We start from the raw sequence: 117494 nt of genomic DNA, 5'->3' as shown, positions 1-117494 counted from the left end.
ACACCTAAGGATATCACAATAACTTCTACGTGGTGCGACTACAAATACTGAATGCTCACACTTTGGTTTTTTTTTCTTCACCCCTAAAATTGTTACTGCGCTAAGCTAACAGGCAGAGCATGCTGAAGGCAAACTGGCTTGACAGTGTGAAATCTACTTGACAGTGAAAGTACTTGTGCTTATCCAGCACTTTTTTCCAGAAATCTCCTTCCAGTGTGGCGGAGCTGCTGCATAAAAACAGCCCCAGTTCCTTCCCATTATGGGAAACGAGCTACGCTGCAGTTGCAACCTCCGCAGCTTCACAACAAGGGCAAATCAATGACAAACCACGCTGTGCTTCTCTGTTGCCTGTGTAAATGTCTTGTCTAGCACATCTCCCCAAAACCACTGCACCACGCGTATCGCTGCTGTCATGAAAAAGCCTCATATCTCCAGTTTTTGTGCTTCACATTTTCTTATTTTTAGAGTTCTGCATGCTGGGTAAATGCCATTGGACCTATGAAATGCACTGAACACACATCTGGTAATTTCAAAAACACATACAAGGCAAATAGAAAATAAGAATTCCTCTCTTAATTACTGACTCTTTGGAGATGGAGGGTTTTATTTAGTCTAACTAGCACTGATACGTTTCCGCCTCTGGATTCCTCTCGCTGGTTAAATGTGGATGCTTGCTGCTGCAAAGGGGGGGGGGGGGGGGATATTCTCCAGGCGATTACTGCCCACACATGTGCACACACACAACACACACACACACTCTCTCCCTCACACACACACACACTATGTGATTCCGCCACAGTGCGTCAGGTTAAAGTGGCTGGCAGTATGACAGCAGAGAGCATGCAAGCTCTATTCGGACGATAGTTACGATAGGAGGAGGAGAAGGAGGCGGGGGCAGGGGGGGTGAGGGAGAGGACACTAGGACCCATGGGTGGCAGAGCGGTGTGAGCAAGGGAGGCTCTCCAGCATGAGTCAGGCGTGTTGTGTAACAAGGAGAGAGGGAGAGACTGGGGGAAGGGAGAGGGTGGGGGGGGGGGGGGGGGGGTCGTGTCTCCCTACTGGCTCCCCTTGACATGACAAACCCAGTCACAAAGAGGGAGAGAGAGAGAGAGGGAGAGGGGGAGAGAGAGAGAGAGAGAGAGAGAGGGAGAGAGAGAGAGGGAGAGAGCGAGGCAAAGAGAGAGAGAGAGAGGGAGAGAGATAGAGAGGGAGAGAGAGAGAGAGCGAGGCAAAGAGAGAGAGAGGGAGAGAGAGAGAGGCACAGAGGATGTATGTCAGCCTGCGACAAAGTCTATATGTACATATGGACACACACACTGATAGGTGCTGACATATGCAAGCACACACACACACACACACACGCTAATCCTTCTGGACGTATGTTAGAGCACATATGGGAGAACAGACATATTCCCTCACACACAAGCTGGTCATTGGTCATGTGGGCATTGCAGTCCATACCTCGTCCTGTGTATGTGTGTGATACATACATCTGTACCGACCATAGGGAAATACACACAACCCAGTAACCAATTAAAGGCATGGATGCCTGCCAAATGTAGCTGTGTGTGTGTGCGTGTGTCCCTATGTTCCTGTATGTATGTGTATTTTAATTTAACCTTTATTTTACCAGGAAGTCCCATTGAGAACCAATTTCTGTTTTTACAAGGGAGACCTGGCCAAGAGGCAGCACTGATCATAAAAAAAAACAAAAAATGTAAACACAAACAGCACACACGTGAAAAACAAAAAACAAAGAAATTAAAAAAATGAAATAAAAAATAAATAACTACTACACATACATACTGTACAGTGTAGTATGGTATTTTTTACATCCTGTGTATGTAGTCCTGTTTTCTTGTATATGTGTATGAAAATGTTGAATGCATATTGCAGAGTATCTATACATGGAGATGGCGTATACCCTAAATATTAGAGAAGTGGGCTTGTGGCTTGTTAGGAACAAGGAGGTTAGAAAAAAGAACGAAATAACTCCTCTGCCTATGAATAAATCGAAGCACTGGGAGTAAGAACTGTGATCTATTGAAAAAAGAATCAATCTTAATTGAATTGGCATTTGGTCAACACCCATAAGGGGAGAGGATCACAGCAGTTAGGGTCACATTGAGGCGTTAAGTGTTATTCAACAACACTCTCCCAGCCATAACTAGTATTGACTCCATTGTCTATCCTGCTACATCACATAAAACAAAGTTAATTTTTAAACAGTGTAGCTCCTCAACACACAGGCAGCCCTCTCTGTGTTCATTAGATTTAGATTAGATTGCGCTTTATTGATCCCCTAGGGGAAATTGCATGTGTTAACAGTATGTACAGTAGCACAATCAAAATCCTTTGGGTCAATTTGAGCCCAAGTAACTCAACAGTGCATCTGAGCTCATCTGATTCATCAGTATATTTGAAATCATATAACTCACTCAACATTACATTTGGGTCCATCTAACACATCAGTTCTTGTGAGTTTATCTAACTTAACTTTGTATTTTAGTTCATTCAGTACAACAGTACATTTAATTCCATCTAATTCATCTGTATTTTTAAGTGAGTTCTCTTTATTCAGAAGTATTTTTGAGTTCAACTATCTTGACTGCATAGCTGATCCATCTAAACTTAGCAGTATTTTGAATTTAACTGTATATCAAACCTGGGTCAAATAGTATTTGCAAATCATTCTTAGCATTTAACCTGCTTTCAGTACTAAATTGGATGGGTTTAGCACATCAGGACTGTATTTCAGATAGTGTCAGGTAAGATGTAAATTGAAAGAAAGATTCACAATCCAATCCTCAGATACTGTTACACTTTTGATATCATCAATCTGTTTTGTTCAATGCATTCCAGGAGTTATTTTGTGTTTAAGTGTTGCAATTTACCTTATGGTGTATCTATTTTCCCTACTTCAGTAGTGTTAAAGTGTTTTAGGGTGGATTTTTCCTTTAATTTTCAAATGTTTTCCTGTGAAGTATTTGAAGGAATGTGTTCTCCTCCCCTTCATAGTACTGCTTCCATTGTCCTATCTGGAAAATCCTACCGCTCTGGTCTCCTAGCAGGTTAAAACAAACACTGACAATTTTATACAGATACATATTGAAGTTTTTTTGGTTGAACTCATTGTGTCGGGAGGACTCCGGCCCTTGTTCGCGGTGTCCTTGCTGGGCAGCCAATGACAGATGGTGAGCTAGGCATGGACTGTAATTGGACATTGGCCCTCAGGAATGGAAATGCTCACATGAGATGCTTTGCCTACTGTACAGCACACAAACACCAAGGCACAGTGACAGACGTGCATATACTGTAGAGAGACAGACACAAAAGAGACAGACACAAAAATACATGCGCATATACACACACACACACACACACACTATCCAGCCACAAAACAGCTGAACCGAAGCAGAGAAAGCGGTGTTTGCCTTGTTTTAGGGTTTGACTTAGAATTCTATTGCTGTTCAGTTGCTGCATGGGCAGTTGAATCTTAAATACCACTAGTTCCACTGCCGAAGAGACTATATAAAAGCAATTACTGGGGGGCTAAGCTGTAAAGGTAACTGCCAAGATAAGAGGTAGATAAAATGTAAAGCTGTGGCATGCAATCGCATTGAGGCAGAGATGCAGAAATAAACAGGAAGAGGGCGTAGAGGACAGCGAAAGTGGAATAAGAAGAGGAGATGAGAGAAAACATGGGCGAGACATACAGTGGAGCTGCTCAGTGGCCAAAAATACAGGTGTGTGGTGGTACTGGGGAGCTCCCAGGTGTGAGTGTGCCACCGTGTGTAATCCTTCCTCCCCCCTGCAGCTACTCCCCCAGGGCTTTGCTATAAATAAGAATGTGTGTTCCTATTCATTTTTCCCGCTTAAATAAGGATTAGAAAGGATGAGGGCTGAAAGAAAGAACAAAAGGGAGGAATAAGGAAATTAGGAGGCAAGAGAGCGAAATCTGCAAACCGTCTTCTTACCCAGCATGCCCTTGTTGGGCTCGGACAGACACATGTCCTTCTCGGCGCTGGGCAGCACGAAGCCCACCACGAAGATCTCCACGCCGTCCGCCATCAGCGCCAGCCCCAGCACAAAGTAGAGCGTCCACTGGAACTTGCCGTGGCCGCACTCCTGCAGGATGGCCTCGTACTGCTGGGCCAGCTCCTCCTGGTCCTTCCGCCTCTCGCCCTCGTAGGCCGACAGATCCCTGAACTGCTGCGCCTGGGCGGCCGTGACCCCGTCCATGCCGCCGGCCTTGCCCGAATCGGCCCTCGGGATGCCCTGGTACTCGCCTTCGTAGATCTCGTCGTCCTCGTCGTGTCCCTCGGTGGAGTCGCTGTGGCCCTCGTCGTCGTTGGCCCGGCTGTCGTTGCGGTAGTAGCCGCCGTCGTTGCCGGGCCCGCCGGCGTAGTCTTCGTCGTCGTCTTCCTCCTCGAAGCGCTTGTAGGAGCGCTTGGTGTACTCGTCGGCCATCTTGTCCACGCTGCGGCCGACCTTCTTGCCTACCTGCTTCTTGGCCACTTTGGCGATGTCCTTGGCGCCGCGGATGAAGTCTGTGCGGCCGTCTCGGTAGCGTCCGTCGTCCTCCATCTTGGATGCAGAGGTGGCGGTCAGTTGCTGCTAGGAATGGGAGATATCAGGAGCGGCCCAAGCGCATGAGTGTGCAATGGGGATCTCTGTTGGCTGAGGAATTCAGCACCGCGGACAGCTCCCTGTTCCACTGCACTGCTGCTGACGGGCTTCGGCCAGTGTGCAGCTGAGTGCCGAATCCTGAGGAGGAAAACAGGGTTGTGTTAGCAGGATTCATTACATTGGCAGTATGTCAGGCAGAAGCACAGTGGTTGTAAGCACATTTTTAAACGGTGTACATCGGAGCCAATTAATATCTCAACACAAAGGAGCATTGGCATTCACATCACACTGGCATTCACACCATACACTATCTGGCTCTGCGCTAATGCCCGTAAAGAAAGGACATGACGGCCTTAAGGAGTTGACATCCAGAGTCCGGGAGCTCAGCAGCCACGGCTCCTTGTTTGAGCTCAGTGGCCTGTATCGATCGAGCAGCAGTTATCTCATCGCTCTCCTCTGCCCGGCACTAACCACAGCGTGGCGTTTACAGCGGCTCACCGCACGGATCAAGCCTCCGATGGAACATACTGCGACGCTGACATGCCTTATTAAGAAGCTCGGCTGCGATGTGGGGCTATACAGCTGAAGGTCAGGTTAGAGCATGGCACTGCCACTGCTAAGGTTAGGGATTCGATTCCCACTGGGGCCGCTCATGATGTTAAAACCAGAGATTCGCTCCTATGAAGTCATAACACAACAGTATTTTGTGGCAATCCGGCCAAATATAAGTCCAGGAGTCTGGGTGTGAGATAAGAGTATTCATTTTATGAGATTATTATTAGGTATGAAGCTTTAGATATTTTATAAAAGACCTCCCTCAAAATCTATGTAACATTCACTGAACTGCTGGCACACAATACAGTTGTTCTTGTTGGCATTGATGATCCATACTTTATGTTAATTACTATCTGGCCCATTCTGTTTTTTCCTCTCCCTCCCTTTTCTTTTTTCACTCTCCCTCTCTCTCTCCCCTCCATCCTGTGTCATCTCTCGTTCTCACCTCCCCCCCTTTTCATCACTATTTTTTCATTCCCTCCCTCCATTCCCTTCCTTCCTCCGACTATATTTTCTATTTCCTCATCTCTTTTTCCCACTCTGGTGGTCTCTCCCTGTGTTATTTAGGATTGGGTCATTTATTTTTGTAAATGGTCTCTTTTCTCGGTTCTGTGTTTCATTTCCTCTCTTTCTCTCAAATCAGTCCCCTATGGGCTCTGTGCTATGAGGCTGCTGAACCTCGATGTTCACTGCCATTCAAGGGAAATTGAGGGCCAAGCCAAACAGCAACTTAGGAGAGAAAGGTTGAGAGACTTTAGAGAGAATAGAGAGAGAGAAAGAGAAGAGCAGGGGAGAAGAGAAGAATCTGAAGAATAGAGGATAAGATGAGAGAAGAGAAGAGAAGAGAAGAGGAAAATGCAGGACAGGACAGGAGCAAACGGCCATGTTGAATCTTTGGCCAGGCCACCCTGCTCTTTTCCGCGACACCTCTCTGTCAGTGTGACGCTGCCCTTGTTTGTCTCACTGAGAGAGACATGCTGCATCGAGCAGGGCAGTGAGGGGAAAACAAATGTGGCGAGGAGAAGAGCATCAGCTTATGTATGAAAAATGCTGTGAATGGACCTGTACTTGAACTATAGCTTCAATAAACAATACACATGTGCAAAATCCTGTTTTTAGATGTCAACCATATGTTGATGATATCCCAATTTACATGAGCAATCCTCTGCTTAATACTACCAAAAACATTCCAGGAAAATACCGGTTTTCACCTATAAAATCAACACAAATACACATACTGTATATAGACAATATCCCAGTCTATTTGACAAGCCCCCGCCTACCTAAAATGTCTCTGAGATATTGTTTACTGCTAGTCTGCAACAGTAACACGACTCCAGCATGATATGTACATGTTCAGGAGACCGAGCAAAGGCGATGTGTCCCTGCAGACGAAGGCTCCAGGGGGGTCCAACACTGGAGCGATTCTAGTGGTTTCCCCTGGTCCCTTTAAAGAGAGCAGCAGCAGCAGCAGCAGCTCAGCAGGGGGGAGAGAGAGAAGATTTTGGCCTGAGGGAGCCTGCAGGGCTCAATAACACGACTCTGAGCACAAACACTGGCTGAATGTGCTGCAGAATGCTGCCTGGTCAAAGGGAATAGCACCGCACTAGAGCACTGCATTCGTTACAAAATCGGGCTGAGCGATATGGTTGAAATCAATATAATGATCATAGGGATTTTTTCGATATCAATATACATCACGACATGGCTCACATACTGTATGCAAAGTCACACGTCAAGTAATCAAATTAATGTTCATCCCGTTGAACCAAATGGTAATATTATGTGAAATTTTCAAATAATATTTCTCTAAAATGTTTCATACCTCATAGAAGAGAGGAGAGAGGATATAGAAGAGAAGTCAAAATTCAAATATTTTTAATATTACTACATAATGAATGCTTGTTATCAATTTAGACAGCAGAACTGTGTGTCACCATATCCCAAAATCACCATATCATCACAATATGATTCTACTGAAACAAGATAAACGATAATATTGAATTATCGCCCAGCCCTTTATAGCACTGCACTTGTTACTTCACAGTAAAGTCAAAATGAAGTGAAAAATGACATTTTCACCATGTTAGATAATTTTCTATGTCCTAACGTATATCTATTTAACAATGCATGCCAAAAAAATGTACAACATTTATATTTTCTGGTTTATATAAAATCTACTACTACTACTTTTCCTGCCTGGAAAACTTAACCGCTATTTTAGTGGTTTCTGCACCACATAGCATCAGGTGTGCATAAAAATCCCAACTAATAATATCATCATGGATTTCTGAACAATCCCCTCCTCCACCCTCCCATCACATAAAACCTGCAGCTTCACCGCTTTCAAAGTAAAGTGAGTGGCAACAGCGGGGACAAATTATTCCTCCTCTCCCTGGAGGACTTGGTCCGCTGCCTGCAGTAATAATGAGGATGACGGAGGTGTTGGAGGAGGGAAGCAGGCTAGCATCCAGTTCTTCTGACTCACTCTGTTTTCTGTGGTCCACCCCCGCCCACTTCTGAACGACACCTGTTACGTTGTGTTTATACATACTTATATTTATATGGCACATATTTCTAATTTCATCATCCATGTTTAAGTGAGCAATTGTGACTGCTGGTAACATCTGTATGTAACTATAAGTAAATCCATGCATGTCAGTAATCCATACTTCTGCAGCATATTTCCAACCAATACAGTCTACTTAACAGTTTTAAATTGTCACCAGCATATATATACAACTGTTCACATTCTACTCTATTGTTTTCTTTTTTTACCATTCTTATTCCTATTCTTATTTTATATTCTGTTTGTGTGTTTTCATTCTATTTGTCTTTTTTTCCATGCTGAGTCATATTACTTTTGCTGCTGCAATGACCTAATTTCCAGCTAGGAATCAATAAAGTTTCATCATCATCATCAAATGCCTTTTCGTGTTGTCTTTAAAAAATGTTGCCTTGTGTTGGATTCATCTGGAATAAATCCATATGACATGAGAAACGACGTTCCAACAAAAAAAAAAGCTTTCCCTCTGCATAATCATGCCTGAGACTACATCACCATCTATTCATGTTTATTATATCTTGGTATTTATAAACACATCAACAGTCATGTATCACTTGGCTCCAGAATGCTGCGCATTTGTTGCTGTTTCATTATCTAGGAAGAGATCAAAAGGCATCGATGGTTTAGTGATCAATAAATCAATGAGCCATGTAATTGATAGCAGGCCCGAAGGAGGGGCTGTTAAATTATACCGGATAAGTGCCAATAAACTGCACACTGAACCTTGGTGAAAATTTTATAACTGTTGTTCTTATGCGTGTTTTTGAAAGTGTTACAAGAACACAATGATACTGAGTTGTTTTAGCTTTATTTTGGCTGGGAAACAAGGTGAAATGAGAGAGGAGGAGTGGAGTGATGGCCAGGGAGGAGGAGAGAGGAGGGAGAGAGAGAGAGCAGGCAGTGGGAAGGCAGGGAGGGAAGCTTTTAAAGCCTCCTACATGGCCTCGGGGGTGTTGAGCAGACAGACGCAGACTACTGCCAAGCCAACATCACAGGACCCAGAGGTCTGCTGGGAAGACTGAGTTTCTAAGAACACGCTCGCTGAGAGCCAGCTGCAACTAAAACCCCAGAAGAAGAGGGAAGGTTTCATTAGCGCTCTCCTTAGACCTCCCCTCTCTTTCCATGGCAGGACCTGGACAGGAGCGTGACACAACAAATACAGGGGGGTGCTGAATACACATCTCCTCTCCTATCCCTTTGGTCAGTTGATTATGTGTGATGACTGCAGTTTTGGGAGTGACTGTGACTGTAATCAGACCAGATTTAAAGAAAAATCATCCCAGAATACCTGTTTAAATGTTTAATCTAATTTAGATTTGCACTTACTTTCTCAGGAATTACATTTCAGATGTCTCAAAAAATTATTAACATGAATGCTCAGAATTTCATATTATGAAATGGAGATGTAAAGATATAATCTTCGGCTCCCAAAGGCTCCCTCCCTGCTCTCCTCTGTTATTAGAAGAGCAGAGCAGCAAGTCATATCTGCTCTCTTCAGTCCTGTTTCCACACAACCAACAGGCCTATCAAGAATCAGCTGAACACCTCTCAGGTGTGTGAGCGGGTGTGTAAAGTGCCAATGGGAACTATCGGAACGATGTCCAATTGTCAGTTTTTTAAGAGTTGGTGATTTAAAGCCATAGCCATTTATTCAGGTAAGTTTCGACTGAGAGGGGGAATATTGCAGTAGCGGCCAAACGCAGGTCTAAAGCACCAATTAGTGAGTTTATCACATTGGCTGTAATTCTTAGAATGTGGCTATAATATGAAGATTTAATCCTACATTCGATTGTCTCAATTAAACTGGGCAGTAGTGTATAATTCACTGCCACACTGCCATCTTGGACCAAGCCAGAATTGACTTGTGCTGATATATTACTTCAGATTGGAAGTTGTGGCCAAACTGGCTTCAGGCTGAACTGTGGGAATAAGGAGACTGGGCTAAATCTATTTCTCATGTACATCAGTGGATGGAGCATGACTGCTACTGATCCACTGGGTTTAGGTCAGGTCTTGCTGAATTTCTCACTGAATTCTTGAAAAATAGATCCAATTATTAGAATTTTTTTTTAGCTTTAGTTGGATTTGGGCTCACAAAAGCCCCTTAGGCCACATGCAGGCTTGGTATGAATTTGGAGTGAAATTTGGGGGCTCAGGCTGGGCTAAAATATGTCAGGCCCAAGTAAACATCGAGCCTTTCTGGTTTGTCTGACCTCATTATTTCTTCTTAGGGATTTTAAACAAAAAATGGTGCAGCTCTTTTGTTTGAGCTGAGTGTTTCACTCTGAAGTGAGCATTGCATCACTGCAGAAAGTTGTGAAAGGCATTTGGTGCTTTGCTTTCAGTCAGTCATCAGCCTGGATCCAGTCCCATAGATTGCTCATTTTAATTTTCACTTCGTTTTTTGTGATAACCAAATGACCAATTCATGGGGCTTCAGCCAAGCTATTCAACCATTGGTTATTACAAAACCAGCCTGGATTTCTTAACTACAGTATAAACATACCTCATGTAGATATAAAGTTATGGAATCAGAAGTAATGCTACATGTAATCAGTAAGAAATACTCTCCACCTCATGTCCCAACCTCCCTAGTCATTCAATTTTCTGCTTTTTTAAGTTTAAGTGTCTTGCATATTTCTACATTCCTTGTGTGTTTCTTTAATTTCTTGTACTGCGTTTGATGCCCTGCTGCAAACCAAATTTCACATTTGGGACAGTAAAGTCTTCACTGTCTCTTTCAGTAATCAGATACTGGTTTCTTTCCACAGTAAAGTAACCAGCAATCTACTCGAAATTGACGATACCAGCGTTGGTTACCCGCAATCATAATGATAGCATTAACATTCTGACAAACCATTTATACAATACAGTATGAGCTGTAGAATGCCACACATTGGGTGTAAACCTTCAACTTTCCCGAATTTCCCTTCGGGGATCAATAAAGTGCAATCTCAGTCTCAGAAATGAAGTGCTGTAACTGGATCAATGCATCCTTTGGATTGACCTCAGAAGCGAACACCTTCAGTGTCCTCGTTCCTCGTCCTGCACTGTGGAATCATAACAGAGTCACCTTCAGAGCTGGAGGGAGAATTACTCAGCGTTAAGTGTTTCATATTTTTTCCCCTCTCAGCTCAGCACCTGTTCACCTTGTATTTTTACTGTTGGCTCCGTCCACTTCACAGGGTTTGAAGTGAGCATTAGGCCACACTGGGTTTACGCTGCAGTATTACCTCATTTCCATATAAATTACACATACGTATAGCAAAAGAGATAGATAGATAGATAGATAGATAGACAGATAGATAGATAGATAGATAGATAGATAGATAGACAGTCTGCTGAAAGTGAAGGCTAACTGCGGAAGAGGATTTAAACCACGTGAAAAATTTGAGTTCTCAGATTAATCTCAGAATTCTGAATTTATTCTCAGAATCTCAGAATTCTTACTTTAGTTTCAGAATCCTTACTTTATTCTCAGAATTCTGACTTTATTCTTAGAATTCTGAGATTAAACTCAGAACTCAAATACATTTTTCACATGTGGCCCTGATCCTCTTCTGAAGCTAACATCATAACAATCGATAGATGGACAATCTAAAAACTACATGCGAATCTAACAGTTTACTGTGTTAGTATGGTTAGCCCCACTGTGTAGCAGATATGAATACTGGACCCGGACTAGACAGTGACTTCGGGGCAATTGCATTCAAGCCAGAACCATTAGCACAGGAGTTTTTCACTGGGAAAGAAAAAGAAAGAAAGATGAGAGGAGAAAAACAATGGAGTCCACTCTGCTCTGCTGGAGTCAATAGACTATACTGTACACATTCATGGGAGCAGATTACTTGAAGTCTATCAAAGCCTGGTGACAAGAAAATACTCTGTGACGCTAATATTGGGACAAGAAATGATGTCAGTTTCTTATTTACTGGCAGCTCGATAGTCTTCCACACCGAAGTCAAGGTCTGCTGAGTTTCATCCAACCAATAGCAAGATAGCTGGATATCCAGTTTGTTTACAGGTCAATATTCGGTGCTTAGCTTTGACTCACATTTCAACTTTTTCTTTTCAGCAAGCCGGGTGTGGAGCAGGCAGGATGCATTAAAGATGAGACCTGTGGTGGTGCAGCAAGGGAACGGCCCGGTCCACGCTTTTCACATGAATACACTTAAACGGGTGGAAAGCCAGGCAGGGAGCGGTGCGTCTGAATATGTTTAAATGGTGATTCACCCTTCGACAGGCTCGACAGCAACTTGGCTGAACGCTGAAAATAATATTCAGCGGTTGAATTCATTCATTTGGGATGACAGCAGCCAATGTGAACGGGAAAATAGAATCAATCCTAAATCAATTTTGACATTTACCTATAGTCTATTTTGCTCCAATCAAAAGGGAATAATGTGATAGCAAAGACAGGCACAGTTAAGCTAGCGGTGGGCCAATAGGTGTACGGCAAGGTGTGTGTGTGTTTGTGTGTGTGTGTGTGTGTACCCCTGTAAGGTGCTGGAGCCTGCGTCTGCTTTGTTAGCGGTTAATGATCTGTAGTATACAAGTCTCCTCACAGTGGACGGTCCTGTTGGGAGCCATCTTGTGTTGTGAGACGTTTCAATCGAGACGACCAGAGGACAGAGCTCAGTCGCACGAAGGGAAGATAAATGAGAGAAAATGGCGGGCATTGATTTCTTCAGGGATTTGGGTTAGGAAAGGTCACACAAAAGCGTTTTATAATGTGGGTTCATATTTCAGGTCCTTTTTTTTCTCCCGCATGGACCTCGCCTCTGCCACTCGATCTCTGATAATACAACCAGAGTTACTTTAATAGCCAAGTGCAATAAATGAACTGGAACTTTGACTTGGTCACTTTGATGCAGAGACACACTGACAATAAAGTGCTATTTCCAGTCCCTCTAGGTTAACTTAATATACCATAGAGCGGTTTTGTAAGATACTGTAGCGCACCGTACCACAAAAAAATAAAGGTGCGAACTGGAAGCTGAAAAATCTCCGGAGTGATGCCATGGAAGAACCATTTCTTGCCCCTTGCAATTGCACAATATATACTATGGAGGGGTTTGGTTTTTTTCCACATTTATGCCATCACCCACCATCCAATAACTAAGAATTAAGAACCTTTTAATATCCCAAAGAATCATATATGGTTCTTTGGGATATTTAAAGGTTCTTGAAAGGGTGTATATTTCTGTTCGTGTCTCCTATCTTATGCTATTTTACGATCCCTCTTCCGCAAAACAGGTGTAGCTCTTCAGGGCGACAGGGACACACACGTCTGCTCTAAGTCTCTATCTTTGCACGGTGACTCAATCAATTTTCTCTCCCCCTCTCTCTGAGGAACCGGCCGACTGGTTGATCATCCTTCGTCACCGTGGTCACGACCTTCGTACCAGGAGGCTCTTGAGGCCCATCTAAATGCAATGAGGCAGCCATCACCATCCGATTACCCTTTCACGAGCCGGAGACACTGAGATGAGAGTGGGTGTGGGCTGACTCTCTGCCTATGAATAACAAATACTTTACTCGTGTGCATATGTTGGGCTGCTGTGCAGCTGTAGCTACACTCTCAGTGCGGTGAAAATCTGTCCGTGATGATGTCTTTGTATGCAACTAGCCTTCAATAACGGCTAAACGCACATAGAATCATGAGGACATTGATAAGCTCACTGTGTGAAGAGTTGTTCTGCAATAAAGTGCTTTCCCAAACTGGTCTGGCATCTCTAATGAAGTGCAAATTGATAATAAATTAATAGTCGAGGAGGGGGACCAGGCAAAAAAAACCCTAGCTGTCATTTGCCTGTGATGAAAGACTTAATTATGTAATCCCATTTTCTTCTAGTGAGCAGAGAAGACGCCAGAGATAGGATGTGAAGCCCCCCCCCCCACACACACACACATACACACACACACGTGCACACAGAATCTGGCAGGCTAGAAGCATGCTAACAAAAGAGAGCAGGCAAAAACAGGAAACGACCTGAAGCTCAAACACAGCTAGCATGACTGCAGCGCTGCACTAGTGCAGCCGGGCCTCGGCTCTTGCTGAAGCTATTTGTTTCTCTGAGCGAGCAATGTCCTGGATAGAAACAGCAAACAATGTCAGAATTAAATATTGAAAATCTTTGTTAAAAAATGAGACATCCACCATTTGAAAAAAGCAACACGCAGTAGTAGACAATCAAAGCACAAAACCAAAACAATCCCTTAAGTTCCTGGTGGACCAAATGATCCCTGTTTTACAGACTGAATCCTCTATGTTATAGCGACATTGAATGATGAAATTCAGGTAATGATATTTTATATAGAAATGTATAGTGTTTTGAAAATTAACTTCACAAGCACAATCAGAAGTGATTTGCTGTCATGCTTGCCATGCTAATCTCAACAGGAACTCATTTTCTAGCACATAACATAAAACTGAAACAGCCTCAACTGAAACATTTACATTTTTGTTGTTTCTCAGCCCGGCGGAGTGTGTCAGCAGCAGATAAACTCAAATTCATTATGCCAACATTAAGCATGGCTGGCAAATTTACTCTCTGTCAGTTTGTTAGAGAGAAACAGAGTGGCGTGGCTAGCAGGACTGGGGTCAGTTTGTTTTAGTTTAAGTTTCAAGTTTATTTTCTTCAAAATTTAAAAATGGGGGACTTTTTTTGCATTATGTTACGTTATATTTAATTCAGTAAATTGAAATTACATTGATCCCATCGCTGATAAGATCATGTTTAAAAGAAAGAGCCAATAGTTCAGCGATCTTGAACAGAATCACGCACGCTGATTTGTTGCACATCATCTCTTTGGCTGAGTGTCAACATTTGTGTGCGTTTCTTACAGCACATACAAGTGCAGATTGATTGCGTTGTACGCTGCATTGATCTACGCATATATTGTCTCAGTCAGTTTCAGTAGAGGAGTGTGTTGGGAATATGATATTTCAGCTTTAGTATGCCGCCCACATCTACACTGTTTACCTTTCATAAGAGCACTAGAGATTCCCAGCTGCCACTGAAGGAGTTATAACGTTAGTCAGACGTTGACAAGGCAGTTCTTTCAACACCAGCGCATAATTGCTATTCATAACCCTTGTTGATAGCCTTGAGCATTCAACAATTTCAACAAACGCTTTTTTTTTTACTGCACATTTTTTAAACACAACCATCAAGTTCATCTGCTAAACTCGGCTGATTAAAATACATTTTCCCGTTTTTTTACATCAGGCCTTGGCACTCGATGATAGAAATGTACTCCAAGTGAGGAGGGGACATTTAATTTAGTAGAAATACCAGAACCATTTAGCAGCTGGCAGGTTTTGGCAGGGGAAGAGACAAGCGGTTATAGGCTCATAGAAGATGGATGACAGGGAAGACTGAAAACACCCAGCAGTTCATAGATAGCGCTCCCACTGCCACCCCGAAACCACTCTGCTCACTGAAGAAACCAGCTTTGATGAAATCCCATCATGGACACAGCTCAATTCATTTCCTTGACAGCATGGTGCTGACAATTTGCTATCTTTCTTCTGCTTTCTGTCTCTATTTTTTCTCCATCCCAATGCCCAAACAAGTCATGTGGAAAAAAAGAGTAAACCAAAGTGGTGAAATGAGCTACATGATGACTTAAAACAAGCCCAGTCTCATGACATTTGGTGAAATGAAGCACTATGTATTAAAATGCTAATAATAAATTTTTATATCTGTATTTTTATTCTAAGTTTTTTATTGTTTAAGCATGACCAAAACCTTACCCTAACCTTAACCAAAGTTTTAGTTGCCTAACCTTAACCGCTAAACTCTGAAAGCTTTCTGGCAACGGCAGATGGTGGAAAGAGTGAAAGGCCGATGGAAAAAAATCACTTCCAACATGTTAATCCTGTTCAGTAAAGCAAAACAAAAAACAAATGCATGCAGAGAAACACCAGTAAGGGAAGGGGGTCAAGTAGCCACATCCTCTTTACTATAGAAAGCAACGGGGTTGATGGGAAATGTAGTAATATTGATACTAGCACTAATAATACCACTGGTGTGAGATAGAGGCTACCAATCTTCTCGACCATGGACTCATTTGTTTACAGTAATTACACCAAGGTATCACTATTAATTTGACAATGATATATTGATGTTGTTTAACCAATGTAAAGATATGGAAAGTACACAATAATACTGTGTTAGTACTCCCTAATACATGATGTACTTGCAGTATCAACACAATGTAAGAACAAACATTTGCACACATCCTACTTCCATTTCACGCCTCACAGGGAGCGGAAACAGCCTCTGAAGTGCGGCTCTTTACTGTGATAGCAAGAACTGTCAGCGCCCCGAGGCAAACCGCTTCATGTATGAACTTCTCACGCCACGGAAAGACGACACGCTTACTGTGCGAACACAAGCAGGCTGGACCGCAGCTGGGAGCGCAGCGGCTGGAGAGACAGCAACAGTTTGTGGAAGTGAAATGAGGATCAAAGACGGGTAAACGCATTCATTTAAAGTTGCATCCAATTAGCAGCCCTTCGTTTGCAGCCGGGATGAGTCACTCCTGTTTCCTAATATAACACCAGCTTTCATCACAAGGATACACACACACACCTTCATACACACACACAGAGACACACAAGTTGATGCACAGACACTATGCCTTACTCACCCTCACACACAGACACAAACTCACACACACACACACACACACACACACTGTGCACCTACTGTGTCTTTAATGTACCTCTTGTGCTCCAGTCTTTCTTCACACTCATTTACATGGAAACACACTGAATCAAAGCTCGCTGCTCATTTGACTGCACAGACGCTGTAGTTAGCGAACATGACAGAGGCGAGCATCAGCGATGACACTGTCTTTGTGTGTGTGAGTGTGAGTGTGTGTGTGTGTGTGTGTGCGTGAGAAAGAGAGAGAGAGCTGGTGCTTGTGTAAGTGTGAGTTTTGTGCATGAGTGAGAGAAAGGAGAGTGTGTGTGTGTGTGTGAGAGAGAGAAAGAGATAAGTGTGTCTGCATGTGTGCATATTTGTGTGTGTGTGTGTGTGTGTGTCCATGTATTTGTGTATGTATGAGTAAGTGTGTGTATGTGAGAGAAAGAAGGTGAGGTGTGTAAGACAGCGAGAAAGAGCAAGAGAGTGTTTGTGCGTGTGGGTGAGAGAGAAAGGAGTGTATGTGTGTGTGTAGACATGAATGAGGTGTGTGTGTGCATACGTGCGTTTGTGTGTGTCTAAGTTAGTGTGTGTATGTGTGTGTGTGTGAGAGAGAGAGAAAGAGTGAGAGAGAGGTGCAGGTTTGTGAGAGATTTATGCGTGTGGGTGAGAGAAAGGAGTGTGTGTGTGTGTGTGTGTGTGTGTGTGTGTGTGTGAGGAGGTGGGTATTGTATTATTAGGTCAGTGGTGAATCCTCAGTGCTGCAGATGGGCTGGTAATGTCATGCAGCGCTGAATATATTTCTCCTGACATCTTTGATTTCTCGCCGCGACGCGCACAGTGAATCTCCTCGTCTGAGAGCCTGTCCCGCCGCTCAGCACGATCCACATCAAGATGACATGGTGATCAAAAAAAAACCCCACAATGTCAGATCACAAGCAGCGCTGTGGAGAAAGCGCGGATTCTGAATTAAAGATGACGAGTTCAATCCCAAAACGCTACATATCCATTTGGACAAAAAAAAACATAAAATCATCGCCTGGAGTTTAATATTCAATATCTCTGAAATATAGAGGATCTAGGTCTTTTTTTACCAACTGAGGACTTCAGCTACACACTATCCGTCAAATGCAAAACAACACCATTTGTTACAAATTGTCTTCTTGATCATTTCGTCTGTGGATGTTTTTTTATTTGTAGGTGGCTGTTGTTTTCAGTCTTATTATGGATATTTCATTTCGGAACAAAACTCTTGTCTGATATAATTTCTTAGCACCACCGAGTGCTGTAATCATCGTCGTAGTGAGAGTTGGGAGTCACTACCCGCGTCCTCTCTGAAGTCAGGAAAAGTAAAACTCAAGCACTTCAGCTAAACCACAGCAGCACTGTGACTCACAAGTCAGAATTGCTTAACTGCAGCGCTGTCTGACAACTCGCTTTTACAAGAGCGACACACTTTCTTTTGCCTCTTTCTGTTTTTTTAAAAGGTTGGGTTTTTGTGGCAGTTTTGCCAGTGGGGAGCAACGGGAAAGATGGGAGAGAGAGAAAGGGATGACATCCAGATTCGAACCCAGGACACCTCACTTACATGGTGTGCACCTTAACCAACTGAGCAAGTATCTATCTATCTATCTATCTATCTATCTATCTATCTATCTATCACGGATGGGACGGTATGCTTATCTCATGATACGATTCAATACACAATAGGGGGTTCACTATTCGATACATGATACGATGTAATAAATAAAAATTCAATGACAACAAAGTATGAGTGTGCAGATTTGTTTCTGAGCCACAAATCTTTCTAGCAGTGGTCTACAAAGTGCAGATAATATAATTTTGGCAATTACTACAACAGAATTAAATGTAGCTAATGTCACAATTAATTTTTCTGCCACACATTACATTTTTAATAACTTTTTTGCATTGCGATATATTGAATTTCAATATATTGTCCCATCCCTACTATCTATCTATCTATCTATCTATCTATCTACCATGGAGATTGCATGTGTGAGAGATAAACGGTTGAGATAAACTGTCCATTATATTTCTAGTCACTACAGTTTCTGCGTTCCTCCCAACCCAATGAGATGCACATAAAATGCAGAAGCCGATAAAATCTGGCTGTGTGAGCGAACGCTTTCAAAAAACTGCAAAACCCAACAGATTGCGGCTGTTATCTGTGAGCTGCAGCTACAGAGTTGTACACTCTATTCTGCTCTCAAAAAAAAAAAAACACAGGGGCATCAACGCCAGCATGCAACACTCCTGATGCACTCATGGCACAGAGGCTCTCGCCTCTGTGCCATGAGTGCATCAGGAGCGTTGCATGCTGGGTCGGGTCAGCGCAGCCCACACGCCTGCTCTGTTTGAACATTTCCCCACAAGACTCAGTCAACAAACACCTACGCTCACACTGCAGCACACTGTCCACTCACTGCCACGACAGACTGAGAGTAAGGAGGAGAGCCCACAGGGGTCGATTAGACTCGGCCGTATGTTCATATTCATATCAATTCACTAAAGTGGAAGAGGGAGACAAGACAGTTGATGCACCCAGTGGATCGTCCAATATTAACCGTAGGAGGAGGTACAGCGTGCTCAGCAGTAGGAAACGGACTGCAGTGTTCATTATGGAAGACTAGCAGAGAGATGTTTGTTAAGATAGTAATGTGTCTATAATTCCATTTTGCTACTCTCTATCGCTGATTGATGTAACACAATACTGATTCGGCCAATAAATAAATAAATAGACAAAGAATAGACCGCCACCTACAGAAAGTCAAACTTCATCAACAGTAAATTGAAGGAAAATGGTCCTCAAGAAGATGGATACTTTAAATGTATTATTTTTATATCAAATATGAAATTATTTGATCAGATTATTGCTCTATTAACTAATGAGAAAGGTAAAAGTGGAGAGAACCGTGCAATACATAACGAGGCTGTCCTCCCCTAGCCTTAATTAGGCTTTAATTTGCCTAATTTACAAGACTCACAAGACTAATTATCCATCTGCTGAAAATACTTTCATCTGCAGATCTGTATGTAGATTGTTTGAAAAAGTCTGTTTGGGGAATCTGTCTTCTGTATTTGTTGCCAGATTGTTGCCCAATGGCTTCAACACATATCTCCTTCCTGCAGAAGAGATATAAATCCTGAAAAAAAAGCCATGTTCTTGTTGGGATTCCACAAGTGATTTATGTTGGTTCCTCTTTAAGCGAGCACAGTTTGTGTCTGAGAGGTCAAAGGTTAAATCAATACCATCTGACACTAATCAAAATAATATAAACTCCCTGTGTGAGTTGGTTTAGAGACGTCTGTTAACAGAGGCAGCGTCACTGAACTGCCCTCCAGACTGAGGCTGAACTCCTGTGAGCAGGGGAAGGTGGAAAAACGTTTCACCTAAGGTAAGGAGGTGAGTAGATTGAGAGAGGCTACAGGGACACAGACACACACACACACACACACACACACACACACACACACACACTGGCTTTTATTCATTATCACCCTACCCCAACTAAATGCTCTAGTGCAGATGCAAAAGAATAAATAAAATGAGGTATGGTACCAGTGAATTTCATATTTTTAGACAAACTCCACCCTGCTATCTACATTTTTGATCCATTCCCATTTTTAATCTGTCATTCTTTCATCGGCTGCTTCGGTCTGAGCTTCCATTGGTGTCCTGCTGCCTCTGTGTGACGGATACATCAATTATTCATGCCTGGTTTTCTGGCCACAAGGACAGAGGTGCCACAGCCGGCTCGTCCCTCAGCAGTGATGTATTGGTGCGCCGGGGTGATAAAAAACCCCTGTTCACAGCACCCTTGGTCCAGTGCGTTGCTGTTGCTCTACAGTAACCATAGTGTGATATCTGGACACAGTCCCACAGGCAATGACAGTCTTTATTCAGCTGCACTGTGTTCCTGCCAGCTTCAAACCCATCCAGGCTGCCACTGGTAAGGACACAGCAGCGGAGGGTGTGATGATTGGCTGCTGGTAGCTCCTCCCACACGCTGGGCCGTGCATGCAGGAGTCCCCCTTTGGGAGAATTTGCAGCCGAACATGAGTCACGTCATTGTTCCCCTGCGTGGGCTCTCAGTGTGCACCGTCACCCTGGTGGCACCAAGGCAGCTAGCAACACCATGTCAAACACAGTGACGTCAGCTCCCTGCATCCATTTTGGCTTTGCTCTCTGCAAAATGGACTGAGGAGAAGTCAGGATGAGGACGACCGAGAGGTGCAGCTCAGTAACTAAAAAAAAATATTTGGTCATATTTTGCTGGCATCACTGCAATACAGCTGTGTGCACAAGATGCCTTTTTTCACAGCATGTACCAGTAGTTGGTGGCATTTGCTCTAGGTTAGTTCATTAGCACACAACACTCAAATTGGTTGAGAGCTGCAGCACTTTAGTCCCTTCATGTCAATCGAGAATCTCTTTCTCCAGTGGAAGGTGTGTTTGTTGAGGAAATGATTGAGCTGCTGAAAGGAGTCGTCCATAAAATAATAAATATGCAACAGACAATAAACTAAAATAATTAAAATGTGACACACTGCACAGTACTAATGATCATCATACTATAACACAGATTTTCCCCTCACCATCTAAATGTCGCATGTACCAGTGTCCAGGCTGATGCAATAACCTGAGGCAGCTCACTATAGGGAAGAAATATGGCCGCAATTTGCAAAAAGGGGCTTTTAATTTCATCGTCTTTGTGACTACAAATGGAAAGGCCTGGCAACTTAAAGTCGGGTTAATAGGCTCCAACAGTACAACAGTAAATCACACACTGAAAGCAATGCCAGAAGTTCTAGGAAAGAAGTGAATTCCTCCCAGAGACCCAAGAATATGCTGCAGGGATTATAGAAGGAGATTATAGAGCTGCTGTGGGCTACTCACGATGCAGACATCCTTCCCACTGCGTTCTGCAGATGCTCTAATGGTGCTCTCCTCTCTCAACGAGCACTGGAAGTAATGGTGTTTGTGTGGAAGAAAATGTTACTGCTATAAGCTTTGCTCTTGCTTCCCTGTGCATCAAAGCAATTTGTTTTGCTGCTGGAGCTATAGTGTGTTTTTTACCGGTGTTTCATGTCCGTGTCGGCGTTCAGTTCAGTCTACCACGCGGTGTGTTTTTGAGGTAGACACCTCTCCTGGCAGACAAAAAGCTAAAGCACTGTCAGTTGTTGACGGATGGTTATGTGCTTGACGCTAATCGTCGCTTCAACCCCCCGTTAGGAGACATGGGAAAAGGCCATCGATTACCTCTCTATCATACAGTAAATCTTTGGCAGAGAGGTATTTTTCAACAACTAAATGGGCATCTAACCACAATCTATTTGATCTGTATAGAAAAAAAGAAGCAGTACAAATGGACCATTGTTTCTTTTCCGGGATCTAAATGTTAAAAGGGCTGCGCTAATTGCTTATCTTGACAGTATATGGATGTGGGTAGTGGAGGTGGATAGCTTAAGGACACTGTTTGCTCTGCTGAGCCCCGTCCCATTTTAGGTGTTATGCTAATGCGTCCAGCCCCATTGCTCCCAGCCTCGGCAGAGGCGAGTTGTAACTTGTGACAGGGCTAATCTCAGCGGACGGCCCGGAGCGCAGCCCAATCAGCAGGGGTAGCAGGCAGAAAATGAGAACACCAAACAGACCAGCTCCCTCGCCTCCTCCTGGCTTAGAGTGGAGATCCTGTGTGTTAAGCTGCTTTAATGGTCGTTGAAATGGGAATGTCAACCCGACCTGTGACACAGCGTGGAGAGCATCCTTTCACTCTGCTTTTGCTATGCAGAGTGAAGGTTTGGGGCATAAGAGTGAAGGTTTGGGGCATAAGAGTGAAGGCATAAGGAGACTAGATTAATTTAACAGAAGAGCCAGAATACATATTCCCTTCTCATTAATCTCAATTTAGGTTGTTAAACATTTTGTTGATTAAAGTTATATTCACATTTTAGTGCAAGAAAGATTGATTGCCATTGAGTCTTATTGATACATTTTTTTTGCAGGCTACAGTTATGCGCAGTTCCATGCAGCAGTCAGTGTGTATTGCTAACTTGATGAGCAGGTATTTATGCAGAAGCTGTAGGTGGATGCAAGTTCTTCATTGGTTTTCAATTAGTGCCACAAAGAGTGCAGCAGAGGCTACAACATTGTGATTTTCAGTGTGGCAAGAGCAGCACCAGAGCCTTTGTTGTTTCACTGAAATGTAAATTGCCCTTAATTCAATTTTGGTCAAGATTTCAAGAAAGAGCTTTTGGCACAAGATAGATCCCAACAAGAAATGTAATATCATAGACCTGATTTTGCCCAAAATGCCACTTAGAGCACGCCTTGTGTCCAGGTCCACAAGGCCTGCTCTGTTGAGTTCCTCCATGCCTCTAAAGCTTCTGAAGTCAGTTAACTGAGTTTAACTTTTCTAAGAAGCCAGTCTTAATTATAATGAACTGGGAGTCCTATCAGCTCATTCAAGAAGCCCTTGCCTCATTGATTTAGTTGTTATATGCCATTACGGGAAGCTTTTTGCCAAAGCACCCTACAGTACAATGAGCATGTGTGCATACATTTTTAGCATGGGTGGTTTCAGTGGGAGTCAAATCCTTAACACTGGCACTGTTGGTGCCAAGTTCTGCACAGGGAATATAACGCCGAACCCTGTCTGTTTTAGTGCCGTTCCTTACCCGCTGAGCCACACCGATCTCAACCGTAGTCGTTGAGGTAGTGAAAGCCGAGGTTGTTTGCACTTGTAGTAAAGAATTAATGGAGCTAAAATGCATTGTTGCAAGCGGTTTCCTATCTGTTTCACAATATAGTTAATAATATTGAGGGATTCAAATCAGCAAACAAATCAACAAACTGCCCAACCAAAACAAAGAACTTCGGCTTCCAATATCTCAATAAACAAACAGTATTGCAAGTTATTTTTCAATGGATTCAAATGTTTCCCAATTTGCTATGATTCTCATAGACTTCTCAAAAACCTGAACTATCTATTTAATATTAATCCACTGAAGAGGAGAATATGAGCAAGTGTTTCCATAAACCACTGAGATCGTAACACTGATACACCTCTTTGTTTTCAGATGCCACACCATCCACACTGTGCTGTATCTCTGATCTTTCCTCATCAACATCTCTGTGAAGACTCCTATACTATTTGGTGGTCACTTTTATCCAAAGCAATTTACACTTCCATGACTGCTTATAGTATATAGTTGTTTTTTTTGTTAGTGCCTTGCTGCACCCATTGAGCTACACAGGTTCTCGAGTAACTTGCTACTGCAGCAGCAGCAGAGCAAAATGAGTGTAAACTGAACCACTGCAAAGTTAAGAGCAAACATCATTATTAATTATCAGAGCCACCAAGTGTTGCAGGCTGCAGCAGAGTTTGAGTGACAGCCCAACTAGGATTAATGTTGAATATCTCTGTAGACCATGCACAGCATATAATATGGTCATATATGGAGAATATTAACCCACACATTTAATTACCATTAGACAAGAACAGAAGGGGAGGAGCGCTGCATTGGGTCCTTCCTTAGTGAAGAATGGACAGGTGTTCTTTGGATGTAAAATGCATGGGTTGTAAATATACATTAAGATCCAGTCAAAACCAGTACAGTATTTCCCAGCAAAAAAAACTGTCCAAGGCCCTCTGTCTCATTGCAAAGATTACAACAGACTCCCAGATGAAGGCCAGACTAGGCCGCAACGCATTGGTGCAATGTATTTATCTATTCTTGCAAAGTGAAATAATGGCATTTTAATTTTTGCAATGACACAGACTGCCTTGGACAGTTTTTTTGCAGGTAACTACTGGATTTGACTGGAGATAAAGATGGCAGAGCTTACTCTCTTTCATCTATTTTGCCAGAAATCCTTTGTTAAAAACATCCCAATTATTGCAAATGGTGTATATTTCTTTTTGGAACTAAACTCTCCATATTGATATGTATGTTCTGTCTAGAAGTAAGAACAACCACTGTGACTTGTATACAATCATATAAAACATCAAAATGTTGAAATGTTGAAGAGGTCTGCCAGTAGTCCCACAGGTTTGAGACAACTGCTTACTACAAAGCCACCAGTCATTTGGCATTATAAATATCTCACCAGTTGACCAGCCTGGAATTATGGCTAGCAAGTGACTGGGCTAAAGCAAATGGAAAGTCACAGGTCCAAAGCACTAACAGTACATAGCCTCGGTATATCAATACAAAAGGACATTCATTTCCCAACAGGCCAGCGTGTGCCTCCTTCCAACAAGAGCTAAAACATTCAAAGGACACTCACAATATCAAACGGCGCTCCTCTCAAGGCAAAGTCATTCCAACATCACTGGCAAACCACTGCAAAGCCAACAAGAAAAGGGAAAGCAGAGAAAGCGCTCATCACTCCTTCTCCGTCACATCCTCCCCGCTGGGTTTCTACAAGGTCATTTTGGCGCACGACGCGTTCAGGACACCCAGCTACACCGACTCGTTTGATATTTGCCTGAAATTGTGCACATTATATGCATCAGTACATAAGCAAGAGAACTTCTGAGAATGTAAAGAGAAGTGTTGTTGAGGGAGAACTACAGATTTCGGACGGTGTAGGCTGCTAAAGCGAAAAGGCGCTGTAGGCGACGGAGGGGCAAAGGCGTCGATGCCAACCGAACCATCGCCAATTAGCCAAAATTGGCTCGATCGTGGCCAATAAGCTGGTCATATGTGTGTCGTTGGTTACATTAAACCATACTAGTCGTCGTCACCCCTGCTCCGGAGTGAATCTTGTGCTTTTAAAATGCTCAGATGAGCCGCTGGGATGGAGGATCACTCTTACGCACAAGACCCAAGGGCACAATTCGATGCCCAAATCCGTGCAAAATAAACCACAGTTGCTTTTAATCGTATAAACACCCCCTCCTTATGATATTTCAACTTTAATTTCCGAGTAATAGCTCGACCTATCCTCTGATTCCAGTTGGGTACAGGTTAGGGGTCGTTGCGTTGCGCAGCGCAGGCCTATAAACTCGTTTTTTAATGATAAATAAATATCTAATTCCTATCATAAACACGCGGAAAGATTCACAACTATCATCCTGCATCCACACCTCTCATGGATGCAGGGTTGGTGCGCCTGCAGCAGGGGGAAAAACAAGCGGGTTCATGCACAGGGAGGAAGGTTATGGTAAAATCCTATAATTAAAAGCAATTATTCTCTTCTTACCTTTTTGGTGGGAAGGTCGGCGCGCTTTTAGGGAGACGGCAGTGAAGCTTCTGTGTAGCCTGGAGGGAGTCACCCCGGCAAAAAAGGTATACAATCCGGTTTAGTGGAAATTGGTCCGCGGTGTGTCCCTGTGATGTGCACTGACGTAGTAGCAGTACACCCCCCTCCTCCCCTTACTTACTACACAGCATCCTTCTTGGACACCCCCCCCCCCCTCCCCCTTGCCTTCATTCCCATCTCCCATCCCTCTTCTCGCAGACACCATTCCTTTCAGAAAAAAAGGGGGATATTTGCTGCTTTGCATGACAGCAGAAACAGTAAAGCTGATTCATTTTCACCTGAGTGATGAATATTATTTTTCCTTCAGTCATTGCCGTTTTTTTTAAATGTTATGTTATATAAGGTCATAGGACAGGGGCAGTAGATGGAAACTGAGCTCCCATCCGTATCTCTGTGCATCTCTGTCTAGTGGATTCGACTGTCATTTTCTCCATATGCACCAAATGGTTGGTGCAATGAACTGTGCACGACGTGCCTCTCCCCGCACGTGCTTGGGCTCGTGCTTATAATTGGCCATGTACAAAAAGATGAAAAAAAAAAAAAATCTTCAGTATGCCCTCATGAAAAAGAACTGTAGTAATCCTATCATACATTTTTAGGAGGATACATATATCACAGCAAAAGTCCCTATGGTATTATTATAGGAATATTATAGTGATACCATAGGAAATTAAAAAAAATACCATGAAGCACAATAAGGTCGCTGTAAACTCACTATGGCAATACCACACACACACACTATATGTCCCTATAGGAATGTATTAGAGTGATGTTTCCTTAGGGTGACTGATTGTTTTTTAAATTTTGTCCCACCAAATTTTACCCATCCAGAGTCTGAGAGTCTAAAAAATTAGAAAATCATTGAAAATTTTGAATTCACAGCAATGGCAGAGGATCAGAATGTGTCTTAAAATATTGCAGGTACATATATCAAATTCAAATCTAGTCTAGTCTAGTCTTGTTTATTTATATAGTCCGTTATCACAGTCAAGTCTCAAATGACTTTACATACCACATATATACCTATACATACTACACATACTTTATATAGACACATCATATACATCCTATGCTACACCATATACTGTACATACTTCATATACATCATTTACTACATTATGTAGGCCTACATACTATACATCATATATTACGTCATATACATACTTCACATACATAATTTATAGCCCAAACTGTTTGATCCTACGTTTGTGTTGGATGACCATTTTGTACCGCAGGACATCATACCTAAGTAGACCAGACAGCAAGCTTAAAATGTTAAAATGACTTCAAGCCATAAACATTGTGAAAGATGTCTGGTTTTTACTGTCTCCTCCACCTTATGCTGACAAACACACCACTGCAGCCCCTGGCTTTGAGTCAGATTGCCATTCACACACCAGCTGCCATCTCCCCATCATGATCAGCCACAGCAGATGAGACCATTCATCTAGCTTCAGGCTTTTAGCTGCTATTGTCTGTTTCGGAGATCTATTGATCAGCAGGCCAAAAGGGCCTGGTATCTTCAGACAACAGTTCCTCTCCTCTCCTCATCTCTCCTCTCCTCGTCTCTCCTCTCCTCTCCTCTCCTCTCCTCTCCTCTCCTCTCATTGTCTCTCCTCTCCTCTCCTCCCCTCTCCTCCCCTCTCTTCTCCTCTCCCTTCCTCTCCTCTCCTCTCCTTGTCTCTCCTCTCCTCTCCTCCCCTCTCCTCTCCTTGTCTCTCATCTCATCTCCTCTACTCTCCTTGTCTCTCATCTCATCTCCTCTCCTTGTCTCTCCTCTCCTCTCCTCCCCTCTCTTCTCCTCTCCCTTCCTCTCCTCTCCTTGTCTCTCCTCTCCTCTCCTTGTCGCTCCTCTCCTTTCCTCTCCTCTCCTCTCCTTGTCTCTCCTCTCCTTGTCTCTCCTCTCCTCTCCTTGTCTCTCCTTGTCTCTCCTCTCCTTTCCTCTCCTCTCCTCTCCTCTCCTCTCCTCTCCTCTCCTCTCCTTGTCTCTCCTCTCCTCTCCTCTCCTCTCCTCTCCTTTCCTCTCCTCTCCTCTCCTCTCCTCTCCTTGTCTCTCCTCTCCTCTCCTTGTCTCTCCTCTCCTTTCCTCTCCTCTCCTCTCCTCTCTCCTCTCCTCTCCTCTCCCCCAGTTCAGAACAGATAGTGAGTCACTCTTCACCTTACGGTGATAAAACAGCATAATTGAAAGTGGCAAAGTGGCAGATTATTTGCAAGGAGGGAAACTGAAGTTTGTTCTGCCGGCCACAGTGGCAGGTGAATCTAAAATCCAAAGGAAAAATCCACCCTACAACACTTTAACACTGTTAAAAAAACAGCTATTGGTGATGTACCTTCCATTTCTGGGTCCATTTTGTTATTTTGTGATGTATTTTTCTTGTTCTCATGGATAACTGGCCAAAAGTAGATGATTTGAGATATTTCCAACTTCGCTACAATGGAGTTTGATAAAAAAAAAATGTTCAGCGATCCTAATCATCAACGGTAAACGTCAGGTTTTGGTGTCAGTCCCTCAGAATCAAACAGCGAGGGCTTCTTTCTAGAGCCGCCATTTTGCACCGATGTTCAACAATCATACATTTCTCCACTGACAGAAGCCTCAATAGACTAGAATGCAATGCAGCCACAAGGCAGGTTGCATTTTGAGTATTACAGTAAGATTCTCTTTTTTTTTTGACTGGAAAAACTCTTACTAAGCTATTGCTATCCCTATTGCTCTCTCTACCTATCACTGATGGAACTGGCACCATCCAAATGCTGGTAAAACTGGGCTGGTAGCTGGTAACTTGGTGGATGGTGGCTGGTTAATTTCCCACTGTGATTTAGGTGACAAACATGCCAGGTGATTGGAGTGACTGTCCCATAACCAGAGGTCACATGCTCAACAGCCAACAGATGAATATCAGATCCAAGAATGGCAAATCGACACTTATATCCATGTGGGGAACATTTTGCCCTGGACAGAACAAACTTATCAAGAATGTGTGAGAACAGTTTGAGCTCAACCAATTAAGACACACATGTCTTCGTTTTCCCATCTGTTTCAACCGGCTCTGTACTCGACTGTTGTGCTGTTTGGATGTGATGCGTCGTTCTCACAATGAATCACCATCCACTGCATCCTTGGTTGGTTAAGTAAACTTCTGTGATTTTTATCCATCTTTATCTTTCTTTCATTTGGAATCGTACTTCAGTCATTAGATGTTACGCCAACCACATTATAGAGGAAACAAGAACGCACTAAAACACATTTTGAGAAGGATTGAATGTGTGTCTCTGTCTGTTGAAGTGTCCTGCTTCCTCATGTCTGCTCCTGCGCTCTGACCTTCACGGTGAAATCATGCACTGTATGTATATGTTTCTCAGAGGAACACATGAAGAAATTCCTAATTACACTGTGAGAGATATGACGATTTAAATACTCTAAAATAGTGAGAGCACAGCGCAGGACGGGACAGCCTGCCACCTGACCTTATTGATGTTTTATCTCCTGCCATGTCCAGGAATATATCTGCGGTGCTTGGCGTCATGTTACCGCCCCGCCCCTCCCCCAGCCTCACCACACATACGGGGGATTCTCTCCTACTATGCAGTATGCGGTATGTATACGCACCACTTGGTCTACCAATCGCATGCTGCGCTGTTGGCGGGTGAGGAGCGTGATTGGCGGGGGTCAGAAGTCAACGGATTCAGGCTCCCTGGGCGATTTAACCCACCACAATACACACTGATGTGAGAGATTCACATGAGGACTTTGCACTCACATGTTACTGTAGCTCTAACTAGCTGCTGCAGAGCACACAATTAGGGTCAGAGAGGATTGTCTGGATTCCATGCACACACACACACACACACACACACACGCTCAGGCACAAGCAAAAATGCACACACACACACAAGTGAACACACAAGAGCAGAAACACCTATGTGCCTGCATTTCATCAAGGCCTCCATGGTGTCAGTTAGTAGCTTTTTTTTTTTCCCCAGACAGCTCTAGTAAACCTGGAGCTCCACTAGCTGTGAAACACATCGTTAGCAAAATGTCAGCGTTAAATTTCAACACTATGTCAGTGTTTGCATAAGTTCACATCCATCAGAGTTAATTAACACTTTTAGATCATTTTGAGCAGCCGCCCCAGAGCCATATCAGCTCTGTGATTGGACAAACAACTCTCCAACCAACGCCTTGTCAACGCCAAATAAATGTCACTGGAAAATCAACACTTATTAACACTGGAATCTTTGCTGTGTAGTGTGGATTTGGTCCGATCTTGGAAATCAGTCTTGATGGCAGATTGTAGTTATAATCAGACATGTACATGGCAAATTTTCCATAGAGCTGATGTGGCTCTGGGCTGGCTGTTCAAAACTATCTAAAAGTGTTAAATTAACTCTGACGGGTGTTGACTTATAGAAACACTGGCATAGTGTTGGCATAGTGCATAGTGCACTCTCAGAGTTCAATTAACACTGGTGATTTTGGTGTGTACAGTGACGGCATGAACACAAGAGAAGGTGTAAGATTTTGCCGTTCATTGCCCTGTAACCCTCCAACACAATGGTTTGTATACTTTTAAACGCTCTGTCTAGCTGTACCAGGTGTTTTTTGGCCCGAGAAGAATGAGCCATCCTGTTTCTCCCTGAGACATTTTCCACAGATGGCATGAGCTGCGGCAAAGAGAGAGAGAGAGAGAGGAGGAGGAGGAGGAGGAGGAGGAGGAGCAACACCTATCCATCCCCGGCCCTGAAGAGGAACCTGTTGGAGAAGTGACGGAGCAGATCAACACTCCCACACAGCTGCACACGGTTCCCCCTGCAGCAGCCGGCAGCTGGCCCGGCTGCACACACCTGACACACCACATTACCGTCTTCACAAGCCAAAATGCACCTTAGAAATAAACTGCCCAGGCTCAGGCAGCTCGCAAGTGGCTGACAATGAAGGGTTGGGCGGTGTCGGTGTGTGTGTGTGTGTGTGTGTGTGTGTGTGTGTGTGTGTGTGCAGTGTATTGTTATCTCCAGCTGTTGACTCTAATTGTTTTTTAATTATGAAAAATGTTGTCCTGTGTGTGTTCTCTACCTGCCTCGACAAAAGCAAGAGTCGTGCCACTGCCAGGTTGACACGTAATTTAATTTCCAAAGGGGATCCAATTTCCTGGGCACAATAAGGAAGCCGGGGGCCAATTTAACGACGTCCTTATCTTGGGTTGTAAATGGTGTAATGAAATACAGTAGACTTAACTTTGTATGGATATAAGATTGTACAGGCTACATGTGTTGAACAGCTTAATTAAGCTTGTAGCCTCAAAACTGTCTCTTAAAATCACTCTAAATATCAACCACGACATTAACTCCCATTTCATTTCAATAAATCCCCTACAAAAAAATCACCATAATATTCTTATAATATTCCTATGATATTGTGTCTCTAGTACTCAATAGTGAGTTTATGGTGACCTAATTAAACTTTATGTTATAGTTTTTTTTCTCATGCGATATAAACATAGTTCTTTTTGTTAAGGGAGGAAATGATGACATGTTACTGTAGTTTAGGCTCCTATTCCAGCATCAAGGTTGAATTTGCTCAGTTGCTGCTTGTGTTTTAGGACAGCTGCATGTCGCCACCTGCTGGTCATTTCAGGCATTTCTGGCACAGAATTAAACGCATCATCATGACCTAAACTCCTACGTAAAATAAGGACAGTAATCCAAAAATACATGGATACAACACAGATATCACAGCAAAAATGATCAATATATGTGGGGAATATTATTAGAATTTTGTAGTGACGCCACTGCAGTGGAGCTTAAAAATGCCTCAGTGTATGAAAATATAAACTCCCTATTGAGTAACACAGACATAAGTCCCTATATGGCAATAGGAATATTATAGGCTAGTGATACCATAGGATGTAAAAAATAATGTATGGTAAGGTCACTATAAACTTATTAGTGAGTGCCACAGACCCACTTTAAGGCCAATACTGGGATTTTACTTGACTGGGATTTGTCTTGGCCCTGCAGTAATATTATAGGGACATTAAAGCGATGCCATTGGAGCTTAAGAGGCCATAATGTGTCAAAATGTCACTATAAACTCACTATTGAGTTCCACAGACACTGTAAGTCCCTATAGGAATAATATAGGAATGTTATAGGAATACCATAGGAGACAAAAAAAGACTATTATGGGGATTATTGCTTTAGGGAAATGTCACTAACTAATGTATGAAAAATTCACCAAAGTCAATAGAGTACCACAGACACTAATGATTACTATTAGGAATAATATAGGCAAGTGATATACCGTAGAAGATTTAAAAAAAATTTTTTTTAAAGTATGGTAAGGTCACTATAAAGTCACTAGATACACTATAAATCCATATAGTAACAGGCTAGACAGCAAAAGTCAAGTTTCAATAGGAATATTAGGCTATATATGATTATATATTTGATATTGGAGATAAATAATACCATAATGTACGGTTAGGTCACTATAGGCTACAATTATAGCCTACTATAATTCTACACCACATACACACTATAAGTCTCTAAAGGAATATAGTATTATAGACTACCCCGTAAATTAATTATGGGTATTTTTCTTTTTTTTTTCTTTTTTTTCCGGGAAATTTCACCTTTAGTGCGTTGCTAGCACACAAAAAAAACAGTTTGGTGCGACATTATTAACACTGTTAGGTTTTTTTTTTCTTTCTCAGGATTGGAGTTATTCGGGGCTATTTCCAATCTCCTGCTCCACTTCCAGCTCATTGGCGAGGTCCGGTCAGGCGTCTCTCTCTCCCTCTGATTGATGCAAATTAAACACCTCAGCTGCGCCTCTTCGCGTCCGGTTTCTGCGCGCCGCGCTCCGAGGAGACAGCGGAGCGCTATCGACAGCGACTGAGCAGTGAGAGCAGGCGGAGTGAGAGCGCTTTGTTTACCTCCATTCAAATGCCTTCGGATGGCTCGTTCAGTTCATTCGCATCCTTAAACGGCGTGTGAGTGTTCGGTGGGAGGGAGGTTTGGGGTTGTTTTTTTTTGGGGTTTTTTTTTTACAGACTCCGGTGTCGTGGTCTCTAAAATATGACGCTCCCCACAAAGCAGGTCGATGAAATCTTGGTTGTACCATGAGAGGAACCGGGATGGATCTGCTGTGGAGGATCCTCGCTGCTCTCAGCTTCGACTGCTTTAAAGATTCGTCGTCTTCGAGGTGAGCGGCGATTAGAAATGTGATTTGGTTTTTTTTCTTCTTTGCATCATGTTGGCCATAACCTGTGTGATGAAAAATCACTGTAATATTCCTGTGGGGAGTTGCAGCGTGTCTGTAATACTCAATGAGTTTATATGGACCTTGTCGTCACTGAATGGTATTTTTTTTAAATATCATATATTATCACTATAATATTCTTATGATATTGCTTTAGGGACTTTTAGTTTTACTGTGATATTTGTATAGTATCCTTCTAAAATTTTGCATTTCATTACAGTAGCTCTTTCTCTACTCTGGATAATCCTTAATTTGATCGCTGCAAACGCTCAATTAATGAATGACATTTTTTTCACCGAGGGTAAATGTGAAGTGAATATGGAACAAAATGAAAGGTCAGTCCAGGCTTTGACTTGCCCATAGAGCAGCTTCCTGATGGCAACAATGGATTTTTGAATTGTGAGGAAAATATCCTCCTTCACAGTTGTTATGACAACAGGTTTTCTGAGTCAGTATTTGCATTCATGCTGTATTCTCCCCGTTTGTCTCAATGGAGGCCATTTATGGTCTACAACCTAGAAACTGTAAATCTGAAATCATTAAGGATAACTAGAAAATGTATAATTTATGCTCCATATTCCGTGTACATCGTATTGGAATTCAATGGAGGTCGGTGAATATTACCATAACGATTTTTCTTGCTCATTAAAATGGCTCAAAGGTAGTCTGTGTAGCAGGAATGTACATTTATATTTCATGTCATATATCATTTAGCTGATTTTCTCATCCAGTTCAGCTTAAAATGAGTGTAACAGTAGAATGAGGTTCAATTTCTCGACTGGCAACATTACAAGTATCCATTACAACCATTAATAAGGACAGCAAGGGTCAAAGGCAACAGATGTGACAGATATCCCTGCTTCATGAAGAAAGTCAGAGCCTAAATAGAAAGACAGACACAGTATATCAGCAGGGCCGTAGCTAGTAATGATGGGGGCTGTGTACATGAGGGCACTCTGGGCCCCTCTACACTATTCCATCTATGGAAAACATCCATGTTGACCCATCTACAACTCAAACACACCTCCACATATTCATTTACTGATCAATTATGGGACACATTCGTAAGTGAAATTATGGATTATTGGGCGCTATCCTGATAACGCGCCAACTGGCTGCCGTAACCAAACTTTCAGCATTAGTCTCCTGTTCAAAATCTGTCTTTAGGAGGACAGATTTGTTTTTAGTCTGCACAGGAAAAGCCTCGCCAGATTGTAGTCCTGCTTGTTCCAGTTTGTTGCAAATAACGCAACAGTTGCTGTTTGATATTTCTGAGGAAGTTGTATTTGCTTGCAAGTCAAGTCGGGTTTACTTCTACAGGCCTTTGTCACTGCATGTCTCAAAGGACTTTACAGAAGACTAAACCTACCTAAATCTCAGTAATCAACAATCAGTCACAAAACAAAATGATGGAATACAGCAGAAAAACAAAATCAAGCACAAGGAAACAAAACAAAGCACAAGACACAAGATAGCATGTTGGACAACAACAGGCCGACCCAACCTGTCTAGTCTAGACTAACCTTACATTTTGTAGATATCAACCAAACCCTGTTTCCTGAAATATTCCTAAATATACTTGAGGACCACAAAATGCATTCTAGTTCAAGTTCAAGTTTGTTTATTTCTATAGCCCTTTATCACAAGCATGTGCCAAAGGACTTTACAGAGAATGAGCCTAACTAGATCTAACTGATCAACAATCAACCAGAGAACAGAATGATATAAGACAAACATCAGGAAGACCAAGAGACACACAAAAGCAGATTTTTAGCAAGATTCTAGTCCAGACACTTCAGGGGCCCTCTGTCAGCTTGGGGCCCTGGGAAGTCAGTAGGTACCCCTAATTCTCCCCCCACTATGGCGTCCCAGTGTACAACCCTAACTGTTTCCCTCCACCCTCACCCCCGCATCAGGTCTCCCACCAAGCTGAGCTCCAGCCAGGCCGGCAGCCTGGAGAGCAGCTCCCTGACCGGCTCTCTGTCCCTGGGGCCCGACCTGCCCCACTGCCAGTGCTGCATCTCCTACGAGGCGCGCCTGAAGCGCCTGTCCTGCGGCCACCTGTACTGCGACCCCTGCAGCGACCAGATCGTCAACCTGGCCTTCGAGGACATCGAGGGCCTGTCCGACTACCCCTGCCCCATGTGCAAGTCCATCCGGCAGCTGGGGGGCCTGGGGCCGTCCTCCTCCGGCTTCTTCTACGGGCCCTACAGCATCCTGCAGCAGCCGTGTACGGGGAAGGAGCACGGCAGTCGGTGGGGGTAAACCCGAGGCCGTCACGTGGGAGGAATGCAGAGTCTCTCAGCTTCTGGTTTTGGACAGATCCGTTTCGTTTGTTCCGCTGTGACCTGGTCGATTTTTAATGCACTGCCACCGCCACGATAGCCATGTGGTGACTGTGGACTGCAGCAAATGGCCGTCCTAGCTCATTCTGTCTCCTTCGCTTTGTCTGTCCATGGTGGTACAGGTGAAACTAGTGGGAATGCATGAAACTAACTTCCACACATCAGGATGAATGGTAGGAAACTCGCACGCAATCATAATAAATGAGGATGAGGGGTTCCTTATAAATAAGATGTCGGTCCGTTTTATCTCAAAGTGCAGTGAAGCAAACGTTTTGATCAAGAAATAACATCTTCACTACACACCTCTCATCCTTGTTTTTTAATAGCATGCAGGTTTCCCACCTACTTTCATCACCTACATACATAAAACCACTGAAATTAGACATCAATTAAATCAATTCTACTCAAACACAACATTGGAAACTGGGAAGACCAAGCCAGAGCTTTACATGACTTAATATTGGATATTTTGTATATTTAACAGTTCCTGTCAGGCAGTTCTTACTTTGTGAGTTAATTTCCTGTGAAAGTCTTGGACATTTGCACCTTATTCTTAAATTGTTTTATTCCGAGTGTACATAACATACCAGATGGTGGATTTTTAATTTTAACTCGAGAGTCCTATTGTACAGTGCCATGCTACTTGTAAAGTGTTCCAGATCATATTGTAAATATTTATTTTGTTAAAAAATAAAGTTTGTGAGCTGTGTAATGACTCTTAAAAGTGAGAGATTCATTGCAGTGATACAAGAGACTCAGATTATGAACACATTTGAGAGAGATTATGAACTAATATTGCCATTTATTATTCAGGATCATAACATGCTGATACAAAAAATATGTACATCTGGCAAATTGAAGTGATATCCGTACCAAAAACATTGAAATATACAATGATAGTACACAGGCTTGCATGCTTTAGAGTTCTTATAAATTTTAGAGCCACATCTTGACAGTCCATGCAACTGGATAATAATGACGTTGTGTTTTTCCATGGAAGACAAGCAAATGCATTGGCATCACGTCCAGAAAGCTCTGAAATTGTAACCGATATCAATGTGCCTTGATATTCAACAATGAATATTTACAAAAATTTAATAATTCATAGTGTTATCAAGTGAGGTACCTTTTGACATGAGAGAAGGTAAGCATCAGGCATACATCTCTGTCAACTACTATCCTACTTAAAAATATAGCAAAACACATGCTGTTTCGATTACATACACAAAATTCATTCATCCACGGGAATGACGCCAGTGTATCTGCTTGACACCCACATCATGCAAACAACAACCTGTTTGGATTTAAAGGCGCAGGACCAAATACTTCCCTCTGTGCTTTAAATACAGTCCAGGCACTTCCAAGTCCTTGACCTAAATGCCAGCTGCATACTAATACACCATCCGGCAGGAAAAGTGACGGAATGAAAGTAAACACTGGAGAAAATAAGCTTCCCTTCGCTTCCGACACGGGTACCTTCTCAAGGTAGAGATAATCAAATCGGCAGAATGACTGCTTGTTTCAATTCCACCACAAAAAGGATGGAGAAAAAAAATGCATAATAATACTCTCAATTTGGTCAAAAACTATCATCACATTCATCCATTACATCAGAAATGGACCGATAATGGTCAAAAATACTTAAATATTCAATAAAGATGAAAGTTGAAATCAGATCGGTATAGATATATAACTAAAGCTGTAGCCCCTGTTTATCAGTCATGCATGGACCAAATCATACTGCAATATTCAGCGGCTGTGGCCATATTCAGACACATACAGGCTAATATAACACACTGAACTGAATATAGGCCTCTCGCTGCTCCCAAGCATCCATGCAAGTGGGGAGATGTGAGAACAGTACCAAAATAGCTCTCATGCCCTAAATTCCACATTAAAATCACTGGTCACAGCGCCTGGAGTTCAAATATGAATTTTGGTTGGGTTTTTTTTTTACTTGGTGTTCATTTGCTGAACAATATTCTACTTTTCCATTTGGGCTGTAAACAACAGGGATGAAATGTGTCTCTTTTTACACATTAGCACAAAATGTCACAGAGAGATTTAATAAGCTTTATGTTCAAAAATCTAGGTCTGCTGGGGAAAGAGTGGCCGTCCCATAGGTGACAGGTTCGATCCAGTGTCCATCAACAGCCATGTGTCCTTCAGCAACACACTGAACCCCTATTCTGCTCGCTCATTTTAAATTGTTCTGGATGAGAGCATCAACTAAGAGGCAAAAAATGTGATCTACAAGCTCTAAAAGCCTCTACAAGCTTTCCTCCTTGAAGACAGACAGGACATTCACAAAGATGTGTCAAGACAGTTTCTACTGCATTTTAAGATACTGCAAGATGTGCTTATGAGGCTTTTATGTCATACATTATTAAGCATCTTCAGCCCTTATTCATTTTGGGTCTCAGCTTCACTGAAATTGGATACATTTCATAAGTGGAATACTGAGTACTAGGATTTTTGTGAAATTCACAAATATACAAAAACAGTTGTCACATTCTTGAATACTTTACAGCACAGACGATAAGTAGCAAGAGTCAAGAGCACTTTTCGTGTTGGGCTGCCCCAGTGCTTTGCAATGATCATTTCAGTACAACTGCGGCTCAGCCTGCTCCCACCCAAACGTGTCTCCTTGTGGTTCGTATCACCCTTTAGTCAGTGAAATGGGCTTTGACAGGAAACTCACATCTGGGTCTCCTCAGTGTCCGATACCAGCAAGGGGATTGGTCAGTTTCACCGTGCAGAGGCAGGTGATTTGGTTATCGTCCCGAGTCATTGGGTGGGATGGTCTGTATCATATTTGAAAAAAGCAGTAAAGGGGGGGATGAAATCTCAGGAACCTATCGAAGGCCCGTTGCTTTTAGGCAGCTTGACATTATTGGGCGCTGGGTAGTAGCGCTGGTCGGGACGGGCCTCTGTCACCGAAGGGTGCCCAAAGAGGAAGGTGTGCTTGTTGCTGCCGCCGTTGTCCTTGTGTCCGGGCCTGGGCAGCGGGGCTGAGGAGGGTGGAGCGCCCCTGGAGGTGTGGTGGTTGGTGGAGGTAGGAGGGGGTGCCGCTCTGGTCACACCCAGGCCCTGAGGCCTCGACGCCGGGAAGAGGAAGGTGCCGTTGTTGGTGTTCTGGTTCAGGTTGGTGTCGGTCCGCCGGGACTCGGCTCTCTTGGCGGGCGGGTTAGCGTCCGTGCTGGTGGACGCTAGCGCTAGCTTGTCTCTGAGCTGCTGCACCTCCCAGGCTAGCTGCTCCACAGGATGGAGGTGGTTGGAGGAGATGGGGTGGGAGAACGCCTGAGGATGAGAAGCAGCATGGTGAATCTCTCTGGGGCGATCACTCAACATAACAATCGGACCGGGGCTAGTTGCATTAACTTACACTAGTCTTGCATTCTCAGATTAGACTAGTCTAATTAAGACTGTCTATTGCATACATATTAAGACTGACTTATTTTGTGGTAGGAAAGTTAGCCTTCCCCCTGGCTAAGCTTGGGTTAAGAACTTGCTATGGCAGTGAGTAGGCCTAACTGTCAGAATGAGAAATTTAAATACTATAGCTATTTCATACAAGACCTTAAAGGATAAGGCTGGTGTTTTTTAATGCATTTCTTACCGACAACAAATCCTATGAAAATAACAAAATCAACAATGCGTTTGCTCTACTCCCGTTACTTTCTGACTTCCCACGTACCGTTTTTAGCCTTCAACCCGGAAGTCATTGGCTCCAATTGTAAGCTAAAAACCTTGAAATACAGCTCACAAAGACATAGTTTCAATTTTAAAAATCGCTAACTGTTACCACGAAAAGTCAGGCTGTTGTAGTTATTACCAAATCAAATTCAAATGGGAACAAATTCTTCATTACGCCGGGGACTATTTTCAGTGCTACGGAACTACTTTCCTGAGATCGCAAACATGTTTATGGCCGGCTTATTAAGTTGTTTGAGGAAAAAGTCGGCCGGCCCAGTGCATCGTGATGATGAAATATGCTGCCAGAGCAACGGCATGGCTCTTTGACGTGTTTTTAATCGTTTTTTTAATACAATGGAGTTCTATGGCTGCTGGGACATGGCTTCATTGGGCACCGGCTACATGGACGAGACTTGTTGGCAAAACAAAATCATTGCTGATTTTGTTATTTTCATAGGATTTGTTGACGGTAAGAAATGCATTAAAAAATACCAGCGTTATCCTTTAAGAAGAGAGCAAGTCTGTAGAGACAGAAGCGATCCATTAGAGATCTACAACAATCAAGAAGTAGTGGAGCAACTGTGATTTCCTAGAGAAACTATCCTTAAATCTGACTTAAAGTGATCATTGCAGAGCACTAAATCTAACTTAAAGTCAGATTTAAGTCTAAGACTAGGTCTGTCTTAATGCAGCTGGCCCCTAGTCATAATGATCACACCTAGTCATAATGATCACACCTAGTCATAATGATCACACCTAGTCATAATAATCACACCTAGTCATAATAATCACACCTAGCCATAGGGGACATCTGGAACTTTTCAGGTTAGAGAGAAGATTACAAACCAAGACATTTTACAGCAATAGCAGCTCACAGATTCAGGTAATCAAAAAACACACTACTTTCCCTACTCTCTCTATATTAGAGAGAACTATCTATAGTATATTTTGGAAGGTTTTCGTCCCTGTACAGCTCCCTTGGCTTTGACTAAAATAGATGAGCGCTCCCACCCACACACCACTAGACTGCTCTAAACATCACCATGGGGACAGGGCGCTGATGTACTGACAACATCACAAAAGCTCTACCTCATCAAAATCGGAAGTTGCCAATCAACACCTCCGAATAATCTGCACGTCAAAGAGTCGACGTCATCTACTCAACATACAGTCATGGTGTGAACGGATGTAAACAGAGGAGGCGATGAGGCTGTATTAAGCCAACTCCAAAAGGTATAAAGTAGTGTTTGTATGCTCCCCTGTTTGTTAGTAGTATGTTTGCTGGTATATTGGTTGTGTTTGTATGTTGGTATAGGGGTTTGGTAGCCTAATCTTATCCCTAACCCCCCCTGTACTCGTACCCCTCCCCTACCCTCACCCACACGTACACACACACACACACACACACACACTTCTCTTTTTCTGGTAATGCAGCTGTATTGAGCAGGTAGACGTTACGCATTCAGGTGTAAGGTAGCAGTGTTGAGTCTGCTGAGAGCGGATACTGTTGAGCCTTCTTCAGTTGTTTAACAAAACATCAGTGAAGGTCGGTGCCCGCTTGACAAACCCAATGACAAACCTGCACTCACACACTCAACATTTAGATTAGGTGGTGAATGCTTCTGCCTGTCTGATGGTCCTGTAGACTTCATCACTTCCACATCACTGGGCTTCTTCTGTATGAATGCTCGCCCCTTGTTACATCACATCCTGTTTACTGGTGAATGTCAGGACAAGTGGCACATCTGCTCTGAACTCGTGCTGCTTTGAATGTGCAATGATTTCACACAATGGCTCTCAGGTTGAAGTGGACGCTGTCAGCTTAAATATGAGGTTATTTTCAGCCACATCACATGAGGAGTTAAAGTGCTTGTCAAACCAGTGGGAATAGCAAGCAGCTATTATACTCTTGTCCATGGTTGCCCAAATAAGTGTTGAAAGTGTTTTTTTGGCCTTAAAAAGAAAGTTTCCAGAGAGTGATTCCAGAGGGATTTTTTGTTTGGTCAAATTGAATGCAATGAATTATACTTAGGGTGTTATTTTTCGAAAAAAGGTGCTTTTTACAAGGCACATTAACAAACACTCTAGTGATATAGTACTAATAGAAGCTAATTCCTACTTGTCCAATAGATTGATAGTTTGTGGCCCAAAACCAACACAGTACTTTGACTGTTGGCCCTACATTTCAAACACTTTAGGCACTTCTGCTTTGATAGATCTTGGGATTGTGTATACTTTGCTTCTAATGAACTATCCCCACCCGCCTACAGGACACTTCCCCCACCGTACCTGTGCATGGAGCGCCCCCCGGAGGTAGCACTCCCTCCACACCCCCACGCAGGGCCCCAGGAGGAGGGGCAGTAAGGGCTCGTAGGGGTCAAGGGGCCCCTGGGGTCCGGAGGTGGAAGGGAGGCTTTGGGGATACTCGGTGAGGGCCCAGGCCTTCAGCAGCCGGTCCAGGCCGGGCACGTTCTCGGAGGACGGCGCCCTCCGGTGGCTCTTCCTGTAAACGCCCGAGCTGCTGCCGCCGCTGCGCCAAGGGAGCAGGTTAGCGGGACAGGAGAAGGTGCCGCGAGAGAGGAGGAACACCGAGCCGGGGATGGTGTCGCTCAGCTGAGGGATGGATGTGGAGGAGGGGGGAAGAGGGGTATGAAACAGAGGGGAAGGAAAAGTGGGAAAAAAGAGGTTGTTATTAGAAATTTAAGCTAATGACACTTGACTTGACTGAAAAACTGATTCATCATTTGATTCATGGTAACAAGCTACTGTCTAAAGTCAAAGTCAAATTTATTTAAAGTGCATTATCGCCAACAGGGGTCTCAACACACTTCACATAATAAAGACAGCATTAATAAAATAAAAAGTGCATATAAAAGAAAAGTTAATACACACACATAATACACACATATATTTACATACATAATGAGACAATGTACATACATGACACATATCGGTCTGTCTAGTACAGAGGTTCTCAGCCATGTGTCATCAAGGCCCAAGAGTCTGCAGGTTTTCATTCCAACCAATCACATCACTGATCTGCATACCTTCAACCACAGAGGAGGAAGTAATCAGTGAAATCAGCTGATGTAGCCTTTTGATGGAATGAAAACCTGCTTTTGTGCCTCAGTGGCACAACCACCGGTCTGTGCTCTGTGCTTCAGTATGAATTTTATTCATTGTTGATAACCACCACAAGAGGGAGCAGTGGTCTTGTGCAAAGACTCTGGAGCATTGTGGGAGCTCAGTTTGGTAAGGAGGTTAGACAATTTCCCACTAACAAAACCTTCAGCAATCCTTCATGCTCATGTCCAGTTCCTAGTTACAGACTTGGTTTTTACCTTTATTTGTCATTGGAAGGTTTTCTGAGGACATACAGTGTGCTGTATTCTAGCAACACGCTCCTTCATGTTCATAAATTTACACACCTTCACATCTGGGTGTTGCCCTGCACAAACACAGTCTCATACCTTTAGCCACTAATCATCTCCAGTGAAGCAACTGCGGGTTAAATGCCTTTCTCACACACATTACTTGTTGGGGGAGGAGAGGGCCTTCACTGATTCACTTTCCCCATCCAGATTTTGCTAGCTGGTCCAGGGTTTTTCGAAAAAAACATCTTCTCTAACCTATAGAGGCTTTGCAGTTGTGTCACAAGTCTCCTAGCAACGACATCTGGCGCCAGCATGGAGGTCCAGGGGAAAACTGACTGCACAAATAATGTCTGGATATATAACAACTGGGCTAGAAAAAGAGATGTGGGTGTAGGTCAATTCAGTAACATTATAAGTAAAAGTGATTTGTCTGATATGGTAGATTTGTTTCTAGATTTAGGTTTCTGTTACACAGTAAACTGTCTTGTCTCGCCACTATCAACACTAGCTTCTACTAGATACATTAGCTAGTGCAAAATCAGATACTATGGTTAGCAAATTAATAAACTGACATTATCTAAACACAAAATCAGTGGTGAAATGATCAGTTCGCAGTCAGAAACAGCACAGAAATGAACCATGTCTATTCAATTCTGTTCACAGCCACTGTTGCCCAAAAGCTGTGGACCTCCACTCCGGCCACTAGAGGATGCACTGCGTCCCCGAGAAGCCCTCTATAGGCTGCTGTCACCAGAGAGAGAGAGAGAGACGGCAGCCTTACCCTGAATGCGTCTGGGTTGGTGTTGAGGTTGCCGTTGAGTAGCGGCTGGAGCGAAGGGGTCGGTGGGACGGGCTGGGTGAAGCGGGTCCGTTTCGGGCTGCTGTACTGCAGGGCCCAGTCCCACACCGGGGGCAGGGGGGGGTCCGACGGGTCCTGGGACGAGCCTCGAGGCAGCACGTCTCTCCAGCCGTTCACTGGGGTGTAGGACTGGGACAGGTGCTGGGGAGAGCGGGACACAGGGATAGAAGGCTTATTTCTGTATCAGTGATTTATCAGTTATTACTTCTGTTACACAAAAGCTGCCTGTTGGATGGAAATTTTTCAATTCAATTTTCTCATTTATATCCGCTGCACTCATTTGGAGAATTTCTCTAGGACAGCAACTTTATGAGTTGAAGATATTTATATGAAAACTAAGCAGTGTTTTTCCTTCAAAATACAATCTATGACATACAGAAAATGTGATATCAAAACATCTAGTACCGCCAAAGCTTATCAGTTACCTCACTAATACAGCTGTAGACCCAGAAATACCTCTACACACATGTAGCAACTGATAATAATCACCAGTTCACGTAATAATGCAATGTTGTCAACACAATTAGAGCTACATTTTTAGGGCTGAACAATTTTGAAAAAATATCTAATTGCGATTATTTTGACTGATATTGCAATTGCGATATGATTTGCAATTTTAGAGGGAAAGATAATTTTTACATCATTATTCTCATTTTCATTGAAAAACGTATTAAAATGATTATGGTGTGATTTTTGCGGGGATCTGTACCGAACAAAGATATTTTCTTAAGTCTGTAGAATATGATGTGTAGGCCAGGACATCTCTGCAGCACGACAATATTTAATTTAAAATGGTATTTTGACACACATTTCGCCTTTAACAAATATTGCGCCTCCTGTGATTTGAAAATTGCAGTAGGCCATATTGCGATTTCGATAACATTTTGATTAATTGTTCAGCCCTATACATTTTTATCCCATTTTGAAAAGTATTATCTGGCACTTATTACGATCAGTTGCTACAGATCTTAAATGTAGTCCTTAAAGGGTTAATTGCAAAGTACGTTACATGTCCCAGGAATTAGTCCTGTCTATGCTCAACCGATTGATTGATTGATTGAATGTATTTGTTCAATTAAAATACAGTACACCAACATGCATAAAGGATGACACAACAAAGCTGCATGATCACAGTGTTCATCAGAACATTTCACAGACCAGCAGGCCTCGCTGGTTCCTATAAACAGCGGCTGCAGGTATCAAAGCCCCCCCCGGGCGTCCAGTACCTGCGTGCGTTTGCATCTCTCGCGCTGGCAGTTGGCCAGGAAGCTGGAGAAGAGCGGCAGGTGGACGCTGTCGTGGAGCGCCAGCAGGAAGTCACCTGTCAGCTGGAAGCGGGAGGGATACTGGGACCACAGCTGCCAGACACAGTCCAGGAAGAGCAGGAAGACTGGGGCCTGGAGGGAGGGAGGAAAGAAGGGAGGTGGGAGGGAGAGAGGAAAGTTGAAGGTAGAGAAGGAGAAAGATGGAAAGGAGAGGAAGGTAAAGAGAGTGGAAGGGAGGGAGAGAAGGAGGTAGAGCAGGAAGGAGAGAAGGGAGGGAGACAAGGAGGCAGAGAAGGAGGGAGGGAGGGAAGAAGGGAGGAAGAGGAAGGAAGGGAAGGAGGGAGGTGGGAGGGAGAAAGAAAAGTTGGGAGGTGGGGAGGGAGGAAGGAAGGAGTGTTAGGGGGATGGATGGAAGGGAGGGAGAAGGGAGAGAAGAGAAAGATAGGTAGGGAGAAAGGAGAGAGGTGGGAGACATAAAGAGAGGAAGGAAAGGGAAGAGAAGTTGGAGGGGGGTGAAGGAGCAGGGAGAGAGGGAAGAAATGGAGGGAAGTTGGAGGGACGAAGCACGGCATAAAGATGGAGAGGAAAATAGAAAGGAGGAGAGAGAAGGGACAGGAAAAGCAGGAAAATAGAAGGGATTGAAGGAGAAAGAGAGAGAGAGAGAGAGAGAGTTGATGATGATGGATGTACAGAGTGCAGGTGTCTTAATTTAGTCTTATGGAAGCGACAACCGCAGCACTTCTGGATCAAAGCCATGCTGATACAAAGGACAATAAACACACACACACACACACACACACACACACACACACACACACACACACCTACCTACACCAGGCAACAGTTATCTGCAGGTTTCAGAAAGCCAAATTTAAGACTTTTTAAGACCTTTTAATGCTATCTGTAATTGGATTCAAGTCCAATTTAACAACCAATATAAAGAAACAAAATGCTGGCAAAAACAGACTATTTCTGATTGAACATAGCTAATGAACATCCTGAAACTATCTCAAAACCACCAGGATACCAGGAAATTAAACGTTTACTTGATGATAAATGATGCCCAACATATTTGGCATTTTGTATTAAACCTGTGCTGTATTAATCTAAGATTGGACATGCATGTTGGTCAAACTTACTGTGACCAGCTGGAGGTGCAACATAAGAAAACAAACCAACATTACTGCCGGTCCCATTCACATCTTTTGGTGAAACTACATAATTCATAGCATTTGCCTTATTTCGCTTGCCGTACTTTCCAAGTCTGCCTCGAGTAATATCACCAGATGTAAAGAATCTGTCAACACTACTGTCTAATTTTATAGTTTAATGATTTTATAATTGCATTAAAATTAAACTTAATTAAAAATAAACCTGCCTTACAAGTTTGTTCAGACTCTTTAAGGAGCTGCAGACACCCTGACATGCACTCACACACACACACACACACACACAGACAAAAACAACAATTTTATGGATCATTATGCACAAACAAGGATGATAAACACAAATGCCAGTGCATGTCAATGAGGAGGAAATTACATCTGTGCCATAGGGCTCTCTCCCTCTCCCTCTCCTCTCTCTCTCTCTCTCTCTCTCTCTCTCTCTCTCTCTCTCTCTCTCTCTCTCTCTCTCTCTCTCTCTCTCTCTCACACACACACACACACCCCTACAGATACAGACCCACCCTCCTCCACCTCCTCCCGGCCCGCTCACCTCCTCCTTGTCGTTGTCTCGGTGGTAGTTGATGCGGCTGTAGAAGCGATGGCCGCCCATCACCCACTCCTTCTGCACCAGGCCCTGGAAGCCCGGCTGGGTGCGGCAGTGGGGGTCGCACATCACCTGCACCAGGCTGGACACCACGCAGCTCAGGTCCCGGTCCTCCGCCTCTGTAACGGTAAACAGAAAGGGGAAAATCAGTCTTTTATTCCTTTACCTAGTACTTCTGTTATTGTACATGCACTTTCCAGGGATGCAGGAGTATCTGTTTTATCTATTGTCTGGATGCTGTGGCTTTGATTCTGCCATTTGGGAATTTAAGCTTATTCTGGTGTGGCACTTCAAAGTTTCTTTGCATAAGAGCATCAGCTAAATATAAATAAAAATGTACATTATTGACAATACACAGCCAAAGTCTATATGTCACTTACATATTTCTCAAAACATTTTGCTGACATAGAGTTATATGTAGCATACTGTTGATGAATGTATGTTACTGAAATGTCAGATTAATCAAGTTGTATTTCTAGAATTCCTGAAAAAAAAAGTAAAAAAATTGATAACATAAGTTTAAGGCATTGATACACACGACAACTTTTTCAGCAACTCAGGTGGGCAATAGTGACTAAGGAGTTTCCTCAGTGTTCTTGTTTTAATCCAACAGGAACATCTTGCTCCCACTAAACCACTGAAGAGATTTGTGACACTGTCTCACGTTGTTGCCTGTTGATGGTGGCATTGTCTATCTGCATTGCCCAAAAATTGCCTAGTATATGACCACCTTTATGTTTGCTAACTGTGATGAGTACGAAACAAAACACTTTTGTTGTGTGTTCAGCTAAAACATTTCTCAATGTAATAGCATGTCTGGTATCCTCCACCCCTCAATTCACAACCTAGCATCTGGTGACCTGCCCTCTTATTCCTCTTATTCCTTGTTCTCTTCTCTTCAACAACAGAGAGACAGACAGAGAGAGAGAGAGAGAGAGAGAGAGAGAGAGAGAGAGAGAGAGAAGAAAGAAGAAAGAGAAAGAGAAAGAGACAGAGACAGAGACAGAGACAGAGACAGAGAGCCAGTTCCAGACACCAGAAGACAGAGGGAGAGGGAGGCAGGGAAAGAAAGGGTTTTGCTGGGCCAGTGAGTCATTTCTGCAGCGGGTTATTTACTGCTGGCCAGGCCAGTGGCAGCTCTGCGGCTTGGAGGAGACTGAGAGCAGGTCTGATAAACGAGCGTCTCGGCCAAACAGGCAGCGAGAAGGCCGGCCTGCCCGTTTGTCACTTACAGCTGGAGAGTTGCAGAGAAAATCAAAGTCCAGTAGCGAGCGGTAAACATCCTTGGCTGAAAACAGCCATTGTTTGAGTAATGCAGTGTTGGGCCTGTCTCTCTGTGTGTTTATGCATGCACATCAGGCAGCCAGAAACAGACGATTAGGAGCGAACAACAGCCTACTGTCTGTAAATTGAGTCAGAAAATGGTAATTAAGGAGTACTGCAAAATATTCTAAATGTTTAAATCAGCCTTCTGTTATCTACAATTTTTTTTATCCCCACTGCTCTGGTTTAAACAACGGCTCGCATTGCAACTTGGATACCAAACAAGAGTTCAGCAACGTTACTGTTTCTTGCCAGCTGAGCAATGACACTGTCAGCTTTGGTGTCTGAACGTTGTTTTTACTACAGCCAGTCACACCAATGAGACACAAACTCATCTGTTGGCAAAAACCATAACAATTGAAAGGTTTCACTTTAAAATGCTATATATAAATTTTGTATAAAACATGTTTAGCTTATGATTATTTCTCAATTCAAAGTACAGATGATTACATCCTCTAAAATGAAACTATTTTATGTGCAAAGGTCTTCAACAATATTCAATCATGACTTTTACTTTAATGTCGGCAATCATTTTGTTGGCGTAGGCGTCATATTTTTCAGATGGTTTCTATCTCGTATCTCATATGAAACACTGTAATAGAGTCTTTAGAGGCGTGTTGTATTGAGTTGTATTGAGGCCTATTGACAGTGTGCATGTAGGCCCACTGGAGTGTGCTTGTCCCCGGTGCACAGCTACTTCAGGGCAAGCCCTAATGTGCCTTTAATGAGAGGGAGGCGCCGTGAATAATGAATGGATTGAATAATCCGAGCCGGGGTCGGGGGTCACGTGACTCACCTTGCAGCGCCACAGTCAGGTGACCGATGCGAAGCAGGCAGGCGACCTCCGCTGCTTTCCTCAGACAGGACCTGCAGACAGAAAGCAGGAAATTATACAGTATGTAATGGGATCACAGTAATCTGATTACATTATATGTTATAAACACAGTAATCAGAGTACAGATACGAAAAACTAAAAAACATGATGTTTCAAAGGAAAATGCCATTATCACTAACATCATTTTGCACATATTGAAATAACAATTAATAATGGTTATATGATAATAACACCACTCAAATTACAATCTATAAATAGGAATATTTGTTCAGCAACATATTTCAAAGATTTTGGAGGTATCAAATCAAATGTAATAGATTACATTTTGAGAGTAATCTTCCCAAAACTGTGGATGCTAAGGCTGACTCACACTACACTAGGCTGACTTTACACTATGTGCTCTCACCCTCCTATGTGCAGATCTGACCTTGTCTGAATTATTAACTCATATGTAGGGATTGTAAAATATGAATGGCTCAAGTGTATCCTCCTTCCCTGATAAGAAAAGAAAGGAAAACTGACAGCTTTATGGTGAAAAACAATCATCTGTTTCTACTTGCAAGATGAACGAGGCAGAGTTAAATCCCAGCAGCATCACAGAAGTTTAAATGATGCATCAAGATTTCTACAGTGAAAAATGTTACACAGTTGCATCATACAGAGTTCCCACACTCACTTGGGCATCAGATTCAAAGACTTTTCAATGACTTTTCAAATTTGAGGAATCAAAATTGTCATGTTTTGGGGTAAGACATGACATTGGTCAGAATTAGACATTATAGAGGCCTCATCTATTACTCATGAACTTGTCAGGTCAAGAAATCAAGGTGAAATAATTTAAAAACCGCTGCCGCATCAACACAAATCTCCATCACAGGGTTTTCCTCAGGATGTGAAGTATTGATCCTAGGATGAATTTGGGTGACATATTTTTATTCAATTATTCAATTTCACAAACTTTGATGGCCTTAGTTTATTTTTCTTCAAATCCACAAACTTTCAAGGACTTTCAAGGTCTCTGGGAACCTTGATCATGGTGCTTTCAAGTCCTCACACTCAGTCACAGTCAGAGTTAATGGACCTGGTCAGACAGCGAGAGTTTCACTATGCTCAGACAAGATTGATTGGTTTTCTCTATGGATGATTAATCAGCCTGAGACCAGCCAATCAGAGCGGTTACCTGGTGTAGTCCAGCCAATGGGTGCTTTCGAGGGTAGATAACCATTTGTCATCAGGCACTGACACAGACGTGGAGATATCTACAGGCCAAGACAGAGAGAAAAGACTCATTAGATCATATTCAGACATTATCACTACAAATGAATGAGAGACTTAAAGAGTTTCTTTCCCAAATGCTGCATGTCCATTTTGTAAGAACAATCATTACATCAAGTTTATCTGTTTCTAAAATGTTGAGGATCCAATGTGTAAACATGTTATTTTGTCATCCAAGGACCTAAGTTAAGTACCACAATTTGTTTTAATGCGTTTTAATGTTCGTGCGCAAAAACAAATATTTTAGCCATTTAGCTGTTTTTCACCAAACGGTGCACATCTCATTCTGAAACAAACCTCTTCCTTTGCATGTTTATTAGTGTTTTCCCCAGAAATCATTCTTGGAAAGGTAGAAAGCGAGTGAAACAGCAATTAGACCATATGACACAGATTGGGGTCAATTGACTTTCAATTCAGTCAAATTCAAACACATATGGCAGTTTATTTGTTAAGGATAGAGCCTCTTTTATTATGAGTTGGACTGGACAACCTTTTCATGCCAATTCAATATTTGAATTTTGAAGAAAAGCCGCCTTCCAAATTGACCAAATTCAATATAAATTGATCCAAACCCTGAATCAGAAGTTAGATGTAAAATCCACATGATCTCAGTGGGATTAGCCATTAATACAATCCCAATCTCTGTTTTCATTTTCTATCTGTTTGTTATGATGACCTAAAGCCCGTTGCCAGAAAGCTGACGAAAGACATCTGAACGGGTGTTTTTGCAGGCCAATCCTTTGAGCCATGCAGAGCTGGCACACAAAAGACAAAACACTGTGAACAACCGCTGAGAAATGTGTAAACCATGAGAACTGCTAACCTTGAAACTGTGTGTGTGTGTGTGTGTGTTTGTGTGAAAGAGAGAGAGAGAAAGAGAGAGAGTGAGAGAGTAAATGTGTGTGCTGTCATTTAGTGACCCTGACTATATTCTGGCGGTGTGAAGTGTCAGTTAACTGTGGTCAGCCGGTGTGAACTCACAAAATGTGTGTGTGTGTGTGTAAGTGTGTGATGAGAGTTAATGACCCCAAGTGTGTTCTACATGTGCTGTGAAGTGAGAACATGGTGCGTATTAGTGAGAGAGAGAGAGAGAAAGAGAGAGAGAGTGTGAGAGAAAGATAGAAAAAAAATGTGTGAGCCATATGAGTTAGTGTCCCTAACTGTGGCCAGCCTGTGTGAGCTCACAAAAATGTGTGCGTGTGTGTGTGTGTGTGTGTGTGTGTGTGTGTGTGTGTGTGTGTGTGTGATGAGCGAGCATTTCACAGTTTCGGGGCCAGCAGTAGACGACCATGGGCTTTGTCTACTCTGTTCTTACCCAGCCGTGGAATGTGCTGTGTTCGCCTACGCAACAAAAACAACAATAAGACTGTCCCTCAAAGCCTGTTTTGACCTGCCACTATATGAGGGGGGGAGATCCAAAATGCTTCTGCAAAACAGTAATTATACACTTTGAAATAATACACACAAAAAAAAAAAAAAACAGACCAAAAACACCATAAAAGTTGTTGGTAATGGATTGGAAATGATGCATCAACACTTAAAAAAACCCCCATTAAAACACCAAAACAGGGATTCCCAAACTTTGTGTGTCAAGGATGCTTTAGCAGGGGTCGCAGGCCAAAAAGGTTGAGAACCACTCGTCTAAACGAGTGGTTCTCAACCTTTTTGGCCTGCGACCCCTTAAAACAAAGCAGTGCCCACCTGCGACCTCCCCATCAGAGGCGAGCGTATGCAAAGTGGTATACAGTTCAACCAAATGATTTTCCCTTTTCAAGTTGTTTCATTTGATTAATTATCAGAAGAGGCAGAGAAGCTGAAAACTATGCAGTATTTCACAAGAAAAAAGCAAAAAAAAAAAAAATAGACGATGATAATGAATTGTATCTTTTTTTCCTATCCCATAAATCATCTCATGACCCCCGTAAAATTATCTTGTGACCCCCAGTTGAGAACCATTGCTTTAGACCACATACCCCCACTTGTCCCATCTGAGAAGATGTTTTTTGTCTTTCTGTGTCTTTAAATGGGGACATAACAGTGTCGTATGAAACCTTTTTATACATTCTGTAGTCATGCTAACTTCCAGTGAATGAAATAACAGTGAAATTGAATCAATCCTCATTTTGCTGGAGATCTCCTTCGCCTCTTTCAAGGACCCCTAGCGGTCCCTTGACCCCAGTTTGGGAACCACAACACTGAAAGAAGATACAGCCCATAATTTGTAATTTGCTTGTGATTTGATTTCATTTTCATTGTATGCGCCCCTTTTATTCTCATGTAACCCTGTTATTTAATTCATGTCAGGCATGTTTATCGTTACCTTCCCTTTGATTTATCATTTTTTCATTGCTCGTGAAGCATTTTGTAACGCCGCTGTCAAAAGTGTTGTATAAATAAAGCTTACAGAGTCTATTAATAACAGTAATTCCTTTGATTTATGATCTGTTCAGCTTCCATCCAGATCGGTGATGAGACGAGGCCCACCGCTGTGAGGTCTTGTCATCTGGGTGTGATTTACGAGCTCTTCTCCGCTCCCGTTTCTGTCCCAGTAGCATGGTAATGTGGACCACATGGGAGCGGATTAACGCTGCTTCGTATCAGCCGTGAACCCCTGCGTGCCCACTGGCCCTCGGGGCGAGGGGCCCTGTGACATGCAGGCTGTGTGTGAAGTTGAAGCTAAACGGTTTGTCAACAAAACAAGAACTCGCATGGGTGGTGGAGAGGCATGTTAACCTGTTGAGACCTGCGGATTGTTATGCTGCTGTGTTGCTTTCACTTAACCAAATGAAGTGTTTTTAAGGCTGGAGTGTAGACTACCATTAGTATTAATGGTGGGCTGAATAAAGCAGTGAACTGTGTTTCTAAATGTGCTACTTGACTGCATTAACAGAATTCAACAGACAACAGAGGTTAATTTCTGCGCTGTTTTTGAGTGGGAACTGATAATTTTGCTACAGTATATGATCAACTAGCCATCAAAAATATTTGATTTGCTCACTAGCTAATGTATCCAGTAGCAGTTGTAGTGTTAGTCACATGATGTAAATATTAACGTCATTGGTTGTCGTGCTGCTGGCTTGTTAGCTAGCTAGTTAGCTAGTTTTTTAGCTAGTTAGCTAGTTTTTGGTCAATTCATGTGAGGCATGTTTATTGTTACCTTACCTTTAATTTAGTAAGGCATTTTGTAACACTGCTGTAAAACATGCTGTATAAATAAAGCTTACAAAGTCTATTAATAACAGTAATTCTGACCAAAAACCAACTGTCTGTGTAATGTTAGGCTAACTGAGCTAACTCTTCTCAAGGTACAACACGTGCTCTGGAAACTAGGATTGAAGGGTCTAAAGACAAGACAGTTTACTGTGTCACAGTAACCTAAATTGTGAAACAAATCTAACTTTTACATACCTTTATAACGTTACTGAATGGATCTTCATCCACACCACAACCATCTTTTTCAGGTATCTCTCTTTTTTTAAGCCAGGTTGTTCATTTCACATTTCACTATTGTTTGGGTACAGCCAGTTTTCCAGTGGACCTCCATGATGGCTCCAGATGTGGTTGCTGGGACATTTGTGACGCAAACGCAAAGCCTCTATCTGCTGCTCAAGTATATGTGTTGTGCATGTGTGTGTACTTAGATGTGCTTGAGTGTGTGAATGTGCCCTTATTGTATGTGTGTGTGTGTGTGTGTGTTATTCCCACCTCCCAGACAGAGGGTGCGCAGGCGGCTGTGTGCCAGCTGGATGTCGGCAGGTGAAGGCATCTCCTCGCCGAGCTCCACCACCACACACAGAGAGGACTGACCGCCGAACAGGATCAGCTCCAGGTTCCTGCAGAACATCGCCCACAGCTGTTAACACAACGCTGCACCAGCAACAGGCTTCATTTAGCGACATGCGTCTATGTGTGTATTATTTTGCAGTCACGTTTAGTCGTATGCCTTTGGCTGCTTTTTAGTCAGAGGGGAACTTCATCTTCCTACGCAGTAATTTTCATAGTCCAAGACTTGAAACTTCGAAGTCAAATCCCTTTAAAAAATAGACTGTTTAATAAAATAAATTCTATCAGAGCGGATTCCCCACAGTCCAGTGTAATATTTCCTCTACATTATGGGTTCAAACTTGCAACAGTTGGAGAAAAACATGGGGAAGCTCTGATGTAATTTGCTAATAGATCGTGAAAGATTTTGCAAAAGACTAATTTATCTAATTTGACTCAACATCAATGTTTTTTATTCCATATTTTAAAAAATACTCTAATACTAAAGTCATTAGAGCATTGCTTGATAAGTTACGCACGCTGTGCAGACTTCACTTTCCATTACTTTCTAACTGTAGCCTCCAGCTACTGCAACAAACGTCTTTAGCCCAAGGCTAGTTCGTGTTCCAGAGCGGGGAAGCTGGGATGTTAGGCTTCCTGCGTTCAGACAGCTATCAGCCGCTGCACGACTCTCCAGAGGATCATTTGAGTAAGCTGATTGTTAGCTGTAGTGTCAATAGTATTTCAGAAACTGTTTTTCTCAAGTGGCTGGCAGTGTGCACACACTGTGAGGCAAACTACAATTAAAGCTGCAATAGGCAGCTTTGCACATTGGCGGCTCCAAATGGCAGCGACACTTAACCATTTAAAAAATGTAAACGTCAATAACCAGAAATCATGTAACATGACGTCCGTTAACTGCACACAGCCCGCTCATGTTTACCAACCCAGCTGATCTGTGATCGCTTTATACACCAAAGGAAAGCAAAGGGACGAGATGCAAAAGATGTAATGTTTGTGAGTCCTGGATGAAGAATTTCCTTCGGTCGAATCTATAATCTCAATTAGTCTCAATTGTGTCAACTGTGGATGCGATGCTATTTTCTGTTGCAGCGCCACTTTGTGATTTAGACTGATTTTTACATATAAAACTTGCCTAGTGCACCTTTAAGGCATAAAATCAAACATATTATTGGTATATTGAAGGGTGATGTATCCCATGCTTTGCTTTGTGATAATTATAGCCTACAGTTAAAACTGCAGTATGGGTGTTAGTGTGACTGTAGAGCCAAACCATCTTAAAACACACACACACACACACACTTACACTGACTGACACGTGTGCACAAATCCATTTGGGCCCCGCAAAATACACACAAACACACACACACACACCTGATGTCGTCCTTCTCATGGTAGATATTGTTCTGGAAGCTGGCCATCCGCAGCAGGTCGCTGCCTCGGGGGTGTCGCCAACACCAGCGCTGGAACACAAAACACTGTTTAAACCTGCACTGTTTCAACAAGATCCTCTATAATAGCAGGTTCCATACAGTCAAAACTAAGCTCATGATTCATGTCGTGTGAATGATAATAAGCAGGGAGGGAACACATAATGTCTCTGAGATTATTGCGTAGTCGTCTGTTGTATACTACAGTACACTTTAAAAGGAATACCACTAATTTTATTTATTAGTGAATGTGAGCACCTCTTTCCTAAAGCTAGAAACCAGAGAAGTCAAACTTGTGATGTTATCAGGTATTCAGCCTTCAGTTTGTTTGACTTTTTAAGACACAAATGTGGTTTATTCTGTGGCAGTATTGTCAGCTCTAAACCGTAAAATGTGATTTTATCTCCAGAAAATCCTTCTGAGTGCTCCCTCAAGCGCCTTTTCGTATGTTTTCTAATTCATTCTCTATGAAGCAGCTCCAGACGTTTATACCAGATGACATTACCAGTTTGAGTCTTAGTTCTCTGGTTCACAAATACAGTCTAGACTGTCCAGGGCCATTGGAATAATCTATACAAAAGAAAAACTCCTATTCAAAAATGCCATATATCCATTTGGGAAGAAGAAGAATTTGGGAAGAAGAAGAATTTCTTGGTTATTGAGTGATGCACTCAATATTTTTGAAATATAGAAGATGTAGGCTGTAAGAGTATCATCATTTTGTTAACCAAGAAATTCAGTCACCTGCTATCCCTTAAAAAACAGAATTTACCATGAATTCTTTGAATTTTGTACCATTAATCATTTAGTGGGCTGTATGACTCCCTTTTTTCTCCCTGAAATGGTGACCATCACATTTTGGTGCTGAAGTGACTCAGTTCTTTCACTTGAGCAGCATTCCCCTATCGGTATACTTAAAAAAATGTCTCTCTGTAATAAGTGCACTCACAGGGATGCGTCCTTCGTTGAAGTGGGCGAAGGTTTTCTTCAGCTCAGTGTCTAGAACCTTCTGTGGAACCACGTTGAACCTGGGCAGGCTGACAGCAAACAGAAACAAAAATGAGGTTCAGTTTTTATTGCTAGTATAAAGAGAGGGGAGAGACAGGAGCAGTGGAGGATGGATGAGATTTTTGTTAAATTCAAAACGCTAACAGCTTTTACCTTTTAAGACACATTTACTGAATGTATTAAGCGGTTTCCTTTATGGTTGTGGTTCCTTTATGGGAGCTTAGCTATTGGCTTTACCTCACATACTCTTTTGTTAAACAGGGCTTCTGAAAATGTCTTATGTCAAGGACCTCCAAATACATGTGTATGCGATAATGGATAATGGAAGAGGAGAGGAAAATCTATGATCAAAAAGAGACATTCGTATACATTTCCTCTTCTTGCTAACTTCTTTTGCATGACATAGTACAATAAATATTAAAATGATTCCTCTTTGTATGTGGATCCTCTAAAACCACATTAAGGGAAATTCCCCACCTTGGGAAACGCTGATGTAATAGTCCACATTCAAACCTGGGTCTAAAAACCACCCAGACAGTCCAAGGGGAATTCCAGAGGCTAAATAAAAGATGTGTAATTACAGTGTGTCAGATGGGGTTACTCTGCTCCTTGGCTGTGAATTTACCTGGTGGCCATCTCGAAGCGGTCATTGACCGAGCTGACTCTCCAGCCGGCGGCCCCACACCTCTCCACCTCCTGCTCCCAGTCCGCCACAGACTCAAACCAGTTCATGTTAGCATCCCGGCGACGGTTGCTAAGGAACTGCTTCATTTCTGGAGGAGGAGAGCGAGACAAGGACGTTCAGAAACACTTCGACTGAGGTTTGTGTTAGAAATGGGGGAAAGTATCTGGGTGTGATTACTGCTTTGGTGAATATTGTGTAAAAAGAAAAGACTGGATATAGTATGATTTTGTGACTTTTTTTTATTGTGTTCGATAGTTTCTTAAAGAATAAAACCTTGCAGAATGGAGATTGTTTTGAATTACGATTTTCATCCTATAATAGGCCAGTTAGTTTGACTGTGGCCCCTATATTTGCAGTAGCAAAGTAGTTTTGATTTCCTCTTATGGTATCAATCCTGTATGATAGCATATTAAGGGTTTCCTTCCAAAATGCTATATCCATTTTGGGGGGGAAAAACGTTACAACTATTTTCTAAAGAGAGGGCTCAGGATTGTTCATAACTTCAATAATATTCAATAGTGAGTCTGACCATGGCAGACGATATGGTTACAGCTGTGAAAGCTAGCTCAGTGAGTGACCAGTGATTATGCTGAGGATATACAGAAGAGAATGAAATGCATGAAATAATGATGAAATGTCCACTGGGAAGCTCAGCAGGCGTTCTACTGCTAGTTATCACTCCCATATGATATAAAGACACTAGCATCAAACACAGGCACAGCAGACTGTGAGCTGCTCTTGCCAAATCAAGTCTGAGCTGTTTCTTTCTTTTCCATCGCACTAAATCTGGGTGGAGATGAAATAAATACAAAACTATGTACAATACAATAAATGTACAGGAATGCGTCTCGGTGGCCACACACTACCAAAGCGGCGGCATTGTGGCATTGAGTTTCTCTCAATAAATCTTTTAGAAATCACAGTGTTACAGTGATGCAGTCATACACTCGGCAGAGCAGAACACCAAGCCGCTGACCACACACTGGACACACTTGACCCTCGGGGCAGAGGTGAGTGGCGGGTCATCAGAAGATGTGTTTCAGAGTGTGTGTGTGTGGGGGGGCTTGCATTATTTATCCTACAACTGACAGACATCCACAGCCAGGTCAGCGTTGCGTAGCTTTAACATAGCATAATGTATTGTACAGGCAGGCTCATGTTTCTCTATATGGTCGAGGTGAACAGCCAATGCTAATACATTGAAAGGCTAGTTTAAAAGTAGGCGTAGTGGTAAAAGTGTCTGACTTGCTTAAGTGTCTGTTGCAATTGAAGAATTCCATTCAAAAATGAGAGTGGTACGTACTCTCTTACCAGATGACTGATGGGACATAATTAAAATGAGTTACGGTGGCTGGATTTTTCCGAAACTTTCCCAGACTTCTGTCAGGATCAGCCACTGAAACCTTTTTGCGAGTCTGGATTTCATACCGCTGCACAAATAAAGATATTTCCTCACATCTGGCCACGGTTTCATTTCAGGAGAACATTTTCATGCCGTCATCATGAAAGAGAATGTTTCTAATTTTGCCAGCCAGAGAGGATGTGAACTCTACATCTCATTATGGTCTGCGCAGAAACCAAGATGTTTCCTGTTTGATACTCTCCCCCGTCTTAAAGATTTAAGATCGCATACTGATGATAAGCCAGGATGAAAGAGGGAGAGACAGAGACAGACAGAAACAAAAATAGATGAGAAATGGCATGTGAAAAACCCAAAGTGAGAGTAGATTTGATAAAGGTTCACTAGGGCAGAAACATTGTCATTCTGTATTATTATTATTATTATTATTATTGTATTAAATAAAATTGAGCATAGTGTTGCAGTTCCTATGCTTGCTTTCACATGAAGAAATTATGAAAGCTTCAGAAAGCAAGCAAGGCGGATGACTCACATATAACATGCTGCATCTCTGACTCATGTGGACATTTGATTCTCACATTCAACGAGCTCTGTTGTTTCAATGAATATTCATTACAGACCAAAAACTATGTGCATAAATTAATAGAAAGTCTAGTCTTATTAGATAGAAGAGACAGATTGACTGAGACTGTAAAAACGTTTTTATGTCACAAATACCCAAATAGACCCACATGAGGAACACTGACCCCCATTTGATTTTTTCCCCAGAGACCCTCCATATAGAAAGATTTTAGTTGTTGTTGATTTAGTATTGAATTGTACAACTGTCTACACCGTACATGATGAAATAATAGTGGTGAGAGTGAAACCTATGATTAGAAGAGCTATTCTTATAAATACTCAAACTGCAATAATATGTAGTGAATTAAAGGGGCCCTATTACAGGAATTCATTTCCATTATTTATATGCATATATAATCAAACATGATTAATGTAAACATTGTTAAAATCTGACTTTGTTTGAGTCGTTCCTTTTTTACAAGCAGTCTCAGACTGACTCCTGTCAAAGCATCAGAACTGGACTTGGTATTGATTTGCTCTCCTCGCTAAAGAATTGCTAAAATCCTTCTAATCAGGCAAATTTGCAGCATTTGAACTGACACAGCCACTGGAAAGCCTCCAGTCAGCAGGTTTACTTCATTTGAAGTGGAGGAACTGGCTGTCGGCCAATCAGGGTCCAGTATTCTGACTGTTCTGCCTGTGAGGACTTAATGTTCAAATTCATTCAATAAATATTATTTTGACTAAACTACATTTATTTGCAAAATGCCATGAGAAACATTATTCTTATCCAGAGCCATAATATATTTGAAAACAAAATTCTGAAACTTAGTAATGTAATTTATAGTGAAATTAAACTATCTCTCATTTTCTTCGGGACCCCCTGGAACCACCTCAAGGACCCCTGGGGGCCCCGAACCCCACTTTGAGAACCACTGCTATAAATAGACAGACAGACAGATAAGATAGATATTTTGTCACTGTATGTGTGTGTGGACTCATACATGAAGCTACTCACCCACACTTCCAAGAGCAGCGTTCTGGAAGGACAGGACTGTTCCTGGCTTGAGAGGCTGGTAGGTCTTGGCGATGGTGTAGGTTATCTGAGGAGGCACAACACAGCGAGCCAATCAACATGACAAAGGTCATCAGCTTTCAGCGCCGAGGCCCGGCAGCGTCAGATCAGTGGCTTACGGCACAGATCAGCTTCTCCAGGCAGATGGCTTTAGGCTGCGAGAGGACTGAGGTATGACAGCAACCGGAGCCCTGGACCTCTGCCTACACACACACACACACACACACACACACACACACACAGCTACGCCTGCATGCACACACGCACCAACGCTAGTACACAAATACCAAGTCACAGGCTATAATAACCTGATATGAATGCTCACCTTGGATTATGGCACAAGGGAGAGTAACATCATATCCTGTATATTGATAAATATTAATAACAATAACAATAATAAACTTTATGTGTAATTTCTCTAAAAGCAGAGCATAGGCGTAAAAACAGGGAAGAGTGAAATATATGAGGAGATAAATTTGGGAACACATTCAAAAGAGATTAAAAGAGATTAAGAGATGGGCAAAATACATAATCGCATATAATGGCATAAAAACGAGTCTATAAGAGTGTGTTTTAAGAAATTATTTAAAAGGCTGAATTAGCTAGAGGTCTAGGTGTCCCGACGGTAAAATCCCAATCACTCACGATTAATCTGTCTTAAAGTGAAAAAGTCTTTAAGTCAGTTGATTGTTTGAGTGTCTGTAGGTGGCGCTCTTTTCTCTGTCTGTTCAGCCATGGCGGCTATCACTGCTCATGCTAACTACCCAGTTCTTCTTCTTCTGTTTATTCCAAACAAACCGCTGTTGCTCAAAACGTAAAACACATCACTTTCTGTACAGCAGAGGATTTTTCAAGGGAAAGACCTATCAGACACTGGGGTTCAGCAGCAAAAGTAAAAGTTTTCATGAACTAGCTATAAGTTGAATCACAATTGTATTCTATGAATGGGTGATAAAGAGTAGCATAACGGACATTTACTTGAAGAGAATTACCACTTTAAGTCTAGACTGCAGGACATCTCAGGTTGTGCTCTGGCTCACAAGGGACTACAAGGTCTGTCATGTAGCTTGTGGACGAGGTGGCCGAGCTTTAAATGTCGCCAGGAAAATCTTGAAATAAACACACACCTCTATGGCCTGTGTGTCAGGGGTGAGGCGGTCGAAGAGGAAGCAGATGACTCGCAGGTCCCGGCAGTAAAGCACCAGCTCCTCTGGCGTGAACTTCAGCGAGGAGTTGGGGGTCACCAGCTTGGTCCTGGACGGGCCCACTGCACCACAGAGGAGAAGAAAGGGCCTAATTAATCAAGGATGAAACAGACCCATTTGGAAGGAGACCAACGGGCCCGGAGCCAGACGGGCCTAAGTAGATTTTCATTGTCTTTACAGGGGAGACAAAATACTTGTGCCTCCTCGGTGAAGCGCTATTTAAATATCTTAACATTTGGCCGCCTCATTCAATTTCAGTCATTATCTCAGTGAAGTGCTTGCGTTACTTGAGTGATCCCACCATTTCTGGGCTAAAACGGCACTTTTAAGCCCTTCTGGATCCAAGCCCATTCATTAATAACATAAGCAACCAGTCTGAAATTATACCCAGTCTTTACAAACACCAGACATACATAATTTAAAGCTTACAGCTCAGCATTCCAGCATCTTGAATATAAGATTATAACTCTACAGAAATATTGATAAGAGAGGTACGACTTGAGAGGAACTTGAGACCTTGCTTAGCATCAATGGTATTGCAGCAATAGGGAGTGTTATATAACAACACTAGCTCATATGTGGCTGCTGTGGAAATGTCACCCAAAAGTTTAGCTGTAGCCTTGTTCGCTGGCAAAACTAATGAGTCACTGTGTTCAATATGAGCCAATGTATCTCTGGTCATAAAATGAATGGAAATCCTACAACCGGTTGGAAGTAGAAGTCGGGTATGAGGTTTCACTTACCAGCCACAACCTTCTCTATAGACGCCAAAGCCACATCATGATCTCCTAAAAGCACTGGATCGGCATTGTCCTGCAGTGTTATTCAGAGGAAAGTTTTGAACATACATACACTGATAATGCTAATGATAATATACAGTATGCTAGCAAGGAGGGAAAGTAAATTTGCTCCACTTTAGGTTTTTTTAGGTTTTATTTATTCGCACCATAAAAAAAGAACAATAAAGACAATACAAAACAAAGGCTTATAAAAAGTACCTCACCAAGAAAATAGTAAATTATGTGTGAGTGTGTGTGTGTGTGCACTTACTACAGTTTATATCCTCTGTGCTAGTAATTACATCATCTTAAACTTATCTAACCTGTATGTTACACCCATGTGTCCCACTTTACACAGACAATGAGAACAATACAGACAGCAAGCACATAGGGTAGTCTAACAGCCAATTATAAAAACCACCGCACTCCACCACAGCTGGAGTTCAGAGGGACTCACGTCAGGTTTGGGGCCGTCCTGGGGCACGAAGGCCACTCTGAAGTGGGTGCAGAAGAGCGTCCCGGCCAGCCAGCCTCCTCCCTCCCTGGCAGTCAACTTCTTCCTCACCAGAACAGCCCTCTGCAGTACGCACTCGCCTGGCAGGGACACATGGGAGGTGTAGTACAGAAGGTTACAACTTTTTTTTTGCACGGCCATCTGTGTAAAACTGCGTGGTTGAGTGTGTGTGTGTATGTGTGTGTGGGTTTGTCCACATGTACACGCAGACAAAGCATGGATGTTTGCTAAGTGGATTGAGAGTGGGTGTAACAAATACCCTTGAACAACTTAAACTATGTCCTCTAGTGGCTTAGGTCAAGTGGATGTGTGGTTTGTATCTGTGAGAACTGAATGCTGCTCATGGCGGTGAAACTTCACGCCTGGGTCTCCCATAGAAGAGCAGAGGGACAACAGAGGAAAGCAGAAAGTCACTGTTTCATGAACAACAGTATCTGACTAGTTGTTCTGAACTGATATTAAATCACATCGGTTTGAATGTAAATACCTACCAAATTTAAGTATATGAGTAAAGCTTTGTGTGTTCTTGTCTAATGTACAACTGAAATGTTGGGTTCCGGAAGTAGATTTCCCATTCATTTCTCCCATAGGCAATTTGATTATTATATTATTATCATAATGTTTTAAACAATGTAAGATAGACTTACCATGAGCTACCAGATTGTTGACTATATACGTTCCTGTAGAAGCCATCAGTCAATCTGATTTCAACTTCTTGCCCATGAAATGTCTAAACCCACAGATGTATTTTCCACAGTCTGAAGCTAAAACGGTCTGTTCTACTGCAGGTTTGCCTTAACTCCTGGAAGTCATAGGCTCCCATTGTATTAAAGCATTTTTTTTTAAAACAGCTCAGAGAAATACTGCTGCCTCGACTAACGCAATGCATCATGTTGAACAGCAAGTGGATTGCAGTTTTTCATTGGAATTTCTGAAATGTATTTGGAAAATCAACGGGAAATTTACTTTCAAAACCCGGGCCACTGAACAAGGGGGCGGGCACGTTTCAGCTCTACTATCACCATCTGATATGCTGATGTACGAATATGTACAGGACTTAATTAATTATTAAACCTCATCCATGGTGAAGTGGAGAGGAAAGTTGAAGAGGCGTCCTGAATTCCAGGACAATGCTTCCAAAAACAAACCTTTCCACTCAGAAAAATCTCTCACACACAAACACAGATGTGCATAAACATTCTCAAGGAAAAAAAAAAAATGCACCGAAGCATGTGCACATACACACACATGCACACACACGCACACGCACACACACACACACACACACAGCAGTGAGACAGCACATTTGTAACGGTCTCCCGCAGGAATACAAAGCCTTTGCCAGCTAGACAGGGGGTTGCCATGGCAACAGAGTCCGGGATAGAGCGGAGGTGGAGAAAATGGCCTTTTTGTCCCCGACAAGAGAAGTGTGTAGCCAGACGCATGGGCAAGGCAAATGTTTTCATATCCACTCATAATACCATGAAATAGACTCTGGGAAATACTGACGGTTCCTCAAAACTAAAATAACATTCTAAGGAAACACGAAATTCCTTCCCAGCAAATGTTGAAGGAACTAGTAAGGTCCTTTAATTGAAAATGACAGCAGTATTCAATTCCAGGTTTTGAGTAGAGCTGAATCTCGGCAGACTGCTACTTTTCACTCTTACTGGGACGAATGTTTTGGGGGATCCCAACGCACAAACAGGAAACTAATTTTATACATGAAACGCTTGTTTATGCTGTGAGAGGAAGAGGAAGTATGGTTGCAATCACAGCCTTTGCTTCCAACACCATAATTTGCCGATTGCGCAAGAAGCAGAGAGGGAGAGGTTTAAGTTAAAGCCTTGCAAAAGCTACAACGTAATCTTCCAGGAGTTGAAGTCTTTGGGTGTGCCCAGTGATTACGCTTACGCCAACTTCAGCCTCAAAAACCAGAGCGAGAAAACTCTAGCTTATCAATTAAAACTCGACCACACACAATCTAGCTACAGAGTCTTAAGATGCTTAGTGCAGAACACAAGTGAACCCTTGTGAGCTTGTTTCTTCAAGGACAATCTGTGGCTTTGCATGCTTCGTTTTAATGTCTCCCCGGGGTGCAACAGAGCCGAAAACATTCCTCGGGTGTCGCAGCCTGTAGATGGGGCAGCTGAACGGGACAGGAGGAGGTAGACAGGGAATGGAGGCTTCTGGCCCTATTTGCACTGTCTGATGAGACTTACGGAGAATTTGTGCTAGCAGGTAGTTCAACACAGCATGAGTCAGCTGGACAAGCGGAGGCGTTTACAAGACAGTCGTCTCTTAAGGCCATAAACTGTTTTATGTTCTTCCTGGAGAGCTCCAGACCCAAGGTGCAACAACGTACGCTGTGCTAACCCAGTATTATTGTGTACTTACAATACTTTTCTATAGATTAAAGCTACTATATGTAAATTTTACATTAAAATAAGGATATATTATACATTATCAGTCTGCGTCTGTCTGTGACCCTGTGTGTACCTTCCTAATTTCCCACATTTGCCTGAAATTGGCTTTTCAATGATGTTCGGGACATTTTTGGGCATAGACCTTTTGTTGTGGGTGCAACCAGTGACAACAATGGTAGACATGCAGACAAGGCCTGTTGAAAACACAGGTGAACAACGCATTCCCTGCGTTTGCTGTCTGCTTCTTCAATGCCTGTGGTGGCTTTACACACGACGGTTACCTCAAACTCAGGCTAGATGCCATTTCAAGGTAGACAGTTCATCAAGATGAGTGACAAGTGTTCGGGCGACTGAGGAGGAGGAGGGTGGAACTAACAAGGCACTTCTGGCATCAAGGCGTAAAGCTGCATATTGTAGCTTTAATAAACAAGTCAATACACTGAAATGCAGCCATTGCAAATTTAAAATGCTGCTGGTTCTTGAATTAATTTGAAGGGTAAGCCACAATGTAGGACCCTGACTGTCAGACAGTAGCTGTCCCAATTCAAATTATGCAAAACACTAGAGTAGAGAAACACGAGTAGAGAAAATCGAGTAGAGAAATCAAAAGGTCATGTCATATTCAAATGTGGGCAAATGTGGGTCACTGGGAGGATTCAAGAAGCATGGGTGCCTATGAAGGCCAAGTCCAGTTGTAATGTAAATACAATAACTTTAAACTGAAACACACAAACAACATCAAATTTTGACTGTCATTACCAATCCTTGACATACTGCATGGCATAAATATAGTATTTATTCGTGTGAATATACAAGTTTGAATTTGAGTTACCCCCTTTAATGTTTCAGCTTCTTCTGTTGATGTTGTGGTCAGTGACTGTTGGAAATGAGGAGGCAGCGACCCGAAGGATCAGCCCGAGCAAATACAGCTGAGCGTGATCCGAACCACATGCTCTCCGGCTCCGTTTTATTTGTTTTCATCCACATTTGTTTCTCATTTTCATCTGGGATGCGTGCAGAGCTGAAGGTTTCTGCTCTCCTCAACCCATCGGGAGGGAGAGCGGAGACCGAGAAGAGGTTACGTTTGGTCAAGTCATGGACTATACACTGCAAAAAAAAAAAATGTCCGTCTCAAGTCATTTAATCTTGTATTTTGTCTTAAAGTTGTATTTTTCTTAAAGCATGTCAAAAAACAAATCTGCAAATGAGGTGAGACAGTCCCCCCCATGCTACTCGACGCGTTTCAGTGGAAAATATCTAAAAATAAGGTAAATCACTCAAATTATTTCAAGATGCAGCTGGAAATGAAACTGGAAATTACTGAAATTATCTGACTCTGTTGGCAGATTTTTAAGATTTTATGGTCAAACAACTGCTAAGATGGACATTTTTTGCAGTGCACTTGTTCAAATCACTGTGCTGAGCCATGAATCTTTGGACGGTGCATTCAAATTGACTCTCCATACAGTGGGACGATTCCCCCTGCAGAATATCTGAGCGACTGTGGACTGCACATTTCCACAGCCTTAAAATCCATTCAAAATCATAAAAGGGAAAGAGAACTCAACACCGCTTTGACAGTCAAAATCGAAACCTAAGTCTATATCGACGCTCTGGTCTCTTGTCCGTCACTCAGCGAGGCTAACAGCTGACTGGCAGCCTTTAAATCCCGCGGTAACATAAGACTGCGGAGAAAGGGGATTGTGAAGTTGCTCCGAAGGGGGTCCTGACCACTTGGCATTGTGTGCGGACGGACAGTATACCCCCTCTCCCACCCACCGCATTCAAAAGGTACATGATCTACCTATGGCTGTTTGCGCTGCCCTGACCCGTTGGCCCTCCTGCAGCCCGGCTCGGTTTCTGCGGTCCTGTGTCCCGGTGTCACCTGAGAACGCGGTGAGCGCCGAGCAGCGTCCGTACACACCGGGAGAACGGGGAACTGTTTCTGAACACATGTGTTTTTGATTCTTTGTGTCTTAAAATGGTCGATATCAAAGCATCTTGCCATCTAGTTTGGGACAGCACACAATTGGGTGTCAATATGTACAACACAAATGTGTGTTGTCCCGGAGTAGACACATGACACATCCTTTTTAAGAGTGCGTGCATGTGTGTGTGTTTGTGTGTGGGAGAGAGAGTCCACAGGTACTGCAATGTGAGCCCTTTCCCTCAGTGCGGTAATACTGACTTGCCACTCCATTGTGTGTGTGAAAGTGAACATGTTCTCACAAATTGTCTCAACACTTATTCTGCAGAACGTGCAAAGAGGCAAAGGATGGCTTTCCTTGCCAGAAATCAGAGTCCAACTTCCCAAAATGTAATGAAACACATTTACAGCAGACTAATAAATATGCATTTTATCTCACACAGGATCTACTATAAGTCTCAATGGAAAAAGAGAATGAGGATTCTGGGAGAGCAAGACAGCGCCACTGATACACATCTGTCTTCTTCTCTGTCATAATATAATACAGGTTCTCATGGACAGCTGTGTTTCTAATCTGCCAGGAATGGAGTGGGAAAGAGAGAGATACAGAGAGAGAAAGGGAGCGAGAGAGAGAGAGAGAGAGAGAGAGAGAGAGGCAACAGAACAGTAATGCAGATGGAGCTGAAAGCCAGCAGGGAAAAAGAAGAGAAATAAAGACAGTCGACATTTCACAGTGAAATGTCGACAGCTAAGAATAGGATCTCTGTGTGCCTTGTCAAGGTCCAGCAGAGCCTGGAAAGTATTCGATAAAAACACACTGCTGGAAAGAAAATTAGACTGGGTAAGTGAATGAAGTGGGGAAGGAAGCTTGTGTGTGTGTGTGTGTGTGTGTGTGTGTGTGTGTGTGTGTGTGAGAGAGAGAGAAAGAGAGAGGGAGAGAGAGAGAGAGCAGCCACAAGGTGGAGGTGAGCTGAAAGTGAAAAGGGTCAAGAAAGCATCCCCACCCCGTTTCAATCCTCCACCAAAACACACACTCACACTTCTGCACATAATCTAACACTCTGGCTCTGGTGGAGAGTGCTGTGAATAACTGCTGATATGCGACGTTAAAGATTAGCTTGTCTCGGGTCGGGGCCCTTGGTATTCTTGTGTAAATCTCCTGCCGCAGCGTGTTGCTGACACAAGAATATGACCAGGGCCGGGCTGAGGGGCCAGCCTACATTACAGAGAATAGCAGCAGCCTTTCTCTATCTGGTGCACTAATAACACACTGTCCTCCCACTGCAGATTACCATTTACGTTAAGAAGGCTAACCTTTGGTGAACCTAGTGTGCTAAACTCTCTCTGCAGCAGGGGTATTACTAGTTGGGGATAAGGGGGAGTGATTTCAGGGCGACCCAAGCTGGAGGTGATGCTGCTAGGTTAGACACACGGGGAGGAACCAGAGTCACATCTTGTCAGAGGCGGCAGAATTTCTAGTAGTGCCCAATGCTTTACAGAAAAGGTTTAGTGTTAAAAGGGCACGTAATCACTGAAAGATATTTAAAAAAATCGAATTGCGATTATTTGACAGAATATTGCAATTGCGATTCAAACTGCGATTCATATCATCACATAAATTGATCATCATATCATCAACTTATGACAAGTTTTTCTTGTTCTAATTAGAACTTTAAAATTGTTTAAAGAAAAGGGATTTTGTTAAAACTAATAAATGTATAGTGAATAGTGTGTGCAGAATTTACTGAGTTTGAGTATGTTGAACAGAACAGTACCAATACTGTACGTCCATTTTGGACGCAGCCTCAGTCTGCGATTTGGAAATTGCAGAAGTTCACATTGCGATTTCGATTTTTTTTTTATATCAATTGTTCCGCTCTACTAATCAGAGTTCTACAGTGAGACTGAACCACTGTGGTTCCACACTGCGAACAACATGTTCAACAAGTCAGCTGAGCAACCAGGGGAACTTGGTCGAAGTGTGGACAGTCAACAACCTTGCCGGCTGTCCACCGCAGCTGAACATTTCACAGTCATGAACAATAGTTCCGCCTGGCAAGTGCAAAATGAATTATAGCCATTTCCCAGTTCTCTTATTCTTTTCTTATATTTCAAAAACTACAGGAATAAATGTCTCAAAAAACGACGCTTGGACAGGTGCATCCATTGTTGGGGTCGATGGTAATTGAGTTTGTTGTGTCTACTGATTGGCTGGAATCGGTACTAGTCAATAAAAGGCCAAGGTGCGCAGATTTCTCAACAGAAATTTAGGAAGTGAAAAAAATTTAAAAAACAGTGATTGGTGGTGCCATTCTTTATAATAAGAGCAATTAATAACTACACCATTGATATTTTACCAAGAATTTTAAAAACCTTCATACATGACGCCAAGCATTAGCTCAACCAAGAATAGCCTAAGTGTTTTCTTACCTGGTAGGCAGCGTAGTCCAAACATGTCTCGACTCCTGGCGTTTAGCCCAGTCTGACTCAGCATCCTCTCCTGTGAGGGAAACAGTGTTGAGGTTAGCATTGTGTAATTCCTCTTGTTACAAAATTAATTTCCCCATTTTACATTTCACATGTTATCATATGTTAGAAGACAGGAGGAGTCCCGTACTTCAAGGCAAATTACATACTGCTGATAGTACGCAGTAAGAAGTAGCCAGGTTAACTTTTGCAGACAGTAAAACACTAAAAATTACTAACTTTATAATGCTAAGTTAACAGAAATAGACACAGGCTGGCTGCAGCACTTCTCAAGTCAAGTTTATTCGGAGGAGAGAATGAGCCTACCTAGATCTGACTAATCAACAATCAATCACAAAACAAAATGATGCGATGCAGTATGTAACAAATAAAACAAGGAACAAAGCACAAGACACAAAGTAGCATGTTGAAAACTTTAAAGCCAAACCTAGCCGACCCGGAACCACCAACCTTAGATCCCTCAGTGAAGACAAGGAAAAACGTATAAGTAAAAGAAAATGGAAGAAACCTTTGGTGGGCCAATAATACTTCTGAGTTATTGTGCATTCATGTGCTCGGATATATTAGCAAATTTCCTACTTGGTAATTTCACATGAACGCCAAAGTCACATGAACGAAAAAGTCGGAAACTGAGAAAATTTTGCTACAGTTTTGTTTCAGTCAAGGTTACACATGCACCTTTATTGCAAGTTTGTTGTTAGCCAGACTAACCTAACATTTGTTTGAATGAAGTTTGTCAGATTAGCTTGTTAAACTGCGAGACATCCATGTTTGTTTATTTTCTGTCTTTCGGGTTTGATTTTCCGACATAACAGCGCATGAATGCAACGCTGTTTAGCAGCCGACTTGAAAGTCCCGAATGTCGGACCTTCCCACCAGCACATGAACGCACCATTTGCTGAACCTTGCAAGTACCTGGATTACCCCGAAAGCAGTGTTTGTTTTGAAATGAGTAATGTACTGTTTCTCATCTATGCCACAAGCACCTCAGATTGTTTACGCCAAAAGCAGACTAAACAACAGAATTAGTACAGGGTGAAAGCCATATCTGTCACATTTGGTCTTGTTGATCATATTTATCCATTGGCTCAGCCTGCTTCTCTCATCAAAGTCTAGTTCTTCTCAGTGGGCCCTATTCCCAAAGACAAAGCCAACCGCACAATGCTCCATGATTCTTAGTTTCCATGTTGCTGTTCCTTTCTGCTCTCTCTACGATAGCCATGAAGTCTCAAGTACTTCAGTCTGTTCTGCAGGCAGAATCCAATCCCACAGAACCGCAGAGGTTACTATAACCAGACTGCTAGCTTACTAGCACATATGGATCCACTTAGCTTTGCTACTACCCCCCACTGAAAAACCATTTACATTTATCGGCTAGGAATCACATAATATGCCAAGACGTGCACCGTGAAAGTAGGACATGATTATACAGGTGGCGAACAAGCTTTAGCCTAGTACAGAAATAGAGAAACGGCCTTGAGTCGACGAAGAAAACTGTACATTATAGAGACTCAAACTACTCTCTCAGCAATTCTTTTTGGCCCACAATGAAACTATTCATCATTATGTTTCATTTTAGGCACCGGCTTTATCACACAATACTGCCGTTTCTTCGAGTCAGCAAGGATGTGTGAACAATAACAATGGATCCACTCAGTGACCTGTGTTATGCTAACAATTTAGCAGTGTGGTGAACTCTGTGTTAGCAGCATGCTAATGAAAACCTGAGGCTCTAAGCCTGTGCCCTCTACATAAAAAACCAGGCAACATTTAAACAAAGGCGACCTTTGCTCCTTGAAAAGCTAGTAAAATCACACTCATTCATAGCTGGTTGTTTTCTTTGTATGTGAAAGTGTCCGGCCGTTCCATAAAAGGGACCTGCAGACTCTGCAGTTTGCTGCTAACGCTAGCTTGATGCCACATTAGCACGCTTTGGAGAGCAAATAATCTTTTTCACATATCTGTCAACTTAGGTCTTAGATCTTTTATTTTCCATGAAATTTTGGTGTAATGCCATTTTTATGAAGCAAATAAATACATCAATTCTAATTTTTGAGTTGTTCACCCAACACAATTCTTTTAAGATTTCCACCAGTTCTGAATGTAAGTGACTTTGTACACTGTTTTTTTCATATGTAAACCAGGGCCAAGTAATCCACGAATAAAGCAATAAAAACGATTCTGAGGTTTTACTCAATCCAAATGATTCTTGCACTCTGAGGATATGAGATTTCTTAAATGAAGCTGTGTGGGCAATTTTCTAAATGTTCTATCTGGCTTAATATCTCGCGATGAAATGGTTTGAGCTGCCAAATCCAAAGTCCGTAATAAAACTACTGGATTTAGCCAATCCTAGCTTTGCAGTTCTCCCTCAAATCATAAATTTCCAAGACATTAGGCTGTGTTTATTCCAAGATGTTCAGGATAGGGTTATAGTTCCAACAATTTTACTGACCAAATGAAAAGGCCCCATGAACTGAGTTAGCAATTTTGTTGGTGAAAAACAAGCCTTTTTTTTTTTTTCAAATTATAAGGCAGGACACTAAAATTTTACAAGACTTAGTTTCTGCTTGCCAGAGCATTGTTCATTTTATTTCCATCTGGCTTTAAATGTCTCATGCTTTCCCTCCTTCTCTCCGTCAACACCCACAGAAAACCCACAGCTGAATTCCTCATCCCCCTTTTCAGAACATCAGAGGCTATTCAGATCTTGTTTTGTTATTCCTTTGATAAGTCAAGTTCCTTGGATCTGTCCTCTGAAAGCTGCCAAGACTGACAAACGTGTGCCTCAGGGTCTTGAGTGGTAAGTGAACACACTAGATAACACTGAGAGATAGCAGCTGAAGTACTACCGTCACTCCGCTGTAAGTTGGGGTGTATAAGTGTGTGAGAAGTGGAGGTACCTCAGTTGAGTTAGTGAAAGTTAGATTTATAAACTCAATAAGTAGGATGGAGTATAACGATCTAGACGCATTTAGCTGTGACTCGCAGGCATTCCTCCAAGACATTAAATCAACTGTTACGACTTGTCTCGCACTCCGCAGGTAAAACAAGCAGCCAGGCGAGAGAGATAAGGAAAGTGGGAGTGAGATAATGTCTAGACTAAATCTTTAAAACTACTTGCGGCCAAAGAGAGACTGTCCCCAAACCTCACTGAGTCACACAGCACTGAAGAACCACATTTCTGCTGAGGTTTCACTATTTGACTTTTGCTTCATTGTGTGGCTTCGGCGCAACACCGCTCTATCACTTTCACTGCTTCTTTCTCCCCCGTGCTGCCTCTCTCTCTCTCTATACTCTGCCCCACTTTTGCCCTCCTCCTCCTCCTCCTCCTCCTTCTCTTCCCCCATCATCCCTCCTCCCTCGGGGGGAACGCCGCCAAGGCCTATTGCAGTTTCCATTGCTCATGGCTTCCCCTCGCTACTGCGGCCAGACTTCTGCAGTAAGCGTGCGTGTTCCTGGGTCTGGAACATACCTCTCTTTCCCCCCAAATAGGCCAAGCTCAGAGCAGAGAGCATGAACATGGGTTTCAGCGGCACACTAGCAGAAATTGTAAACTCACGTTGCATCTTAATCTCATAATGTGATCTCCTATTACGTCTTAAAATATTATTTTACCTGGAACAAGCGAAAACACTGCCAAATGGGGTGTGATAAAATCAGTACAATTCAGCTTTTAACCAATTTTCTCGAGGCAATATCTTACAATTAGGCCGATCCCCTGCTCTGATAATGCCACCTGTTTTGAAATCCTGTAAACAAGTTGAATTGCATAAAAAACAAAAATTCTCTTCCCTTCGGATTTTTTTCTTTCACTTGTTTCAGGAATATGATTTCCAGCTCCAAACCAGATTGAATTACTTGAAAAGAGGGACATATTTTTGCAGTGCCGTCCCAGAACCACATAAGCCACACATTGTGGGTATTTAGTCCGTTCCGTTGTTAGGACGGACAAGAATGAGCCTGTTTTGGAAGCTAGTTAGTGAGTTATGCTCTCCTTGGGGCTTGTAAAATACATACGCTTTTAGCTGCTGTTTGCTGTACTGTTCATAGCCTGTTTATTTGTGTTGTGCTGCTCATTTCCTCACATGAATGGGGAAAGTCAAATGGCATATTGAAGCGGCTTCGAAAACAAATAAGGATATGAGGTAGTTTTGCTAAACATGGGCTCACTTTGAAGTGTTTTCCCCCCTTATCCCATTCACAGCTACTTCTGAAATGCACATTTTTCTGCAGACAAAAGATGGACTGAAACCCTAAACCGTATTTTTGGATTGCCAAGACCTGTGGCTTTGGTCTTCATTCCTTCTCTTTCCTTTCAAAGCAAAGTAATGATGTAATACATTTGCTAGAATAGAAACAGTAGACCTGACATCAAATAGATTCATGCACTGAGAGCAAAACGCCAAGGGCCAAAACAAAAAAAAGGCCTGAATGTAATCAACAGTTCACAATGGAATGAGGTACTCAGTGGAAATATACTACTAACTAGATACTATACTACCTGCATAAAAAATACCATAATTGGCTTGAATTCCAGCACGGGCTGCATTTCAGCCTTAATATACACAAAACACAGGATGCAAACAGGTTCAGACATATGAGGGAAAATTATCAATGTTTCATGAATTGGGAATTCTTATGGTTAAAGTTTAATGTGAAAATTATTGAATCTCTCCATTGCGGATATGCAGCTTTTAACCCTCTTTTCCTGAATAGCCTGCGGCAATTAGCATAACTCCCCCTACTGTAATTTCTTATCCATTCTGAATGCTTGACAAGGGAATATATACAGCAGTGCCTGCTCTGTTGGCCATCCTTCATCATAACAGCGTCGGTCTAGACTTGGCCCGCAACAAACGAATAATTAACTGGCTGTTTTAATGATATCCCTTCTGAATGATTTGCAATTCATGTCTCTTAAACATATTTGCATGTTCATTAGCCGTTCCCCCTTAATGCCGGTTTGTACAGTGCAGACAGAGCATGTTGATAGCCGACAGCTGATGTTTGTGCAGTTCATGATGCACAATGGCGTCAGCACAGGAAGGCTTCAAAGGTCAACTGAGGCAAAGTGAAAAGGTGTGTGAGGCTTTGATGGGCGTCAGGCTTGTAGTTTAAACAGAGGGTAAAACAGTAATGGCAGTATCCAAAAAAGCAGAGGAAGAGGAAATCAGTGCAATGCAACTGGAACTTTACTGAACTGTTTCCATGACATGCACAGGCACACATCCACACACTACGTGGCTTGATGGCAAGTTTTCATCAGACAGTACACTGCCTGTCAGTGGAGCCCAGAAATACTTGTCACTGACTTTCTTGTTTTAAAAAGCGCAGCAGGGAAGCCTAGTGGTTAGAGAGACAATTCTGTGACTAAACGGTCACAAGTTTGATGCCTACAACAGCGATGTGTTTTTAGATTTTTTTAGATGGATCGTTTTTAGACAGTCTCTGACAGTTTACAGACAGTTTTCCCTGACGCATATAATGGTAGTGTAATGGACTTGATGTATGATGTTGGGATGTGTGACGGCATGTACATTTGGGTATTTATTACTGTGTGTTCATTTATCTGAGTCTTGCTAACTTGTCTTGTTATTTTTACTACATCTTTGTTGCATCTTGAGCCTGGAGAAACAATATTTCATGTCACTGTGTACACTACAGTCTATATATATATATGTAAATTTATGCAGCTGAGATGACAAGAAAGCAGAACTTGTGTCCTTTCAAAGTCTCCTCCTCTTGGTGTTCGGAGCACATTTATGACTCTGAAGTAGGGCTGGGCGATATGATTGAAATCAATATCACAATAATCATAAGGATTTGTTTTCGATACCGATGTGTATTACAATGTGTCTCAAAATCACGTTAAATAATCAAAATTGTTTCATACCTCATCTTTTCTTAGTTTTTAAATAACATTTGCTTGTTATCAATTTAGACAGCAGAATCGTGTGTTACGATATCCCAAAATCACCATATCACCACAATATGATTCCACTGAAAGACTATAAACGATAAGATTGCATTATCGCCCACTACTACTCTGAACCCCTCACCTGCTAAGTCAAGTCTAGGTGAGAGTGTCAGAAATGTCAAAGTGTCAAAAATAGCCAACATGTAAATCTGTGGCTCATAATAGACTTTGTAATGCTGTTTGTGTTTCGACAGTCACTCACTCTGACAGCTCAGTTCCCACAGGCGGAGTTGTCAAAGCCATTTCATACACTCGAAACAGACAAACGACCTGGCCCCCTGAGACCAAGCCCTTTCTCTATAGTGAATAGTGCCGCTGGTTAATTATCACCCAATGCCAGATCGATACACCCTCTAAAAAGGGACATAAATCCGCTCTGGCGTCGAAAAGGAGCCCATTGTTGTGTTCAGTTTCAGTGTGGGAAGCTTCGGCAGCTCAGCGGCCGGTACTGAACGTGACGTCTGGGTCCTGTGGGAGCGGGTGTGGGTGTCTGTGCCGTTTTGGCCCGCTCCTATCAGGCCGGGATCTCCAGCCACTCTGAAGGGAGCTCAGCTGAACCCTCCTCTGGCATTTTTGCTTCTGTAGAGCTTTGTGCTGTGAGCCTTTCATGCTGGCTGCTTCAAAGCCGGCTGAGAGATGCAGATAGAGGGAACTCAAGGGGATACGGGCAGCCAGAATAAGCCAGAATGAGCCTGGTTATACTGTCAAGTTATAGGCTTAACCATCTTTGTTTGTCCTTTATGCATTAATGCAGTCTTCTTTATACCTTTTGGGTTCACAGTTTATGCTGCCTAGATCAATGTTACACTGTTGAGAATACATCCTCCAATACATGAAAGATGCAAACCTGCTGATTCAAATTCAGCCTATGATTGGATTCATTTCTCTACAGTCTCCACATGGAAGTGAAACCCTGGAGAGTGTGTGGGTGGCCCATGCATATCATCTATACAGCCTACCACTGCACATTACAATATCCTGGGCACAGACACACTGCTCATACCAGGACACTTGGGATTCCAGTGCTGTGATGATTTCAGCCCTGCACGTCTCATTCTGAGGTAATCAAATTCAAAACTCCTGCACCTCCCCGCTGCTGTCTCCATGGCGACAGCCAGATGTTGTGCACATCACCCCCACTACTGCACATGCAAGCAGCGCCCGAGGGCGGAGTAAAGAGGCATCTGTTACCGTTTCCCCCTGCGGCTGCTGAAAATAACCAGGGAGGAAAAAAAATCCAGGCAACACAAAGAGAGAGCCAAGAGCCAAGAGCCAAGAGCCAAGAGCCCGGAGGAATTGGCAATTCTGAAAGACTTCACATGTACACGTCGCTTTGTGCTGTCTATCAAACTAATGAGCCCTAGCCTCTATCCTCTCAGGTGCTGCTGAACCTGGAGAGTATCTGACGGAGCGTTTGAAATGCAGCAGCCAAGGTATTTTGTCTTGGACATTTCACAGCAATTCATTGTGGCATTTTGTGACCTTTGAAAGCTTTAGGAATTAAAGCAGCTGAAACAGGCTAAAACTGTTCAGTGCAGTTCTCTGGAGATGCTGCCCCGTCTGCCCCATTTGTCTTGTCACACAACTAGTAGTGAGACGCCTCCGAGGCGAGCCGACCCCCTGCCATGAGAAGTGATTAAGATTCACCAACTCTTCCCTCGCCCTTAATTAGGCACGCAGCCAAAGATCCCATTTAAAGACAGGTGACATTAGTTTTCTCCCTACTGTCTGGGGCAGAATAAATCAGCAGCCCCCGTGTCCCAGTTTCCCCTGCAATCCTGTGTTGTGCACAAAAATAACACCAGGCAGTCCTCAGTGAGAGAGGGACCACACTGACAAAAACCTCTGTGAAGGATCTCTGGTGAGAGACCGCAGGTTTCTAATCCAGTCTGCCTGCAAACCACCTGAATTTCACTGTCTGCATTTATAGCCAAACAGAGTGAAAGATGGTAGCTGCTTCCTGTATCATTACTTGCTTCCTGGCCACCCTGCTTTCTAATCACATGAGGAGGGTTGATGAGTAACAGCACTGGCAAGGCAATATAATGATGGGTTGTTGTTGTTGGGTAATGAACTTATTATAACATTTAATTCCACTACCTGGCAAATCATAACTCAGGCATTTCTCATGGTGATTTTGGGGTATTTTGGTCAAGTGCCTGAACAGAGAAGATATGAGGCTTCAGTGAAGCTCTGGACCATCAAAAAGAGAGAGAGAGAGAGAGGAGAAAATAGCTTATATTTTCACAACCAAACGCTTAAAAGTAGGCTTAACCGATGCGTCTCAGAAGAAAAACCATCTTTCTGCATGAATAATCCCATTCAAACCCACATTTTCTATCAAAATGCGATACAATATACGAATTAGCAGCCTTCTCGTTAAAGTTACACAGCAATGGGTCCGACAGTACAGCACAAATTTAACCTTAAACTTACCTTAATATCGGGGAGCATCTGCCTCACTTTGAACGTGGTTTTAGATCCTGTCAACATTTTTGACGCTAGCCGACTCTCGAGTTGCTCGGGAAAATATGAGAGGAGGAAAAAAAAACTGTATGGAAAAAAAAAAACTGTAGTGTGTTATCAGCGAGGGGACGCAAGGTTATCGCCTCCTTCCATTTTTTTTTTTTGTACCGAGAAACCCGTTAAAAGAAGACGGTAACGTTGTGAGAAATATACTAAGTGAGCTAGCCTGTATCACCGGCTGCTGCTACAACGGAGGTGTTCACTGTGGACAGGCAAACTATTTTCGCTCTTTTCATCGCTATTCCCCCTGACAGCATCCATGTCCCGACCAAAAAACACAAAACGACAGCTCACCCTGCTGAGATAACCCAAACCCGGACTATTAATAATTGCGTAGTTGTTAGCCACTTTAAAGGGAGAGATGTGTTCACCGCTACCCGCTGCTTTTCTATTTGTTTATTCCCTCGCCATAGTGAAAATGACACACTGGTGAAAGAAAAAAAACACCCAAGTGCACCAGTGGAGCTTCTTAAAGGGCCAGTGCGCCTGGAGAGTCCCAATCTGGGGGTCCCAAAATTGTATTATTTAACAGAGGTGTGACCAAGTCAACGTTGCTTTGGGTCCCAAGTCAGTCTCAAGTCTTGAGGCACAAGTCTCAAGTCAAGTCCCAAGTCTAAATGTAAATAACCAAGTCAAATCCATGTCATTGGTAGTATATGATGTAATATTGTGTAGTAAACAATGTATATTAAGTATGTATATGACCTAGTATAGGATGTATATGATGTGTGTGTATATATGTAGTATGGTATATGATGGTATGTAAAGCCCTTTGAGACTTGACTGTGATAAAGGGCTATGTAAATAAACAAGACTAGAGTAGACTAATGTCAAGTCTCAAGTCTAAATAGAACACCAAGCCAAGTCAGAACAAATCAGTCCAGTATTAATTGAATATCTAAAACAAAATATCTATGACTTTTCAATGCAATATGTTTTTAATAGGATAAAAACTTGGTAAAGGCATCATGAGTTTGATTTCTATAATCAGTTTCAACTTCAGTAAATTCAATCATTCCATACAAATTCAGAAAACAGAATTTAAATTCAGTTGTCTGGTGGAACAAATCTCATCACTTTCAATCTAAGTCATTTACACAAACACAAGATCTTTTGTCAAGACTTTAGAAACCTTTTCAAGTCATGAAAGTACAAGTCAAGTCCCAAGTCACCAGAACCCAAGTCAAGTCAAGTCTCAAGCAATTCAAATTGTGACTTGAGTCTGATTCGAGTCCAAGTCATGTGACTCAAGTCCCCACCTCTGTTATTTCACTATCTTTTCACTCACAAGAAGTTGGCACAATGAGAGAAAGTATAAGGAAAACCCCTCACTGCCTACAGTACAGACACTAAATCCTGTTTAAATCTTCTCAGATGGGACTCCTAAGGACCAAATCTTATCAAATGGGGGCCCGGTCCACGGTTTAATAAATATCTATTTGGAGGTCCTTAACTTGTAGAAGTTTGGAAATCTGGTGTAGCAGACATACACACACATCAACTTAGAAAATTTGGGTTGAAAGACAGATTTGATGTTCACATGGCAGTTCATCCTCATTTCCTCAGGTTTGTGCTGCACTTGTTCTTATTATCCCTTGTTTTATACCATCTTCTTTTATCTATATTTGTGTCCTTTGTTTACAAACCAGACGAACCTGTTTGCTATAGAAACGCTTTATATGTAAATTTGACTCGACTCTTTCAAGCATTAGTTGCATGCATGACTTGTTTGTAGAGTGACATCCAAGTAAACACCTTTTGTTGCACACACGATGAATATAAACAAAATGAATGAGTGCTTGTTTGCTCCTTGATCCTCTTTTTAGAAAGAATGTTTTCCCACCCACCACCATATCATCACCCCCTGCCACACTAAAATGCAGCTTTCGCTTTTCATTATTGAGGCAAATTGGTGTTGAGTGTTTAAATTGAATTAGAATAGCTGAGCCAGTCAACAAACATCAACACCTTCACTGCACTCAACATTCAACTCTTGGCCTCTTGTGCTGCCAACCTGCAAAAACCCTCATCCGAAATAAAACCATTGAGTTATTTTACAAGATATACAATATTTACAGCCCCATTTTGTTCAGCAGTACCTTTTGGTGATCCTTCAGCGGGTCTGAATGGGGATCGGCTCCTCTTCTCTCTCATCCAAACTGCCGGAAAGAAAACCCCCAGCAGCCCTGTTTTAGACAGACAATACTGGAGGCCGATTCGGAGGAAATTCCTTCCAGTGACAACAGGGAAAGTTTGACTAATCCTGAGCCACAGTCTGTCCGGCTGCACAGGTGGGGAGACGCCGTCCTTGTGAACTATAATAGAGAGGTCTGGATTTTTTTACCACATGGGAAACTGCTCAATATTACATAAGGGTCTCCGATTTCTCTAATACATAAAACAGCCCCAGACACAGGACCTTGCATCATCTGAGCTGGAGTTATTCTGCAATGCATAATGCAACAAGGTTAGGGTAATGTAGCATGACACATGACAAATAGATATAAACAATGAAATCTTTGTCAAAGATGCTAATTCTGTTAAAACTACTGGATTAGTTTTATTACTATTCCATTGAAATGTATCCAAGTTTGTTTTATATGTGTGCAGCTCCGCTTTAATAATGATAATAACGTGATACTTTATGGATGGCTGTGAGGAAATTCTGTTTTCTCATGCGCTCCCCCCCATCCCCCCCCCACAGGTCAGAGGTCAGAGGTCAGCTACAGAGCAGCACCTCTGGAGCTGGTAGGGGTTCAGTGTCTTGCTCAAAGACACTTCAGCAGGTCGGATGTTTTCTGTCAGTCTTCTAGTGAAAGAACAGTCTCACTACGCCACCCTGCTGTCCCATTAACAGTTACAGTTAATGTTATGGGTGAGTATAAAGCAACTGTGAAATGTTGCCTGTTCCAAGCTACTTCACACCTTCCAGCTAGTGCTTTGGCTTTACAAATGGCACATAAAGATTATTATATATTTATTATGTGCATTTTTGTTGCAAAATGATGTATATTAAAATACATTTTAATATTTATTTGATATTCATATTATTTAAGTAGATCTTCAATTATATTTTTATGGAATCTTTAGCATACCATGGGTCACATGTTTGCAGCTTATATGAACCTGAAACTTAAAGAAAACTAGTTGGGTTTTTTTTATATGAAACTGACAAAGATTGAAGAAACACAAACAATGTTCTTGAAATACAATGAGAATTTATTCAAACGGTGCAAAAAAGAAAATTAATAATAATTATAATAATAATAACCTAACATAAAATCTGATGTTCTTTCTATCCAGATTGCACTGTCACACAGCCTTAGGGCTCTCCTCTCGAAAAAAAAAACATTAAAACGATAAACAATAAAAAATAAAAACAACAGATCAGAATACCAGGACAACTGAAATCAAGTCAAAATAATGCACAAATTTGGTAAAATGGATTGCCATTTACATGCAACAGTTCCAGTCCCATGCAACTCAAAGTATCCCGTGTTAATGTTGCCGTTGATGACTATTCTGTCCCACAGAAATGACAGCGATGTACAATATATAAAAAAATATTGGGTCAGGTATGTCGCAAAACAAAGTCTGAGCCATTTCTGTTCTGATTTGGTGGAAACGAGCTGGGTCAACAAGATCATTACTGTCATGTTTTAGCATAGCACGGATTGGTGGCTGTAGAAAAAAAGTAAACAAAACTTAAAAATCAAATAAAAACAAACAAACAAACAAACAAATAAAAGCCAGTCTGCTAGACAATTAGCCATGTGAGAAAGAACATCCTAAATCGTCTCAACTAAACATTCCACAAGGAAACTTCTGAAAAAATCTTACTATAAATATATATTCTCAAATCGTATCTTGTCAGGTCAGCAATGAGGAAATTAGTTTGCAAACGAGAGAGCCTCGAGTTTTAACGAGGCCGGTTCGGGAGTCGCCCTCCACAGCCAACATGTCACCTTCTGATCAACACTGATTCCACCCCAAAATTCAGCCTCTCACAAGCTTATCATCCACACTTGTTTTAGTGTCCAACAATATACATTCTTACCTTTTTAAAAACACTGTAAAACTTTGGGCTTACAAAAATAACTTGAACATATTTATACAACCTCTCACTGTAATTTTTTCTTAAATACAAAAAAAGTGTTTGCAGTCTGTAAAGTCCGATGTTTGACATGTTCTCTGTGAGGCATCCGTTTCCTTGCGAAAAAAACAAAAAAACAAAAATGGACCTGTGTGGTTGTAAGCTAATTATTACATTAATGGGAGAGGAAGAGAGTACACATAGGTACACATTTTTAAAGACAGGCATCAACTTCCCACAGTAAGGGAACTCTGTGTCTTATTTGAGCTGAAATACTAGAACATGGATTCATTCAGCATTAGTGCATCAACACACGTCAACACACACAAACACGGCACACGCAAATGTTGTTTGGGATATAGCATAGTGGTGCAGTGACGGGGGAATTGGTTGGTTCCATTTTATAGTGTCCATTACCTTTAAAAGCCTAGTGTTACTTTAAATGCACAGCAAAAAAGATGCCCTCCTTTCTTGACCAATTATTGCAAAGTGGAAAATAATCAGTGTCAAATTAGTAGTCTTGTAAATTATTCTCCAACATTTTGATCTTTTTTATTTGTAGTTCTGATATAGGGCATGACGACCTCCAACACTGACTAAAAAAAGAAAAAAGAAAACAAGGGTGCCATCCATTGGGCAAGGCAGTGAATTGCATACTCAATTGTGCTTTAAAAGAGACTGATCGACTGATGTCAAAGAGTGGATACAGTCAGAGGAGTAGAGCAGCTACTTCTATTGTTTTTTATCTCAAAATAAATTCCCCACCAGTTAAAATGGCTTATTAGGAATATGGGAAAAATCACAAATGGCAATTCGTTATTTTGACATAAGTACAATTAATACAGCCTGAATTTAGAAATTAGAGCAAGGAAGACTCAGTGAAAGGAGCATCAGCCAATATCAAATATTTGATATGAAAAATATAACGGCATAAGTTCAATAGCTTCAAAGGTAACAGAAAAAATGAAAACAATTTTCATTTGTTCAATTTTTGGGGGGAAATAATAGTAGAAACTGCAGCCAATGAAGCAAGCAGCGGATACTTGATGTTCATCTTGCACAAACATACAAACAAGATTGTGATGCCACAAGGACAAAGACTGAAAAAGGCAACTAGGAAACTGAGTTAGATGGTGACACTGGCACCAAAATGCTGTAGCTCTATGGTAACCGAATCTTTAGAGAAAACCTTCCGGCCTGCGCCCCTGTTTTCCTGCGAATGGAGGTGGCAGTGTCTACAGTTCTGACGTGAACGAAGGACAACAGTCAGGCCCCTTCAAAAACAGTAACAACATGTCTATGGACATCAGGAAAGTGCTTGAATTTGTGCAGAAAGAGGTTAAGCGACTGGTTTTGGAGGTACGAACGCTTGAAATTGAGAAACCGCCTTCAGTAGAACTTGATCATTTGTGGTGAGCGACCGAGCGAATACCAATAAGGTGTCCCATTTGTCAAGATACCATGAAGGTATAACTTAGAAGTAATATTGGTGTGATCATGACACAGGCCAACTAAAGAGATTGTATGAAACATGTTTCACATTTCTCAACCATCAGAGTAAAGAGGTTTTGACATTTCATAACAGAATTGAGCATTCTATTACCAGAAAATGTTAATACAATGTGAATGTGATTGAGTGTCAGCATCCAACAAAAGTGCATGCGGCACTTAGCAGCATGCAAACAAAAATTGGAGACAATCGTCACTGCTGGAGACATGCTCTATTAGCAACATTATGTCAGTTGCTTAAAAACAATCCGTTAGCTTCCTCTCCAAGGCGACTAACCCTCTGCCTGTCACAAACAGAAACGTATGAAATAAGATTTCAACAATTTAACATTTAACATAATAGCACGCCATGCATGTCATCCGTGATGACGGGTGTCTCCAAAATGTGTTTAGAAATATGCAGGATGTGACATTTTGACTTCTGTTGCGTAGTGTTGCATGCCTCAGTTGGCCACAATAATGAAATGCCACAACACCAACCATGGATACAGACAGAGGAAGACCCAACTGAGAAACAGTAACATTCCAACATACATAGTAAATACTCTGGGTCAGGCTCTGGGAACAGGATCTATCTTAGTGCTGTCTTTGTTCTACAACGCCTGGTCAATAATCTGATCAAATATTCTTAGTCTTCAAAAGGTTGACATCTTGACAACATCCAGTAAATATATATGGTTTGGACACAATGTTGAATTTTGAGGTGATGTTTGTGTTTCCAAAACGATATCACTAACAGTGTAGAGCAGATGTGTTGAATGCATGGAGATTTATCTGTTGCATTCTGTAACATTAGCACCACAGCAGCTCACAGAATGCTTACTCATTAGCATAGCATGGTAGCTTCAATTTGCATTACGCAAATGACGACCAACAAAAAAGCAACTCGACAAGGATAAATTCTGCTGTTTCCCGAGGTACATACAACGCGAGCATCTAGTAACAGTAGTGTAAAATCTGCATAATGCTGAACTCATCCCAACTGGATGTGTCTTCAAAATGATCAAACACCCCTCAATTAACCAATCAAAATATTATCACGTACCACAAATGGAGTAGAGACACTCATGCCATCTGTTTGTGCTTGCTTCATAGTGTGTGTAGTAGTGTGAGTCTGTATTAGTGTGTTCGTGTGTGTGTGTGCATTGGTTAGTGTATGTATGGCGCCTGCCATATACATTCTCTCCACCAGGAGGAGACAGTAGCAAGGCGTTGAACGCGGATAACGAGGAGGAGAGCCTGCAGCTCACACACACTCTCGCACACATACACAACGCCTGCATAAGAGCCACAGCAAAATGTAACAGAAGTGCAGTTAGTTAATTCTATGGTCTAACGTGTGACCCGGCCGTCAGCAGCCACCCCGTTTTCTCTGCGGTCGTGTCGACTCTGCCACGCTGCGGTGTCGCCTTTTCCAACAGGAGGTGACACAGCTGAAAAGGGAAGGAGCACGTTGTGCCTTTCTCTCGTCCATTCAGAGGCTGACCACCCCAGCCTTTATTCTTTAACTGTAAAAGGCCACTCAGCAAATTCGAACCCTGGCAAGATCCATTCAGAACCTGTGGATGGGCGGTTCTGTCTCCCTCCTCTTCAGCTCTTCCCGGTAGCAGTAGGAGCAGTAGTTGCCCGTCTCAGGGTGTCCGTAGTAGGTGCAACTGGGTGTCCGGCAGCGGCTGGACTGCAGGCCGGCCAAACCGCCGGCGCTGCCCAGTGAGTAGTGTCTGACCGGGGGCGGCCCGCTCCGAGAGTCTAGGTTGGAGCGCACGTCCCGGAAGCCGTTGCTGTAGCCGCCACCGACCGGTTCCGACCCGGGGTAGTCCGGTGGGTCGTGCTCAGGGGTGTATGAGGGGGTGAGGCGGGAGGGACTGAGGGAGACGGGGGCTTGCGGGTGGTTGTATTGGGGATGGGTGGGACCCTGCGTCGTGGGGCAGTGGCGGGGGAGGGTAGCGTACGAGGGGAGGCCTGGGTAGGAGGACGCGGGGGACCCGCCAGCTAGCTGGCGCCGTGTTTCCATGTAGCCGTGCATGTGAAGGTGCTGGGTGAGGGGTGCCGGAGCGGGGGGCTGGTCTATGAAGGAGGGCCGGGGGATAGGCACAACACCAGAGTACATGGAGGGGCTCAAGGAGGAGGACTTGAGGTGATTGAAGGAGGGCGGCGGGCTCTCTGACAGCTCCTCTTTGGCCTCATAAGGCCGGTAGCCCAGCTCCGTCCCGCCACCCGTCTCCTTCTTGGGTGGCTGGATGCCGTTGGTGACGCCCTTCCTCTCTGCATCGCGCCGCTGCTGCTCCTGCTCGGCCCGGAAGCGCTCCTCTGCATCAGCAAGGTAGCGCTGGATCATCTCCTCCTGGAAGGGCTGCCGGTTGCTGGTAGTGAGAAGACCGGCGAAGATGAACTTCCTCTCGCCTTGCATGGCGGCGCGCAGGATGCCCAGGCTGACCTTGACGTCAGCGCTGTACTTGTAGGGGTCCCCCTCCGTACTGCTGCCGCCGCTGCTGGTACTGCTGCCCGTCCCGTTGAGGCGCTCACTGCCTGAGGAGGGTGAGCCTTTCCCAGAATCCTCAGAGGCATGGGCCGAGGGCGAGCTATCCTTGCTGCCCTTCCTCCCCCTCAACGAGCCCTTCTTCTTCTCCCCGCCTTCCTGCTTGGCTCCTCCAGCTCCAGCATTCTTCCCCGTCATCAGCCCACCCACGTTCTTCTTCAGCTTGCTGCCCAGGCTCTTGCCAAAACTGCCAAGTTTATTGGCCACCGAGTCTGCCCTCTTCTTGTCTTTATCCTTGTCCTTCTCCTTCTTGCTCTTGTCCTTGCCTGCTGTCCCAGTCCCCGCCCCTGCCGAGCCGTTGCTGGAGGAGCTGGATGAGGAAGAGGAGCTGTTCTTGGCCGAGGACCCGCCTCCGTTGACTGTTGCTCCCGTGGCGGTGTCTCCGTTGCCATTGGAGCTGCTGCTGACCGACTCTTTGTCTGATTCTCCTGAGTCGGGGGGCGTGCGGGCGTCCTCTCCTGCAGAAGCTGTGGGAGACTCAGGCTGGGCCAGAGGGGCTTGCTGGAGGGACACAAAGCAGAAATACACCAATGGAAAAACTGAAGTTGCATGAGAAAAATTACACATATTCCATATCAATGCAAAAAACTGTCAATGACCACATTACAATGGGCTAAACAAAAAGTAAAAAAAACACAACTGACATATCCCTGCTAACCTAGAGAGGCACATCGGCCTCAGGTCTGGGGAGTAGGAGGGAAAATCAGCACCAGAGACAGAGGGTGTGGCACAGTGATTCAAGCAGCAGGGAAATAGCAGACTGATGGAGAAAAATACAAATGACTCTGTACTCAGATTCCTTCTCATATCTGCAAACACGTTTGAGAGAAACAGATAACGCTATATTTGGAAACGGCATGACCTAGATGATGACGCACTATTCTGATCTCAAACAACGAACAGTTATAGAATGGCCCTTCTTTGCCAAGGCCCACAGAAATGGTGACCACCGTGGGGCTAACCTTAGGTACCGCTGCTGTAATTCTTGAACAGAATGGCCCTCTTAAGCGCTATTTTCATACAGACATTCCTCTATTGCCACCAATCGCTGCAGGTTTACCGGGAAATTGCCATGAACTTGTTATCCTTCCTAACTTTCTGGCATTAGCATGTGGCACACAAGAGGCCCATTGACACAGGGTTTGTGTGGAGTCATTTTATGACCCCAACAGCCCAGTGTAGTTTGTTTCCACATACAGTTTGTACAGCAGTGAGGGGGCCGCTGCTCTGATCGAGAAAAAAAAAATGTTAGAAAGAATTCAGACCTGCATTAAAAATAATGTAGGTCCCTGCATAGAACAGAAAATATAGCTCTTGCACTTGCTGATCACCAGAGTGGGAAATTAACACCAACCACCAGCCAAATGCTGGTAGATTTTAGCAGCTGTGGTAGTAAGTTCACTTAATACTCTACCAGCCAGTTTGGCACCTAACTGACCATTGTGGGCTGAGGGGTTGAGTGTTCTTTTCTATTCCAAAAAACAATCTGGCTGATAAAATAATGAATGAGTCTGGTAAACTTTGCAATCCCCCACCAGCCTCCACGGCAGGTTGAAAAATAAGTTAATTTCCTACTCTGTTTATCACCGATTCATCTTGGCTGGCTGTGCAAAAGCATTTTTGGGCAAAAACATGATGTCCGATAGTAAATAATGACGAATACTGTCGTGTCACAACATTGATTTTTCTGACACAGGGCTACTCTCTGAGCTGGCTTTATACTCCTTCCTTCTGCAGAGTAGCAAACATCACTCAGGACGGTTGTGTGGAATCTCATCTTTACCTCGCAGGGCAGAGGCAGCCAGGTGACGGTCATGTAGCTGTGCAACATCTGGAGCTTGGCCTCCAAGGACAGAGCCACACTGAGAGCGAGAGGGAGAGAGAGAAACAAGTCAAAGTTCAGTGAAGAGTGAACATCACCTTCTGCCAGAGCTCCATTGTCATGTTTGTGGAAATGCTATTATTGTAAGTAGCTGTTGATTATTATTACTATTTATGGCATTTCTGCTAAATATTGGAGAGAGAAAAGAAACATGGGAGAGAGAGGGGATGACATGCGGCAACAGTCATGAGTTGGGAGCTGCTAGCCTGTGATTAATATGTCAAGATAAATCTAAGCAATCAGTGCGGCATGAATAAGAAAGATGTGGTTTCAGAAATAACATACTTCAAACATATATGTAGTTTACTCCCATATACACACTAAGCTGTTCACTGTGATCATGGTAAATGCTGCCAACCTGATGTACGTGATAATAATGCTGTGAATGTTGTTTGTATGCTGCCCACTGCTGGGTATACTGCTGCTCCTTGACTTCCCGAACTGATAATTTGACTCTGAATGTTGTTAACTGAATGTTATTTTGCTGTTGCATATGATTTGCTTTCTTGTTTTGTGCTGGCCTTGTCAACTAAAACTCCTTAGGGACAACAAACTGCATCATAATGTATGAAGACTGAACTCCATCCCCTTTTCCAAACAATGTAAGTAGCCACTGCAGCAGAACATTAGTTGGTGATTATTAGATATTATATGCCGAGCCAAGTGTTTAAATTACATCATGTGCATTATATGCGCCAATGTAATGTATACCATCGAGGACTTATGTAATTCCTCATGTAATATTATCTCTGTCCACCATTTCATCTGAATAAGACATCAACAGTGTCATCAACTGAAGTAATTAATCTGGAAGGTTATTTTTACTGAGCTGCTATTTTGGCGTTCTTTCCCCTGGTCCATTCATAGAAGGTATTTAGAGCTAATCTCATTGTCACTGGCAGTGAGTGTCACTAATCCGGAGTCAGAGGTCAATCCCTACGCACTGACACTAGGTCCTAAAGGGACAGCTGTCTGTATATGTGTACACAGGCAAGTGAACACATGCTGCTCCCTTGTTTTCATTTGCATTCATATCATTTGTTGGCCAAAAAAAGCACTTTGTGATAAATCTGTTTGCCTGACCAACACAACCGGATGTAAATGCAGAAGGAGCTCCATCCGAAAGCGGACCGTACCTTGCCAGCATCACGTTGTCGGTGTCATCCTTGCCCCACTCCCAGTCTTTCCCAGGATCCACGGCAAAGTGCACAGGCAGCATCTTGTGCTCCGAGTCAGTGAGAGGGATCACCACTGTTGGTACAGAGGGAAGCAAAGGTGCTAAGTCTTCGTCAGAGAAGATGCATCGTTTTAATCCAGCGCTTTGGGTCGCCCGCAGACTTCGTGCTTAGAAGTACAATCAATTCGTTCAATCTCTATTTTGATGACATTTCGACTCTTGGATTAAAATAAACTAAGTGGTGCTATTTAATAGGGTTCGATCGATATTGTTTTTTTAAAGCTGATACTGATACCCATATCTTTAGACTGAAGGCACTGATAGCTGATATTTTAGTGCCGACATTCAACGTCTTAAATTTAACCATTTTCTCAGCACATCTCTTAGAAAGTAGCCCCTGCCAAAAAGGCTAAAATATAGAACTTTTTTCTCCATTCTCCTTTCAGTCAATAGAGCTCTTGATGAAAAGCCAAATCGCAAACCCATCACTTGACTAATGTAATCGACCCCTCATCACAAGGCCACTCGACTTGAACATTAGAAGTTAGTCATTTGACTTGCTCGTGTTGAGCTACAGACAGCGTACACAGCATTAGTCAGCATTCTGAAATCAGACACAAATTTTGATATAAAAAAAATATTCTCTCACGCACTCTGAATGACAATGTTGCACTAAGATGTTACTAAGTGTCTGGGGGCCTGTGATTATCACTCTATTGAGGGATCAGCTAGATAGTGAAGTGAGTGGATGAGTTGCCAACCAAAGACTGAAAGATACCTAGATTTCCCCACCAAGTGAAGGCAAAAACCAAGTTGTAAAGTGGCAAAGTGGGTCCCAGTGCCATCTATTGTCAGTGCATTCTGGCTCTGACCCCTGCACTCCTTAATATTGGTTGATTGCAATGTTGGTAACCAGTATAAATCAAGTCTATAAGCAAAACAGCCCTGTATTTTTTGTTGCAGAAAGGTTTATTTTCCAGCAAATCCTTCTCCTGAAGAATCTGTGCAACATTGTTATACGCATACTTGATTTACTGCGGATTGGGGCTTTAAAATGTCAGTGGCATAGTGGCAGACCACAGTAATAAAAATAAAAAAAAATCGAAATTCAGACAATAAATATGAATGATGCAGAGCATTACCTTGCTCTTTGGAGCCGTCCTTCTGTTCCATGGAGACCAGGGCAGAAAAGTGCGCCTGGTCGTACGCCAGGACCAGGGGCGAGCGATGGCACTTGGCAGCTGGCACCTCCAGCGGTAGGTAGATGCCTCCGAACGGGATGGGAGCAAAGGCTAGGGAGGGGAGGAGGGAGGGGTAACGAGTACATTAAACATCTGAAAAGCATGACCTCAGCACTGCTGCCAGGCTGATAAAGGACACTGGGAGGATTTGAGCCAAAATCAAAATGGGCTTTCACCTCTAATTTCAATACATCAAACCAATCTTTGACTTGTGGGAGGCACATCTACCACCAATTTTCAGCCTATTAGGGGTGTTGCATAAACTCCTTAACAAGAGTGCTGTCACCTCTAATATCATTAAATCAACCCTGGAGATATCTTTTACTTGTGCGAGGCAAATTAACAGCTGCTGCAATTTTCAGACTAATAAGACTGTTGCATCAGTCCTCCCCTAAGAGGAGTGCTGTTGGAGGCTTTCTGTAGAGGGAATTTGTGTGTGTATGCACATGCTCGTTTTATGTGACAGAATTGGGTCAAACAGTATTTCAAAGTAAAGTGTATTGTTTGTTTTAAACTGCTTGACGTACCAGATGGGTGGTGTCCTCACCAGGACAACTCAGATAGCATCAATTAGTCATCAATCATTGAGAAGCAAAATAATTTTCTTCCAAATACTTCCATGTGACTGTTTCAACTTTCTGCAACTCACTGTAAATGTCCCAAGTGGCACACCCAAACCATCTGGGACACAAGGAGGATAACACATTTGATGGAGTGTATTAGCGAGGTCTGACACATGGGGCTTCTGGCAAACTTACCCTCTCCTCCAGAGTCCCTCAGCATGGTGTCGGCCACCACCACTATAGGTCTCCTGAGGACGTGGGCCAGGACAAAGACGTGGAACTCCTCTAAACTCTCGTACACCGGCTCGTCCGAGGACTCCGCCCTGCAGACAACAACACAGACACACGGTTGTTTGCTTTGTGAACGAGCTGCAAAGCTGGAGCTCATCCTAATTTTCAATTAGAAAGCAGACTATAAACCTAACCCTAACTTAATGGAAACATTTTGCCTAACCTTACACAGAGACCCAGAAAATTATTTCTATGATCAGTTTTCAAAGATGTAGTGACTTACTGACTTTTTGCCGTGTGCAGACATAAACAGGGATTAATATTGAAAGATGACTGAGTTTCTACCTCTAAAAACAAGGAATCTAACATCGAGTTAGGGTTATGTAGCGTTGTACATAACGCCTCAATATATTCGTCCCACTGCACTTACACTTGGCCAACAAAGTACCTCTCCTGATATGCTACAGTGAGTAGCAGACTGACTAAAATATGGGGCAGCCAGTCAGTTGTGATTATGAGCTCACTTGTTTGTTCATGAATAAAAACATGAGTGTGGCTAGTTGTGGCAGGCTAACAGTCCCTGCATTGTCCAAGCCAGACCTTACCCGTTGGTGCCGTTGGTGCTGTAGTGTATTCTGGGCTCACTGGAGGCTAGCTTCAGCAGCTCGTTCCACTCCTTCTGCCACTCCTCCTCCGTGTACACCAGGCCAGACTGAGGAGCAACAATGGACACACACACACACACACACACACACACACACACATTTGCCCTTTAGAGAGGGAGTGCTAAATGTCACAAAAGCATGCACTGACGTTATGGCAGCTCATCGGATGGCTAACTATTGGCGATTGAGTGATGTAATTTAACTAGAACCTTTACAACCCCATGTGTCGTTCACATAGAAGTAAGAGAATCCTCATCAATGTCATTTTTTTAATCTCTGTCGACGGAAAGGCACTACTGGTACACACAGTTACACACACTCGGCAGCGCAGTGCAGCCGCTGTCTTCTACTGTTGGCCACTGAGCAGCTCCACTAGAGTAATTGTGGTTTAAGTGACTTGCTTAAGGGTAACTGTTGAGGTATGGATGAGCATTACTCGTTCACTTTCCTTGCCTATTTTTCCCCCAACTGGTCCAAGGATTCAAACCAGCGACTTTCCTCTCACAAGCTCGCTTCTCTATCCTTTAGGCTACCACCGGCCTCATAACATCATCACAGAGTTATAAAGGAGACCTAGAGAAATGTGCCAAAACGGACCTCTTTGTTCTGCTGGGTCTGCTGCCACCTCCACCTGCGCCTCAGCGCCTCCCTCTCCTGGCCGTGATCCATCAGCGCATACAGGGACTTCCGCAGCATCAGGTCCCGGTCATGGAAGCCCCACATACCTGCATTGGGACACAAAATTGGGACATTGGGACACTTATCAGGCTCTTGTGCACAAATGCACTCAAACAAGGAATGTAAAGTAATATAATGAGGTAAGCCAGGAGTTTCAGGGGGGGTTCCTTTGCATTTTTGTGGTGCTGACACCTTCTACTTCCCGTACTATTTTGAGCTACAGGAAGTTTCAGGGAGTGTTTTAGGGGATGGGTGGGATTTAATGACAATAACCTTTTTAAAAGACATGTAAAACACATGTTGCTGTCTTTGCTTTTCCTTTTACTCTTACAGTTTAGTGTACAGCAACTACTCCCCCTCCACCATCAGAGGCAGTAATATCTTGTGATTTTCTAAAAGCTGGTGGTGAATACAAACCACAGCTTGCATTAGAAGGTCAAAGCGCTCTAGATGCCTTCGCCACTGAAAAGCCCTTAACCTGCAATAGCCCTGCCATCAACAAGCAGCTATTGACTAAAAGCAAATAGAGGCTCCATGCAAGGGTGAAGTAATCAGCTGTATTATACTGTCATCATCAAAATGTTTATTTGGCTTTTAATAAGCCATATAAAAAGAAGCTATGAATATCTGTGCCTTGGTTATGATTTTTTGCCCTCACCCTAGGGGTGCATTTTAATCTGAACAGATTAAGAACATGAATATTACTTCCAAATCTGCTATTCAGGAGATATATTACAAGGGCTGGAACAACGCCTGCATATGAGTTAGCCTTATTAATTTTCTGGGCTACGGCTCCTCAGTGGGCCACACAGGCTAACTGAATTTGCACTCCAACATTGTAAAATGCAATTAGTGCTTAAGCTAACAATGAAGCTCTCTTAATGAATGCTAATGGAGTGTGAACTTCCAGTGTATTGGGGTCTCGTTTGAAAGGTCTACGATACTCACCAAGCGACGCAGCGTGTAACAGGCAATTTCCGTCTCCGCTCGTCGCCAGAGGTAACAGACTCTGACAGTTGGGACCCACCCTCGTCCACCAGTTCAGGCGCCCTGCAGACAAACAGGAAAAACCAAACTTAGCTGTTTGAAATACAAACATGGCTCAGAACATATCCAAAACAAGCTTTGTACTTCCTTGTTCAAAAAAACATGAAGTTATGTGTGAGGTAAGTATACTGTATCAACGCTACATATCCATTTTGGAAAAAACATTGTCACCTGAAATACATGTTTCAGTCAATTAAATGCTATTCCATAACAAGTTTTACTTTCATGTCAGCAGTTATTTAATAAGAGGCATGTATATATTTTTTAAAATGATTAGGCTACTTTGTTTTGAAATGAAACACACTTTTTTCCTGTTATCTTGTTTTGGAATTAAACTCGTGGATGTGCGGAAACTTTTCAGTTCCTCTCACCAGCATGCTCCAAGGCCACCATCATTGACTGCTCAATCAGGTCCCTCTCGATGAAGCCGCGGAAGTCGTCCCGGTACACGGTGAGGTCTGGTAGTTGGAAAGTGCAGAGCGGCGTGTCCAGGAGGAGCTCACTGCTGCTGCCGCCAGTGCTTGAGACGTGCGACCGGGCCAAAGACACGATGGTTGAACTGGCATGGGAGATTCCCCGCGACAGACGCTTCTCCGTAGCTGCTGAAAGACAATGGCAGTTGTATATTATTTTTAAGGTATTTCCATTTGATTAGGTAGCAAACAGTGGAGAGAGACATAGGAGAGAGAGAGGGGGGTGACATGTTACAATGGTCATGGGGGTTTGGATAAAGCTAAAAGCCTTTATTCACCAGGGAAGGTTTGCTGAACATGCATGGACTGAATGGACGGATTATTATTGTGCATGATGCATGAAACCTGTCAACATCCAAATCAGTTTGGATCTCATGGAATATGCTAAGGCTGCCTGACACAAGGATTTGACCAATGAGGTTGCGAGTACATGGTGTGCTCCTTTGCCCGCCAAAAAAGCCCAAAAAAGACATTATGATTAGTTGAGGGAAAAAAACAGCTAACCCTAACCCTGAAGATAAAACACAAAATGCAAATAATCAAAGTGAGTTTGTTCATCTGGTAATCATTGAAGCCAGTGGGAAAAAAAAAATGAATGCTGTTGTTTATCTATGGGGATGGGAGAACTACATTCTGTTTTGTCCAAGACAGTAATGTAGTCAAACTACACAATTGAGGGTAGACCAATAAAAACATTTCACTTGCCAGTGGCCTCACCTTGCACCACCTCATCTTGGCGGTGGAGTAGGGGCCGTCCCACCCTGGCCATCTCCTTCTCGGGGGGCAGATACGTCCTCTCCTCGGCGAACGAGTATGTCAGGTTCCCAGCATGCACCTGTCGCAGCTGCTCAAAGTCGCTGAGGGCAGCGGTGAAATCCCAGTTCTTTCCTGCAGACAGAGGGACGAGAACAACATCTGTCTGAGCCAACAGGTCCAGCCTGACAGAAAAACCTAGTTTCTACATCAGGCAAATGAGTCCGACACATCCTTAATGAGTTTAAATATTTACCACAAGTCAACACAACCATAGGCTCCCTTATCTTATGTAAAGGCCACTGACACATTCCTTTGGTTGGGTAAATATCAGAATATGGAGCACGTCTCGGCTCGCTGGCTTGCTGCTGTTCACTGCAGTGCATTACATTTTTAACCCATATTCTTATCTGCAACTTGTGTTGCTGCTAGGCAACAAGAGCCCAGTTGACTCCAACTATACCTTCTTCCGTTAGTGAATGATAGCCTAACTAACCAGCAGCTTTTACAGTAAGCATGGTCAAACTGGCTGATGCTCAGAAAACAAAACTGATTTTAGCAGTGGTCAACTCATCACAGAAAACACTTGAGTGTAACTAACAAGTAGCCTAACTGTAATTTGGTGTAACGTCGTGTTTTTGTTTTTCTTACTCGAATTGAAAGTTGATGTTTAAAATTGAAATGGTCATCATACTATAAAGCGAGGAATCTCTGTCTGTGAGTGTGTGTGTGTGTGTGTGTGTGTGTGTGTGTCCTTCACATATCTCGAGAACCGTTCGTCCGATCGACTTTGGACATGCGACACGTTCAATATTAATAAACTTTGACTAAACAAGCGAACAGTGAGCCGCTCAGCTCTGAGTCTGAGTGCAGCGGGGCGGGGCTTCACACAGGAGAAAAAAAACAGAGGCGGAGGCAGTAAAACTAGCCAATAGGAGCGCAGACACGTTTGATTGGCAGCAGAATCAACTAATGGAAGGCCGTAAACTGCTTCTACGGTTCAAACGCAGTTTAGTCTCAAGTTTCTGTCTGGATTTAAACCATATACGTCTGTGAGCGTGTATGTGTGTGTGTCCTTCGCATATCTCGAGAACCGTTCGTCCGATCTACTTCACACTTGGGGGTGTATTGCTGGGGACCCAAGGACGTACAGTGTCGGATTTGGTGCAATTGAACACGCGACACGTTCAATATTAATAAACTTTGAACAAACAAGCGAACAGCGCTCTGTGCAGCAGCGGGGCGAACGGGCACTGCACAGTTAATATAATTAATATAGTGAGATGCATGACTCTTGGGGCCTTGACATGTTAAAAACCCATTGTATCATTTCACATGGACAGCTCTCATAAAAATAGCATTGTTTTCTTCATTTCTGAAAAATGCCATATGGTTGTCCTCCCAACACCAGTGGCACAACGAAATCCCAGAATGCTTTGCAACTCACCCTCCAGCAGGTCTCTGGCCAATCCCGGTTCAGCTCCAGTGGAACGGACAAAGTCGGACAGGACTGCGTCCATATCCACGGTCATGTGATCATGAATTCACAGGGTGGCGGTTTGCATCAGGGCAGAGAAAAAAATAAAAAAACACAAGCAAACAGGGACTCCGCCCTCCCCAAGAGGGCCAGGATAGCAGGGGAAGGGGGAAGGGGGAGTGGCTCTCTACCTCGCGTTACACGACCAGCCACACCTGGAAAGAGAACAAAGATAACATAAGATCAAACCTGCAGGAGGCATAAAATAATCAAAAGTTTAAAACATTTTCTAGAAAGCTTTCCAATAGCTCAAGACAAGAGATGAAAGGCGTTTTAGAGTTTGAATATTGACAACAACAAATGAGGCACACAGACATAATAACCCTGTTCACCCCCTTTTCATGTGCAAGCCTGTTTTGGCCGGGTTGCTTTTGAACTTTTTACCTCTGCAGTCACATGACTCATGACAACAGCTGTGGCAAACACAGCGAACAGGTTTCACAAAAGTGTTTGCTAATATTTGCATTGAATACCAATAAAAGTCACATGACAACACGAGTCGGCTAGCTGCTGTTCGGCTTCATGTTTTTCACAGAAGCAGCCCTACTTTATGGTTGAAATCTTTATCTTGTTTTTGTGCAGCACCTGCACACTTGAATTAGCCATGATGAAATGAGAAAAGCTGTCAGGACCGATTGCTTCAATCATGATTTTTTCAAAGCCTGGGCTTGAGGCCAACTGAAAGGGTGCTAAAAGTTTTAAAAGATACTTCAATACTCATTTCAAATGTGACTCACTGTATTGCCAAATAGGTCTACTACCGGACACAAAAGAATTTTCCGGCCAGAGAGCCAGGGCACAAAGGGCATGTGGAGATGCTAACAATGACAGAGATTCAGAAAGAATCCACACTACATCCATGTGTAAGAGAAAGCACATCACTGACGATAACATTTTAAAACTCTAAATAAATTAGGGGTAAACTGGATGCTGATATTATATGCAAATATTTGCCTGTATATTTTTATTGGTGTAATATGGATTTTGGTTCATATCCACAAATATTAGACATCAATCCACAATGATTTTAGATTTTGATAAATCCATAAATAAAAGTAGAAATGGAGATATAATTGGTATGTGATGCGTGTTTTTGATCTGAATTAAAGATACCAACCAAACTTCTTGTCATATCCACTTTCAAAGTCAAATTTAAATCAAATTTGGTTGAGCCATGTGATGTGAGGAAACAGTATGCCATCAAAAAGGCCCCTTTTAAATCGGTTATTTCACTCCTCAAATATCAATAGCGGATCTAAAGAACCTGCATCAGTCAGGCACTAAAATCAATGAAGAAACATTATCAAGATAGTCCGAAAAAAAGAGGGAGCATCGATGGGCCGTTGATACAAAGGATGTAGAAGGCAATCGATGCACACAAAGGCTAAAAAGGCACGTATCAAAATAGTCCTGGCTAAAAGACAGACCTATGGGGGCTAAGCTAAAGCCAAAAGCCTTTATTTAACCAAGGAAGCTTTTTTGAGCACGCTTACACTTTTTCAGCAGTGCCTTGCGTCACATTCAGACAGTTAGGCTATATGCAGTAGTTGGGAACCGATCCAGTCACAAGCCTTATTCTGTAACCTTTAGGCTGACCGCTGCCCTTCATGGGTTAATATAATTTATTTCATAGCATGTCAACATCTGACAAATGATATATCAACTTGATTAATCAGTTTGGCTCTCTTTGAATAGGCCAAGTGTGCATGAAGCAATGTCTCAAACATTTATAATGACTGAACTCTGTCCAAGAAGCTATTGAAATCTTATCTTATCTGAAATCTCTTTTAGGGAGGTATGATTATGGCTAAAATGATAATCCCAAATTATTTTTTAACCACTTTTTGCATCTTATACCAACATACTGACTATTTCAAATACAGTGGCTGTTCTAAATGAAATAAAGCGATTCAATATTGCCAGTATTCTACGGTTATTAACTGTGGAAACTAAAATTGCTAAACTCAATACAATGAACTGGCCAATCACCATGTCACCTTGAAGTTCAAAAAACTGCCTAATCTGGTCTGGACTGCTTTTTTCTGCAACCTCCAGTCATCTATTCCCACCCGTCCCTTGGCTCATCCACCACCCGATGTTCCTGCCTCAGCTCTGACTCAGTGAACCCTTTGCCACTGCGCCTGATGAGTCACGAGTTTACTCTTCTTACACCTCTCCATCCTGCTCTCGCTTCATGTCTCCCTCCCTCCCTCCCTCCCTCCCTCCCTCGGTTTCTCCATCATTATAAAAAGCCACAGAGGCAGGGGAGGGAGGGAAGGACTTCAGTACAAAAGGCCTTTCTCAGCCAGCAGAATATTTCTAGAGCGCTCTCTCTGCAACGTCAGCTGTTCAGCAAAGCCTCCTCTGCAGGGTCTCCTACTGTTCTTGCTGCTTGGCAATTATCTGATGTTCACAAACGCACATACATAAATTTGGAGATGTGAGACTGAGGTCAGTTAACCATTCAAAACCTCGGATTTCCACCTTGGGATCCTACAGCAGATGTCTGGAGTTCTGTGGACTACTTTTGTCTCCAGTTAAGAGTAACATTTTTCAATCCCAGTTCCAATACTGCAAGTTTAATGCTGTTTTTAAAAGGATATTTTTAGCTACCTTTCCTATTGAACAAAAGCAAATTCCAACATATGGTAGAGGGAAGTATTTTCCAATAAACACTTGTATATGTGGCTGCCCACTTGTTTCTGAACTGAATCAGACTATGCCCAAAAATGATTTCTTCGTTAAAATGACTACAAACTAGCAGAAATCCTCAGATCCAAATGTAAGTCCCAACAGATTGTTTTTCATGACTTAACATCAATATCAATACCAGAACATCTGTACAGCCCCAGCTCCATTGATTAGTTTATTCTTACTCTTTTGGGAGTAGCAGAATCTAGCATCTCCCCTGGGCCTTTGGTTACCATGTAAAGCCTCTTGTGTTTTTAGTTTACTGCACCTCGTAAAGGTAATTTTACGGCTTGATTAGTCTGAGAAGCACTGTTATTAGACCTACTGTGGTGAGGAGGGGGATTGGCTGCAAATAATGGCGCATCAACTGACAACACAGGGCACTGACAGCCAGAACAACGGTAAAAAGGGCGATAAATGTGAAGCTCTGTGGACAGAATGTACCCAAACAGACCAACAAAAGGCTGGCTGTTGTCACTCCAAGCCTCGGACATCGGCCATTCCTGTAAACCCACTCTGCCTCTGATGCGTCGTCCATAAAAACACTCACTTATAAAGGACAAGCCTACATCCTTTGGCATGAGAGATGTGTCATATGGAGCTTCTAGTGATCCAACCATATTACTATAATCACTTCATAAATTATTTTTTAATGTATCTATAAATAATCACCTGAACTAGTCAATGAACACAGCTTCAAAGACAAGCCCATTTTTGATTTTTGATCAGATTTGAGAGCATGTTAGCATTTTGCTACTTAATAAAATTTTTAAATCAACATCATGTCCAGTATAATTATCAAGGTTCTATCATGGTTTTGAATTTTGGCCCTGGATCTAACACTGACAGTAATGTGTGCTTACATTGCTAATGCTAATATACCAGATGTGGCTAACAGGCTAGCCTCCTGCTTTACCTCTCTTCTGCACTAACGTAGGCTAACAAAGCTAAGCTAACCTGAAAGGACTGTTTCATGTTGAGGTTCCATGACAAAGAGACCTGGGCAGTGCCCTGGGTTACTGGCTAACATTAACAGCCCTGCTGCCAGCACAGAGCAGTCAGTGATTTGTGTCGGGGCTGGCTGAGCTTTTGTCTGGCAGGGGGAGTTACGTAACAGGAGCTGCTGACAACACGTGGGTGCTGAGCTGAGCTGAGGGCTGGGAGAATGGCCTGGATCACTGAGGGAGACACTGAGAGGTCACCACAGCCCACTGCAGACACCCTAGGTGGGCCGAACGGGCCGGATCACTGCAAGGACTGTGTGGATGCGACTTTTTTTGCTAGCCTTAATTTAGCAAGGAAAGGTTTGCTGCACATGCATCCTCTTTTTCAGAAACGCCCTCCCTCACATTCGTGCAGTTATATATATTCACACCAGGTAGCTGCTCAGTACAGCCTACAGACTTCTACTGTTGGCCGCTGAGCAACTCAACTGGAGAAGGTGGGTGTTAAGTGCCTTGCTCAAGAGCATCTGGAGGGGGATCAGCTGGGAACATCCCGTAGATCAGTGATTCGCAACCTTTTTCATATCAAGGACCCCTAATTTAGTCACAATACATTACCATTTGATGAGATTTTGTCTCTCTGACCCAAATCTGACAGTATTTTTATTGTTTGATATGATTTTGTCCAGAATTCCATGACGATCTGTATTGTAGGTAGAGAGATAACAGTGAAATTATGATCACAACAGTCATTCTTCTACATTCTATAATTGTGTCAACTTCTTATAAATGAAATAATGGTAAAGTTTAACAATTCATCAATTTGCTGGGGACCCCCTGGAACCCCCTCAAGGACCCCTGGTGGTCCTCAGAGCCCACGTTGAGAATCACTGCCATAGATGTTCCCAGCTGATCTGGGGGTTCAAACATGTGACAAGTCCGCTTCTCTAACCTGACTTCCGTGAGAAAAGAGAAGTGCAAACTCAAACTATATGGCTTGGCTAAATGCACTGAAGACTGTACCAAATGGCAATGACTTCTCACAGATGTAGCAAAACACTGAACAAGATGACACAGATTAGTGAGCGCAAGAGATAGGTGTGATGAGTGGAGCTAATTTTAAAACATTTGGTTGAATGGCAACAATGCCTTGTAACATGTACTAACCAAGCAGTAATATCCCAACATGGCTGCATTTTTAAGAATCATCTGCTGAAATTACTGCATGAAATATAAAATTTTTTTTTTTAAAATACAGCCCAATCCCCAACAGGACACAGCAGTGTTGGTCAACTGGAATGACTTCAAGCTGGGTTGAGTTGAACTGGTTTGTTAGGTACATTGTGCTACACTAAGAAGCATTTTGACGTTAATATTTAACACAATCATACAGCCTGGATGATCAGGTCTATAAAACAAGTCAGTTCTATTGCAGTTAAATAACCGAAACCTTTCTGGTGATCTCAAAATGAAACCTACCTCTCTCAGCCTCGCAAAACCATATGAGTCATGAGATAAGAGACATAATGCTGGAGAAGGACTTTAAGACAATGAAATGTGTAAGACACACAAAGGGAAGGGCAGAAAGGCTAGGCCTGTAGCCTACTTTGCAAGAGGTGTCAGCGCTCCAAATGCTTTGTCATGGCTCATGGTATATTCATGCAAGGTCACTCAATATGACATGGCCTAAATTATGAGAAAACCAAGAACTAGATCTAGATGTGATGGAGAAGAAGAGCTGCGCTAAGCTGCGTGAGCCCAAAAAGTAGATTCTGAGCTGAACAAAAAACAAAGACATATATGACACCACAAGTGAAATGACAATACCATACTACACATGCACCGCACCCCACACATACACACACACACACTACACCACACCTCTCACACCATACACACACCACCCACAGCACCACACAGCACGACACACACCACACAATACAGCACAATAGAATACAATGCAACACAAGAGCCTACAACACTACACCACGCAACACAACACAAAGGATCAGAGAAAGGGTTGGGTCCTCCGAGGTGAGCTAAACACTTTCTAATTAAACAGAACCTGCTTCTCCACGGCCCTGCAAAATTAAGCTAGATAGACCTGGGTCTCCGGGGAAGAGGCAAACAGGGTCACGGACTGTAACCTTTCCATAGTAGAAGATTCACCATTTTATGTTTGGCCCACTTGCATTCACCGTGTCTGAAACACGAGCTTCGCTTTACAGTTAAGAGGGAGAGCAGCTGGGGCCCAAAGACCAGGATGAGCGCACTTCTACTTTACCTGAAAAGATATTAGACTGCAACGAGCAATGAATCAAGCTCTAGAATTATTTTGTTATCTGCACAGCGTCTGGTGAGACTTTACCAAATGAGGAGGGTTGAGTTGTTCTTTTTCCCTTTAATGGTCAGGCCATGACGGATGACCAGGTCTATAAATGTGTCAGTTCTATTTTAGTTCAATCACATAAACCTTTGCTGTGATCTCAGCGAATGTAAGACACCCTCTCAGCCTTGTAAAACTATATGAGTAATGAGATAAGGGGCATAAGGCAAGCAAACAGGGTAAAGCAATGTGGCAGGCGGGAATGATAAATGTGGCCCAGTGGTCCATCTCTGCACTGGAGTGGCGGTGGGTTAGGAAGTGTAACCTCCCAACCTCTGGACACGGCTGACAGCCAATCAGGGAAATTTGGAGAGACAGGAAATACATTAGCCTTACCATTATTGATGCACTTACTTGCAGACGGAATCAGTCTTGTAATGTTATCACGACATGTGTCAAAGTCAATCAAATTAAGTGCTCAATTTTTCTGCGATAGGCGTAGCTAATTGTACTTAGAACCACAGACTTCCACATAAAAAAAACCCAAATGTGCAGGAGTGAGCAGGGCCAATGCTTTCTTGGTAATTCCCTTTCTCTAAGTCAAAGGCCTGTTCTCTTAAGTGCTCCAGAAATAGGGCTGGGACTATGGTGAGCAATCAATCACAGTAAACACCTTGCTACTGAAGGAAACCAGAGGGGGAAGAAAAACAAAGGTGTGGTGAGATGGCTGTCCTTCAGCTGTCTTTATCTGTGGAGTGCCGTAATCTGGTTACTGACTGAGCCCAGGCAGCACACACTGACTCATTACATAACCTCAGAGCTACATCTGTGAGGGAGGCTGAGCACGCCTGGCTAAGGAAGGGAGGGAGACCAAGCCCTAACCCAGTTCTGCCCAAGTTTCTGGAGACTGCGACTCAGCTGAATGAAGCAGCATAAAGGCGCTGCTGCACGTGTCAGCAGAACACGGCTCTGCCAGAGGATGAACAGCTTCAGGCCCTCATAACAAGAAAAGCACAACAGGACAAAAAAACAGAGGCATGCTTTAGGGATTGTCCAAGGATATAGCGCAATACTGATAAGGGTGACAAGAAAACGCAATGCAGAGCATAGCAACGAAAATCCTTGTTCAAATACAGCACAATTTCATGCTATGCTGGGCAACGCCTCCCTTAGTGACAATGTTGTAGTTGTGTTGTAGTCAGCAACACAACATGGATAAGTGAGAGTACACTCAATATGGCACAGAAAAGCAGGCGTGTTTGCGGGGGGGAAAAAGCAGTAGAGATCACAGCTAATTCCGACATTTTCTGTAGCATCGTTTGCCTTCAAAAGCGTCTGGATGCATCATATCTAGGCGCATCGCTTTTTCAAGGGCTTGCATAATGCCATACGATAAGCACTGCATCGGAACGTCCCCCCAGGCTCGGACAAGACTGCTGCGGAGTGAGGTTTGGATAGTAAAGCGAGTCAGTGCTCTGCCTCCTTCGTCAAAGTCAAAACAAATTTATTTATAATGCACTTTTAACAAAACAGGTTTATCACAAAGGACAAAAACCATAGATATAAATAAGAACGAGAAAGAGCAAACACATCACGAAATTTAAGATTCTGTCAGCTTGCAGCTCCTTGGCAATTACTTCCTGCTCTGCTTGTAAACTGCTGCCTCGCTAATGCTACCATCAATGTTTCCCCTCCGTTCAGCTGAGGAAATGTGCGTGACCAGTACAGATGGTGCGGACTAATGTTTTCGGTTGTTACTGGTTTACATCTCAGAAATCAATACAGTAAATTGGAGTCTGACCATTTCCCTGGACGAAAGGAAATACTAGTAAGCTGGTCATTGGAGAAAAATCAATGAAACCCACTGAACTGCAGCGACACAGAACATCCACAGAACTGCTGCCGACCAAGTGAATTATAAGAACTAGTCGACCGCTTCAAGTCTATTAGCTGAAAAACTGCTTCTTCATGTGAATCGAAGACCACTCAAGCTTTTATCTGAGGGAGAAAATAACTCAAATATGGCTGCAGCAAGAATGAATGGCTATCTTTTTTTTTCCCCAAATAAGGACATTGGTTATCTTTCACCACGCGCCTCGACCAACACTGTAAGAAGTGTCAATCTTAACAAATCACAAGATAGCCTACTTTATCGTCAAATACAAGAAGATTACAATATCTGCCAATGTGGTGAGATAATTTGGGGAACATCAATCTTATTGCAAGAAAATGTCACTTGGTTTCAGAAAATCCTTTTTAAACGAGTGGAAATATCTCACCCCAGATTTTTTGCCACATATTTCTTTTAAATAAGATGTTATTGCCGAATACAAAGCTAATTAAGTTGGACATTTTTTGCAGTGTAAAACATAGAGCTTGGACATTCCAAACCTGATGAAGGCCTGACCACCAGCTGTGGGCGGCTGTGTGTGAAATGCGTATGAAAACACCGGGCTGAATGCACACAAAGACACACACACACATGCACACACACACACACACACACACACACACACACACACACACACACACACACACTCGCAGAGCCACACAGCTGATGTCAGAGATTCCACAGCATGCCCACCCTCTCGGAGGCCGTGTCGCTGAAGCTAGCCTAGCCCAAAGCTGTCCAGTCATCACTCAAAAATTCGCCCAGTTTAGCTTCCGCCTCCCTGTTCTGCTTGCTGGCTCAGAAACACCCAAACCCGATCCATCTCAGCAACCAACCCTCTTCTCCAAAAAGGACCTCTAGGCAAAACTGGATGCACAAAAACGAGATCCACTTACGGATCAGGAATTTGACATCAGGCTTTATTGATTGGAGTGCCGAGCCAAAAGCCGGGTTGCCCGTCTCGTGTTGTAGTAGCTTCGAACCATCTGGTTGAGCTATTGAAACTAAATGGAGTTCATCTCATCTAAAAATAACTGACAGAATCCACGCAACATGTGGGATAAAAAAAATGTAGGCATTCACAAAGTGGTCTGGGTCTATTATTAGTAGTGCTCTCTGTATTTTAAGTTTAATAGGTATAGGCTAAAGGGCACTCTCTCCCTCAATGGCCATTAGCTGCTTGACTGTTTACTCTGGACCTCTATCCTTACATCTAGACTTAAGCTTTTTTGTACGCACAACTAGCAAATGTACACAGAAAATCGCCACCTAATCTGTGTGAGGTGCTAGAATTAGAGCAACCTCTTTTTTTTTTTTTTTTTTTAAACAGTCTAAAAATAATCCCCCCATAATCACAGTTTAAAGATAGAAACTCTGCACCGTGCGGAGTTCCAAAACAGCAGACAACCGACACAAACACCGTGAGGGACAAAACGCTCCGGTGAACGCCTACATGTGTCACGTCCCAATTAAAGAAAATAATAAATGGGGTGACATCATCTGCGTTCTTGTACACCCGAGTGACTGCCCGATCAAATTTTTCTTTAAAGCAGCCAGAGAATGATATCCCTCAGGCTGCACCGTTCCCACGGGCTAAGCCAAGCCTCTGGTTGTTGTAGCTGAACTGGGAGACAGCTTAACCGGTAGAGTAAGGGTGCTTCGTAGTTGGTTTCCGTCTGCCTAATGCAGGCCCGAATGCCTCTTGCTGACATTCACTGGAGCACAGCAGCGACAGCCAAGTTCAGCCAGTTCAAATGGGCAGTGTTAGCTCCTGAGCACAAGTGTTTATCAAAGTGTCTGAGAGCTGATGTCATGGTGTAGCGGAGCATGTGGTCGAGGTCTACTGTTCCTACAAATCCTGCACAGCATGCGAGTGCTTGGTACGAGAAACACTGTTTACAGTTTGGCAACTCAAATTCTAATGGACAAATGTTCAGAATTTATTTGTTTTTTTCTTTTTTGGTTTTGCATGTTACTATTTCTTCACTCTGAGAAGGATGTGTTATACGGCTTCTTGACCCATAACAAGTGTATCTGTAATGACATTTTTCACAAAATAAGTGTGAAAAAAGAATTGAATTTTAGTGAAGGACAAATTAATCCAATCACTGGAGCCATACCTCTTCATATGGAGATACTAGTGACAACAACTTGCCACCTCACGTGATCTCGTCTGAGAGCAGCTGGTGATCCTCCTGTGACTCAAACAGATATGGCTCTGAGTCTAGGACGGCCTTTTTGTCTTCCTTCTCTGCCCGGCCGGTGATACGGTTTATCGGGTAGTCTATTAGAGCTGGCCTCGGAGGTTCTCGGCCTGCGCCCCGGGCATGTCGCTGTAGTCAGGCCCAGTAATCACCAGTCAGGGAGTGCTAATTAACAGCCACTTGGAGCAGGCTGCTGTGGAGAGAGCTGCAGGAGGCCGCTGGTGGCAATCCGGCATTCCATACAGAAACCATACTGTACTGTGCATTGTTGCAGTGAGGTGGGCACCTGACACAGCAAGACCAAGACCAGAGAATATAATGAGGGTATTTGATCTCTGCAAGAGTGAGTAAGGGAACTTAAAGCTCATCTGCTGTCAATGCATCAATGTTTTATAGTTGTGCACGGAAAAAGAAAAACATGGACATGGAGACCGGCTGCCGTAGAGCGTTCGTCCGGATGTTGTTGCTTTGCCTCTGAAGCACTGCAGTGCAGAGATAGATGGATGAATTGTTTCACTTGGTGAACAATATGCCCTGGTTTCAGTATTCCGGAAAGCTGCCAACCTAAACTCCAGACTCTGTGGGCGAGAAGTCCTCATTCTGCCCTCGCGGCCTCTTTATCGATTTCTAGCCTTTGTGCAGAAATGCAAGCCTCTGCATCCATCCGAATACTGTCCGCCTATTCATCAACATCAAGGGTGCAGAAACTGAACAGTGAATTACAAGACAAAGAGGACTGTACTGTATTATCATTAACATTATTAAAATTATCAAAATCACACGGCCCTGTAGTGCCAAAATGGCTAGAGCATAGTGCTAACAATACCAGGGAAAAGGGTTGAATTTCCACAGGGGCCCCACATGTTAAAAATGTATGCAGTCACGGTAAAATGAGGCACTTTGGATAAAAGCATCGACCAAATGACATATGTTACATGGCATACACTTCAAGTTCTGCAATTTATTCTTAGAGAAAAAGCTGTTTCACTGAGTCCTCATCAATGAGGTTTTATTGTGCTATGCAGAATTCTTGACCTAGAAAGTTGCATGTTGGAGATTCCAAGCATCAGCATCTTAACCCCAATCTTCCTACCCCCTAAAATAGTCCAGTAATGCAATTCATATCATAACCACAATACTCAGAAAAAAAGTAAAAAATAAATCTTTTTCTGTCAATATTGTGCAAGCCAAGCACATATGGTCAAATTAAAAGGTTAGACCTAATAAAAAAGACATTATCTAAGGCTGCCAAACATTACCTCTCACATTGTTGTCAAGCTTGTTCTCAGATTAAACTATGCACTGGCTATAAATCATGTCTCAGGGTTGTTCCAAAAATGCCAAACACTCCTATTCGTTGAGTGCACAAACAATGTGCTTATTATTACATAATTCACATTTAGAAGGCATGGGAGCTGCCTGTTGACCTTAATTTGCACATTAACCCTTGAGGAACGCAAGACATTTCTTACAAGCTAACCTGAACCTTTGGCTGTTCTGTTTTAGAATTAATTATATTCATTCCACTCCACAACAAAACAAAAACGCTACTGTAAGAGAGAAAGTAGCTCCAAATAGGCTTACACGTTAGAATCTAAATGGATCTAAGCTTGTACACTATTACATGACAAGACCGATTCAAACATTCAAGAGCTACCAGTGCTAAGCCATTCGAAGTGTAAAGCCAACCAAACCTAGATAGATCTAAAGCCAGTGGCTAAGCAAGCACTAGCCTGGACAGGCGGGTAGCACTAATGCTCATGTGAATCCCCACGTGCTGCGGGCCAGGCACTCTGCACAGCAGGGCGACTTTACGTCAATTTGTGTGTGATGTCATCCTGAGTGAGAGGCTCCTCATCGGGGCTGTGTGTGGGATTACTGCTGCTGTCCTGGATCCACGGGGCAGAGTGGGCGGGACTGATGTCCTGCAGTCAGGACAGGAAACTAACTTTTTGTCTTGAGGCCACAGTGGCATCCAAATTCCAAATTTCACCTGCCACCATATGACATTAACAGCACCCACCTACCAAATGCTTATAAAACTTGGTTATAGCTGGTAAATATATGACAACTCTGCCAACCGATCCAGGCAAGCTAACCCTCCTCTGGAGATTCTGTTAGTTTTCAAATCCATTAGTCATTGTTGTTGGTTTCCTGCCCCGCCTGTCGCTTAAATTATTTTACCAGAATAAAATAGGAGCTCCAAAAATGATGCATGGTTATATGCCAAAAGGGATGACAGAGCAGACAAATTTACTAGCCACAGCCAATATTCGGCTGGTGTTAATTTCCCACCCTGCCTGTAGTGGAGAAAGAGTGAGGAGTAGAAAGCAATCGACACAGCATGCAATCTTTACCACAGCTTATCTTCCGGGAGCGGCCTCTTATGTTATATGGATTATGTCTGCTTTGTTGATAGAAGACGTCTAGATCCTTTCCCCTATAACTCCACAGCCATTTACGCTCCATCCTACTTAACAGTCACTCATATTCTATAACAACTGTGTGAAGGGTCCAACCACAATCTGGAAGGCATTCAGAGTAGGCCTAGTAACACAACTTGCTGTTCACAGAGTCGTGCAGCTGCTGGCACCCAGGTAGAGCAGGCAGGGTGGGATGGGTGATGCCTCGATTCTAGGTCTCTCCACCCTGACACAAACAGCCCTGGGCACTGGCTGGCTGCTGTGTCACAAGGCTGGCAGGCATCCAGCCATGCCGGGGAGGGTGGGGCTCCAAAGAGTTTTATGAGTTGCTGTCTGGGCGCACGGGCCTCTCGGAGACAAGCCACCTATTGATCCCCGTCTCACTGTAGCAGTATGGGGACGAAGGCAGTTTTCACTTTCAAATCACATCTGTTCCTGTCTGGTTCGAACTGTGCTGCTGAGAGATATGAAGAACGGGGATGCAGGGCTGTATGGTTGTGGATTTTGTAATCTCTCATTTTTTCATCATGACCATAATGTAAGTCGTAACACGAGCAGATCTGAGGTGTTAGGCTTGCTGTGTTAACTTTATACCTTAGTGCCTATGCTAGGCTAAGCCTATGTCCTGCAAAAGTGAGTGGAACATGTTCGCTTAACACAAAAGTCATGCGTTTGTCCTACTAACCTGGAGAGGCACTCATCTATTTACTTATTAATCTGACCGTGTTTGTAGCTCTGGGTTGAGAGATCCTTTGGGAATAGCTCCGCGGGCAAATGGGCCTGGCTCTGAAACTGACACTGGATCCCTGACGCACACACACACACACTTATTGAGCAGCTGTTTGGGGGAGCCCGGCGAGGGACGATTTTAAATTTTCATCTCCTCGGCTTTGCTGAAGCAGCATGGTTCCCCTGTGAAACACTATATTCACCGCGGCAGCCATAACGGCCACAGCCAGCCAGCACAATAAGGCTCGGTAATATGTGCTAGCCTGTAGGTATATATTAAAGATATTAAGCCCTAATGCCTATTCCTTTGAAAGAAGTAATACTTTAGACTCAACGTGTTTTCCAGAGAGATAAAGAAGTCAGGCTGATTAACTGCCTGCTTTGTGGAACTATAAACTGAGACTCACACTAGTTTAGTGCTGCCTAGCCTTCAATAGAACGATCATGTGAGGATCATTTTGCTATGCGTCACAGCAATACAGTGTACCAATAATCCAGCTGCCATGAGGTCCTGCGAGTTGCCAGCTTCAAGTTGATAGGCCCATGACAAAGCTTTTTACATAGAGAGTACAAGTATCATCAGATCACTTTTCCTTTCAGACATTGGTGATAACATTTATCAGTCTCATCACCTGTGTCATCTCATCTGTCTGTATCATTTTCAACTGAGGCTCTTGTCAACCGTTCACCGCAGGCCATTTGAATACTGGTGGAGATCACTGCATGACAAGTTGCAAATTGGAAGCCGCAGGTTTTCATTTGGATCATCGAGATTCAAATGGCCCAAAGAAAATCATAATGCAATAACACAGAGAACAAACACTCAAAGTAAACACCACCTTGTTCCGTTTCATGGAGCCAGTTAGTGAATGGATTTATCTACTGACAGTTCTGTTCATTTGAGCATTCAACAAACTTATCATTTAATTACCTATCAAGTGACTCTAAATTGTATTTTTGGTTATACAGATTAATATATGTTGGTTGTCTGTCACAATTTGGCTTTATTGGCTGAGTCTCTCTTGAAAAAGAGGTCCTTCATTTCATCTCAGTGGGACCAAGTGGCTAAATAAAGATTAAGTGGTAAATATAATATTATTTTCTCCTTGCACAGCTTGCCAGTATTCTGTCGTGACTGAGTTCAGAATCTGAATTGCATAAGGAAGGATGCTACACCTTCTTTAAAAGACTGCCTTAGGTGCTCTGTGTGCTGCTGTATGCATCAATACATCCCTTGAAGCGCTATGGACTTGCATAATGAAGCCTGACAGTGCAAACTCACACACCCCGGCCTCACAGCGACTGTTCACCAGGGTAGGAAATCTTTTTCATCTTCCGGCCACACTGCCTGGTGTATCCCAGAACTGACAGGCAACTTGAATAAAATCAACAGCCAAAGAGAAAGAAATAAGCATAAAACACATGGTTGGTTACCTGCCAAAGTGGCTGGTAGAAAAGACAAACTTACCAGCCACAGCCAATATTTAGTAGCATTAGGCTGGTATTGGTGCTGATTTCCCACCCTGCTACTCGCTGATGAACAGCCTTCCTTGCCACTGTTAGCCAGTCGCCTGTGTGTTTCGCATTTCAAACATCACGCTGCGTAGCCACTGGAAGGAATGAGTACAGGTGGGAGGGCTGGATGCATTTCTTTTTCCTACTACACAATACCTCCCTTCTTCAAATTCCACAGCGCTTGTAGCCGAGGTTCCTATTTACTGCTGCTTGTGTTTCAGATAGGGTAGCCTGGACACTCGGCTGAATTCAGCTTATGTGGGAATAAAAATTATAGATGAGTTAACTTAAAGTTTGAGAGAAGAAGACACACAAAGTCATGGGCCTCTGGCTGTGAGGGTGGGGGGGTTGCTTTTTTAAGACCAGACATAAACAGTCCCTGTAGGCCAAAGACAGTAAAGAACTTGTACCTCTGTCCTACTTTCATGTTGACTGTCTGTCCTAGGCTCACAGCAAACAAAAGAGCCCATAAATACAAGACCTGAATAATTCAAGCCAAAGTGTAATGCAACCCTCTCATTGTAGTGATGTTGGAAATGACGGCAAACAGCCCCAGCCCTAGTTGAGAAACGAGTAACGTTACAACACTGAAAGGACCCAAAGAGCAGCCAACTCAGGAGTCACCCATTTCTGGCATCAAGGTGGCAACGGGAGGCTTGACTCACTCAGTCAAGTTAGCTGGTTAACGGTAGCAAAGTGAAGCCCGTTATATTCGAGCTATTTGGTCAAGTTGGTAATTATATGGGGGGTAACTTAAGCATCAGGGTTAACAAATTGCTCCAAGCCGGTGCCCGGTTTACACCACACATGCACTTTAGCTAAAAATCCGGCTGAGTTATTTGGATTGCGACGCCCAACTCTTTTAGATAAAGGAATCGAATAATTAAGAACCGATTTGATTCTAACGGCACATAACTGATCACCCATTCAGTATAACTTTGCAGCAGGCGTTATTTGACGGCATCGTTGTAACAATAGCTGGATAGAGCTAACGTTATGCTCAGCAACCCATTCCCCTCGCCAACCTGCTTGCCGCTGGCACCGAGCTGCAGCCCGGTGTGCTGCTGATGGTGGCTTGTCCGAAATGTTGATTCCCTAGCCAGTTACTATGGCTACGGCTATTCTTTGAAACAAAATTACAACGAACAATACACATGCTTACATAAACGCATTTCAAATGTTCAAACGCAGCGGGCTTATGTACCGGTTATACACAGCCCAATAACTTCATGCACACGCGTAACAGACAAGATATTTGCGATTATATAAAACTGTTCTGCATGTGTTTGAATGCCGATTGCAGAGAAGTATTCTTTTTCAGTAAATAGACTGAACCCTGACATCTGGCTAGCAAGTGGCTACTTCTAGCTTGGCTAAACCCAGCTAACATCAGCGGCTAACATTAGCTAACCTTAGTAGAGTGTCCCTTGTCTGCTTACCTTGAGCGGCCTCGCAGATATTGTTTTCATCGTCCCATGTAGTTTTCCGCTGGGTACGAACTTGTGAATAGCTTCTACGTTTCCAAGACCAACAGTTCCTAACTTTTTAGCCTCTTCATAGGTGGCACTATACGTAAAATCCCAAACCGGACCACCAACGACAAAGTAATTTCTTTAGCCACTTACAACAACAACAATGTCAACCAAAGCGTTGTGAGCCCGCCCCGTTGAAGAGCCAGCCAATCACGGAGAAGCACCTACTTCATTGACACTTACATGCACCAATGACCATCGTTACGGATTTTGACTGATGTTCCCCAGTAGAGTAAACACCAAATGAGAACTGGAGAGTAGAAAACATTCGTTTGCCAATTGGCTGTATAAAAATAAAGGGCTAGTGGTTTTGTCCAAGTAGCCTATGGGTGTAGAAATGAGTCCAGAGTGACAGGTGCTTCTGAGTTGACAAAATGGTTGGGGCGGGACCATTCCCTGGGTGAGGTCATCTAGGATGATGTAAACGTTCACGTCATTTGCAGGGCTAAATAAAACACTCGGGACACACATGCCATTTTAAAAAGTTTAATTTTCCCCAAGTGATATAAAACAAAACAACCCAGTAGCATAAAATGCACATAACATAACCAACCTGAAACTTGAAACAAAATGTTGAAGGAATCATAAGAAAACCATACATGTGCACTACTTAAAAACAACTGGTATTGAAGGAAAACTCAAAGTTTCACTGACAAAGCTGAATATTGTTTTGTTGTATTAAAAAGCAGCATCAGCAATGTAAAAATTACAAACTACAAATACTGCCATTATGCCAATTGATTATTTTTTTCCCCTCCTATAAATCAGATTCCTTGAAAAACTAAAATTCATTCCTTGTCTGAATTTTTTTTTTTATTTCACAACTAGACACCATAGAGCTGCTACTCAAACATAGGGCACAAAAACGCTGAAATTAGCCTCTTATGAGAAGATGAGACTCGATTAGAAACTGCCTGTGAAAGTGACAGACAGATCCTCCGATCAACAAAACAGCGAGAGATGGCAAGATCAACGCCGCCTCCTGTCTGGACTTCTGCTGCGTCTCCGTCCGCCACCCCTGTGAAAGACACAACAAAGACGAAATCAGGAAACACGGTTCAGAGTCAGTGGAAAAACAATGTAAAGTGGATTGTTGTAATAAAATAAAAATTATCCAGTGGAGCTTCAATGGGGGAAACAGTTCAAGAGCTTCAATTCATAGACTATCAACATTACAAACATCCAATTTAAATGCATGCATTAGGGCTGGGCGATAATATCAATAAAAAATATATATATATATTATTTAGCGTTTATCGAAAGACAAGATATGATTTTGAGATGTCATGTTACAATTCTGCCGCCTAAATTGATAACAAGCTAATTTTATTTAAAAACTCTTTAAAGATTTTAAGATTTGTCTGACATCACACCTAACATTAGCATTCGGTTCAATGGGATGAACAATTATCTGATTATTTACCATGTGATTTTGCATACGTGACCCATATCGTGAGAAAAAAAATCCTTATGATTATTGTGATATTGATTTTAAACATACTGCCCAGCCCTAGCATGCATCATATAAAGGGTTAAGCAAAACGCTCCATGCACATTTACACAGGTGAGTTGCGAAGGTATCTGCTCCATCGGTGATTTGCATGCCAGTTATTGCTGCCACCACCACAGCCAAATACTGTATGACACACACACAAACAGCACCCTCACCTCCTCTTGTTCTTGGGCGGCCCTCTGACAAACCCCCAGTCGACGCTGATAGGCTGGCCCATCAGGTCCTGACCGTTCAGCCCCTCCATGGCTGCCTGGGCCTCTTTGTACGTCTCATACTCCACCAGCGCGTAACCCTGCAGACAGTTCACGGGACAACATGTCACTTATGTCATATTAATGGAATCAATGCTTTTGGAATTTGAGAGTGTTTTCATAAAGACAAAAAACAGGGCTACTGATCATTGCATATTCTTAAAATATTCTTTGCTCTGACTAGTTGTAATAGTTAGGATGAAACCGCTACTGAAGACATTTTGAACTGCTAGAACACAAACCAACACAAAGTTTTTCTTGTATCTGTGAGGCATTAACAGGCCAATTAATAAAACGTGTCTGATGGTTGGTGTGTCATGTTTAATCTGCAAACAGCCTGAGATGAAAATCATTTGGACATTCTCTATCCTTGCCTAAATGACTGCGGGGAGAGCCAGTTACAGACAGAAGACGCTTTGTCCTCGCTTCATTATCAAACCAATGCTGCCACCTTGTGGCTCAGAGGAAAGTTGCAGAAGATAAATCGGGCGGCAAATATAGATGGGTGAATTGTTAAGGCAAAAAAAACTTTGTGCATATAAACTTGCACAGTCATACTGCATAGGGAAATAAGTTGGATACAGTCTGGACACTCAATACACATATTTTTAGATCCCTAAATCCCTATATCTCTAAAAACATTGATTCTGTTTTTCTTGGCATGTCAGTATCTTTTCTAGTTTCAACACAGGCTGAAAATATGAAGAATGTCATTTGTTAACCAACATCCAGTAACAAAGAGCAACAACAGCCAAATATACTTGTGTCGACACACCAAAGAACCATTTCACACACGGAAAACGCAAAATCCCTGTAGTTAATTTCCCAACAAAACAAGGCCAGCTAGGTCATTTTGTCATGGTGGACATTTAGTTTTAAAAATCAACTGCAAGGTAAGGAATTTCAGTTTGTCAATTATCTGTAACTTTTCCCACTTATCTCCTGTATGCCAACAAAGCTAGTTATTTTGTCATAACAGCATCTTTATATCATATCAGAGTCCTCCTGACCAATGCACATATGGGCTAAAATATAAGCTGGCTATGCATTGGATTTTTTTTTTTTTTTTATACAAATACAGTGATATTTTGATTGCCTGATACCATTTACTGTGAAATTCAAAATCACATTAGGAATCTCAGGCTGTGTCAATGAGGGGGACAAAAACAGTGACAGCACTAGTGCACATCGACTGCAAGTAGCCCAACATTGAAACTCAGTAACATGTAAACGGTTACATGGTTATTTGTCTAACCTTGAGGTAACCCGTTCTGCGGTCGAGGTTAAGATGCAAGTTCTTGATCTCTCCAAACTCTGCAAACTTGTCGTGGATGTCCTCCTCTGTGGCCTCCTCATGGACTCCAGTCACAAACAGGATCCAGCCCTCCACAGCTGCAACAAGACAAGGAATGGCACTGGATGTCAAATAATATACAACCAGTAGTTTCAGGCAGGTAATCTACTTGGGCAAAGCTGAGTTTTCATTTTTGGTAGCTGGGGATCTTTCTTGCTTCCTCCTGTTTTATATATGTTATGCATGTACACTATTATAAAGAAAACTTTTCAGACAGCGCATATGCATTGATAACCATTGCAAAGAAACAAAACAAAAAAAGCCTAACACCTGAGAGAGGTTTAAAAACAAAACAAAATAGTAATTATGAACATTTTGGTATTGGAAATGGTACTTTGCTCCATGCCACATCATTGCTGCACCCATAATCATTAGTGTAAATAAATTAGACCCTATCAAACAAATATCTAGCTATTGGATCACTGACTCCAAATACAATCCAAATGTCCTAAGAGTGCTGTCCTGGTTTGATATAATACATCCGTGTTTCAGACTCTCAATTTAGGGCAGGATGATACTGACAAAAAGACATTGCAGTTTAACAAAACAAGCAAAAGTGCAACACTCGAAATGAACACAGCTGGCAGGCAAACAACTGGCATGCCATAATATCCAGCAAATGATTTGCTTTCTTGTCGCAGACTTCTTCCCTCATTATTTAATGTGGAAATGTCCTGCTGTACAGTGCTATATATCACATCTCATTATCACTCGCTACAACCATTTAAGTGGTTGCTCATGTGCAAGATAAGACAGATTTCATACATGAATTGGAATAGTTTTGAGTAAATTAAATTCCATCAACAACCATCTTTAGCATGGACAACACTTACATCTCTGAGGGCCTGGCTCATCCCCATCCTGCTCCACAGTATCGTAGTCCTCTTTGATCCTGGACCTGGCTCCTTCCTCTGTAAACAGTAATACAGGAAATATAATCAATTACAGCTGACAATCTACACACTACAACAAATTATATACCACAACTTCAGCGTGGTATTACATTGTGAACTGAATTCATAACAAAAGTAACTCACCTGAGCCAAAGCCCCTTCCTTTCCTCTTCTTTGCTTTTTCTTTCAACTTGTGGATGCTTTCTGGAGAGGGAAATCATAACAGTTAAGTAACATGAAGGATGGGAACACCATGCACATGCTGATAAAGTTTGGCGGTTGCTGGAAGCTGTTTTTTCTGCTCCTCCAGTCTCAATTCTACTTACATCAAAAATCCGTCTGGTTAAATAATACAAGAGAAACTTAGAATTCACCAGCTAGAGTTACTTTGACCGGTGGATGAAAACTTCCCTACCTTTTACACGAAAGCTAAACTAGCTAGCTAACATGTAAGAGTAGCAACACATAGTATATAGCATACTATAAATATCGAGCTCTTTACAAATCACGATTTGTAAGGACAACTAAGTTAGTACAATTACTAATTTACATACCAAATGAGTATTTAACTAGCGGCTAATAATAACACTAACAACCATAACTTATAATCCAAGTTATCGTAATGCTACTACGTTGACTTAGCCGCTAAGCTAGTCACTTCGTTATTTCATCCAGACGGAAAACCAAACATCGTTTGACTGTTAAACAGTCAACAATGTTTTGATAGATATGAGAGACTAAAAATATTCAACAACCCCGGCCTAGCTGGAATTAGCTTGCAAAGTAGCCAGAATGTTTGAATGGAGAATGAGTTAGCTTAAAGTTAGCTAGCATTTTCTCAGGCCTGCTACCACGCAGTCTAGTGTTTGTGTTTTTGGCTTTCTGGCCTCTGTCGCATTGCTCTGGACCCCCAAATTTCCACAATATTTGAACGCCTGGATTATGAAACATCTGCCGCAAATAAGTATGAAAACCAATTTTACCATCACCATCCTCATCCATAGGAAAGTCCTCGCCTCCCGCTTCATGAAGGTCCAGTACGTCCGCCATGATGTCTGTGTGTATGCAGCTGATCAACGCAACGTGCGTACGCAAAAAGAGCTTTACGGGTTGGGGAATGTTGCCAGGTTGCGTAAAAGTAAGTAATAGCAGAGACTTTTAATTGCTGGTAATACTGGTAATAGGTTATAGCTGTAGCTTGTTTGAATTCAGTTTTAACGATTGTGTTTTAAATTGTGGTGTGATTAGGCAATTGTGCAAACGAGTATGCATAAGAGGCCCAATGAGAGAGAAAGAAAAAAATATTTTACCCCATTGTTTAAACTGCAAAGAATTTATTAGGCTCCTGTGTGCATTGTATTTTCGCATGAATCAAACAGACTCCATAAAAAAGTTTTTCAA

General features: G+C 42.8%; 4 protein-coding genes across 5 annotated transcripts in view; all 4 read right to left on the bottom strand.

Annotated features, from left to right (window-relative positions):
* sv2a (synaptic vesicle glycoprotein 2A) overlaps nucleotides 1-4587 on the bottom strand; it is a 26123-nt gene extending 21536 nt beyond the window's left edge. Inside the window, exon 1 of the mRNA XM_071907146.2 lies at nucleotides 3978-4587. Coding sequence (XP_071763247.1) covers nucleotides 3978-4587 — 610 coding nt within the window. The remainder of the gene's footprint in view (nucleotides 1-3977) is intronic.
* Nucleotides 4588-36086: 31499 nt separating this feature from the next.
* Nucleotides 36087-77802, bottom strand: mtmr11 (myotubularin related protein 11). Its single transcript, XM_071907162.2, has 17 exons — nucleotides 77350-77802; nucleotides 68877-68946; nucleotides 62037-62173; nucleotides 61544-61613; nucleotides 60723-60862; nucleotides 59539-59623; nucleotides 56540-56687; nucleotides 55856-55943; nucleotides 54851-54939; nucleotides 53399-53526; nucleotides 49599-49677; nucleotides 48380-48450; nucleotides 46207-46379; nucleotides 44452-44622; nucleotides 43148-43366; nucleotides 41282-41605; nucleotides 36087-38596 (listed from the first exon to the last, which is right to left on the bottom strand). Exons 1-17 carry the CDS (start codon nucleotides 77404-77406, stop codon nucleotides 38144-38146), a joined length of 2502 nt encoding a protein of 833 aa, XP_071763263.1. The 5' UTR covers nucleotides 77407-77802; the 3' UTR covers nucleotides 36087-38143.
* A 6791-nt stretch (nucleotides 77803-84593) lies between these two features.
* otud7b (OTU deubiquitinase 7B) lies at nucleotides 84594-112155 on the bottom strand. Of its 2 annotated transcripts, none has more exons than XM_071907127.2 (12): nucleotides 111990-112155; nucleotides 95738-95982; nucleotides 94255-94425; nucleotides 93436-93666; nucleotides 92966-93067; nucleotides 91937-92064; nucleotides 91280-91386; nucleotides 90639-90766; nucleotides 89782-89931; nucleotides 88599-88713; nucleotides 87364-87442; nucleotides 84594-86081 (listed from the first exon to the last, which is right to left on the bottom strand). In XM_071907127.2, exons 2-12 carry the CDS (start codon nucleotides 95820-95822, stop codon nucleotides 84594-84596), a joined length of 2784 nt encoding a protein of 927 aa, XP_071763228.2. In that variant the 5' UTR covers nucleotides 95823-95982; nucleotides 111990-112155. The 2 variants fall into 2 exon arrangements, with proteins under 2 accessions (XP_071763228.2, XP_071763229.2); XM_071907128.2 differs by having other exon boundaries at nucleotides 93436-93663.
* A 399-nt stretch (nucleotides 112156-112554) lies between these two features.
* rbm8a (RNA binding motif protein 8A) lies at nucleotides 112555-117167 on the bottom strand. Its single transcript, XM_071907157.1, has 6 exons — nucleotides 117077-117167; nucleotides 116238-116297; nucleotides 116034-116111; nucleotides 115102-115238; nucleotides 113751-113887; nucleotides 112555-113100 (listed from the first exon to the last, which is right to left on the bottom strand). The coding sequence occupies exons 1-6, from the start codon at nucleotides 117141-117143 to the stop codon at nucleotides 113052-113054; spliced, it is 528 nt and encodes a 175-aa protein (XP_071763258.1). The 5' UTR covers nucleotides 117144-117167; the 3' UTR covers nucleotides 112555-113051.
* Between the last annotated feature and the right edge of the window lie 327 nt (nucleotides 117168-117494).

This window comes from Centroberyx gerrardi, chromosome 12 (genome assembly GCF_048128805.1).
Source record: "Centroberyx gerrardi isolate f3 chromosome 12, fCenGer3.hap1.cur.20231027, whole genome shotgun sequence".
Lineage (NCBI taxonomy): Eukaryota > Metazoa > Chordata > Actinopteri > Beryciformes > Berycidae > Centroberyx > Centroberyx gerrardi.
The sequence above is the reverse complement of the archived record's forward strand: the minus strand, read 5'-3'. Positions and strand labels throughout refer to the sequence as shown.

What these genes read in the sequence shown, in the direction of transcription:
- mtmr11 (XM_071907162.2), bottom strand. Translation starts at nt 77,406, where the DNA reads ATGTTGACAGGATCTAAAACCACGTTCAAAGTGAGGCAGATGCTCCCC. An exon ending in TCAACGAAGGACGCATCCCT is followed by an intron (nt 54,940 to 55,855) that starts GTGAGTGCACTT and finishes TTTGTGTTCCAG; the next exon opens with CGCTGGTGTTGGCGACACCC. An exon ending in CATGAGAAGGACGACATCAG is followed by an intron (nt 53,527 to 54,850) that starts GTGTGTGTGTGT and finishes GATGTTCTGCAG; the next exon opens with GAACCTGGAGCTGATCCTGT.
- otud7b (XM_071907127.2), bottom strand. Translation starts at nt 95,822, where the DNA reads ATGACCGTGGATATGGACGCAGTCCTGTCCGACTTTGTCCGTTCCACT. An exon ending in CCAAGATGAGGTGGTGCAAG is followed by an intron (nt 93,667 to 94,254) that starts GTGAGGCCACTG and finishes ATTGTCTTTCAG; the next exon opens with CAGCTACGGAGAAGCGTCTG. An exon ending in GACAACGTGATGCTGGCAAG is followed by an intron (nt 87,443 to 88,598) that starts GTACGGTCCGCT and finishes TCTCGCTCTCAG; the next exon opens with TGTGGCTCTGTCCTTGGAGG.
- rbm8a (XM_071907157.1), bottom strand. Translation starts at nt 117,143, where the DNA reads ATGGCGGACGTACTGGACCTTCATGAAGCGGGAGGCGAGGACTTTCCT. An exon ending in TATGGATGAGGATGGTGATG is followed by an intron (nt 116,298 to 117,076) that starts GTAAAATTGGTT and finishes TTCCCTCTCCAG; the next exon opens with AAAGCATCCACAAGTTGAAA. An exon ending in GCAGAACGGGTTACCTCAAG is followed by an intron (nt 113,888 to 115,101) that starts GTTAGACAAATA and finishes AACTGTCTGCAG; the next exon opens with GGTTACGCGCTGGTGGAGTA.